Raw genomic sequence first — 144,179 nt, forward strand, 5'->3', positions numbered from 1 at the left:
TTATATATATCGCAGGATCACACTGTGATGTGGACCTGTCAACAGAGCTAGAAAGCGGCTTTCAGTTATGTTTCTTTAGTTTCCTCGCTGTGTTTTGTTTTGGTGTGAGCAAGGTCAAGGGAAATCACAGCTTGATAACCTTTAAAGATTCAGACAACCTGAACTGACAATTTTCATCGTGATCTATTACCCAAAGGTTGAACCACTAAAACTTTCCAGTTGACTGCCTTTCCCACAGATGAATGGTGCACAGGCACAGAGTTGCTGGCCTGTGTAATTTTAGACAGCTCACGCACAAAAGAAAACAAAGGCCAGCCTGATCTATTGTGTGTTCCAACAAATTGCTGTTCACAGGGGACGGGGGAGGAGATATATGCCAAATGTTGCATTATGATCGATGAGAAGAGTCAGTGACACATGGATACATTTGGAAGAGACCCCTACGTATCTGGAGAATTATCCAAGTGCTTTGCATGGATTGCTGCTTTTGTATCTTTTAGCTGGATCCAATTTTGCACAGAAAATGATCATCTACTTAGAAAGAGTTTCAATACAAATGGGGATGTCACTTATGGTTAGTTATGATGTGGATCCCAAAGAAGAGTGAAATGAACCATGAGCACGTTTTCGAAGAGCAATGGTTTACAAAGGATTGGCAGCGCTATTTAATCAGTGGAAGAGATCATGCACACATTTGCAATTTAACAGTGAAGCTTGAAAACCAGTCACTGGCATTTGTGCACTGATAAAATTTGTGTCATTATAAAATACTCACTTAAGATGTAAAGGTTGCCAAATGATGAGCAACAAAGGCTGGCCTGACCAGCCACGCCCACATCTCATAAATGATTTTTATTTTTAAATGCAGCTCTGCAGATGTGGTTTTAGTCCCAAAATGGAGTCTGTCGCTTAGATGCACGCTCCCAATACATTCTGTGCCAGTGCCATTTTGGTAAGGTCTGTAAAGCAGCTGTTACAAGCAGGTGCTGGAAATATGCAGAATATACAGATCAATTAGCATGTTATTTTTTGACTTTGCCACACTTAAACCTACACAGCAGAACGTGTATTCAGCAGTAGGAAGAACACCACCTCTCAACCCCAATCAGTGGTAATTAACATGAGCAACAACCTGTCTCAGGTTAGTTGCTGATTAAGTTTGACTCAAGTTTGTAGAAGTGTCTGGTGGCTTGCAGAGCGATTTAAAGTCAATGAAGTTAAAAGGAACAACATGTGGAGAAAGCCTCAATTTTGACTCCAATTCTTGACTCTTGAGAAGGTTACATTTGAACTGAGGGGAAGGACGGAGGGGTTCTTCAATTCACGGCCGTTATTCATTATGCACTTCCAAGAATTGGATAACATCGAACATTAGTGGGTGGGGTTGGGAGGGTTGGGGGGAGGGGGACTGTATGTGTTAATGGTGACTATGGGTGAGACCTCATATCGTTTTGTTATTTGTTGATGTTAACATGCAGGCAGTTGTTTGGGGGTTGGTGGGAGGATGGGATTGTTGTTGTTGGGGATTGACATTATATTCGTTACTGCTTATTCTTTATTGTTGGTGGGTGCAAAGTTGGGAGAAAATGTGAAAAAGGAGAATAAAAATATTTTTTAAAAAACTTTGACTCCAATCTGGTCAGATCACCTGTTCCCAGCTACCATTCTCTCTGGCCTGCAGCTTGACAGGGAGAATGAAGAGAGGGGTACAGAGGAGGACAAGCCGCTTAAAGAGGGAGGAGGAGGGTAAGAGTTTTAGGAGGCCTTATCCAGCCAGAGTCTTCAGAGAGCAATTCTCTCCCTTCAATGGATTTGCTTTTCCGAGAACACTGCTTTTTCCCTAGGTGTGATATTACAATTATGGACACGTGGGTTTTTAAACACAAAACACTGTTTATTCCATGAACTCAACTTAACATCTTAAATAAACATTGGATCTCTTAACACCCCTTACTTCAAAGATAACTCAGAAAATATTGCAACAGTAAATAACTCCTTAAAATGTTCCTTCAAACTTCTCGATTGACAGTCTCTTTGAACAAAGTCTCTGCACGATCCATCCATTCCTCTACTCCTCGGCATTTCTCTTCAGAATCAGAAAATTTAGTTCAATCTGACCAGAGTCCCTTGCAATTCTCCAATACAGGAGCATTGGTGATCACAGCTTTCAGGCATTCAAATGCCTGTTGAAAGTCCGCTGTCCATTGAAATTTTTTATGTTTCTTTAGCAAGTCCATCAGTGGAGTAATCAAGCCACAAAACTTTTTCACAAAGGCTCGATCAAAGCCATTCATGCTAAGAAATCGCATTGCCTCCCTTCGTCTTGAGGGTATCGGAAACTCTTTAAGGAAAGTGATTCGGGCTTCTCCAAATTCACTTTTGGCTAGTTTCATCACCAAACCAGCCTCCTGAAGTCGATCGAAGAACTCCATACGATGTTTTAAATGTTCGTTCCATGTCTGGAAGTTGGAAATAAAAGCAGATTGTCCCACTTTCGCCATGCAATCCTTCAATGGTGGGATAGGATAAGAGACCATTCTTGTAACTGCATTCACCTTTCGATAGTCCACACACAACCATTGGGTACCGTCTGGTTTAGGTACCATCACTATATGTGATCTCCATTGGCTGCAACCCACTTCAATTATGCCATTTTTAAGCATACTCTCAATCTCTCTGCTAAACTGTGCCAATTTTAACGGATTAAGTCGATATGGATGTTGTTTGATAGGGACAGCATTTCCCACATCTACATCATGTATAGCCATTTGAGTATTTCCCAATTTATCTCTACAAACTTGCCCATGTGATATCAATAACTCTTTCAAGTCAGTTTGTTTTCCCTCTGGAAGCTAACTTAACAATTCATCCCAATTTTTAAGAACATCCTCATTTTCCAATTTAATTTGAGGTATGTCAAATTCACAGTCATCTGGATTTGGTTCGTCACTTTGAGTTAGAATCATTAAAACCTCCTTTTTCTCTCCTTCCCTTTCAAAGTGCCTTTTAAGCATATTCACATGACACACTTGGTGAGTCTTCCTTCTATCTGGTATTTTTAGCACATAATTCATCTCACTTAATTTCCTTTCAATCTGATACGGTCCACAAAACCTAGCTTTTAAAGGCTCTCCTACCACTAGTAACAACACTAAAACTTCATCCCCACTGGCAAAACTACAAACTTTGAATTTCTTGTCCGCTACCCGTTTCATCACATTTTGTGCAACTTTCAAATGTTGTCTAGCCAATTCACCTGCTCTATTTAATCGTTCCCTAAAATTTGACACGTAAAGCAATACTGTAATTTCCGATTTCTCACCCACCAATTTTTCCTTAAAAAATTTAAGTGGTCCTCTTCCCTCATGGCCAAAAATTAGTTCAAAAGGACTAAACTTGGTAGACTCATTAGGTGCATCCCTAATTGCAAACAATACGAATGGGATTCCTTTATCCCAATCCTCTGGATAATCTTGACAATACGCCCTCAACATTGTCTTTAATGTCTGATGTCACCTTTCTAACGCTCCCTGCGATTCTGGATGGTACGCAGTTGATTTAAATTGTTTTATTCCTAAGCTAGCCATAACTTCTTTTTCGGCGGGAGAACAGCTGGTGATTCAATTTCAGCGGGGGCAGTGCGGAAGTGATTGCTGGGAGGTAAGTCTGTCCTTTAAAAACACTTCTCTTTGCAGGGGCAGGCCAGTCGATTTCGGCGGGAGAACAGCTGGTGATTCAATTTCAGCGGGGGCAGTGCGGAAGTGATTGCTGGGAGGTAAGTCTGTCCTTTAAAAACACTTGTCTTTGCAGGGGCAGGCCAGTCGATTTCGGCGGGAGAACAGCTGGTGATTCAATTTCAGCGGGGGCAGTGCGGAAGTGATTGCTGGGAGGTAAGTCTGTCCTTTAAAAACACTTGTCTTTGCAGGGGCAGGCCAGTCGATTTCGGCGGGAGAACAGCTGGTGATTCAATTTCAGCGGGGGCAGTGCGGAAGTGATTGCTGGGAGGTAAGTCTGTCCTTTAAAAACACTTGTCTTTGCAGGGGCAGGCCAGTCGATTTCGGCGGGAGAACAGCTGGTGATTCAATTTCAGCGGGGGCAGTGCGGAAGTGATTGCTGGGAGGTAAGTCTGTCCTTTAAAAACACTTACCTGGTCCCGTTTTCGGTCCCTCTTTTCTGTTTTTTAAAAAAATATTTTATATTTTAGTATTTAAGGCGGGAACAGAAAGTTCGACCCGCGGACATCTGGGAAGACCCTCACCAATAAATTCTGGTGGAGAGGAAACCCGAGACACTACACGTGTAGTGTCTCCCACCCGCCCTCCTCCTCTAACCTAATAATAAAACCCACTGGTGTGAGGTAAGTACCATATTTTATTATTAACACTAAGAAGGTAAGTAAGTGATTTTTACTCATTTTTACTTTTGTACCTTTTTCAAATTGTGTGTGTGTCGGGGGGAAACTGAAGTGACATCACAGAAAAGCTGTGGCCTGAGTGCCTGGTTGGGATTCTACACTAAATTAAAAAAAATTGAGCATTGGTAACTAATTAAACATAATTACTGAATTATAATTTAGAGGGACATCTAAGCCAGAGATCGGAGAGTACTATATTTAGCTTCCGCATTTCTATTAGAAATCTAGTGCTAGGAAACAAATAGTTAACAGTAACTTTGAAATTAAAAAAAAAAAATATTCAAAAAAAAAATAAAAATTTAAATTTAAATTTTAATTTTAATTAATTGACGCAATGTCAGTTAGAGGGGTGCTGTGCTCTGACTGTGAGATGTGGCAGGTCCAGGAGGCTTCCAGCGTCCCGGATGGCTTCATCTGCAGAAAGTGCACCCAACTGGAGCTCCTCACAGACCGCATGGTTCGGTTGGAGCAGCAATTGGATGCACTTAGGAGCATGCAGGTGGCGGAAAGCGTCATAGATCGCAGTTATGTAAATGTGGTCACACCCAAGGTGCAGGCAGAGAAATGGGTGACCACCAGAAAGGGCAGGCAGTCAGTGCAGGAATCCCCTGTGGTTGTCCCCCTCTCAAACAGATATACCCCTTTGGATACTGTCGGGGGGGGATAGCCTATCAGGGGAAAACAGCAGCAACCAGAGCAGTGGCACCACGGCTGGCTCTGATGTTCAGAAGGGAGGGTCAAAGCGCAGAAGAGTAATAGTAATAGGGGACTCTATAGTCAGGGGCACAGATAGGCGCTTCTGTGGACGTGAAAGAGACTCCAGGATGGTATGTTGTCTCCCTGGTGCCAGGGTCCAGGATGTCTCCGAACGGGTAGAGGGCATCCTGAAGGGGGAGGGCAAACAGGCAGAGGTCGTTGTACATATTGGTACTAACGACATAGGCAGGAAGGGGCATGAGGTCCTGCAGCAGGAGTTCAGGGAGCTAGGCAGAAAGTTAAAAGACAGGACCTCGAGGGTTGTAATCTCGGGATTACTCCCTGTGCCACGTGCCAGTGAGACTAGAAATAGGAAGATAGAGCAGCTAAACACGTGGCTAAACAGCTGGTGTAGGAGGGAGGGTTTCCATTATCTGGACCACTGGGAGCTCTTCCGGGGCAGGTGTGACCTGTATAAGAAGGACGGGTTGCATCTAAACCGGAGAGGCATAAATATCCTGGCCGCGAGGTTTGCTAGTGTCACACGGGAGGGTTTAAACTAGTATGGCAGGGGGGTGGGCACGGGAGCAATAGGTCAGAAGGTGAGAGCATTGAGGGAGAACTAGGGAATAGGGACAGTGTGGCTCTGAGGCAGAGCAGACAGGGAGAAGTTGCTGAACACAGCGGGTCTGGTGGCCTGAAGTGCATATGTTTTAATGCAAGAAGTATTATGGGTAAGGCAGATGAACTTAGAGCTTGGATTAGTACTTGGAACTATGATGTTGTTGCCATTACAGAGACCTGGTTGAGGGAAGGGCAGGATTGGCAGCTAAACGTTCCAGGATTTAGATGTTTCAGGCGGGATAGAGGGGTAGGTAAAAGGGGTGGCGGAGTTGCGCTACTGGTTAGGGACGATATCACAGCTGTACTACGGGAGGACACCTCAGAGGGCAGTGAGGCTATATGGGTAGAGATCAGGAATAAGAAGGGTGCAGTGACAATGTTGGGGGTTTACTAAAGGCCTCCCAACAGCCAGCGGGAGATAGAGGAGCAGATAGGTAGACAGATTTTGGAAAAGAGTAAAAACAACAGGGTTGTGGTGATGGGAGACTTCAACTTCCCCAATATTGACTGGGACTCACTTAGTGCCAGGGGCTTAGACGAGGCGGAGTTTGTAAGGAGCATCCAGGAGGGCTTCTTAAAACAATATGTAGACAGTCCAACTAGGGAAGGGGCGGTACTGGACCGGTATTGGGGAATGAGCCCGGCCAGGTGGGAGATGTTTCAGTAGGGGAGCATTTCGGTAACAGTGACCACAATTCAGTAAGTTTTAAAGTACTGGTGGACAAGGATAAGAATGGTCCTAGGATGAATGTGCTAAATTGGGGGAAGGCTAATTATAACAATATTAGGCGGGAACTGAAGAACATAGATTGGGGGCGGATGTTTGAGGGCAAATCAACATCTGACATGTGGGAGGCTTTCAAGTGGCAGTTGAAAGGAATTCAGGACCGGCATGTTCCTGTGAGGAAGAAGGATAAATACGGCAATTTTCGGGAACCATGGATGACGAGAGATATTGTAGGCCTCGTCAAAAAGAAAAAGGAGGCATTTGTCAGGGCTAAAAGGCTGGGAACAGACGAAGCCTGCGTAGAATATAAGGAAAGTAGGAAGGAACTTAAGCAAGGAGTCAGGAGGGCTAGAAGGGGTCACGAAAAGTCATTGGCAAATAGGGTTAAGGAAAATCCCAAGGGTGTGTAGATAGCCTGGGTCACATTGAGATCCAAAAAGACGAGGTGTTGGGTGTCTTAAAAAATATTAAGGTAGGTAAGTCCCCAGGGCCTGATGGAATCTACCCCAGAATACTGAAGGAGGCTGGAGAGGAAATTGCTGAGGCCTTGACAGAAATCTTTGGATCCTCGCTGTCTTCAGGGGATGTCCCGGTGGACTGGAGAATAGCCAATGTTGTTCCTCTGTTTAAGAAGGGTAGCAAGGATAATCCCGGGAACTACAGGCCGGTGAGCCTTACTTCAGTGGTAGGGAAACTACTGGGGAGAATTCTTCGAGACAGGATCTACTCCCATTTGGAAGCAAATGGACGTATTAGTGAGAGGCAGCACGGTTTTGTGAAGGGGAGGTTGTGTCTCACTAACTTGATAGAGTTTTTCGAGGAGGTCACTAAGATGATTGATGCAGGTAGGGCAGTGGATGTTGTCTATATGGACTTCAGTAAGGCCTTTGACATGGTCCCTCATGGTAGACTAGTACAAAAGGTGAAGTCACACGGGATCAGGGGTGAGCTGGCAAGGTGGATACAGAACTGGCTAGGCCATAGAAGGCAGAGAGTAGCAATGGAAGGATGCTTTTCTCATTGGAGGGCTGTGACCAGTGGTGTTCCACAGGGATCAGTGCTGGGACCTTTGCTCTTTGTAGTATAGATAAATGATTTGGAGGAAAATGTAACTGGTCTGATTAGTAAGTTTGCAGACGACACAAAGGTTGGTGGAATTGCGGATAGCGATGAGGACTGTCGGAGGATACAGCAGGATTTAGATTGTTTGGAGACTTGGGCAGAGAGATGGCAGATGGAGTTTAATCTGGACAAATGTGAGGTAATGCATTTTGGAAGGTCTAATGCAGGCAGGGAATATACAGTGAATGGGAGAACCCTCAAGAGTATTGAAAGTCAAAGAGATCTAGGAGTACAGGTCCACAGGTCATTGAAAGGGGCAACACAGGTGGAGAAGGTAGTCAAGAAGGCATACGGCATGCTTGCCTTCATTGGCCGGGGCATTGAGTATAAGAATTGGCAAGTCATGTTGCAGCTGTATAGAACCTTAGTTAGGCCACACTTGGAGTATAGTGTTCAATTCTTTTCGCCACACTACCAGAAGGATGTGGAGGCTTTAGAGAGGGTGCAGAAGAGATTTACCAGAATGTTGCCTGGTATGGAGGGCATTAGCTATGAGGAGCGGTTGAATAAACCCGGTTTGTTCTCACTGGAACGAAGGAGGTTGAGGGGAGACCTGATAGAGGTATACAAAATTATGAGGGGCATAGACAGAGTGGATAGTCAGAGGCTTTTCCCCAGGGTAGAGGGGTCAATTACTAGGGGTCATAGGTTTGAACTGAGAGGGGCAAGGTTTAGAGTAGATGTACGAGACAAGTTTTCTACGGAGAGGGTAGTGGGTGCCTGGAACTCGTGACCGGAGGAGGTGGTGGAAGCAGGGACGATAGTGACATTTAAGGGGCATCTTGACAAATACATGAATAGGATGGGAATAGAGGGATACGGACCCAGGAAGTGTAGAAGATTGTAGTTTAGTGGGGCAGCATAGTCGGCATGGGCTTGGAGGGCCGAAGGGCCTGTTCCTGTGCTGTACATTTCTTTGTTCTTTGTTGTTCTTTGTTCTTTGAACAATTCGTTCCTTGATCCGAATGAATTTCTGTGGGTAGTCCATATCTCGTAAAGAATTTAAGTAACTCCTCCACAATCCTTTTAGCTGTAATATTACGTACTGGAATGGCCTCTGGAAACCTAGTAGACACATCCATTACAGTCAAAAGATATTGATTCCCACTTTTTGTTTTAGGAAGCGGTCCGACACAATCGATTAGGACCCTTGAAAAAGGTTCGTCAAATGCTGGAATGGGTATTAAGGGCACTGGTTTTATCACTGCTTGAGGTTTCCCGATCACTTGACATGTGTGACATGATTGACAAAATTTAACTACATCTTTATGTAGTCCAGGCCAATAAAAATGTTTCTGGATTTTAGCTTGAGTTTTCCTTATTCCCAAATGACCTCCCACTGGTACCTCATGTGCAACTCGCAATACCTCCTTTCTCTACCCTACCGGCAATACTACTTGATGAACTTCTGCCCACTTTTCATCCGCCTGCATATTGTTGCTCTTTTTAACCTTAGTCTATTTGCTCTGATTACGTCACCTTTGCTCATGAGTCGCCAGGTATCTTTATGACACCGCCACGTGGTTCAAGTTCAGGTTATGATTAATAATACAGCACACCACTTAGTAAGGATTAAAACAACGGTCATTTATTATATACAACAAGCGATATTAATACCCTAATACTACTTTCTATATAATAAACCTATCACTACTGGCCAAGACTTATCTTAGGAAGAGCCCACCAGGTCAGGGAAACGAATGGCTTGTCCAATCAGATCTGGCCCGCGGGATTCAATAGGCTGCTACAGGTCGGTGGCTAGGTGTCTCTACCGGATAGCGATCGCTGGATTCAAACTTACTGTTGTCGGTTGCTGTTCTTGTGAAGGTCTCGAGCAGGCGAAGAGGAGAGAGAGAGAGATCTGAACTTGGACCCTCACTTTTATTGGGCCAGGGGCTTCCCGCCTCCCGAGGCGGCCCTTGACCCTGAGTCCCAAGTGATTGGATCTGTCCCCAATCTCTGGGGTCGATGTGTCCAATGTTGAGGTGATTCCTCGATCGGGGGGTGGTCACTCACCTGTCTTTGTTTCGGCCACTGCAGGCGCCGACAGGTCTGGCCCGGTATTCAATTGCTAATATGTTGCAATTGTTCCCGGGGATATCCAATTTAACTGTGGATGTCTGAATAGATGGGCTGCAAACAGTCCTGAATGCAACTGCAAATACCTGGGTTGATGGGCTGTTGATAGACCTTAGTATCGATCTGGGCTAACTTCCCAAAGCCGAACATGCAATACTGTCTGCAGCTGCCTGCTTGTGTCTTCTTAGCTGCTTTTCCCAGCAGTCTTTCGGGTTAGCCATTTTAAACTGGGTTTTGGCCAGATTAATTGGAACCAGCCATTTTACGTGGCTACATACCCGCCTTGCGATCCTAACGCGAAGCGTGAAGGATCACATAAATTTTGTCCTCTTCGTTCCCTGACCGGGGGGGGGGGGGGGGGACCTCCTATATGGCCACTACTCTGACCCTAGCTATGCACAAAAATTTACCTAAACAATTCTTGAGGGCGCTATGTCAGGCAGGGGCATGTATCTATAAAAAAATAAACTGGGAACCTCTAATTTTACCTGAACAATTTTTCAAGCATTATACAATCTTATCTCTCTAAACATACAATAACAATCACAACATTTAATATATTCTTTCCTGGCTTGGCAGTCAAGCTCAGGATCATACATTTCCATACATTTTCTTTTTATTTACAGGAAAAGCCGCCAGTGCATGTTTTACTATTCATATGTCGCGGGGGTCTGGGGTCTGGTCATAGCCGAATATCGGGGATCGGATCCGATAGACCGGGGTTCGAGCGCGGTACGCTCTCCTTTTCCACTTGCGGAGGCGCATGGTCTGTACTGCACAACTGAGTGTAGCCAATGCCAACAGTGCCTCAATGATGTTTGATAGGGAGTACCAAGTTATGAACTTGGCACACCAGGATAATGCAGCGTGGTTGGTGACTGGACCCTCGGTATTACTGGGCCATGAAGTGTTAACAGTAAAGGGGTTTGGAGTGATGGGGTCCGCGTTCCCGCGCAACCAAAAGTTCATCAAAAGAGTGTTGAGCACGATGAAAGGAGTCCTCATGGCTGTCTTCTTTCCTTCCTTTTCCTGTGTTCGCTGGTTTTCTCCGGACTTGGAGCTTCTGGAGTTTTGTAAGACAAGCGTAGTGTGTGTAACTAATTCGGTTTAATATCTGGTGTGTTAGTGTGTCTGTCCTTCTTGGGGCCAATAAAACCCTTATAATTGGTCACAGTATGTGACTCTCCCCCCATTTTTTTTTTCAAAACAAATGTTTGGACACGGCACACTTCCCAATGGTGGACCAGTGCTAGGTTTATCATCCAAATGTTCCATGATGTAAATAGCATGTGGCAGCAACCCAAAGGTTGCCTAAATAAAATAAAACTGCTTTTGAAAGAAAAGGTCGAATGAGGTGCATGTGGGCCGCGACGGGTAAGACTTGGGTGGAGTCCCCAGGTAGGATGGCTACCAATACCGTATCTTCCCTACCCGAGCGCTTTTGACCAACGGGGGGGGTCCCCAGGCAGGGCGGGTCTCACGCCGTTTCTCCACTGCCTGAGCGACCAAAGAACGGACAAAAATGTAGTCATCATGGTGGGGTTACTGTTCTGATTCTACCATCAAATCAGAAGAGTAGCTACGATCGGGCGTCTGGTCTGGTGACCACGTATCAGCTGAAAAGCTAGTTCCTCTGAATGGGCGTCTGGTCTCGGTGGGCCTCTGAGGCAAGTCCTCAGAGGTTTCGGCAGAATGGGCATGTGGCCGCGGTGGGTGTCAGTGGGAAAAGTTAAAAAGTTCAGGTGAATGGGTGTGAGGCGGTGAGAAAATTCTCCTGTAGGACGAACAACATTTAACAACCAGACAGACAACATAAAACATTCTGCAGGTTCCATCAGGAAGGACAACACTTTTCACCAAGTGTCTCCTTTAAATCATCAGATGGACACCTCAGTTCTCGGTCGCTATGGGCTCTGCCTTTTTCTTATTGAGAGTGCCTGTCGGTTGGGCACTCTGTGGTTTTTTAGGGCCATTGCATTCTCTAGCAAAATGTCCCAATTGTCCGCAATTGTAGCACTCTTGCGGTTTGGCTGGGGGGCTGCTCTTTCCCTCGTTTACCCAGGCGGGGTTGTGGAGAGTGGTTCTTACTGCCTGCACGTCTGCGGCGGCTTGGTTTTCCTCGGGGGTTCTAGTTGCTGATTTACTGTGAGCCGCTTGTTCCCAAACGCGGGACAATCTCTTGACCACCCACTTCTCATTATGAGCCTCCTCCGAGGGGTCATAATTGCTACAGGCATTCTGTCCTGCTTCCGTGGCATGGATAAGGGTGCGGGTCCACTTGGCCATATTGTCTGGGGACAAATGGGCACGATCTACGTTGCCGAAAACGGCTTCAAAATGAATCCACAAGCGTCCTGCGAACGCTGTGGGGTATTCAGACTTTTTCTGTCTGCATTTATTCAGACCGTCTACGGGGTCGCCCCGGTTGTACCCGATCTCATCCAGGATGGCAGCCTGCATTTCTGCAAGGGTGCCTCCTCCTACATTCTGTGGGTCGGGAAGGGCTGCTGCGACCGATGGGTCTAAGCTGAGGACCATGAGCTTTACCTGCTCTTTCTCATCCAGGCCGTACATGGTCGCCTGGTGTTTGACGGTGGCAAAGAAATGGTGTGGGTCTGAAGCGGGGAAGAACGGTGTGATTTTGGCACATGCGTCCCGTAATTGGGTCACTGTGAGGGGGGTGGAATATAAGACTTCCGCCTCATCTGCTGTGGCGGTGCGGTGGGTGGTTACAGGGTTCATGGGAGCCTGTATTATCTGTTGTGTGGGGGTTGGGGGTGCTTTCCTCCTTTGGGGTTTTCCCTGCGCACATGCTCCCTGAACATATCTCTGCGCTGTCCCTTGCAATTCTTCCCAATCAGGGCCGTCTTCCTGGTCTAAACTTTCCCCAAAGGTTTCTTGAAATCCCTTTTGGACAGAAAGCCGTGCTTTCAAGTCTGCAATCTGCTTTCGGCACTTTGCATGGTCCAAAGTACTCTGCCTTTGTTCCGTGGTTGTGGCGTGGAGCGCTCTCAAGGCTGCCTTGAGATCACTGCGTTGTTTCTGGAGCGTCTCTCTAACTGGTTTTCTGTTTCTTCTGCAGGTCCTGATAAGCCTTTTCATATTGTGACTGGAAACTACTCAAGTGTGCCAGGCAAGATTGGTGACCCCGTTTGGTGTCAGCCACCTCTTCGTCTTTTGCTGCTAATTTCCCTTTTAACTCCAGGTTCTCTTTCTCAATTTCGCATACATCGATTTTACTCGATGTATGCCTTCTATTTCCTTGCAGAGCATCCTGACGACCTTCTCTGTGCCTCGCAATTGTGCCAGACAGGACACAATTGCCATCGGCTTGCGCGCTTTTGCTAAACTCTTTTTGTGGATCCCACTCAGGTTCTCCCACCAAGTATGCCCTATACTTCCAGGACTTGAGTCGTCGTTACTGCAGAAATCCTTCCACATGGGCCATCCTTTGCCCTGCAGAATTTTGCGGATTTCCACTTCCCAAACGGGACACTGTCCTGCTCATACGCTGCTGACTGGTGCGACAGCAAAATCTTCGGGGTTCATGAGGCGCTGCATCGCTTGCATTGCCTGCATGGCTCTCTCTTATCTGCTCGTTACGTTCGAATTTGGAACAGGGGGCTAAGGTGGTGTGGTAGATGCGGGTACGGCTTGCACTAATTTCCAAAATACCAACTGCCGATAGTTTTGACGCAACAAAAAATCTATCAGTTTTGCCTTATAACCCTGTTAGTTACGCATGCATACACACACTTCCGAATTGTGAATTATTAACCAGAACCGCTTGAACACTTGTGGGTTTTTTTTTGTTGTGTTTCCGATTGGATTCTATTTCAAATGTTGGGGTTCTCCCGGAGTGGTTTTCCACTTCTAAGTCGGGTCCCATCAGGATGTCGCCAATTATGTTGCTCTTTTTAACCTTAGTCTATTTGCTCTGATTACGTCACCTTTGCTCATGAGTCGCCAGGTATCTTTATGATACCGCCACGTGGTTCAAGTTCAGGTTATGATTAATAATACAGCACACCGCTTAGTAAGGATTAAAACAACGGTCATTTATTATATACAACAAGCAATATTAATGCCCTAATACTACTTTCTATATAATAAACCTATCACTACTGGCCAATACTTAACTAAGGAAGAGCCCACCAGGTCAGGGAAACGAATGGCTTGTCCAATCAGATCTGGCCCGCGGGGTTCAAAAGGCTGCTACAGGTCGGTGGCTAGGTGTCTCTACCGGATAGCGATCGCTGGATTCAAACTTACTGTTGCCGGTTGCTGTTCTTGCGAAGGTCTCGAGCAGGCGAAGAGGAGAGAGAGAGAGATCTGAACTTGGACCCTCACTTTTATAGGGCCTGGGGCTTCCCGCCTCCCGGGGCAGCCCTTGACCCTGAGTCCCAAGTGATTGGATCTGTCCCCAATCTCTGGGGTCGATGTGTCCAATGGTGAGGCGATTCCTCGATCGGGGGGTGGTTGCTCACCTGTCTTTGTTTCGGCTACTGTAGGCGCCGACAGGTCTGGCCCGGTATTCAATTGCTAATATGTTGCAATTGTTCCCGGGGATAGCCGATTTAACTGTGGATGTCTGAATAGATGGGCTGCAAACAATCCTGAATGCAACTGCAAATACCTGGGTTGATGGGCTGTTGATAGCCCTGAGTATCGATCTGGGCTAACTTCCCAGAGCCGAATATGCAATACTGTCTGCAGCTGCCTGCTTGTGTCTTCTTTGCTGCTTTTCCCAGCAGTCTTTCAGGTTAGCCATTTTACGTGGCTACAATATGTACAGGTCTCCATTTTCTCATCAAGACATCATTTTTACGGTAATAACACTCTGGTATACTCTCAGATTCCTCTTCCGTATATGCTTTCTGATATATCCATTTTATTTCTACATCTTTCTGTTGTAACTCCGCCAATTTTCCTGAACTAAAAATATCCGCCTCATCCTCCACCTGTTCTTGTTCTTTTTCAACCATCTGATCAAAAATTGTTTCTGATAATTGCATTTCAACTTCACCTTCACTCTTTGATTTCTCCTCTTGTCTTAACTTGTGACTTCGCAACCTTGTTACTACACAATCCGGAGAACTCCCAGGATATTCATCCTTCAACACTTCAGTTGACTGATTTTCCACTGGCTTATCAACCACAGTAGGCATCACTCCCACCTGCGATCCAGCTACATCATTACCCAAGATAAACTGTATTCCTGGACAAGATAGTTTATCTATTACTCCTACTGCCACTTCACCACTCTTCACTGGACTTTCCAACCTTACCTTATATAATGGAATGCTACTCCTCTCACCCTGAATTCCACATATCACCACCTTTTCTGGCAACATCCTTCCCAAATTACATAATTCCTCAAGAATGACTCGCCCCTGTATCTCTTAAAATTGTGACTTCTTTACCTGCTCCTCCTGATACACATGAGTAAACTTTACCCACACAAGTAAATTCTTTAAAGACATCTGGCACCTCCTTTGCTTCCCTTGGGCCTTCCTTTACCATTCTAACAAACCCCACTGTCTCATCCTGTTTTACCACATCAGCCTTCCCAGTGCTTTTCTTCAACCACCAACACTGTGATTTTACATGGCCTAGTTTGTTACAGTGAAAACATCTGAAACTTTTCATTTCTTTTCCACCCTCCTGGATTTCTTTTTTAATCTGAGGTACACTCTCTTTATCGTCTCCCATCAGATCACCTTTGCCTTTACCACTTGAGTATTTCTCATGTCCCTAGTTTCTATCCCTCACCGGCTGAAACTGATGTCAGAAACCAATCTTTGATTTATGAACTAATTCATAATCATCTGCCATTTCCGCTGCTAATCTTGCAGTTTTAACCCTCTGTTCTTCCACATGAGTTCTCACTACATCAGGAATTGAATTTTTAAACTCCTCCAAAAGTATAAGTTCTCCGAGAGCTTCATATGTTTGGTCTATTTTCAAAGCCCTTATCCACCTATCAAAATTACTGTTTGAGCCTTTCAAACTCCATGTATGTTTGACCAAATTCTTTACTTAAATTTCTTTGTCTGTAAGCTTCAGGCACTAGCTCATATGCACTTAAGATGGATTTCTTCACCTCCTCATACGTTCCAGATACCTCCTCCGGTAGTGATGCAAACACTTCACTAGCTCTACCTACCAGCTTTGTTTGAATCAGTAACACCCACATGTCCTGTGGCCATTTCATTTGTTTAGCTACCTTCGCAAATGAAATGAAAGAGGCTTCCACTTCCTTCTCGTCAAACCTTGGCAATGCTTGGACATATTTAAATAGATTCCTACCAAGCTTTCGACTACGACGCTCTTTCTCACTATCCTCATCACTATCATCCAACTGTAGGTTTCCCTTTACGTCTGCCAATTTTAACTGATTTTCATGTTTCATGGCCATTTTCTGAAGTTCAAACTCCCTCTCTTTATCTTTTTCCCTGATCTGTATCTCCCTTTCTCTTTCTTTTTGTTCTGCTAGGGCTATTCTTTCTTTTCTCCTTTCTTCTCTCTCCTTTTCCTTTTCCTCTCTCTCTCTTTCTCTTTCTTTTTTCCTCTCTCTCTCTTTCTCTTTCTTTTTCCTCTCTTTCACTCTCGTATGCCAGCCGCTTTAAGTCTTTCTCATGTTCCAATTGTTTAATTTGCAACTGAAATTTTGCCATTTCCAATGAGTCAAACTCTTTCTCAGACAACTTTCTCAGACAGCTTGACCACCGCCATAATTACGTCAACTTTTCGCATTTTGTCAGGTAATGTTAACTGCAATGTTCTTGCCAAATCTAACAGTCTGCTTTTCGTTCCTGTCCGTAAGGTACACGTGTAACATTCTCCACCCCCAGAAACCTCTGAGCCTCTGAACGAGCCATTATTCATAACACTCTCCCCACTTAAACTAAAATACCACACCGGAAAAGCAACAATCCTTCACTGTCTTTAAGTTCACAAAAGCCAATCCAATAGATAGACTTTTATCCCGGACGAGCCCCCAATTGTTATGGGTGAGGCGTTTTCAGAACCCCAAAACATATCATGGGGTTCAACCAACCTCTCCCTTTAATGGATTTGTTGCTTTTCCGAGCACGCGGCTTTTTCCCTAGGTGTGGGATTACAATTATGGACACGTGGGGTTTTAAACACAAAACACTGTTTATTCCATGAACTCAACTTAACATCTTAAATGAACATTGGATCTCTTAACACCCCTTACTTCAAAGATAACTCAGAAAATATTGCAACAGTAAATAACTCCTTAAAATGTTCCTTCAAATTTCCAAGAGACGTAACATCTTTAAACAGAATCACATCAGGTTAAAGGCTTCACTATTATCAGGTTAGTTGCTGATTAAGTTTGACTCAAGTTTGTAGAAGTGTCTGGTGGTTTGCAGAGCGATTTAAAGTCAATGAAGTTAAAAGGAACAACATGTGGAGAAAGCCTCAATTTTGACTCCAATTCCTGACTCTTGAGAAGGTTATGTTTGAACTGAGGGGAAGGATGGAGGGGTTCTACTGTTCATGGGCGTTATTCATTATGCACTTCCAAGAGAACATTAGTGGGTGGGGTTGGGAGGGTTAGTGGGAGGGGGACTGTATGTGTTAATAAGAACATAATAACATAAGAACTGGGAGCAGGAGTAGGCCATCTGGCCCCTCGAGCCTGATCCACCATTCAATGAGATCATGGCTGATCTTTTGTGGACTCAGCTCCACTTTCCGGCCCGAACACCATAACCCTTAATCCCTTTATTCTTCAAAAAACTATCTACCTTTATCTAAAATAAATGGTGACTATGTGTGAGACCTGATTCCGTTTTGTTATTTGTTGATGTTAACATGCTGGCAGTTGTTTGGGGGTTGGTGGGAGGATGGGATTGTTGTTGTTGATATGGGGGATTGACATTATATTCGTTACTGCTTATTGTTTATTGTTGGCAGGTGCAAAGTTGGGAGAAAATGTGAAAAAGGAGGAGAATAAAAATATATTTTTTTTAATTTTGACTCCAATCTGGTCAGATCACCTGTTCCCAGCTACCATTCTCTCTGGCCTGCAGCTTGACAGGGAGAATGAAGAGAGGGAATACAGAGGAGGGCAAGCCACTTAAAGAGGGAGGAGGAGGGTAAGAGTTTTAGGAGGCCTTATCCAGCCAGGGTTTTCAGGGAGCAATTCTCTCCTCTCAATATCAGTGACTAACAATGCAGGCAACATTTCCATTTCACTCAGGGGGTGGCCTCAGAAAACTGCTACCTCCTATATTTAAATAGTTTAACTTAGAACCATTTGGGAAACAGAGAAGAAAAGCTGGAACATTGGGATTTCTTTGCATGAGGAGTGGAGAGATGAAAAACGGAAGCAATTACAATGTGCTATGGGCGTGGCCTTTCAGAACCCCAAAATGTATCATGGAGTTCAACCAACCTCTCCCTTTATGGATTTGTTGCTTTTCTGAGAACACGGCTTTTCCCCTAGGTGTGGAATTACAATTATGGACACGTGGGTTTTTAAACACAAACACTGTTTATTCCATGAACTCAACTTAACATCTTAAATAAACATTGGATCTCTTAACACCCCTTACTTCAAAGATAACTCAGAAAATATTGCAACAGTAAATAACTCCTTCAAATGTTCCTTCAAACTTCAAAGAGACTTAATACCTTTTAACAGTATCACATCAGGTTAAAGGATATATATATTTTCTGTAGAATGGCAGAGATATATTAGCTTGGTTGACTTCGGTTCCAGCAAAACAGCCAGGCACTTTTAAACTGCTCTCAGCAAAACCAGCCAGGCACTTTTCAAAACTGAAACTAAAAACCTGCAAAATGGCTGACCTGAGCTGAGCTCCACCCACTCTATGACATCACTGTTTTCTTAAAGGTACATTGCTTAAACATCCAGTTCTTAAAGGCACTCTCGCATGACAAATGCAAAACGTTTACAGAGGTAGTTCCCATTGTGAGTGTGGACTTGGAATTTATTGTGGAAAAGATAACCCTGAAATGTGACAAAACTGCGATAAGACATATGTGTGGAAGCAAGACTAAGCAATATATTTTATTAAAATAGAACTTTTCTGGTAAGGGTATCATGCCGCATAATACACTTGTTCACAGTTCCATGGCATACAGGGAGACAAATAAAAGTCTCCAGGTGACATGGGATAAGGGTTGGGTTAGCCAAAACGTTTACTTAGGTGGTCTCCGTTAACAATCCTGACATAAGATGAAAACTGTTGGAATGGCTGTGTGATGGAAAAGCATCGTATCAGGAAGTAAGATTCTACAGGGGCCGGGATTCTCCGAGCCTCCGCGCTGAAATTGCGCTCGGTGTGGGGGCGGAGAATGGGGCACCGGACCCGATTGCGCGATTCTCCAGATACCACCAATAGTACGTGAGCAGCCGACGTGGCGCTGGTCAGGGGCCATTGAAAGAGGCCCCCCGCGGCGATCCTCCGCCGGCAACTGGCAGAGTTCCGCCGGCATTGTTCACTCATGGTTCCACCTGGCGGGCACTTGGAGTGGTGGCTGCGGATACAGTCCGCAGCCGCCTGGTGTGGGGACGGTCAGGCTCATGATCGGGGGCCACCGATCGGCGAGCGCGCGCAACCTGTGGGGGGGGGGGGCCATATTGTTGGGGCCGGCCCGCTGTGTGGGTCCGCCTTGTTGAGCGGACCCGCAGCCGGAAGTGCAGGGCCCCGTATCGGCAGCCGGAGCTGTGTGGAGTACTCCGGGGCCCTGCAAGCCCCCTTCAAAACGGAGAAAGTCCAGAGTGATTCGCACCCGTTTTCTTATGGGGGTTGGGGCATAGCCCCATTAAGAGAGAATTCCACCCTTGTACATATAGATGGATATTATTTATGTTTATTAAGCTATAGATTGCAGGGAGATGGTAGTGTAGTGGTATTGTCACTGGACCTAGTAAATCAGAGACCAAGAGTAATGCTCTAGGGAATCCAGGTTCAAATCCCGCCACTGTAAGTGGTGAAATTTGAATTCAATAAAAATCTGGAATTAAAAGTCTAATGATGACCATGAAACCATTGTAGGTTATCGTAAAAATCCATCGGGTTCTCTAATTTCCTTTAGGGAAGGAAATCTACCACCCTTACATGGTCTGGGCTACATGTGACTCCAGACCACAGTATTGTCGTTGACCCTTAACTGCCCCCTCAAGGGCAATTAGGGTTGGGCAATAAAGGCTGGCACAGCCTGCGATGCCCATGTCCCATGGGCGAAAAAAAATTAAACCTTCCAAGTGTGCGCAATAGAGCCAAGAAGGTGACTAAAGGAATTTGATATTTGTATAACACTTTTAGTGCAGCAAAATATCCCAGCATGCTTCACAGGAGCATTAACAAGCATAATTTGACACCCAGCCACAGAAAGCAATAGGAGAAGTAATCTTAGTCAAAAGAGATGGGTTTCAGGAATGTCTTAAAGAGAGAGTTAGTGAGACAGAGGCCTAGATTCCAGACTTTTGCTCCCAGGTGGGATGCGCAGACACCTTTAAAAATGGTCGCCGGCAGTTGGGGCTTTCATTTCATAGGGGTGAGGTGGAATGGAAGTCAGGCCCAACACCCTCAGAATGAGTGTGGAGGCTGCCAGGTGTGGAGGCTGCCAGTTCAATGACTCACGGGGCATGAGAGAATTTTGCCCTCATAGTTTGGCCCTAATTGCTCTGAGAAGACAGTGATTGAGCTGTTAGTTGAACTGTTATTGTCTTTGTGTTACTATGACAGACCTGATGGAAGAGGCTTTCAATAAATTAACCCACTGCAGTCACAATGTGCTGTTGGTGGAAGGAGTGGATTGTGTGTACAGTGGAAGGTATACTATCAAGCACAGTCCCGAATGGTATTAATGTGAGATCCGAGTCAGTTGTCCCTTCTGAACTTGTGCTTGGTGATAACCTTTTATTAGATAACAGATTAAAATATAATTTTTAAATCATTTTAGTTTGCGACTGTTTGATTACCTAAAATTTAAACAATTTTCCTTGTGAGAGCCATTTCTTTCCCGACTCTGCATTTTTAGCAGGTTGATGGAAAGGCATGGTAAGTGCAGGTGAGTGTCTCTAACCTAACTGGAACGATGGTGGCTTGCTCAGTTGTATTGCTGATCGATGAGACATTGCATCGTTCACGAACAGCCATTAGTTTTGAATCAATGTTTACCCTGCAGAGCCTGGTGATAGTTTAGCCAGGTAACCACATGGCCAACATACGCCACATTTGCATGCGTGACTAAATCATTAGTGTTGTTTAGCAAACTGAGAGGGGGACATCACTGTGACAGCACAGAAGGGGCTTGGAGGGTGTGGTGTTGGGTGCTCTGATGTACAGATGAGCCAACACGGTTGTATTTGTTACAACGCTGTTTTATTCTAACATGCTATTTACAGTTCTGTCTTGATACTCTGCACGTGGTGACTCCCTGAGTGTGTTGTTAATCAGGTCCTGTCCTTATCCTGGTCTCTAGATGGACTGGCCACCAGGTGTCGTGTTTCTTCTCTTATACTGTCTCTGTCCTTGTCTGTGATTGGCTGTCGTGTTGTGTGTGCTGATTTATCTGTTGGTCTGTCTATCATGATGTGTGTGTTTGAATATCATGACAGAGGGAAAAGAAACAAGACTGCTTCTGAGCTGACTGCTTTTCAATTCTTCAGACAATGAAGGAGCAGGACGCTGTCCTGAAGGCATGAAATCTTGCACCTGCTGAGCCAGTGATTGAATCGTGGTTATATTTCAGAAGTTTTAATTTAAACTGCACATGATGTCTGTTACTCAGACTTTTCACTTTCTCAGTCTGAGGGTGAAGACAGGAAAGAGAATAAAGAAAAGGCATGAAGAACAAATGCCTTTGCAGTTGTATTTTTGATTATTTCAATTATTGGTGTGTAATACGCCTGGGCAAAATATATGCATTCTTCAATCAATACACTATTGAACTCGGTTTGCTGATTTCTTCATAGAACGTACTACTTCACAGCTTTGTTATGATTATTTTGTTGCCTGTTAGAATGCAATGGATACCTGGAGATGGAGCTCTTCGAATATTAAGGCCTGAACTTTCATAACAGCAGAGAGCCTTCCCGTCATTGCAAAGATGAAGGAAGAGGCCGAAATTTGGAAGTCCTGCCCCGAACACAGCACCTTTCATTTTTGTTGAGGTTGGGAATGTGTCTGGGTTGGGACTTGCGCATATGCATTTCGTGGTGTCAGCTGGCCATACAAAAGAGCAGCTGCCTTCAGTCATGTCTGATTTTCATCAGTATGAAAAATGGTGAGCTGGATCCTCTGTTTTGGGAGACTATGGGGCTGGATTCTCCGAGTTTGAGACCAAGTGTCGACGCCGGTGTGGGAACAGTGGTGTTTTACAACAGAAAAAACGGCGCAACAGCTGCACCGATTCAGCAACTCTAAATGGGCTGGTACCATCGCCACGTGGAATACAATCAATTCCATGCAGCTGCCTTGGCCACTTCCATTACCTTCCTTGATCCACCAAGACAAATTTCTCCTCATACTGTAACCCCGAACTTGCACTTTTCTTGACTTTCTCTCCCATCTCCACTCATGCCTCCTACAAGCTCACCTTGTCTATAAGTCTCAACTCCTGCTCCTGGGACTTTACTTCCACCTATCCACTGATCACCCAATATTACTTCCTGACTTATTCCCTAACTCACATCAGTCCCATTCACCCAACATCCCTGTGCTTACTGACCTACAAGGGTGCCTGGTCATACTGCACCCGAATTTTTAAATTCTCATTTTTGTTTTCAAATCATTTCATGGCCTCACTCCACACTTTATTCCTTCCTAGAATCTTCCGAGATTTCTGCATTCTTCCAATTCACATCTTGCCCATTCATGATTTTAATTATTCCATTATCGGTGATCATTCCTTCAAACTGTCCAGGCCCTAAGCCCAGGGATTCCCTCCTTGGACCTCTCCAAATCTCTACTTCTCTCTCTCGTTCTTTAAGGTGCTTCTCAAAGCTCACGAGCGGGATTCTCCGTCCCGCCAGCCCCGTTTTCTGGTCCAGTTCACCCCCGCTGGCAGTGGGATTCTCTGATCCCGCAGCTGGCCAATGGGCTTTCCCATTGTGGCCATCCCACACCGTCAGGAAACCCACGGGCCTGGGTCCGCTGCCGGCGAAGCAGAGAATCTCGCTGACGGAGAATCCCGCAGCACATCTTTGACAATCATTTTGTCAGCAGTCCCAACATAGTGTGGCATTGAGTGAGTGTTTAATTTGTTTGATAACGCTTCTGTGAAGTGTTTTGTGGTGTTCTTTGAGCCCCTTGCATCTCCCAGCTTTTAGCTGCTCCATTATTGGCAGTTCATGCCTTCAGCTGCCTGGACCCTACACTTTGAAAATTCAACCATAAACATTTCTACCTCCCTACTTCTCTTTCCTCCAACATTCTTCAGAACCTCCCTCTTAACTGTTCTAATAGCTCGTTATGTGGTTCAGCATCAAATCTTGTGTTATAGAGCTCCTGTGAAGCACATTTTAATACGTTAATGGTGCTCTATAAATGTAAGTTGTTCTCAGCAAGGACAATTTCAGAATTATTTTACTCTCTTGTCTGATAATGAGTTCAAATGTGTCTGAATTATAGAGTTAACATTCGATAACATGGTCTTGTTTGGACCTACAAAACCTTCCATTTTGTGATATGCAGCCTTTCTCTAAAGGAGCAATTAGTTCTACGTATATGCATAAATGTAACCCATTCTTTTAGCGAAAACAGTAATATTAAATAATTGTGCACTTCATCAATGCTGCCTGTAGCAAATAATGGGAAAACAATTACCATAACCTTTTTTCTTTAAAAAATGAGCAACCAGTTTGAAAGCCAAAATGGGACACAACTTAAATGGTAAGGTGAGGTAAATATTGATTCAACTGGCTGACATAGGAGTCACTTGATTTCCTACAAGGACATGTAACAGACTGGTTGATTCTTATGCTGTCACTGAAAAGAGACAGTGACAATGAAGTTCATTGAGGTATTTATCTTCATTGTTACAGGGAACGCTTAGCTTACCTGCGATAAACCTTCTCAATCCATCTGCAATTCTGCACATCAATCTTTAATTCCTTGTTTACCCTGAAGTTTTATCTGTCAAACAGCTAGAAAGGTAAACAGCGACTACTAAATTCAGAGCATAACTTTGCTTTTTCTTTCGCAGACCATCACTGACAAGGCCTTTGATCTATTTTCCTGCATTTCCAGCTGCCCCTTTGATGGTCAATTTTCAGAGAGTTTGGCTGAGAGATCCTGGCCTGTGTCTCTGGCCATGTTCCCTCCTCAGACTCTTTTGCACAGGGGCAAGGCAGTGTGCTTGCCTAAACATAAACAGAAGATGCTGGAAATACTCTGCACATCAGGCAGCATCTATGCACAGAGGGCAGAGGGTTCAGTTTGATAACATTTCACAAGTCAACTCAGTTTCTCTCCTCCCAGAAGCTGCCCAACCTCCTGAGCATTTCCAGCATTTTCTGTTTTCATTTCAGGTTTCCCGTATCCGGAGTATTCTTTTTGCATGTTTGCTTGTGAGCCATTTAAGCTCTCATTCTATCTGGGTAAGTCTGAATATCATTCAAAATTATATCAGAAAAGAGAAATGAACATTGACATAAAATATAACAAGTTCAACCCGCAGACAATTTGATGGTTAAAGCTGTCAAATGTGAAATCTCTACAACATAATTTGGAGCAGGTGAAGATAGCTGTCGTCAGTCTTGCAGAGTAAGTTCGATGGAAGAATATCGATAAAAAGAGATACTGAGTCATGATTTACACTGACTGACTCCTGATAAATTGTGTCCATAAAACACTAGGCTATAGCAGTAATACATTGCTCTCCAGTTACTTCTTACCTGTTATCTCTTTTGTGGATTTCTGCTTCTCAAGGTGAGGAATGACATTGCTGTGAAATAGAAATTATTTCCTATTGTTCATCCAGTGACAGGAACAAGGGTTCCTGGGTTGATTTTTTGAGAGGTTAAACATAACCTTCCCTTGGTGTGCTTTCACAGTATGGCCATATCCTAACTTCATAAGAAGACAAATTACAGGATCATGGAGTACAATCTTACTTCCTTCTCTTATTGTATATTTTGCGTTATGCCATTGATAGCCACCTGGCTGTGGACGGATAAGCACTGGCAGGTGAATGGATTGGGGCTAAAGTCAGTATAGTTCGGAGTCGGAAAAAAAAAAGGAGAAAAAAATCCCATCTTCACATTGAGGATACCCTCAATTGTTTTATGTGGCATTATCACCATGCTAAATCGGGCAGATTTCGAACAGATTTACCAACTCAAAACTGGGCATCCATGAGGCACATTGGGCCATAAGGAGCAATAATTGTATACAATAATTATCTGTAATCTGATGACCCGGCATATTCACTCTCCTATTACCAGGACACTGGGGGATCAACCCTGGTTCAATGAAAAGCACAGGAGGGCATGCCAGGATCATACCTAGAATGAGGTGTCAACCTGGTGAAGCTATAACACAGGTCTACTTGCATTCAAGACAGTGAAAGCAAGTGATAGACAGATCTTTTTTTTAAAACAAATTTCCAATTAAGGGGCAATTTGGTGTGGACAATCCACCTACCCTGCACATCTTTGGGTTGTGGGGATGAGGCCCACGCAGACACAGAGGGAATGTGCAAACTTCACACGGACAGTGACCTGGGAGGATCGAAACCGGGTCCTTGGCGCGGTGAGGCAGTGCTAGCCACTGCACCACCATGCCACCCCAGTGATAGACAGAACTAAACAATCCCACAGCCAAAGGAGCAGATCTAAGCTCCACAATATCATCACATCTGATTGTGAATGAAGGTAGACAGTTAACCAACTAACTGGAGGAGGAGCCTCCATAAATATCCCCATCTTCAATGATCAGCGAGCCCGGCAAAAGGCAACAATCTTCAAACAGAGTGCTGAGTGGATGATTCATCTCGGCCTCCTGCTGAGGTCCCCAACATCACAGAAGACAGACTTCAGTCAATTCGATTCCTTCCATGCGATATCAACAAACGGCTGAAGGTGCTAAATATTGCAAAGGCGATGGCCCCTGACAATATTCTGGCAATAGTACTGAAGTGCTCCAGTGCTATCTGCATCCTTAGCGAAGCACTTCCAGAATAGCTATAACACTGTCATCTACCCGGTAATGTGGAAAATTGCCCAGGTATGTCTTGTCCACAAAAGGCAGGATAAATCCAACCCAACCAATTACCACCCTATCTACTCACAATATCACTAAAGTGATGGAAGGTGTTGTCAACAGTGGCATTTTATTGCCACTTACTCAACATTAAACTGCTCACGAATGCTTAGGTTCCACCAGTGCCACTCAGCTCCTGACCTCATTACAGCCTTGGTCCAACCATGGACAAAAGAGCTGAACTCAAGATGGGAGGTGAGTGTAACTGCCTTTGACATCAAAGCAGCATTTGACTGACTGTGGCATCAAGGAGCCCGAGCAAAACTGGAGTCAATTGGGAATCGGGGGAAAATCTCTGCTGGATGGAGTCATAGCTATCACAAATGAAGATAATTGTGATTGGAAATCAATCATCTCAGTCCCAGGACATCACTGCAGGAGTTCCTCATAGTGGTAGTATCCTAGGCCCAACCATCCTCAGCTGCTTCATAAATTATTTTCCATCGATCATAAGGTCAGAAGTGTGCATGTTTAATGTTGATTGTATCAATGTTCAGCATCATTTACAACTCCTCAGATGCTGAAGCGATCCATTTCCACTAGCTGCACATCCTGGACAACATTAAGGCTTGGGCTAATAAGTGGCATTTAGCATTCATACCACACAGGTGCCAGGCAATGACCATCTCCAATAAGAGAGAATGCAACCATTTCCTATTGACATTCAATGGCATTACCATCACTGAATCACCCACCATCAACATCCTGGCATTTGCCAGAAACCAAACTGGACTAGCCATATAAATATGGCTGAAACAGTAGGTCAAAGGCTGGAAATTCTGCACAGAGTAACTCACCTCCTGTCTCTGCAAAGCGTGTGCACAATCTACAAGGCATAAGTCAGTAGTCTGATGGAATACTGTCCACTTGCCTGGATAAGTGCAGCTCCAACACTCAAGATGTAGGACACCATCCAGCTTGCTTGATTGGCAGCCCATCCACCACCTCAAACATTTATTCCTTCCAGCACCATCTGGTTGCAGCAGTGTGTGCCACCTACAAAATGCACCACAGTAACTCACCCCCCTCAACTGAACTTTCCAAATCTATGACCTCTGCCATCTAGAAGGTCAGGGGCAGTAGGTACAAGTTCCCTCCAAACCACTCCCCATCCTGACTTGGAATTACATTGTTAATCCTTTGCTGTGGCTGGTTCAAAATCCTGGCTCAAAATCCTCGGTCAAAACCCTTCCTAACATCACTGTTGGTGTTCCTACAACACATGAATTGCAGCAGTTCAAGAATGCAACTCACCACCACCTTCAAGAACAATTAGGGATGGACACTAAATCTTTTCTATCCAGCAATGACCAAATCCAACGAATTAAAAAAAACTGGGAGATTTTGTTATGGGGGGGGGGGGGGGGGGACTAAAACATGGGGGCACAGACTCAGTATTAGGGCTGAGGTGAGGAGAAATTCCTTTAGTCAAAGGGTTGTGAATCTTTGGAATTCTCAGAGGATTTGGATGCTCCATCGTTGAATACATTTAAGGCTGGGATAGACAGAGTTTTGGTCTCTCATGGAATTACGGGATATGGAGAGCGGCTGGGAAAATGGAATTGAAGCCCAAGATCAGACATGATCTTATTCAATGGAAGAGCAGGATCAACAGACCAAATGGTTAATCCTCCTCCTATTTCCTGCGTCCTTGTATATCACAAGGAACACACAGCACAGGAACAGGTCATTCAGGCCAATTGACCATTCAATGCCTTGTGGCCATTCAAATCGATCATTGCTGACCTGTACCTCAACTCTATTTAACCATTGTTGCTCCATATCCTTTGATTCCCTCACAAAGTCAATCCCAGCCTTGAAAATTTTAATTCACCAGTATTTCGGGGGAGGGAGTATTCAGATTTTCACGACCTTTTTGTATGGACCAGCCCTTCCCGATTGCAATCGTAAATGGTCTGGTCTAATTGTAAGATTATGGTCTCATTCTACATTGTCCCAAAAGCATTCAGTTCTGTTCACAGATCCTCGGATATTGAAGCAGCCAATGCCAGTGTGCAGCAGAATCTGGCTAACTTCAAATCCTGGGCTTATGATTATCTTTACCGTGTGGAGTAATCACCAAGCCAGGCAACAGTTGTGACTAAATGGAGCTCTCTGAGCCCTCCGCTGAATTCTGTCAGAGGGAGGTCTTCAATTATGTGGGTCATTGATTGGGGGGCAACACAGCTGTAGTCCTGGTTCCGTGCAAGGCCCCACTTGTGCCGATTTGCTGTACAAAGACCCTGGCTAGTGTGTAAATGGTTGAGGAGTGCCCAATGTTGGTGTGGCAGGGTGAAGCTGGGTGGGCAGACTGTGGGATTTGTGATGAGGGAGTGGTTTTCAAATAGTGTTTATTGGTTCCATTGCTGCTGCCACAGAGCCTCTGCTGTTATTCCTTGTCACGGAGGTCTGAGCCATACAGGCTGGCATGGTGAGCAGCAGATGGAGGTGAGAAGCAGATGGATTGGTCCTTGTGTAGCGGCAGGCTTGGGTTGGTGTAAACCTTCTCCAGGAGCTTTCTTGTTGCAAACTTCCTCTTTATGTGAGGGGCCGGGATGTTGCTCAGGACTGGGAGCCAGGGGAATTGAGTTGATTGGAGAATACCCGAGATGATACGCATTGTTCTGCTGAGCTGGGGATTTACAAGACTGGTGTGGGATGTGTTGTACCACACTGGTGCATGGTACTCTGCAATCGAGTAGACAATGGCAAGAGCTGAGTTCCTTAAGGTTTCAGCATCAGCATCCCATGAAGAACTGGCAAGTTTACTGAGGAGGTAATTTCACATTTTTATCTTTGCTGCTGTCTTTCTCAGATGCTTTTTGTACGTCAGTATTGGTCAAGGGTAACACACACATACATGGGACGTTGTTCCCGATTCAGGCTCTTGCCATTCAAGGAGGTGTAGAGTTCCCTCTTGGTGTTGGCATTGTGGAGGTGGCATAAACTTGAGACTATTTTGTTGTTGTTGGCTGAAGTAGTTGGCCAGCTTTGCAACATCTTTGTTTCGTGTTGCCTCTAGTTTAGAAAATGTCCGAAGCTGAGAGGTACAGAAGCTATCATCAACATCGAATGAACTTCCAAGACAGGCTAGAGGCAGATTGTTGATCTCGAGATTGAAAATGGTTAGGCCTGCAGCAGATCCCTGGGGAAGCCTTTTGGACTATTTCCTCCAGGTGTTTGTTTCATCACCCATGTGCACTGTAGCCCGATAGGTATTCGTAAAGACACCAGCAAAGTGAAGGCACCAGCAAAGCCTATTGGTTAAAAAGGCTAACTCTGTATCAGCATAAGCAACATCATCAGCAGGGGTCAGCAATGGAGAACAGGATGGGCAGCCAGGGAGTGAGCACAGGAGCTGATTGGACAATGGTAGTTGCTCTGTCTTGGACAGACAGTGATTAAACACAGACCCCCTTTCTGTCGTGCTCCTGAGAAGGAATATGACCCCCGAGAAAGTCACGACTCTTTGAACATTCATGATTAGTGTTGTCCCGTGAGTATGTGACTAGAAGTATGAGCGAGATCTGTATAAAAGGAGGCACAAAGATACTCTGAAATGATAACCTGCAGGAATAATCATCGTAAGAAGCCATGCCCTGGGTCTAGAACCCAGTGAGGACATTGGGATCTACCAAGAGGGAGTCTGATCACCTAGCCTCTTAATGGGTGGTATTTAGGTCCAAGCTGTGAGTATTGATACCTTTGTAGAACAGTGTTTTGATACTGTATGCAACAGAGCTTTTGATATTTTGTGTAATTAAGTTTTGATACACTATATGATATAAATTCTCTTGTAGTAGAAATAAGCATTGGGATTTTTATGTTGTGTTTAATAAAGAGATTTTGATTCAAAGTTAAAGATGTGTGGTAAAGTGGCCAACAGCCTGAATTTTAGGCCTGATACAGAATTGGACACTGTAAATTACAACATTTTAATTTTAAATTAAACGACAGTCAGAACCACAGACAGGCCTGATGGGAATTCGAGTAGCCAAGTTCAAACACACTAGACAGAGACAGACAGCCAGGGCAAGTTGGGATCTGCCCTGTAAACAAGGCATTGAACAAAGAAAGAATAAAGAAAAGTACGGCACAGGAACAGGCCATTCGGCCCTCCACGCCTGCGCCGACCATGCTGCCCGTCTAAACTAAAATCTTCTACACTTCCGGGGTCCGTATCCCTCTATTCCCACCCTATTCATGTATTTGTCAAGACACCCCTTAAACGTCACTATCGTCCCTGCTCCCACCATCTCCTCCGGCAGAGAGTTCCAGGCACCAACTACCCTCTGTGTAAAAAACTTGCCTCGTACACCTCCTCTAAACCTTTCCCCTCGCACCTTAAACCTATGCCCCCTAGTAATTGACCCCTCTACCCTGGGAAAAGGTCTCTGACTATCCACCCTGTCTATGCCCCTCACAAATTTGTAGACCTCTATCAGGTTGCTCCTCAACCTCCGTCGTTCCAGTGAGAACAAACCGAGTTTATTCAACCGCTCCTCATAGCTAATGCCCTCCATACCAGGCAACATTCTGGTAAATCTCTTCTGCACCCTCTCTAAAGCCTCCACATCCTTCTGGTAGTGTGGCGACCAAAATTGAACACTATACTCCAAGTGTGGCCAAACTAAGGTTCTATACAGTTGCAACATGACTTGCCAATTTTTATACTCAATGCCCCGGCCAATGAAGGCAAGCATGCCGTATGCCTTCTTGACTACCTTCTCCACCTGTGTTGCCCCTTTCAGTGACCTGTACACCTAGATCTCTCTGACTGTCAATACGCTTGAGGGTTCTACCATTCACTGTATATTCTCTACCTGTATTAGACCTTCCAAAATGCATTACTTCACATTTGTCCGGATTAAACCCCATCTGCCATCTCTTCGCCCAAGTTTCCAAACAACCTAAATCCTGCTGTATCCTCTGACAGTCCTGATCGCTATCCGCAATTCCACCAACCTTTGTGTCGTCTGCAAACTTACTAATCAGACCAGTTACATTTTCCTCCAAATCATTTATATACACTACGAACAGCAAAGGTCCCAGCACTGATCCCTGCGGAACATCAATAGTCACAACCCTCCAATCAGAGAAGCAACCTTCCATTGCTACTCTCTGCTATCTATGACCTAGCCAGTTCTGTATCCACCTTGCCAGCTCACCTCTGATCCCATGTGACTTCACCTTTTGTACCAGTCTGCCATGAGGGACCTTGTCAAAGGCCTTACTGAAGTTCAGATAGACAACATCCACTGCCCTACCTGCATCAATCATTTTTGTGACCTCCTCAAAAACCTTTATTAAGTTAGTGAGGCACGATTACCCCTTCACAAAACTGTGCTGCCTCTCACTAATACATCCATTTGCTTACAAATGGGAGTAGATCCTGTCACGAAGAATTCTCTCCAGTAATTTCCCTACCACTGACGTAAGGCTACCGGTCTGTAGTTCGCTGGATTATCCTTGCTACCTTTCTTAAACAGAGGAACAACATTGGCTATTCTCCAGTCCTCCGGGACATCACCTGAAGACAGTGTGGATCCAAACATTTCCATCAAGGCCTCTGCAATTTCCTCTCTTGCCTCCTTCAGTATTCTGGGGTAGACCCCATCAGGCCCTGGGGACTTATCTACCTTAATATTTTTCAAGACGCCCTACACTTTGTCTTTTTGGGTCTCAATGTGACCCAGAAGATAATCTGTCCCATTCAAATGGATCGACTGTTGTGGATTGCCCGGATGGCACCTAGATTTTCCACCACAACTATATATAGGATAAGGTAACACGCAGACAATGCACCTGAAGATGGACCCCTGGGGGTGGGTTTCTAGTATCGTGCAGATTTGCAATCGGCAACTCCATTGGGTGTTGTGACCCCACCCTGAGACCTCATTGGCGGAGAGCCAGAGAAGCTTCTGGTAGGGCACAAAGAAGGGTATGTGACCATCCAGAGACCCTCCCCAGTGAAGACTCAACACTGGGAATGGAGAAGATTCCACAGTGGACAAAAACACAGAAGGAAGCAGTGTGCGAGACTCACCTTTGCAGATGAAGGCCCTTAGATGACTGAGACTCAAGAGGATTGGACCCGCAGCTCAATCCAGTTCATCAGCAGAGGGAGTATTAAAGAATATTAAGGCATACTATAGTCGGAGTAAATTTAAGGATAACTGTTTTATTGTGTTTGAAAATAAACTTGTATTGATTTGTTAACTTGTGCTTGTCCTTTGTTCACCTCTCAAATGAGGGCACCTGGGTAAAACATTTGAATAATAAACCGATCGAACAATTATGTAAACAACTGTGCCTACCAGTCGACTGGAGCAAGGGTCCCAGTGAACATTTGTCCCAGTTTCGACACCACAAACCAGTTTGCATCCGTTTAACATTCGCTATCATGGCTGCAAAGTATAGGATTTATTAACTGCACCGCAATGACTTGCCGAGCTTAGCTGGACTGCACTTCTTCTATAGTTAAGTACACGAGCAGCAATGTCACGAGAACATCATTACCTTCCGTTCATGCACCATTCTGACATGGACATCTATCACCGTTCTTTCATTATGGCTTTCATTGCCTGGAATCTGTTGTCTGCTGTCTAACACTGTCAGGATGTATCATTACCACAAGGTTGTAGCAGCCCAAAGAGAAGACCCAGCACCACCTTCTCTGGGTAATTCGGGATGGACAGGAAGTGCTGATTTGCCAGCAATGTCTATATTCCAGGGGCAATTAATAACAAATCAAGTCCAACAGTACTCTGACTATCCAGTTTCATAATCAAATACATTGATCATTAACTTCCCAAATATTCACTTAGTGCAAGGGGCTTGGACGGGGCAGAGTTTGTAAGGAGCATCCAGGAGGGCTTCTTAAAACAATATGTAGATAGTCCAACTAGGGAAGGGGCTATACTGGACCTGTATTGGAGAATGAGCCCGGCCATGTGGTAGAAGTTTCAGTCGGGGAGCATTTTGGGAACAGTGACCACAATTAAGTAAGTTTTAAAGTGCTGGTGGACAAGGATAAGAGTGGTCCTAGGGTGAATGTGCTAAATTGGGGGAAGGCTAATTGTAACAATATTAGGCAGGAACTGAAGAACCTAGATTGGAGGTGGATGTTTGAGGGTAAATCAACATCTGACATGTGGGAGGCTTTCAAATGTCAGTTGAAAGGAATTCAGGACCGGCATGTTCCTGTGCGGAAGAAGGAAAAATATGGCAAATTTCGGGAACTTTGGATAACGAGAGATATTGTAGGCCTCATCAAATAGAAAAAGGAGGCATTTGTCAGGATTAGAAGGCTGGGAACAGACGAAGCCTGTGTGGAATATATGGAATGTAGGAAGGAACTTAAGCAAGGAGTCAGGAGAGCTAAAAGGGGTCACGAATAGTCATTGGCAAATAGGGTTAAGGAAAATCCCAAGGCTTTTTACACGTACATAAAAAGCAAGAGGGTAGCCAGGGAAAGGGTGGGCCCACTGAAGGACAGGCGAGGGAATTTATGTGTGGAGCCAGTGGAAATGGGCGAGATACTAAATGAATACTTTGATCAGCAAAGAGAAGGAATTGGTGGATGTTGAGTCTGGAGAAGGATGTGTAGATAGCCTGGGTCACATTCAGATCCAAAAAGACGAGGTGTTGGGCGTCTTCAAAAATGTTAAGGTAGATAAGTCCCCAGGGCCTGATGGGATATACCCCAGAATACTGAAGGAGGATAGAGAGGAAATTGCTGAGGCCTTGACAGAAATCTTTGGATCCTCACTGTCTTCAGGTGATGTCCCGGAGGACTGGAGAATAGCCAATGGTGTTCCTTTGTTTAAGAAGGGTAGCAAGGATAATCCAGGGAACTACAGGCTGGTGAGCCTTACTTCAGTGGTAGGGAAATTACTGAAGAGAATTCTTCAAAACAGGATCTACTCCCATTTGGAAGCAAATGGATGTATTAGCGAGAGGCAGGATGGTTTTGTGAAAAAGAGGTCATGTCTCCCTAACTTGATAGAGTTTTTCGAGGAGGTCACAAAAGTGATTGATGCAGGTAGGGCAGTGGATGTTGTCTATATGGACTTCAGTAAGGCCTTTGACAAGGTCCCTCATGGCAGACTGGTACAAAAGGTGAAGTCACACGGGATCAGGGGTGAGCTGGCAAGATGGATACAGAACTGGCTAGGTCATAGAAGACAGAGAGTAGCAATGGAAGGGTGCTTTTCTGATTGGAGGGCTGTGACTAGTGGTTTTCTGCAGGGATCAGTGCAGGGACCTTTGTTGTTCGTAGTGTATATAAATGATTTGGAGGAAAATGTAACTGGTCTGATTAGTAAGATTGCAGACGACACAAAGGTTGGTGGATTTGCGGATAGCGATCAGGACTGTCAGAGGATACAGCAGGATTTAGATCGTTTGGAGACTTGGGCGGAGAGATGGCAGATGGAGTTTAATCCGGACAAATGTGAGGTCACGCATTTTGGAAGGTCTAATGCAGGTGGGGAATATACAGTGAATGGTTGAACCCTCAAGAGTATTGACAGTCAGAGAGATCTAGGTGTACAGGTCCACAGGTCACTGAAAGGGGCAATGCACGTAGAGAAGGTAGTCAAGAAGGCATATGGCATGCTTGCCTTCATTGGCCGGGGCATTGAGTATAAAATTTGGCAAGTCATGTTGCAGCTGTATAGAAACTTAGTTTGGCCACACTTGGAGTATAGTGTTCAATTTTGGTTGCCACACTACCAGATGTGGAGGCTTGAGAGAGTGTGCAGAAGAGATTTACCAGGATGTTGCCTGGTATGGAGGTCATTAGCTATGAAGAGAGGTTGAATAAACTCGGTTTGTTCTCACTGGAACGACGGAGGTTGAGGGGAGACCTGATAGAGGTCTACAAAATTATGAGGGGTATAGACAGAGTTGATAGTCAGAGACTTTTTCCCAGGGTAGAGGGGTCAATTACTAAGGCCATAGGTTTAAGGTGCGAGGGGCAAGGTTTAGAGGAGATGTATGAGGCAGGTTTTTTACACAGAGGGTAGTGGGTGCTTGGAACTCTTTGCCAGAGCAGGTGGTGGGAGCACGGACGATAGTATCATTTAAGCTGCATCTTGTCAAATCCATGAATAGGATGGGAATAGAGGGATATGGACCCCAGAAGTACAGAAGATTTTAGTTTGGATGGGCAGCATGGTCGGCACAGGCTTGGAGGGTCGAAAGGCCTGTTCCTGTGCTGTACTTTTCTTTGTGCTTTTATTATTTGTTGCCCATCCCTGATTGCTCTTGAGAATCTGGTGGTGAGCTGCCTTCTTGAACCGCTGCAGTCCATGTGGTGTAGGTACACCCACTGTGCTAATAGGGAGAGAATTCCAGGATTTTGACCCAGCGACAGTGAAGGAACGGCAACATATTTCCAAGACAGGATGGTGAGTGACTAATAGAGAGTTTCTCCCATGATGCCCATTGACTCCAGTTTTATTGCTAATAACAATAATAATAATTGTTTATTGTCACAAGTAGGCTTCAATGAAGTTACTATGGAAAGTCCCTTGTCGGCAATGTTGACTTTATGGAAAGTCACATTCCGGCACCTGTTTGGGGAGGCCGGTACGGGAATTGAACTCGTGCTGCTGGCCTTGTTCTGCATTATAAGCCAGCTGTTCAGCCCACTGTGCTAAACCAGCCACTGGGGTCTGAAGTGAATGGCAAAGTGGAGTCTGAAGGGTTCAAAGAAAGTCATTGTTTTCAGCATAACAGCAGTATTTACACAGGACCCAGTTACACACCTCAGGGTCCTCACTCCTTTCTGTCAGCTGCTATAGAAGCTGACCTAATATATTAGTGCTGGTTAACTCACAGCCCAATCAACACTAGGGAACTATCATCCTCAGCTGGATGAGTCCCATGCAGGCTCACTGACACCATACTCGATAAATGCTTTCTTGATGTGGAATATATTTCAGTTTATTAACAGTTACTTTGTATAAAAAGACAAAGTACAAAACAACAACATCAAACAGTAAACAGGCAATACTCAGTGAAGTCACCAGCATTTCACCTTTACAAGGAGACAGATCAAACCGGGTCCATGAACAGTCGTCATAGATCAAAGGACATGAATCCATAAGGAAACGGCAGCGTGCTATACACACAGGCACTGATACACTAAAAACCGTTGGTGGCACGGTAGCACAGTGGTTAACACTGTTGTTTCAGAGCTCCAGGGTCCCAGAGTCGATTCCTGGCTTGGGTCGCTTGGTTTTGTGCGAATTCTGCACGTTTTCCCCGTATCTGTGTGGGGTCCCTCCCACAGTCCAAAGATGGATTGGCCATGCTAAATTGTCCTTAGTGTCCAAAAAGGTGAGGTGGGGTTACGGGGATAAGGTGGAGGTGTGGGCTTAAGTGAGGTGCTCTTTCCAAACGCTGGTGCAGACTCGATGGGCCGAATGGCTTCTTTCCGAATTGTAAATTATATATATGATTCTCTGCGAAAGTATTTGAGCCAATGGAAAACCACAACATTGTAGTTACATGAGGAAGATGAGTACATAGTAAACAAATACATAGAAAACAGGACACTCGCACTCAGTAGGATGTTGTTCCTCACACTAGCCATGCCCTCGCACTCGGTATGATGTTAACCCTCGCACTGGGGATGCCCTCGCACTCGGCAGAGTGTTGTTCCACACACTCGGGATGTCCTCGCACTCGGCATGCCCTCGCACTCGGTATGATGTTATCCGAACACTCGGGATGCCCTCGCACTCGGTATGATGTTATCCCTCGCACTCGGTATGATGTTATTCCTCGCACTCGGGATGCTCTCGCACTCGGGATGCACTCGCTCTCGGGACGCCCTCGCACTCGGTATGATGTTACCCCTCGCACTCGGGATGCCCTCGCACTCGGTATGATGTTATCCCTCGCACTCGGGATGCCCCCGCACTCGGGATGCCCTCGCACTCGGTATGATGTTATCCCTCGCTCTCGGGACGCCCTCGCACTAGGTATGATGTTATCCCTCGCACTCGGGATGCCCTCGCACTCGGGATGCCCTCGCACTCGGTATGATGTTATCCCTCGCACTCGGGATGCCCACGCACTCGGTATAATGTTATCCCTCGCACTCGGGATGCCCTCGCACTCGGTATGATATTATCCAAGCACTCGGGATGCCCTCGCACTCGGGATGCCCTCGCACTCGGTATGATATTATTCAAGCACTTGGGATGCCCTCGCACTCGGGATGCCCTCGCACTCGGTATGATGTTATTCCTCGCACTCGGTATGAAGTTATCCCTCACACTCGGGATGCCCTCGCGCTCAGTATGATGTTATCCCTCGCACTCGGGATGCTCTTGCACTCGGTATGATGTTATTCCTCGCACTCGGTATGATGTTATTCCTCGCACTCGGTATGATGTTATCCCTCACATTCGGGATGCCCTCGCGCTCGGTATGATGTTATCCCTCGCACTAGGTATGATGTTATCCCTCACATTCGGGATGCCCTCGCGCTCGGTATGATGTTATCCCTCGCACTCGGGATGCTCTCGCACTCGGGATGCCCTCGCACTCGGTATGATGTTATCCCTCGCACTCGGGATGCCCTCCCACTCGGGATGCCCTTGCACTCGGCCGGATGTTATTCCTCGCACTCGGGATGCCCTCGCACTCGGGATGCCCTCGCACTCAGGTTACCTTCGCACTCGGTATGATGTTATCCCTCGCATTCGGGATGCCCTCGCGCTCGGTATGATGTTATCCCTCGCACTCGGGATGCTCTCGCACTCGGGATGCCCTCGCACTCGGTATGATGTTATCCCTCGCATTCGGGATGCCCTCGCACTCGGGATGCCCTTGCACTCGGCCGGATATTATTCCTCGCACTCGGGATGCCCTCGCGCTCGGTATGATGTTATCCCTCGCACTCGGGATGCTCTCGCACTTGGGATGCCCTCGCACTCAGGTTACCTTCGCACTCGGTATGATGTTATCCCTTGCACTCGATATGCCCTCACACTCGGTATGATGTTATTCCTCGCACTCGGGACGCCCTCGCACTCTGGATGCACTCGCACTCGGCCGGATGTTATTCCTCGCACTCGGGATGCCCTCACACTCGGTTTGCCCTCGCACCCAGGATGCCCTCGCACTCGACAGAGTGTTGTTCCTCATACTCGGTTTAACCTCGCACTCGGTTTGCCCTCGCACTCGGGATGCCCTCGCACTCGGCAGGGTGTTGTTCCTCACACTCCGGATGTCCTCGCACTCGGCAGGATGTTGTTTCTCACACTCGATTTCCCCTCGCACTCGGGATGCCCTCACACTCGGTATGATGTCATCCCTTGCACTTGGGATGCCCTCGCACTTGGCAGAGTGTTATTCCTCACACTCGGTTTGCCCTCGCACTCGGCAGAGTGTTGTTCCTCACACTCGGTTTACCCTCGCACTAGGGATGCCCTCACACCTGGCAGTGTGTTGTTCCTCACACTCGGGATGCCCTCGCACTCGGCAGTGTGTTGTTCCTCACACTCGCGATGCCTTCGCACACGGCAGAGTGTTGTTCCTCACACTCGGGTTACCCTCGCACTAGGGATGCCCTCACACTCGGCAGAGTGTTGTTCCTCGCACACGGCAGAGTGTTGTTCCTCACACTCGGGTTACCCTCGCACTAGGGATGCCCTCACACTCGGCAGAGTGTTGTTCCTCGCACTCGGGATGCCCTGACACTCGGCAGAGTGTTGTTCCTCGCACTCGGGATGCCCTCGCACTCAGGATGCCCTCGCACTCGGCAGAGTGTTGTTCCTCACACTCGGTTTGCCCTCGCACTCGGTATGATGTTATTCCCAGCACTCGGGATGCCTTTGCACCCGGGATGCCCTTGCACTCGGAAGAGTATTGTTCTTCACACTCGGTTAGCCCTTGACTCGGTATGATGTTATCCACCGCACTCAGCACGTCCGCACACTCGGCCGGTTGTTCCTCGCACTCGGCAGGTTGTTCCTCGCACTCGGCAGAGTGTTGTTCCTCACACTCGGGATGTCCTCGCACTCGGTATAATGTTGTTCCTCGCACTCGGGATGCCCTCGCACTCGGTATAATGTTATTCCTCGCACTCGGGATGCCCTCGCTCTCGGGATGCCCTCGCTCTCGGTATGATGTTATCCCTCGCACTCGGTATGATGTTATCCCTCGCACTCGGTATGATGTTATCCCTCGTACTCGGTATGCTGTTATCCCTCGCACTCGGTATGATGTTATCCCTCGCATTCGGTATGCCCTCGCACTCGGTATGATGTTATCCCTCGTACTCGGTATGATGTTATTCCTCGCACTCGGTATGATGTTATCCCTCACACTCGGGATGCCCTCGCGCTCAGTATGATGTTATCCCTCGCACTCGGGATGCTCTTGCACTCGGTATGATGTTATTCCTCGCACTCGGTATGATGTTATTCCTCGCACTCGGTATGATGTTATCCCTCACATTCGGGATGCCCTCGCGCTCGGTATGATGTTATCCCTCGCACTAGGTATGATGTTATCCCTCACATTCGGGATGCCCTCGCGCTCGGTATGATGTTATCCCTCGCACTCGGGATGCTCTCGCACTCGGGATGCCCTCGCACTCGGTATGATGTTATCCCTCGCACTCGGGATGCCCTCCCACTCGGGATGCCCTTGCACTCGGCCGGATGTTATTCCTCGCACTCGGGATGCCCTCGCACTCGGGATGCCCTCGCACTCAGGTTACCTTCGCACTCGGTATGATGTTATCCCTCGCATTCGGGATGCCCTCGCGCTCGGTATGATGTTATCCCTCGCACTCGGGATGCTCTCGCACTCGGGATGCCCTCGCACTCGGTATGATGTTATCCCTCGCATTCGGGATGCCCTCGCACTCGGGATGCCCTTGCACTCGGCCGGATATTATTCCTCGCACTCGGGATGCCCTCGCGCTCGGTATGATGTTATCCCTCGCACTCGGGATGCTCTCGCACTTGGGATGCCCTCGCACTCAGGTTACCTTCGCACTCGGTATGATGTTATCCCTTGCACTCGATATGCCCTCACACTCGGTATGATGTTATTCCTCGCACTCGGGACGCCCTCGCACTCTGGATGCACTCGCACTCGGCCGGATGTTATTCCTCGCACTCGGGATGCCCTCACACTCGGTTTGCCCTCGCACCCAGGATGCCCTCGCACTCGACAGAGTGTTGTTCCTCATACTCGGTTTAACCTCGCACTCGGTTTGCCCTCGCACTCGGGATGCCCTCGCACTCGGCAGGGTGTTGTTCCTCACACTCAGTTTGCCCTCGCACTCGGTTTGCCCTCGCACTCGGCAGAGTATTGTTCCTCACACTCCGGATGTCCTCGCACTCGGCAGGATGTTGTTTCTCACACTCGATTTCCCCTCGCACTCGGGATGCCCTCACACTCGGTATGATGTTATCCCTTGCACTTGGGATGCCCTCGCACTTGGCAGAGTGTTATTCCTCACACTCGGTTTGCCCTCGCACTCGGCAGAGTGTTGTTCCTCACACTCGGTTTACCCTCGCACTAGGGATGCCCTCACACCTGGCAGTGTGTTGTTCCTCACACTCGGGATGCCCTCGCACTCGGCAGTGTGTTGTTCCTCACACTCGCGATGCCTTCGCACACGGCAGAGTGTTGTTCCTCACACTCGGGTTACCCTCGCACTAGGGATGCCCTCACACTCGGCAGAGTGTTGTTCCTCGCACTCGGGATGCCCTGACACTCGGCAGAGTGTTGTTCCTCGCACTCGGGATGCCCTCGCACTCAGGATGCCCTCGCACTCGGCAGAGTGTTGTTCCTCACACTCGGTTTGCCCTCGCACTCGGTATGATGTTATTCCCAGCACTCGGGATGCCTTTGCACCCGGGATGCCCTTGCACTCGGAAGAGTATTGTTCTTCACACTCGGTTAGCCCTTGACTCGGTATGATGTTATCCACCGCACTCAGCACGTCCGCACACTCGGCCGGTTGTTCCTCGCACTCGGCAGGTTGTTCCTCGCACTCGGCAGAGTGTTGTTCCTCACACTCGGGATGTCCTCGCACTCGGTATAATGTTGTTCCTCGCACTCGGGATGCCCTCGCACTCGGTAAAATGTTATTCCTCGCACTCGGGATGCCCTCGCTCTTGGGATGCCCTCGCTCTCGGTATGATGTTATCCCTCGCACTCGGTATGATGTTATCCCTCGCACTCGGTATGATGTTATCCCTCGTACTCGGTATGCTGTTATCCCTCGCACTCGGTATGATGTTATCCCTCGCATTCGGTATGCCCTCGCACTCGGTATGATGTTATCCCTCGTACTCGGTATGATGTTATTCCTCGCACTCGGTATGATGTTATCCCTCACACTCGGGATGCCCTCGCGCTCAGTATGATGTTATCCCTCGCACTCGGGATGCTCTTGCACTCGGTATGATGTTATTCCTCGCACTCGGTATGATGTTATCCCTCACATTCGGGATGCCCTCGCGCTCGGTATGATGTTATCCCTCGCACTAGGTATGATGTTATCCCTCACATTCGGGATGCCCTCGCGCTCGGTATGATGTTATCCCTCGCACTCGGGATGCTCTCGCACTCGGGATGCCCTCGCACTCGGTATGATGTTATCCCTCGCACTCGGGATGCCCTCCCACTCGGGATGCCCTTGCACTCGGCCGGATGTTATTCCTCGCACTCGGGATGCCCTCGCACTCGGGATGCCCTCGCACTCAGGTTACCTTCGCACTCGGTATGATGTTATCCCTCGCATTCGGGATGCCCTCGCGCTCGGTATGATGTTATCCCTCGCACTCGGGATGCTCTCGCACTCGGGATGCCCTCGCACTCGGTATGATGTTATCCCTCGCATTCGGGATGCCCTCGCACTCGGGATGCCCTTGCACTCGGCCGGATATTATTCCTCGCACTCGGGATGCCCTCGCGCTCGGTATGATGTTATCCCTCGCACTCGGGATGCTCTCGCACTTGGGATGCCCTCGCACTCAGGTTACCTTCGCACTCGGTATGATGTTATCCCTTGCACTCGATATGCCCTCACACTCGGTATGATGTTATTCCTCGCACTCGGGACGCCCTCGCACTCTGGATGCACTCGCACTCGGCCGGATGTTATTCCTCGCACTCGGGATGCCCTCACACTCGGTTTGCCCTCGCACCCAGGATGCCCTCGCACTCGACAGAGTGTTGTTCCTCATACTCGGTTTAACCTCGCACTCGGTTTGCCCTCGCACTCGGTTTGCCCTCGCACTCGGCAGAGTATTGTTCCTCACACTCCGGATGTCCTCGCACTCGGCAGGATGTTGTTTCTCACACTCGATTTCCCCTCGCACTCGGGATGCCCTCACACTCGGTATGATGTCATCCCTTGCACTTGGGATGCCCTCGCACTTGGCAGAGTGTTATTCCTCACACTCGGTTTGCCCTCGCACTCGGCAGAGTGTTGTTCCTCACACTCGGTTTACCCTCGCACTAGGGATGCCCTCACACCTGGCAGTGTGTTGTTCCTCACACTCGGGATGCCCTCGCACTCGGCAGTGTGTTGTTCCTCACACTCGCGATGCCTTCGCACACGGCAGAGTGTTGTTCCTCACACTCGGGTTACCCTCGCACTAGGGATGCTCTCGCACTCGGGATGCCCTCGCACTCGGTATGATGTTATCCCTCGCATTCGGGATGCCCTCGCACTCGGGATGCCCTTGCACTCGGCCGGATATTATTCCTCGCACTCGGGATGCCCTCGCGCTCGGTATGATGTTATCCCTCGCACTCGGGATGCTCTCGTACTTGGGATGCCCTCGCACTCAGGTTACCTTCGCACTCGGTATGATGTTATCCCTTGCACTCGATATGCCCTCACACTCGGTATGATGTTATTCCTCGCACTCGGGACGCCCTCGCACTCTGGATGCACTCGCACTCGGCCGGATGTTATTCCTCGCACTCGGGATGCCCTCACACTCGGTTTGCCCTCGCACCCAGGATGCCCTCGCACTCGACAGAGTGTTGTTCCTCATACTCGGTTTAACCTCGCACTCGGTTTGCCCCCGCACTCGGGATGCCCTCGCACTCGGCAGGGTGTTGTTCCTCACACTCAGTTTGCCCTCGCACTCGGTTTGCCCTCGCACTCGGCAGAGTATTGTTCCTCACACTCCGGATGTCCTCGCACTCGGCAGGATGTTGTTTCTCACACTCGATTTCCCCTCGCACTCGGTATGCCCTCACACTCGGTATGATGTTATCCCTTGCACTTGGGATGCCCTCGCACTTGGCAGAGTGTTATTCCTCACACTCGGTTTGCCCTCGCACTCGGCAGAGTGTTGTTCCTCACACTCGGTTTACCCTCGCACTAGGGATGCCCTCACACCTGGCAGTGTGTTGTTCCTCACACTCGGGATGCCCTCGCACTCGGCAGTGTGTTGTTCCTCACACTCGCGATGCCTTCGCACACGGCAGAGTGTTGTTCCTCACACTCGGGTTACCCTCGCACTAGGGATGCCCTCACACTCGGCAGAGTGTTGTTCCTCGCACACGGCAGAGTGTTGTTCCTCACACTCGGGTTACCCTCGCACTAGGGATGCCCTCACACTCGGCAGAGTGTTGTTCCTCGCACTCGGGATGCCCTGACACTCGGCAGAGTGTTGTTCCTCGCACTCGGGATGCCCTCGCACTCAGGATGCCCTCGCACTCGGCAGAGTGTTGTTCCTCACACTCGGTTTGCCCTCGCACTCGGTATGATGTTATTCCCAGCACTCGGGATGCCTTTGCACCCGGGATGCCCTTGCACTCGGAAGAGTATTGTTCTTCACACTCGGTTAGCCCTTGACTCGGTATGATGTTATCCACCGCACTCAGCACGTCCGCACACTCGGCCGGTTGTTCCTCGCACTCGGCAGGTTGTTCCTCGCACTCGGCAGAGTGTTGTTCCTCACACTCGGGATGTCCTCGCACTCGGTATAATGTTGTTCCTCGCACTCGGGATGCCCTCGCACTCGGTATAATGTTATTCCTCGCACTCGGGATGCCATCGCTCTCGGGATGCCCTCGCTCTCGGTATGATGTTATCCCTCGCACTCGGTATGATGTTATCCCTCGCACTCGGTATGATGTTATCCCTCGTACTCGGTATGCTGTTATCCCTCGCACTCGGTATGATGTTATCCCTCGCATTCGGTATGCCCTCGCACTCGGTATGATGTTATCCCTCGTACTCGGTATGATGTTATCCCTCGTACTCGGTATGATGTTATCCCTCGCATTCGGTATGCCCTCGCACTCGGTACGATGTTATCCCTCATACTCGGAATGATGTTATCCCTCACACTTGGTATGCCCTCGTACTCGGTATGATGTTATCCCTCGTACTCGGTATGATGTTATCCCTCGCATTCGGTATGCCCTCGCACTCGGTATGATGTTATCCCTCGCACTCGGTATGATGTTATCCCTCGTACTCAGTATGATGTTATCCCTCGCACTCGGTATGATGTTATCCCTCGCATTCGGTATGCCCTCGCACTCGGTATGATGTTATCCCTCGTACTCGGTATGATGTTATCCCTCGTACTCAGTATGATGTTATCCCTCGCATTCGGGATGCCCTCGCACTCGGTACGATGTTATCCCTCGTACTCGGTATGATGTTATCCCTCACACTTGGTATGCCCTCGCACTTGGTATGATGTTATCCCTCGCACTCGGTATGATGTTATCCCTCATACTCGGGATGCCCTCGCACTCGGTATGATGTTATCCCTCACACTTGGTATGCCCTCGCACTTGGTATGATGTTATCCCTCGCACTCGGTATGATGTTATCCCTCGTACTCGGGATGCCCTCGCACTCGGTATGATGTTATCCCTCGCACTCGGGATGATGTTATCCCTCGCACTCGGGATGCCCTCGCACTCGGTATGATGTTATCCCTCGCACTCGGGATGCCCTCGCACTCGGGATGCTCTTGCACTCGGTATGATGTTCTCCCTCGCACTTGGTATGCCTTCGCACTCGGTATGATGTTATTCCTCGCACTCGGGATGCTCTCGCACTCGGGATGCCCTCGCACTCGGGATGATGTTGTTCCTCACACTCGGGATGCCCTCGCACCCGGCAGAGTGTTGTTCCTCACACTCGGGATGCCCTCGCTCTCGGCATGCCCTCGCACTCGGTATGATGTTATCCCTCGCACCCGGTATGATATTATCCCTCGTACTCGGAATGCTCTCGCACTCGGGATGCCCTCGCTCTCGGGATGCCCTCGCACTCGGTATGATGTTATCCCTCGTACTCGGGATCCTCTCGCACTCGGTCTGATGTTATCCCTCGTACTCGGTATGATGTTATCCCTCACACTTGGTATGCCCTCGCACTTGGTATGATGTTATCCCTCGCACTCGGTATGATGTTATCCCTTGTACTCGGGATGACCTCGCACTCGGTATGATGTTATCCCTCGCACTCGGTATGATGTTATCCCTCGCACTCGGGATCCTCTCGCACTCTGTCTGATGTTATCCCTCGTACTCGGTATGATGTTATCCCTCGTACTCGGTATGATGTTATCCCTCACATTCGGGCTGCCCTCGCACTCGGTATGATGTTATTCCTCACACGCGGTATGATGTTATTCCTCGCACTCGTTATGACGTTATCCCTCACATTCGGGATGCCCTCACGCTCGGTATGATGTTATCCCTCGCACTCGGTATGATGTTATCCCTCACATTCGTGATGCCCTCGCGCTCGGTATGATGTTATTCCTCGCACTCGTTATGATGTTATCCCTCACATTCGGGATGCCCTCGCGCTCGGTATGATGTTATCCCTCGCACTCGGGATGTCCTCGCACTCGGCAGAGTGTTGTTCCTCACACTCGGGATGCCCTCTCACTCGGCAGAGTGTAGTTACTCACACTCGGTTTTCACTCGCACTCGGGATGCCCTCGCACACGGCAGAGTGTTGTTCCTCACACTCGGGATGCCTTCGCACTCGGCAGAGTGTTGTTCCTCACACTCGGTTTACCCTCGCTCTAGGGATGCCCTCACACTCGACAGAGTGTTGTTCCTCGCACTCGGGATTCCCTCGCACTCAGGATGCCCTCCCACTCGGCAGAGTGTTGTTCCTCACACTCGGTTTGCCGTCGCACTCGGGATGATGTTGTTCCTCACACTCGCTATGATGTTTTTCCCAGCACTCGGGATGCCTTTGCTCCCGGGATGCCCTTGCACTCGGAAGAGTACTGTTCTTCACACTCGGTTAGCCCTTGACTCGGTATGATGTTATCCACCGCACTCAGCATGTCCGCACACTCGGCCGGTTGTTCCTCGCACTCGGCAGGTTGTTCCTCGCACTCGGCAGAGTGTTGTTCCTCACACTCGGGATGTCCTCGCACTCGGTATAATGTTGTTCCTCGCACTCGGTATAATGTTATTCCTCGCACTCGGGATGCCCTCGCTCTCGGGGTGCCCTCGCTCTCGGTATGATGTTATCCCTCGCACTCGGTATGATGTTATCCCTCGCACTCGGTATGATGTTATCCCTCACACTCGGTATGATGTTATCCCTCACACTCGGGATGCCCTCGCGCTCGGTATGATGTTATCCCTCGTACTCGGGATGCCCTCGCTCTCGGTATGATGTTATCCCTCGCACTCGGTATGATGTTATCCCTCGCACTCGGGATGATGTTATCCCTCGCACTCGGTATGACGTTATCCCTCGTACTCGGTATGATGTTATCCCTCGCACTCGGTATGATGTTATCCCTCGCACTCGGTATGATGTTATCCCTTGCACTCGGGATGCCTTCGCACTCGGGATGCCCTCGCACTCGGGATGCTCTTGCACTCGGTATGATGTTATCCCTCGCACTCGGGATGCCCTCGCACTCGGGATGCCCTCGCACTCGGGAGAGTGTTGTTCCTCACACTCGGTTTGCCCTCGCACTCGGGATGATGTTGTTCCTCACACTCGCTGTGATGTTTTTCCCAGCACTCGGGATGCCTTTGCTCCCGGGATGCCCTTGCACTCGGAAGAGTATTGTTCTTCACACTCGGTTAGCCCTTGACTCGGTATGATGTTATCCACCGCACTCAGCATGTCCGCACACTCGGCCGGTTGTTCCTCGCACTCGGCCGGTTGTTCCTCGCACTCGGCAGAGTGTTGTTCCTCACACTCGGGATGTCCTCGCACTCGGCAGAGTGTTGTTCCTCACACTCGGGATGTCCTCGCACTCGGTATAATGTTGTTCCTCGCACTCGGGATGCCCTCGCTCTCGGCATGCCCTCGCACTCGGTATGATGTTATCCCTCGCACTCGGTATGGTGTTATCCCTCGCACTCGGTATGATGTTATCCCTCGTACCCGGAATGCTCTCGCACTCGGGATGCCCTCGCACTCGGTATGGTGTTATCCCTCGCACTCGGAGTGCTCTCGCACTCGGGAAGCCCTCGCTCTCGGGATGCCCTCGCACTCGGTATGATGTTATCCCTCGTACTCGGTATGATGTTATCACTCACATTCGGGATGCCCTCGCGCTCGGTATGATGTTATCCCTCGCACTCGGTATGCCCTCGCACTCGGTATGATGTTATTCCTCGCGCTCGGTATGATGTTATCCCTCGTACTCGGAATGCTCTCGCACTCGGGATGCCCTCGCACTCGGTATGGTGTTATCCCTCGCACTCGGAGTGCTCTCGCACTCGGGAAGCCCTCGCTCTCGGGATGCCCTCGCACTCGGTATGATGTTATCCCTCGTACACGGAATGATGTTATCCCTCACACTCGGTATGATGTTATCCCTCGTACTCGATATGATGTTATCCCTCGTACTCGGTATGATGTTATCCCTCACATTCGGGTTGCCCTCGCGCTCGGTATGATGTTATCCCTCGCACTCGGGATGCCCTCGCACTCGGTATGATGTTATTCCTCGCACTCGTTATGATGTTATCCCTCGTACTCGGTATGATGTTATCCCTCACATTCGGGTTGCCCTCGCGCTCGGTATGATGTTATTCCTCACACTCGGTATGCCCTCGCACTCGGTATGATGTTATCCCTCGCACTCGGTATGATGTTGTTCCTCGCACTCGGGATGCCCTCGCTCTCGGTATAATATTATTCCTCGCACTCGGGATACCCTCGCGCTCGGGATGCCCTCGCACTCAGTATGATGTTATCCCTCGCACTCGGTATGCCCTCGCACTCGGTATGATGTTATTCCTCGCGCTCGGTATGATGTTATCCCTCGCACTCGGGATGCTCTTGCACTCAGTATGATGTTATCCCTCACACTCGGGATGCCCTCGCGCTCGGTATGATGTTATCCCTCGCACTCGGGATGCCCTCGCGCTCGGTATGATGTTATCCCTCGCACTCGGGATGCTCTCGCACTCAGGATGCCCTTGCACTCGGGATACCCTCGCACTCGGTATGATGTTATTCCTCACACTCGGGAGGCCCTCGCACTCGGGATGCCCTCGCACTCGGCCGGATGTTATTCCTCGCACCCAGGATGCCCTCGCACTTGGTTTTCCCTCGCACTCAGGATTCCCTCGCACTCGACAGAGTGTTGTTCCTCACACTCATTTTAACCTCGCACTCGGTTTGCCCTCGCACTCGGGATGCCCTCGCAGTCGGCAGAGTGTTGTTCCTCACACTCGGTTTGCCCTCGCACTCGGTTTGCCCTCGCACTCGGCAGAGTGTTGTTCCTCACACTCCGGATGTCCACGCACTCGGCAGGATGTTGTTTATCACACTCGATTTTCCCTCGCACTCGGGATGCCCTCGTACTCGACAGAGTGTTGTTCCTCACACTCGGTTTACCCTCACACTCAGGATGCCCTCACACCTGGCAGTGTGTTGTTCCTCACACTCGGGATGCCCTCGTACTCGACAGAGTGTTCTTCCTCACACTCGGTTTGCCCTCACACTCAGGATGCCCTCACACTCGGCAGAGTGTTGTTCCTCACACTCGGGATGCCCTCACACTCGGCAGAGTGTTGGTCCTCACACTCGGTTTACCCTCGCACCAGGGATGCCCTCACACTCGGCAGAGTGTTGTTCCTCACACTCGGGATGCCCTCGCACTTGGCAGAGTGTTGGTCCTCACACTCGGTTTACCCTCGCACTAGGGATGCCCTCACACTCGGCAGAGTGTTGTTCCTCACACTCGGGATGCCCTCGCACTCGGCAGAGTGTTGTTCCTCACACTCGGTTTACCCTCGCACTAGGGATGCCCTCACACTCGGCAGAGTGTTGTTCCTCACACTCGGCTTACCCACGCTCTAGGGATGCCCTCACACTCGGCAGAGTGTTGTTCCTCACACTCAGGATGCCCTCGCACTCGGCAGAGTGTTGTTCCTCACACTCGGTTGGCCCTCGCACTCGGTAGGATGTTGTTCCTCCCACTCGCTATGATGTTATTCCCAGCACTCGGGATGCCTTTGCACCCGGGATGCCCTTGCACTCGGAAGAGTATTGTTCTTCACACTCGGTTAGCCCTTGACTCGGTATGATGTTATCCACCGCACTCAGCATGTCCGCACACTCGGCCGGTTGTTCCTCGCACTCGGCATGTTGTTCCTCGCACTCGGCAGAGTGTTGTTCCTCACACTCGGGATGTCCTCGCACTCGGCAGAGTGTTGTTCCTCACACTCGGGATGTCCTCGCACTCGGTATAATGTTGTTCCTCGCACTCGGGATGTCCTCGCACTCGGCAGAGTGTTGTTCCTCACACTCGGGATGCCCTCGCACTCGGTATGCCCTCGCACTCGGTATGATGTTATCCCTCGCACTCGGGATGCCCTTGCACTCGGTATGATGTTACCCCTCACACTCGGGATGTCCTCGCACTCGGTATAATGTTGTTCCTCGCACTCGGGATGCCCTCGCACTCGGTATGATGTTGTTCCTCACACTCGGGATGTCCTCGCACTCGGTATAATGTTGTTCCTCGCACTCGGGATGCCCTCGCACTCGGTATAATGTTATTCCTCGCACTCGGGATGCCCTCGCACTCAGGATGCCCTCGCACTCGGCAGAGTGATGTTCCTCACACTCGGGATGTCCTCGCACTCGGTATACTGTTGTTCCTCGCACTCGGGATGCCCTCGCACTCGGCAGAGTGTTGTTCCTCACACTCGGGATGTCCTCGCACTCGGTATAATGTTCTTCCTCGCACTCGGGATGGCCTCGCACTCGGTATAATGTTATTCCTCGCACTCGGGATGCCCTCGCACTCGGGATGCCCTCGCACTCGGCAGAGTGATGTTCCTCACACTCGGATTGCCCTCGCACTCGGTATGATGTTATCCAAGCACTCGGGATGCCCTCGCACTCAGTATGATGTTATCCAAGCACTCGGAATGCCCTCACACTCGGGATGCCCACGCACTCGGGATGCCCTCGCACTCGGCAGAGTGTTGTTCCTCGCACTCGGGATGTCCTCGTACTCGGTATGATGTTTGTCCTCGCACTCGGGATGCCCTCGCGCTCGGTATGATGTTATTCCTCGCACTCGGGATGCCCTCGCACTCGGGATGATGTTATCCAAGCACTCGGGATGCCCTCGCTCTCGGGGTGCCCTCGCTCTCGGTATGATGTTATCCCTCGCACTCGGGATGATGTTATCCCTCGCACTCGGTATGACGTTATCCCTCGTACTCGGTATGATGTTATCCCTCGCACTCGGTATGATGTTATCCCTTGCACTCGGGATGCCTTCGCACTCGGGATGCCCTCGCACTCGGGATGCTCTTGCACTCGGTATGATGTTATCCCTCGCACTCGGGATGCCCTCGCACTCGGGATGCCCTCGCACTCGGGAGAGTGTTGTTCCTCACACTCGGTTTGCCCTCGCACTCGGGATGATGTTGTTCCTCACACTCGCTGTGATGTTTTTCCCAGCACTCGGGATGCCTTTGCTCCCGGGATGCCCTTGCACTCGGAAGAGTATTGTTCTTCACACTCGGTTAGCCCTTGACTCGGTATGATGTTATCCACGCACTCAGCATGTCCGCACACTCGGCCGGTTGTTCCTCGCACTCGGCAGGTTGTTCCTCGCACTCGGCAGAGTGTTGTTCCTCACACTCGGGATGTCCTCGCACTCGGCAGAGTGTTGTTCCTCACACTCGGGATGTCCTCGCACTCGGTATAATGTTGTTCCTCGCACTCGGGATGCCCTCGCTCTCGGCATGCCCTCGCACTCGGTATGATGTTATCCCTCGCACTCGGTATGGTGTTATCCCTCGCACTCGGTATGATGTTATCCCTCGTACCCGGAATGCTCTCGCACTCGGGATGCCCTCGCACTCGGTATGGTGTTATCCCTCGCACTCGGAGTGCTCTCGCACTCGGGATGCCCTCGCACTCGGGAGAGTGTTGTTCCTCACACTCGGTTTGCCCTCGCACTCGGGATGATGTTGTTCCTCACACTCGCTGTGATGTTTTTCCCAGCACTCGGGATGCCTTTGCTCCCGGGATGCCCTTGCACTCGGAAGAGTATTGTTCTTCACACTCGGTTAGCCCTTGACTCGGTATGATGTTATCCACCGCACTCAGCATGTCCGCACACTCGGCCGGTTGTTCCTCGCACTCGGCAGGTTGTTCCTCGCACTCGGCAGAGTGTTGTTCCTCACACTCGGGATGTCCTCGCACTCGGCAGAGTGTTGTTCCTCACACTCGGGATGTCCTCGCACTCGGTATAATGTTGTTCCTCGCACTCGGGATGCCCTCGCTCTCGGCATGCCCTCGCACTCGGTATGATGTTATCCCTCGCACTCGGTATGGTGTTATCCCTCGCACTCGGTATGATGTTATCCCTCGTACCCGGAATGCTCTCGCACTCGGGATGCCCTCGCACTCGGTATGGTGTTATCCCTCGCACTCGGAGTGCTCTCGCACTCGGGAAGCCCTCGCTCTCGGGATGCCCTCGCACTCGGTATGATGTTATCCCTCGTACTCGGTATGATGTTATCACTCACATTCGGGATGCCCTCGCGCTCGGTATGATGTTATCCCTCGCACTCGGTATGCCCTCGCACTCGGTATGATGTTATTCCTCGCGCTCGGTATGATGTTATCCCTCGTACTCGGAATGCTCTCGCACTCGGGATGCCCTCGCACTCGGTATGGTGTTATCCCTCGCACTCGGAGTGCTCTCGCACTCGGGAAGCCCTCGCTCTCGGGATGCCCTCGCACTCGGTATGATGTTATCCCTCGTACACGGAATGATGTTATCCCTCACACTCGGTATGATGTTATCCCTCGTACTCGATATGATGTTATCCCTCGTACTCGGTATGATGTTATCCCTCACATTCGGGTTGCCCTCGCGCTCGGTATGATGTTATCCCTCGCACTCGGGATGCCCTCGCACTCGGTATGATGTTATTCCTCGCACTCGTTATGATGTTATCCCTCGTACTCGGTATGATGTTATCCCTCACATTCGGGTTGCCCTCGCGCTCGGTATGATGTTATTCCTCACACTCGGTATGCCCTCGCACTCGGTATGATGTTATCCCTCGCACTCGGTATGATGTTGTTCCTCGCACTCGGGATGCCCTCGCTCTCGGTATAATATTATTCCTCGCACTCGGGATACCCTCGCGCTCGGGATGCCCTCGCACTCAGTATGATGTTATCCCTCGCACTCGGTATGCCCTCGCACTCGGTATGATGTTATTCCTCGCGCTCGGTATGATGTTATCCCTCGCACTCGGGATGCTCTTGCACTCAGTATGATGTTATCCCTCACACTCGGGATGCCCTCGCGCTCGGTATGATGTTATCCCTCGCACTCGGGATGCCCTCGCGCTCGGTATGATGTTATCCCTCGCACTCGGGATGCTCTCGCACTCAGGATGCCCTTGCACTCGGGATACCCTCGCACTCGGTATGATGTTATTCCTCACACTCGGGAGGCCCTCGCACTCGGGATGCCCTCGCACTCGGCCGGATGTTATTCCTCGCACCCAGGATGCCCTCGCACTTGGTTTTCCCTCGCACTCAGGATTCCCTCGCACTCGACAGAGTGTTGTTCCTCACACTCATTTTAACCTCGCACTCGGTTTGCCCTCGCACTCGGGATGCCCTCGCAGTCGGCAGAGTGTTGTTCCTCACACTCGGTTTGCCCTCGCACTCGGTTTGCCCTCGCACTCGGCAGAGTGTTGTTCCTCACACTCCGGATGTCCACGCACTCGGCAGGATGTTGTTTATCACACTCGATTTTCCCTCGCACTCGGGATGCCCTCGTACTCGACAGAGTGTTGTTCCTCACACTCGGTTTACCCTCACACTCAGGATGCCCTCACACCTGGCAGTGTGTTGTTCCTCACACTCGGGATGCCCTCGTACTCGACAGAGTGTTCTTCCTCACACTCGGTTTGCCCTCACACTCAGGATGCCCTCACACTCGGCAGAGTGTTGTTCCTCACACTCGGGATGCCCTCACACTCGGCAGAGTGTTGGTCCTCACACTCGGTTTACCCTCGCACCAGGGATGCCCTCACACTCGGCAGAGTGTTGTTCCTCACACTCGGGATGCCCTCGCACTTGGCAGAGTGTTGGTCCTCACACTCGGTTTACCCTCGCACTAGGGATGCCCTCACACTCGGCAGAGTGTTGTTCCTCACACTCGGGATGCCCTCGCACTCGGCAGAGTGTTGTTCCTCACACTCGGTTTACCCTCGCACTAGGGATGCCCTCACACTCGGCAGAGTGTTGTTCCTCACACTCGGCTTACCCACGCTCTAGGGATGCCCTCACACTCGGCAGAGTGTTGTTCCTCACACTCAGGATGCCCTCGCACTCGGCAGAGTGTTGTTCCTCACACTCGGTTGGCCCTCGCACTCGGTAGGATGTTGTTCCTCCCACTCGCTATGATGTTATTCCCAGCACTCGGGATGCCTTTGCACCCGGGATGCCCTTGCACTCGGAAGAGTATTGTTCTTCACACTCGGTTAGCCCTTGACTCGGTATGATGTTATCCACCGCACTCAGCATGTCCGCACACTCGGCCGGTTGTTCCTCGCACTCGGCATGTTGTTCCTCGCACTCGGCAGAGTGTTGTTCCTCACACTCGGGATGTCCTCGCACTCGGCAGAGTGTTGTTCCTCACACTCGGGATGTCCTCGCACTCGGTATAATGTTGTTCCTCGCACTCGGGATGTCCTCGCACTCGGCAGAGTGTTGTTCCTCACACTCGGGATGCCCTCGCACTCGGTATGCCCTCGCACTCGGTATGATGTTATCCCTCACACTCGGGATGCCCTTGCACTCGGTATGATGTTACCCCTCACACTCGGGATGTCCTCGCACTCGGTATAATGTTGTTCCTCGCACTCGGGATGCCCTCGCACTCGGTATGATGTTGTTCCTCACACTCGGGATGTCCTCGCACTCGGTATAATGTTGTTCCTCGCACTCGGGATGCCCTCGCACTCGGTATAATGTTATTCCTCGCACTCGGGATGCCCTCGCACTCGGGATGCCCTCGCACTCGGCAGAGTGATGTTCCTCACACTCGGGATGTCCTCGCACTCGGTATACTGTTGTTCCTCGCACTCGGGATGCCCTCGCACTCGGCAGAGTGTTGTTCCTCACACTCGGGATGTCCTCGCACTCGGTATAATGTTCTTCCTCGCACTCGGGATGGCCTCGCACTCGGTATAATGTTATTCCTCGCACTCGGGATGCCCTCGCACTCGGGATGCCCTCGCACTCGGCAGAGTGATGTTCCTCACACTCGGATTGCCCTCGCACTCGGTATGATGTTATCCAAGCACTCGGGATGCCCTCGCACTCAGTATGATGTTATCCAAGCACTCGGAATGCCCTCACACTCGGGATGCCCACGCACTCGGGATGCCCTCGCACTCGGCAGAGTGTTGTTCCTCGCACTCGGGATGTCCTCGTACTCGGTATGATGTTTGTCCTCGCACTCGGGATGCCCTCGCGCTCGGTATGATGTTATTCCTCGCACTCGGGATGCCCTCGCACTCGGGATGATGTTATCCAAGCACTCGGGATGCTCTCGCACTCGGGATGCCCTCGCACTCGGTATGATGTTATCCAAGCACTCGGGATGCCCTCACACTCGGCAGAGTGTTGTTCCTCGCACTCGGGATGCCCTCGCACTCAGGATGCCCTCACACTCGGCAGAGTGTTGTTCCTCGCACTCGGGATGCCCTCGCGCTCGTTATGATGTTATTTCTCGCACTCGGGATGCCCTCACACTCGGTATGATGTTATCCAAGCACTCGGGATGCACTCGCACTCGGGATGTCCTCGCACTCGGTATAATGTTGTTCCTCGCACTCGGGGTGCCCTCGCACTCGGTATAATGTTATTCCTCGCACTCGGGATGCCCTCGCACTCGGGATGCCCTCGCACTCGGCAGAGTGTTGTTCCTCGCACTCGGGATTTCCTCGCACTCGGTATGATGTTGTTCCTCGCACTCGGGATGCCCTCGCACTCGGCAGAGTGTTGTTCCTCGCACTCGGGATGTCCTCACACTCGGTATGATGTTATCCCTCGCACTCGGGATGCTCTCGCACTCGGTATGATGTTATCCCTCGTACTCGGTATGATGTTATCCCTCATACTCGGTATGATGTTATCCCTCACATTCGGGATGCCCTCGCGCTCGGTATGATGTTATCCCTCGCACTCGGGATGCCCTCGCACTCGGTATGATGTTATTCCTCGCACTCGGTATGATGTTATCTCTCACATTCTGGATGCCCTCGTGCTCGGTATGATGTTATCCCTCGCACTCGGTATGATGTTATCCCTCACACTCGGGATGCCCTCGCGCTCGGTATGATGTTATCCCTCGCACTCGGTATGCCCTCGCACTCGGTATGATGTTATTCCTCGCGCGCTGTATGATGTTATCCCTCGTACTCGGAATGCTCTCGCACTCGGTATGATGTTATCCCTCACACTCGGGATGCCCTCGCACTCGGTATGATGTTATTCCTCGCACTCGGTATGATGTTATCCCTCACATTCTGGATGCCCTCGCGCTCGGTATGATGTTATCCCTCGCACTCGGTATGATGTTATCCCTCACACTCGGGATGCCCTCGCGCTCGGTATGATGTTATCCCTCGCACTCGGTATGCCCTCGCACTCGGTATGATGTTATTCCTCGCGCGCTGTATGATGTTATCCCTCGTACTCGGAATGCTCTCGCACTCGGTATGATGTTATCCCTCACACTCGGGATGCCCTCGCACTCGGTATGATGTTATTCCTCGCGCTCGGTATGATGTTATCCCTCGCACTCGGTATGATGTTATCCCTCACACTCGGGATGCCCTCGCGCTCGGTATGATGTTATCCCTCGCACTCGGTATGCCCTCGCACTCGGTATGATGTTATTCCTCGCGCTCTGTATGATATTATCCCTCGCACCCGGGATGCTCTTGCACTCGGTATGATGTTATCCCTCACACTCGGGATGCCCTCGCGCTCGGTATGATGTTATCCCTCGCACTCGGTATGCCCTCGCACTCGGTATGATGTTATCCCTCGCACTCGGTATGCCCTCGCACTCGGTATGAAGTTATTCCTCGCACTCGGTATGATGTTATCCCTCGCACTCGGGATGCCCTCGCACTCGGTATGATGTTATCCCTCACACTCGGGATGCCCTCGCGCTCGGTATGATGTTATCCCTCGCACTCGGGATACCCTCGCACTCGGTATGATGTTATTCCTCACACTCGGGAGGCCCTCACACTCGAGATGCCCTCGCACTCGGCCGGATGTTATTCCTCGCACTCGGGATGCTCTCGCACTCGGTTTGCCCTCGCACCCAGGATACCCTCGCACTTGGTTTTCCCTCGCACTCAGGATTCCCTCGCACTCGACAGAGTGTTGTTCCTCACACTCATTTTAACCTCGCACTCGGTTTGCCCTCGCACTCGGGATGCCCTCGCACTCGGCAGAGTGTTGTTCCTCACACTCGGTTTGCCCTCGCACTCGGTTTGCCCTCGCACTCGGCAGAGTGTTGCTCCTCACATTCCGGATGTCCACGCACTCGGCAGGATGTTGTTTCTCACACTCGGTTTCCCCTCGCACTCGGGATGCCATCGCACTCGGGATGCCCTCGTACACGGCAGAGTGTTGTTCCTCACACTCGGTTTATTCTCGCACTAGAGATGCCCTCACACTCGGCAGAGTGTTGTTCCTCGCACTCGGGATGCCCTCGCACTCAGGATGCCCTCACACTCGGCAGAGTGTTGTTCCTCGCACTCGGGATGCCCTCGCACTCAGGATGCCCTCGCACTCGGCAGAGTGTTGTTCCTCACACTCGGTTTGCCCTCGCACTCGGTATGATGTTATTCCCAGCACTCAGGATGCCTTTGCACCCGGGATGCCCTTGCACTCGGAAGAGTATTGTTCTTCACACTCGGTTAGCCCTTGACTCGGTATGATGTTATCCACCGCACTCAGCATGTCCGCACACTCGGCCGGTTGTTCCTCGCACTCGGCATGTTGTTCCTCGCACTCGGCAGAGTGTTGTTCCTCACACTCGGGATGTCCTCGCACTCGGTATAATGTTGTTACTCGCACTCATGATGCCCTCGCACTCGGTATAATGTTATTCCTCGCACTCGGGATGCCCTCGCACTCGGGATGCCCTCGCACTCGGCAGAGTGTTGTTCCTCGCACTCGGGATGTCCTCGCACTCGGTATGATGTTGTTCCTCGCACTCGGGATGCCCTCGCACTCGGTATGATGTTATCCAAGCACTCGGGATGCCCTCACACTCGGGATGCCCTCACACTCGGGATGCCCTCGCACTCGGTATGATGTTATCCAAGCACTCGGTATGATGTTATCCAAGCACTTGGGATGCCCTCGCACTCGGGATGCCCTCGCGCTCGGTATGATGTTATCCCTCGCACTCGTGATGCCCTCGCACTCGGTATGATGTTATCCCTCACACTCGTGATGCCCTCGCGCTCGGTATGATGTAATCCCTCGCACTCGGTATGCCCTCGCACTCGGTATGAAGTTATTCCTCGCGCTCGGTATGATGTTATCCCTCGCACTCGGGATGCTCTTGCACTCGGTATGATGTTATCCCTCACACTCGGGATGCCCTCGCGCTCGGTATGATGTTATCCCTCGCACTCGGGATGCTCTCGCACTCGGGATGCCCTCGCACTCGGGATACCCTCGCATTCGGTATGATGTTATCCCTCACACTCGGGATGCCCTCGCACTCGGTTTGCCCTCGCACTCAGGATGCCCTCGCACTCGGCCGGATGTTATTCCTCACACTCGGGATGCCCTCGCACTCGGTTTGCCCTCGCACTCAGGATGCCCTCGCACTCGGGATGCCCTCGCACTCGGCCGGATGTTACTCCTCACACTCGGGATGCCCTCGCACTCGGTTTGCCCTCGCACTCAGGATGCCCTCGCACTCGACAGAGTGTTGTTCCTCACACTCGGTTTAACCTCGCACTCGGGTTGCCCTCGCACTCGGAATGCCCTCGCACTCGGTTTGCCCTCGTACTCGACAGAGTGTTCTTCCTCACACTCGGTTTGCCCTCACACTCAGGATGCCCTCACACTCGGCAGAGTGTTGTTCCTCACACTCGGGATGCCTTCGCACTCGGCAGAGTGTTGTTCCTCACACTCGGTTTACCCTCGCACTAGGGATGCCCTCACACTCGGCAGAGTGTTGTTCCTCACACTCGGTTTACCCTCGCACTAGGGATGCCCTCACAGTCGACAGAGTGTTGTTCCTCACACTCGGTTTACCCTCGCTCTAGGGATGCCCTCACAGTCGGCAGAGTGTTGTTCCTCACACTCAGGATGCCCTCGCACTCGGCAGAGTGTTGTTTCTCACACTCGGTTTGCCCTCGCACTCGGGATGATGTTGTTCCTCACACTCGCTATGATGTTATTCCCAGCACTCGAGATGCCTTTGCCCCCGGGATGCCCTCACACTCGGCAGAGTGTTGTTCCTCACACTCGGGATGCCTTCGCACTCGGCAGAGTGTTGTTCCTCACACTCGGTTTACCCTCGCACTAGGGATGCCCTCACAGTCGGCAGAGTGTTGTTCCTCACACTCAGGATGCCCTCGCACTCGGCAGAGTGTTGTTCCTCACACTCGGTTGGCCCTCGCACTCGGTAGGATGTTGTTCCTCCCACTCGCTATGATGTTATTCCCAGCACTCGGGATGCCTTTGCACCCGGGATGCCCTTGCACTCGGAAGAGTATTGTTCTTCACACTCGGTTAGCCCTTGACTCGGTATGATGTTATCCACCGCACTCAGCATGTCCGCACACTCGGCCGGTTGTTCCTCGCACTCGGCATGTTGTTCCTCGCACTCGGCAGAGTGTTGTTCCTCACACTCGGGATGTCCTCGCACTCGGCAGAGTGTTGTTCCTCACACTCGGGATGTCCTCGCACTCGGTATAATGTTGTTCCTCGCACTCGGGATGTCCTCGCACTCGGCAGAGTGTTGTTCCTCACACTCGGGATGCCCTCGCACTCGGTATGCCCTCGCACTCGGTATGATGTTATCCCTCACACTCGGGATGCCCTTGCACTCGGTATGATGTTACCCCTCACACTCGGGATGTCCTCGCACTCGGTATAATGTTGTTCCTCGCACTCGGGATGCCCTCGCACTCGGTATGATGTTGTTCCTCACACTCGGGATGTCCTCGCACTCGGTATAATGTTGTTCCTCGCACTCGGGATGCCCTCGCACTCGGTATAATGTTATTCCTCGCACTCGGGATGCCCTCGCACTCGGGATGCCCTCGCACTCGGCAGAGTGATGTTCCTCACACTCGGGATGTCCTCGCACTCGGTATACTGTTGTTCCTCGCACTCGGGATGCCCTCGCACTCGGCAGAGTGTTGTTCCTCACACTCGGGATGTCCTCGCACTCGGTATAATGTTCTTCCTCGCACTCGGGATGGCCTCGCACTCGGTATAATGTTATTCCTCGCACTCGGGATGCCCTCGCACTCGGGATGCCCTCGCACTCGGCAGAGTGATGTTCCTCACACTCGGATTGCCCTCGCACTCGGTATGATGTTATCCAAGCACTCGGGATGCCCTCGCACTCAGTATGATGTTATCCAAGCACTCGGAATGCCCTCACACTCGGGATGCCCACGCACTCGGGATGCCCTCGCACTCGGCAGAGTGTTGTTCCTCGCACTCGGGATGTCCTCGTACTCGGTATGATGTTTGTCCTCGCACTCGGGATGCCCTCGCGCTCGGTATGATGTTATTCCTCGCACTCGGGATGCCCTCGCACTCGGGATGATGTTATCCAAGCACTCGGGATGCTCTCGCACTCGGGATGCCCTCGCACTCGGTATGATGTTATCCAAGCACTCGGGATGCCCTCACACTCGGCAGAGTGTTGTTCCTCGCACTCGGGATGCCCTCGCACTCAGGATGCCCTCACACTCGGCAGAGTGTTGTTCCTCGCACTCGGGATGCCCTCGCGCTCGTTATGATGTTATTTCTCGCACTCGGGATGCCCTCACACTCGGTATGATGTTATCCAAGCACTCGGGATGCACTCGCACTCGGGATGTCCTCGCACTCGGTATAATGTTGTTCCTCGCACTCGGGGTGCCCTCGCACTCGGTATAATGTTATTCCTCGCACTCGGGATGCCCTCGCACTCGGGATGCCCTCGCACTCGGCAGAGTGTTGTTCCTCGCACTCGGGATTTCCTCGCACTCGGTATGATGTTGTTCCTCGCACTCGGGATGCCCTCGCACTCGGCAGAGTGTTGTTCCTCGCACTCGGGATGTCCTCACACTCGGTATGATGTTATCCCTCGCACTCGGGATGCTCTCGCACTCGGTATGATGTTATCCCTCGTACTCGGTATGATGTTATCCCTCATACTCGGTATGATGTTATCCCTCACATTCGGGATGCCCTCGCGCTCGGTATGATGTTATCCCTCGCACTCGGGATGCCCTCGCACTCGGTATGATGTTATTCCTCGCACTCGGTATGATGTTATCTCTCACATTCTGGATGCCCTCGTGCTCGGTATGATGTTATCCCTCGCACTCGGTATGATGTTATCCCTCACACTCGGGATGCCCTCGCGCTCGGTATGATGTTATCCCTCGCACTCGGTATGCCCTCGCACTCGGTATGATGTTATTCCTCGCGCGCTGTATGATGTTATCCCTCGTACTCGGAATGCTCTCGCACTCGGTATGATGTTATCCCTCACACTCGGGATGCCCTCGCACTCGGTATGATGTTATTCCTCGCACTCGGTATGATGTTATCCCTCACATTCTGGATGCCCTCGCGCTCGGTATGATGTTATCCCTCGCACTCGGTATGATGTTATCCCTCACACTCGGGATGCCCTCGCGCTCGGTATGATGTTATCCCTCGCACTCGGTATGCCCTCGCACTCGGTATGATGTTATTCCTCGCGCGCTGTATGATGTTATCCCTCGTACTCGGAATGCTCTCGCACTCGGTATGATGTTATCCCTCACACTCGGGATGCCCTCGCACTCGGTATGATGTTATTCCTCGCGCTCGGTATGATGTTATCCCTCGCACTCGGTATGATGTTATCCCTCACACTCGGGATGCCCTCGCGCTCGGTATGATGTTATCCCTCGCACTCGGTATGCCCTCGCACTCGGTATGATGTTATTCCTCGCGCTCTGTATGATATTATCCCTCGCACCCGGGATGCTCTTGCACTCGGTATGATGTTATCCCTCACACTCGGGATGCCCTCGCGCTCGGTATGATGTTATCCCTCGCACTCGGTATGCCCTCGCACTCGGTATGATGTTATCCCTCGCACTCGGTATGCCCTCGCACTCGGTATGAAGTTATTCCTCGCACTCGGTATGATGTTATCCCTCGCACTCGGGATGCCCTCGCACTCGGTATGATGTTATCCCTCACACTCGGGATGCCCTCGCGCTCGGTATGATGTTATCCCTCGCACTCGGGATACCCTCGCACTCGGTATGATGTTATTCCTCACACTCGGGAGGCCCTCACACTCGAGATGCCCTCGCACTCGGCCGGATGTTATTCCTCGCACTCGGGATGCTCTCGCACTCGGTTTGCCCTCGCACCCAGGATACCCTCGCACTTGGTTTTCCCTCGCACTCAGGATTCCCTCGCACTCGACAGAGTGTTGTTCCTCACACTCATTTTAACCTCGCACTCGGTTTGCCCTCGCACTCGGGATGCCCTCGCACTCGGCAGAGTGTTGTTCCTCACACTCGGTTTGCCCTCGCACTCGGTTTGCCCTCGCACTCGGCAGAGTGTTGCTCCTCACATTCCGGATGTCCACGCACTCGGCAGGATGTTGTTTCTCACACTCGGTTTCCCCTCGCACTCGGGATGCCATCGCACTCGGGATGCCCTCGTACACGGCAGAGTGTTGTTCCTCACACTCGGTTTATTCTCGCACTAGAGATGCCCTCACACTCGGCAGAGTGTTGTTCCTCGCACTCGGGATGCCCTCGCACTCAGGATGCCCTCACACTCGGCAGAGTGTTGTTCCTCGCACTCGGGATGCCCTCGCACTCAGGATGCCCTCGCACTCGGCAGAGTGTTGTTCCTCACACTCGGTTTGCCCTCGCACTCGGTATGATGTTATTCCCAGCACTCAGGATGCCTTTGCACCCGGGATGCCCTTGCACTCGGAAGAGTATTGTTCTTCACACTCGGTTAGCCCTTGACTCGGTATGATGTTATCCACCGCACTCAGCATGTCCGCACACTCGGCCGGTTGTTCCTCGCACTCGGCATGTTGTTCCTCGCACTCGGCAGAGTGTTGTTCCTCACACTCGGGATGTCCTCGCACTCGGTATAATGTTGTTACTCGCACTCATGATGCCCTCGCACTCGGTATAATGTTATTCCTCGCACTCGGGATGCCCTCGCACTCGGGATGCCCTCGCACTCGGCAGAGTGTTGTTCCTCGCACTCGGGATGTCCTCGCACTCGGTATGATGTTGTTCCTCGCACTCGGGATGCCCTCGCACTCGGTATGATGTTATCCAAGCACTCGGGATGCCCTCACACTCGGGATGCCCTCACACTCGGGATGCCCTCGCACTCGGTATGATGTTATCCAAGCACTCGGTATGATGTTATCCAAGCACTTGGGATGCCCTCGCACTCGGGATGCCCTCGCGCTCGGTATGATGTTATCCCTCGCACTCGTGATGCCCTCGCACTCGGTATGATGTTATCCCTCACACTCGTGATGCCCTCGCGCTCGGTATGATGTAATCCCTCGCACTCGGTATGCCCTCGCACTCGGTATGAAGTTATTCCTCGCGCTCGGTATGATGTTATCCCTCGCACTCGGGATGCTCTTGCACTCGGTATGATGTTATCCCTCACACTCGGGATGCCCTCGCGCTCGGTATGATGTTATCCCTCGCACTCGGGATGCTCTCGCACTCGGGATGCCCTCGCACTCGGGATACCCTCGCATTCGGTATGATGTTATCCCTCACACTCGGGATGCCCTCGCACTCGGTTTGCCCTCGCACTCAGGATGCCCTCGCACTCGGCCGGATGTTATTCCTCACACTCGGGATGCCCTCGCACTCGGTTTGCCCTCGCACTCAGGATGCCCTCGCACTCGGGATGCCCTCGCACTCGGCCGGATGTTACTCCTCACACTCGGGATGCCCTCGCACTCGGTTTGCCCTCGCACTCAGGATGCCCTCGCACTCGACAGAGTGTTGTTCCTCACACTCGGTTTAACCTCGCACTCGGGTTGCCCTCGCACTCGGAATGCCCTCGCACTCGGTTTGCCCTCGTACTCGACAGAGTGTTCTTCCTCACACTCGGTTTGCCCTCACACTCAGGATGCCCTCACACTCGGCAGAGTGTTGTTCCTCACACTCGGGATGCCTTCGCACTCGGCAGAGTGTTGTTCCTCACACTCGGTTTACCCTCGCACTAGGGATGCCCTCACACTCGGCAGAGTGTTGTTCCTCACACTCGGTTTACCCTCGCACTAGGGATGCCCTCACAGTCGACAGAGTGTTGTTCCTCACACTCGGTTTACCCTCGCTCTAGGGATGCCCTCACAGTCGGCAGAGTGTTGTTCCTCACACTCAGGATGCCCTCGCACTCGGCAGAGTGTTGTTTCTCACACTCGGTTTGCCCTCGCACTCGGGATGATGTTGTTCCTCACACTCGCTATGATGTTATTCCCAGCACTCGAGATGCCTTTGCCCCCGGGATGCCCTCACACTCGGCAGAGTGTTGTTCCTCACACTCGGGATGCCTTCGCACTCGGCAGAGTGTTGTTCCTCACACTCGGTTTACCCTCGCACTAGGGATGCCCTCACACTCGGCAGAGTGTTGTTCCTCACACTCGGTTTACCCTCGCACTAGGGATGCCCTCACAGTCGGCAGAGTGTTGTTCCTCACACTCAGGATGCCCTCGCACTTGGCAGAGTGTTGTTCCTCGCACTCGGGATTCCCTCGCACTCAGGATGCCCTCCCACTCGGCAGAGTGTTGTTCCTCACACTCGGTTTGCCCTCGCACTCGGGATGATGTTGTTCCTCACACTCGCTATGATGTTATTCCCAGCACTCGAGATGCCTTTGCACCAGGGATGCCCTTGCACTCGGAAGAGTATTGTTCTTCACACTCGGTTAGCCCTTGACTCGGTATGATGTTATCCACCGCACTCAGCATGTCCGCACACTCGGCCGGTTGTTCCTCGCACTCGGCCGGTTGTTCCTCGCACTCGGCAGAGTGTTATTCCTCACACTCGGTTTGCCCTCGCACTCGCTGTGATGTTATTCCCAGCACTCGAGATGCCTTTGCCCCCGGGATGCCCTTGCACTCGGAAGAGTATTGTTCTTCACACTCGGTTAGCCCTTGACTCGGTATGATGTTATCCACCGCACTCAGCATGTCCGCACACTCGGCCGGTTGTTCCTCGCACTCGGCCGGTTGTTCCTCGCACTCGGCAGAATGTTGTTCCTCACACTCGGGATGTCCTCGCACTCGGTATAATGTTGTTCCTCGCACTCGGGATGCCCTCACACTCGGTATAATGTTATCCCTCGCACTCGGTATGCCCTCGCACTCGGTATAATGTTATCCCTCGCACTCGGGATGCCCTCGCACTCGGTATGAAGTTATTCCTCGCACTCGGTATGATGTTATCCCTCGCACTCGGGATGCCCTTGCACTCGGTATGATGTTATCCCTCACACTCGGGATGCCCTCGCGCTCGGTATGATGTTATCCCTCGCACTCGGGATGCTCTCGCACTCGGGATGCCCTCGCACTCGCGATACCCTCGCACTCGGTATGATGTTATCCCTCGCACTCGCTATGCCCTCGCACTCGGTATGAAGTTATTCCTCGCACTCGGTATGATGTTATCCCTCGCACTCGGGATGCCCTTGCACTCGGTATGATGTTATTCCTCACACTCGGGAGGCCCTCACACTCGGGATGCCCTCGCACTCGGCCAGATGTTATTCCTCGCACTCGGAATGCTCTCGCACTCGGTTTGCCCTCGCACCCAGGATGCCCTCGCACTTGGTTTTCCCTCGCACTCAGGATTCCCTCGCACTCGGCAGAGTGTTGTTCCTCACACTCATTTTAACCTCGCACTCGGTTTGCCCTCGCACTCGGGATGCCCTCGCACTCGGCAGAGTGTTGTTCCTCACACTTGGTTTGCCCTCGCCCTCGGGATGCCCTCGCACTCGGCAGAGTGTTGTTCCTCACACTCGGTTTGCCCTCGCACTCGGTTTGCCCTCGCACTCGGCAGAGTGTTGTTCCTCACATTCCGGATGTCCACGCACTCGGCAGGATGTTGTTTCTCACACTCGATTTCCCCTCGCACTCGGGATGCCCTCGCACTCGGGATGCCCTCGTACACGGCAGAGTGTTGTTCCTCACACTCGGTTTATTCTCGCACTAGAGATGCCCTCACACTCGGCAGAGTGTTGTTCCTCGCACTCGGGATGCCCTCGCACTCAGGATGTCCTCGCACTCGGCAGAGTGTTGTTCCTCACACTCGGTTTGCCCTCGCACTCGGTATGATGTTATTCCCAGCACTCGGGATGCCTTTGCACCCGGGATGCCCTTGCACTCGGAAGAGTATTGTTCTTCACACTCGGTTAGCCCTTGACTCGGTATGATGTTATCCACCGCACTCAGCATGTCCGCACACTCGGCCGGTTGTTCCTCGCACTCGGCAGAGTGTTGTTCCTCACACTCGGGATGTCCTCGCACTCGGTATAATGTTATTCCTCGCACTCGGGATGCCCTCGCACTCGGGATGCCCTCGCTCTCGGGATGCCCTCGCACTCGGCAGAGTGTTGTTCCTCGCACTCGGGATGTCCTCGCACTCGGTATGATGTTGTTCCTCGCACTCGGGATGTCCTCGCACTCGGTATGATGTTATCCAAGCACTCGGGATGCCCTCACACTCGGGATGCCCTCGCACACGTGATGCTCTCGCACTCGGTATGATGTTATCCAAGCACTCGGGACGCCCTCACACTCGGGATGCCCTCGCACTCGTGATGCTCTCGCACTCGGCATGATGTTATCCAAGCACTCGGGATGCCCTCGCACTCGGTATGATGTTATCCAAGCACTCGGGATGCCCTCGCGCTCGGTATGATGTTATCCCTCGCACTCGGGATACCCTCGCACTCGGTATGATGTTATTCCTCACACTCGGGAGGCCCTCACACTCGAGATGCCCTCGCACTCGGCCGGATGTTATTCCTCGCACTCGGGATGCTCTCGCACTCGGTTTGCCCTCGCACCCAGGATACCCTCGCACTTGGTTTTCCCTCGCACTCAGGATTCCCTCGCACTCGATAGAGTGTTGTTCCTCACACTCATTTTAACCTCGCACTCGGTTTGCCCTCGCACTCGGGATGCCCTCGCACTCGGCAGAGTGTTGTTCCTCACACTCGGTTTGCCCTCGCACTCGGTTTGCCCTCGCACTCGGCAGAGTGTTGCTCCTCACATTCCGGATGTCCACGCACTCGGCAGGATGTTGTTTCTCACACTCGGTTTCCCCTCGCACTCGGGATGCCATCGCACTCGGGATGCCCTCGTACACGGCAGAGTGTTGTTCCTCACACTCGGTTTATTCTCGCACTAGAGATGCCCTCACACTCGGCAGAGTGTTGTTCCTCGCACTCGGGATGCCCTCGCACTCAGGATGCCCTCACACTCGGCAGAGTGTTGTTCCTCGCACTCGGGATGCCCTCGCACTCAGGATGCCCTCGCACTCGGCAGAGTGTTGTTCCTCACACTCGGTTTGCCCTCGCACTCGGTATGATGTTATTCCCAGCACTCAGGATGCCTTTGCACCCGGGATGCCCTTGCACTCGGAAGAGTATTGTTCTTCACACTCGGTTAGCCCTTGACTCGGTATGATGTTATCCACCGCACTCAGCATGTCCGCACACTCGGCCGGTTGTTCCTCGCACTCGGCATGTTGTTCCTCGCACTCGGCAGAGTGTTGTTCCTCACACTCGGGATGTCCTCGCACTCGGTATAATGTTGTTACTCGCACTCATGATGCCCTCGCACTCGGTATAATGTTATTCCTCGCACTCGGGATGCCCTCGCACTCGGGATGCCCTCGCACTCGGCAGAGTGTTGTTCCTCGCACTCGGGATGTCCTCGCACTCGGTATGATGTTGTTCCTCGCACTCGGGATGCCCTCGCACTCGGTATGATGTTATCCAAGCACTCGGGATGCCCTCACACTCGGGATGCCCTCACACTCGGGATGCCCTCGCACTCGGTATGATGTTATCCAAGCACTCGGTATGATGTTATCCAAGCACTTGGGATGCCCTCGCACTCGGGATGCCCTCGCGCTCGGTATGATGTTATCCCTCGCACTCGTGATGCCCTCGCACTCGGTATGATGTTATCCCTCACACTCGTGATGCCCTCGCGCTCGGTATGATGTAATCCCTCGCACTCGGTATGCCCTCGCACTCGGTATGAAGTTATTCCTCGCGCTCGGTATGATGTTATCCCTCGCACTCGGGATGCTCTTGCACTCGGTATGATGTTATCCCTCACACTCGGGATGCCCTCGCGCTCGGTATGATGTTATCCCTCGCACTCGGGATGCTCTCGCACTCGGGATGCCCTCGCACTCGGGATACCCTCGCATTCGGTATGATGTTATCCCTCACACTCGGGATGCCCTCGCACTCGGTTTGCCCTCGCACTCAGGATGCCCTCGCACTCGGCCGGATGTTATTCCTCACACTCGGGATGCCCTCGCACTCGGTTTGCCCTCGCACTCAGGATGCCCTCGCACTCGGGATGCCCTCGCACTCGGCCGGATGTTACTCCTCACACTCGGGATGCCCTCGCACTCGGTTTGCCCTCGCACTCAGGATGCCCTCGCACTCGACAGAGTGTTGTTCCTCACACTCGGTTTAACCTCGCACTCGGGTTGCCCTCGCACTCGGAATGCCCTCGCACTCGGTTTGCCCTCGTACTCGACAGAGTGTTCTTCCTCACACTCGGTTTGCCCTCACACTCAGGATGCCCTCACACTCGGCAGAGTGTTGTTCCTCACACTCGGGATGCCTTCGCACTCGGCAGAGTGTTGTTCCTCACACTCGGTTTACCCTCGCACTAGGGATGCCCTCACACTCGGCAGAGTGTTGTTCCTCACACTCGGTTTACCCTCGCACTAGGGATGCCCTCACAGTCGACAGAGTGTTGTTCCTCACACTCGGTTTACCCTCGCTCTAGGGATGCCCTCACAGTCGGCAGAGTGTTGTTCCTCACACTCAGGATGCCCTCGCACTCGGCAGAGTGTTGTTTCTCACACTCGGTTTGCCCTCGCACTCGGGATGATGTTGTTCCTCACACTCGCTATGATGTTATTCCCAGCACTCGAGATGCCTTTGCCCCCGGGATGCCCTCACACTCGGCAGAGTGTTGTTCCTCACACTCGGGATGCCTTCGCACTCGGCAGAGTGTTGTTCCTCACACTCGGTTTACCCTCGCACTAGGGATGCCCTCACACTCGGCAGAGTGTTGTTCCTCACACTCGGTTTACCCTCGCACTAGGGATGCCCTCACAGTCGGCAGAGTGTTGTTCCTCACACTCAGGATGCCCTCGCACTTGGCAGAGTGTTGTTCCTCGCACTCGGGATTCCCTCGCACTCAGGATGCCCTCCCACTCGGCAGAGTGTTGTTCCTCACACTCGGTTTGCCCTCGCACTCGGGATGATGTTGTTCCTCACACTCGCTATGATGTTATTCCCAGCACTCGAGATGCCTTTGCACCAGGGATGCCCTTGCACTCGGAAGAGTATTGTTCTTCACACTCGGTTAGCCCTTGACTCGGTATGATGTTATCCACCGCACTCAGCATGTCCGCACACTCGGCCGGTTGTTCCTCGCACTCGGCCGGTTGTTCCTCGCACTCGGCAGAGTGTTATTCCTCACACTCGGTTTGCCCTCGCACTCGCTGTGATGTTATTCCCAGCACTCGAGATGCCTTTGCCCCCGGGATGCCCTTGCACTCGGAAGAGTATTGTTCTTCACACTCGGTTAGCCCTTGACTCGGTATGATGTTATCCACCGCACTCAGCATGTCCGCACACTCGGCCGGTTGTTCCTCGCACTCGGCCGGTTGTTCCTCGCACTCGGCAGAATGTTGTTCCTCACACTCGGGATGTCCTCGCACTCGGTATAATGTTGTTCCTCGCACTCGGGATGCCCTCACACTCGGTATAATGTTATCCCTCGCACTCGGTATGCCCTCGCACTCGGTATAATGTTATCCCTCGCACTCGGGATGCCCTCGCACTCGGTATGAAGTTATTCCTCGCACTCGGTATGATGTTATCCCTCGCACTCGGGATGCCCTTGCACTCGGTATGATGTTATCCCTCACACTCGGGATGCCCTCGCGCTCGGTATGATGTTATCCCTCGCACTCGGGATGCTCTCGCACTCGGGATGCCCTCGCACTCGCGATACCCTCGCACTCGGTATGATGTTATCCCTCGCACTCGCTATGCCCTCGCACTCGGTATGAAGTTATTCCTCGCACTCGGTATGATGTTATCCCTCGCACTCGGGATGCCCTTGCACTCGGTATGATGTTATTCCTCACACTCGGGAGGCCCTCACACTCGGGATGCCCTCGCACTCGGCCAGATGTTATTCCTCGCACTCGGAATGCTCTCGCACTCGGTTTGCCCTCGCACCCAGGATGCCCTCGCACTTGGTTTTCCCTCGCACTCAGGATTCCCTCGCACTCGGCAGAGTGTTGTTCCTCACACTCATTTTAACCTCGCACTCGGTTTGCCCTCGCACTCGGGATGCCCTCGCACTCGGCAGAGTGTTGTTCCTCACACTTGGTTTGCCCTCGCCCTCGGGATGCCCTCGCACTCGGCAGAGTGTTGTTCCTCACACTCGGTTTGCCCTCGCACTCGGTTTGCCCTCGCACTCGGCAGAGTGTTGTTCCTCACATTCCGGATGTCCACGCACTCGGCAGGATGTTGTTTCTCACACTCGATTTCCCCTCGCACTCGGGATGCCCTCGCACTCGGGATGCCCTCGTACACGGCAGAGTGTTGTTCCTCACACTCGGTTTATTCTCGCACTAGAGATGCCCTCACACTCGGCAGAGTGTTGTTCCTCGCACTCGGGATGCCCTCGCACTCAGGATGTCCTCGCACTCGGCAGAGTGTTGTTCCTCACACTCGGTTTGCCCTCGCACTCGGTATGATGTTATTCCCAGCACTCGGGATGCCTTTGCACCCGGGATGCCCTTGCACTCGGAAGAGTATTGTTCTTCACACTCGGTTAGCCCTTGACTCGGTATGATGTTATCCACCGCACTCAGCATGTCCGCACACTCGGCCGGTTGTTCCTCGCACTCGGCAGAGTGTTGTTCCTCACACTCGGGATGTCCTCGCACTCGGTATAATGTTATTCCTCGCACTCGGGATGCCCTCGCACTCGGGATGCCCTCGCTCTCGGGATGCCCTCGCACTCGGCAGAGTGTTGTTCCTCGCACTCGGGATGTCCTCGCACTCGGTATGATGTTGTTCCTCGCACTCGGGATGTCCTCGCACTCGGTATGATGTTATCCAAGCACTCGGGATGCCCTCACACTCGGGATGCCCTCGCACACGTGATGCTCTCGCACTCGGTATGATGTTATCCAAGCACTCGGGACGCCCTCACACTCGGGATGCCCTCGCACTCGTGATGCTCTCGCACTCGGTATGATGTTATCCAAGCACTCGGGATGCCCTCGCACTCGGTATGATGTTATCCAAGCACTCGGGATGCCCTCGCGCTCGGTATGATGTTATCCCTCGCACTCGGGATACCCTCGCACTCGGTATGATGTTATTCCTCACACTCGGGAGGCCCTCACACTCGAGATGCCCTCGCACTCGGCCGGATGTTATTCCTCGCACTCGGGATGCTCTCGCACTCGGTTTGCCCTCGCACCCAGGATACCCTCGCACTTGGTTTTCCCTCGCACTCAGGATTCCCTCGCACTCGACAGAGTGTTGTTCCTCACACTCATTTTAACCTCGCACTCGGTTTGCCCTCGCACTCGGGATGCCCTCGCACTCGGCAGAGTGTTGTTCCTCACACTCGGTTTGCCCTCGCACTCGGTTTGCCCTCGCACTCGGCAGAGTGTTGCTCCTCACATTCCGGATGTCCACGCACTCGGCAGGATGTTGTTTCTCACACTCGGTTTCCCCTCGCACTCGGGATGCCATCGCACTCGGGATGCCCTCGTACACGGCAGAGTGTTGTTCCTCACACTCGGTTTATTCTCGCACTAGAGATGCCCTCACACTCGGCAGAGTGTTGTTCCTCGCACTCGGGATGCCCTCGCACTCAGGATGCCCTCACACTTGGCAGAGTGTTGTTCCTCGCACTCGGGATGCCCTCGCACTCAGGATGCCCTCGCACTCGGCAGAGTGTTGTTCCTCACACTCGGTTTGCCCTCGCACTCGGTATGATGTTATTCCCAGCACTCAGGATGCCTTTGCACCCGGGATGCCCTTGCACTCGGAAGAGTATTGTTCTTCACACTCGGTTAGCCCTTGACTCGGTATGATGTTATCCACCGCACTCAGCATGTCCGCACACTCGGCCGGTTGTTCCTCGCACTCGGCATGTTGTTCCTCGCACTCGGCAGAGTGTTGTTCCTCACACTCGGGATGTCCTCGCACTCGGTATAATGTTGTTACTCGCACTCATGATGCCCTCGCACTCGGTATAATGTTATTCCTCGCACTCGGGATGCCCTCGCACTCGGGATGCCCTCGCACTCGGCAGAGTGTTGTTCCTCGCACTCGGGATGTCCTCGCACTCGGTATGATGTTGTTCCTCGCACTCGGGATGCCCTCGCACTCGGTATGATGTTATCCAAGCACTCGGGATGCCCTCACACTCGGGATGCCCTCACACTCGGGATGCCCTCGCACTCGGTATGATGTTATCCAAGCACTCGGTATGATGTTATCCAAGCACTTGGGATGCCCTCGCACTCGGGATGCCCTCGCGCTCGGTATGATGTTATCCCTCGCACTCGTGATGCCCTCGCACTCGGTATGATGTTATCCCTCACACTCGTGATGCCCTCGCGCTCGGTATGATGTAATCCCTCGCACTCGGTATGCCCTCGCACTCGGTATGAAGTTATTCCTCGCGCTCGGTATGATGTTATCCCTCGCACTCGGGATGCTCTTGCACTCGGTATGATGTTATCCCTCACACTCGGGATGCCCTCGCGCTCGGTATGATGTTATCCCTCGCACTCGGGATGCTCTCGCACTCGGGATGCCCTCGCACTCGGGATACCCTCGCATTCGGTATGATGTTATCCCTCACACTCGGGATGCCCTCGCACTCGGTTTGCCCTCGCACTCAGGATGCCCTCGCACTCGGCCGGATGTTATTCCTCACACTCGGGATGCCCTCGCACTCGGTTTGCCCTCGCACTCAGGATGCCCTCGCACTCGGGATGCCCTCGCACTCGGCCGGATGTTACTCCTCACACTCGGGATGCCCTCGCACTCGGTTTGCCCTCGCACTCAGGATGCCCTCGCACTCGACAGAGTGTTGTTCCTCACACTCGGTTTAACCTCGCACTCGGGTTGCCCTCGCACTCGGAATGCCCTCGCACTCGGTTTGCCCTCGTACTCGACAGAGTGTTCTTCCTCACACTCGGTTTGCCCTCACACTCAGGATGCCCTCACACTCGGCAGAGTGTTGTTCCTCACACTCGGGATGCCTTCGCACTCGGCAGAGTGTTGTTCCTCACACTCGGTTTACCCTCGCACTAGGGATGCCCTCACACTCGGCAGAGTGTTGTTCCTCACACTCGGTTTACCCTCGCACTAGGGATGCCCTCACAGTCGACAGAGTGTTGTTCCTCACACTCGGTTTACCCTCGCTCTAGGGATGCCCTCACAGTCGGCAGAGTGTTGTTCCTCACACTCAGGATGCCCTCGCACTCGGCAGAGTGTTGTTTCTCACACTCGGTTTGCCCTCGCACTCGGGATGATGTTGTTCCTCACACTCGCTATGATGTTATTCCCAGCACTCGAGATGCCTTTGCCCCCGGGATGCCCTCACACTCGGCAGAGTGTTGTTCCTCACACTCGGGATGCCTTCGCACTCGGCAGAGTGTTGTTCCTCACACTCGGTTTACCCTCGCACTAGGGATGCCCTCACACTCGGCAGAGTGTTGTTCCTCACACTCGGTTTACCCTCGCACTAGGGATGCCCTCACAGTCGGCAGAGTGTTGTTCCTCACACTCAGGATGCCCTCGCACTTGGCAGAGTGTTGTTCCTCGCACTCGGGATTCCCTCGCACTCAGGATGCCCTCCCACTCGGCAGAGTGTTGTTCCTCACACTCGGTTTGCCCTCGCACTCGGGATGATGTTGTTCCTCACACTCGCTATGATGTTATTCCCAGCACTCGAGATGCCTTTGCACCAGGGATGCCCTTGCACTCGGAAGAGTATTGTTCTTCACACTCGGTTAGCCCTTGACTCGGTATGATGTTATCCACCGCACTCAGCATGTCCGCACACTCGGCCGGTTGTTCCTCGCACTCGGCCGGTTGTTCCTCGCACTCGGCAGAGTGTTATTCCTCACACTCGGTTTGCCCTCGCACTCGCTGTGATGTTATTCCCAGCACTCGAGATGCCTTTGCCCCCGGGATGCCCTTGCACTCGGAAGAGTATTGTTCTTCACACTCGGTTAGCCCTTGACTCGGTATGATGTTATCCACCGCACTCAGCATGTCCGCACACTCGGCCGGTTGTTCCTCGCACTCGGCCGGTTGTTCCTCGCACTCGGCAGAATGTTGTTCCTCACACTCGGGATGTCCTCGCACTCGGTATAATGTTGTTCCTCGCACTCGGGATGCCCTCACACTCGGTATAATGTTATCCCTCGCACTCGGTATGCCCTCGCACTCGGTATAATGTTATCCCTCGCACTCGGGATGCCCTCGCACTCGGTATGAAGTTATTCCTCGCACTCGGTATGATGTTATCCCTCGCACTCGGGATGCCCTTGCACTCGGTATGATGTTATCCCTCACACTCGGGATGCCCTCGCGCTCGGTATGATGTTATCCCTCGCACTCGGGATGCTCTCGCACTCGGGATGCCCTCGCACTCGCGATACCCTCGCACTCGGTATGATGTTATCCCTCGCACTCGCTATGCCCTCGCACTCGGTATGAAGTTATTCCTCGCACTCGGTATGATGTTATCCCTCGCACTCGGGATGCCCTTGCACTCGGTATGATGTTATTCCTCACACTCGGGAGGCCCTCACACTCGGGATGCCCTCGCACTCGGCCAGATGTTATTCCTCGCACTCGGAATGCTCTCGCACTCGGTTTGCCCTCGCACCCAGGATGCCCTCGCACTTGGTTTTCCCTCGCACTCAGGATTCCCTCGCACTCGGCAGAGTGTTGTTCCTCACACTCATTTTAACCTCGCACTCGGTTTGCCCTCGCACTCGGGATGCCCTCGCACTCGGCAGAGTGTTGTTCCTCACACTTGGTTTGCCCTCGCCCTCGGGATGCCCTCGCACTCGGCAGAGTGTTGTTCCTCACACTCGGTTTGCCCTCGCACTCGGTTTGCCCTCGCACTCGGCAGAGTGTTGTTCCTCACATTCCGGATGTCCACGCACTCGGCAGGATGTTGTTTCTCACACTCGATTTCCCCTCGCACTCGGGATGCCCTCGCACTCGGGATGCCCTCGTACACGGCAGAGTGTTGTTCCTCACACTCGGTTTATTCTCGCACTAGAGATGCCCTCACACTCGGCAGAGTGTTGTTCCTCGCACTCGGGATGCCCTCGCACTCAGGATGTCCTCGCACTCGGCAGAGTGTTGTTCCTCACACTCGGTTTGCCCTCGCACTCGGTATGATGTTATTCCCAGCACTCGGGATGCCTTTGCACCCGGGATGCCCTTGCACTCGGAAGAGTATTGTTCTTCACACTCGGTTAGCCCTTGACTCGGTATGATGTTATCCACCGCACTCAGCATGTCCGCACACTCGGCCGGTTGTTCCTCGCACTCGGCAGAGTGTTGTTCCTCACACTCGGGATGTCCTCGCACTCGGTATAATGTTATTCCTCGCACTCGGGATGCCCTCGCACTCGGGATGCCCTCGCTCTCGGGATGCCCTCGCACTCGGCAGAGTGTTGTTCCTCGCACTCGGGATGTCCTCGCACTCGGTATGATGTTGTTCCTCGCACTCGGGATGTCCTCGCACTCGGTATGATGTTATCCAAGCACTCGGGATGCCCTCACACTCGGGATGCCCTCGCACACGTGATGCTCTCGCACTCGGTATGATGTTATCCAAGCACTCGGGACGCCCTCACACTCGGGATGCCCTCGCACTCGTGATGCTCTCGCACTCGGTATGATGTTATCCAAGCACTCGGGATGCCCTCGCACTCGGTATGATGTTATCCAAGCACTCGGGATACTCTCGCACTCGGGATGCCCTCGCACCCGGTATGATGTTACCCAAGCACTTGGGATGCCCTCGCACTCGGGATGCCCTCGCACTCGGTATGATGTTATCCCTCGCACTCGTGATGCCCTCGCACTCGGTATGATGTTATCCCTCGCACTCGGTATGCCCTCGCACTCGGTATGAAGTTATTCCTCGCGCTCGGTATGATGTTATCCCTCGCACTCGGGATGCTCTTGCACTCGGTATGATGTTATCCCTCACACTCGGGATGCCCTCGCGCTCGGGATGCCCTCGCACTCGGGATACCCTCGCATTCGGTATGATGTTATTCCTCACACTCGGGATGCCCTCGCACTCGGGATGCCCTCGCACTCGGCCGGATGTTATTCCTCGCACTCGGGATGCTCTCGCACTCGGTTTGCCCTCGCACTCAGGATGCCCTCGCACTCGACAGAGTGTTGTTCCTCACACTCGGTTTAACCTCGCACTCGGGTTGCCCTCGCACTCGGAATGCCCTCGCACTCGGGATGCCATCACACCCGGCAGTCCGTTGTTCCTCACACTCGGTTTGCCCTCACACTCGGGATGCCCTCGCACTCGGTTTGCCCTCGCACTCAGGATGCCCTCGCACTCGACAGAGTGTTGTTCCTCACACTCGGTTTAACCTCGCACTCGGGTTGCCCTCGCACTCGGAATGCCCTCGCACTCGGGATGCCATCACACCCGGCAGTGCGTTGTTCCTCACACTCGGTTTGCCCTCACACTCAGGATGCCCTCGCACTCGGTTTGCCCTCGTACTCGACAGAGTGTTCTTCCTCACACTCGGTTTGCCCTCACACTCAGGATGCCCTCACACTCGGCAGAGTGTTGTTCCTCACACTCGGGATGCCTTCGCACTCGGCAGAGTGTTGTTCCTCACACTCGGTTTACCCTCACACTCGGTTTGCCCTCGCACTCGGGATGATGTTGTTCCTCACACTCGCTATGATGTTATTCCCAGCACTCGAGATGCCTTTGCTCCCGGGATGCCCTTGCACTCGGAAGAGTATTGTTCCTCACACTCGGTTAGCCCTTGACTCGGTATGATGTTATCCACCGCACTCAGCATGTCCGCACACTCGGCCGGTTGTTCCTCGCACTCGGCAGAGTGTTGTTCCTCACACTCAGGATGTCCTCGCACTCGGTATAATGTTGTTCCTCGCACTCGGGATGCCCTCGCACTCGGTATAATGTTATTCCTCGCACTCGGGATGCCCTCGCACTCGGGATGCCCTCGCACTCGGTATAATGTTATTCCTCGCACTCGGGATGCCCTCGCTCTCGGGATGCCCTCGCACTCGGCAGAGTGTTGTTCCTCGCACTCGGGATGTCCTCGCACTCGGTATGATGTTGTTCCTCGCACTCGGGATGCCCTCACGCTCGGTATGATGTTATTCCTCGCACTCGGGATGCCCTCGCACTCGGTATGATCTTATCCAAGCACTCGGGATGCCCTCGCACTCGGGATGCCCTCGCACTCGGGATGTCCTCGCACTCGGTATAATGTTGTTCCTCGCACTCGGGATGCCCTCGCATTCGGGATGCCCTCGCACTCGGCAGAGTGTTGTTCCTCGCACTCGGGATGTCCTCGCACTCGGTATGATGTTGTTCCTCGCACTCGGGATGCCCTCGCACTCGGGATGCCCTCGCACTCGGCAGAGGGTTGTTCCTCGCACTCGGGATGTCCTCGCACTCGGTATGATGTTGTTCCTCGCACTCGGGATGCCCTTGCCCTCGGTATGATGTTATTCCTCGCACTCGGGATGCCCTCACGCTCGGTATGATGTTATTCCTCGCACTCGGGATGCCCTCGCACTCGGTATGATCTTATCCAAGCACTCGGGATGCCCTCGCACTCGGGATGCCCTCACGCTCGGTATGATGTTATTCCTCGCACTCGGGATGCCCTCGCGCTCGGTATGATCTTATCCAAGCACTCGGGATGCCCTCACACTCGGGATGCCCTCGCACTCGGTATGATGTTATCCAAGCACTCGGGATGCCCTCGCACTCGGGATGTCCTCGCACTCGGTATGATGTTGTTCCTCGCACTCGGGACGCCCTCGCACTCGGTATAATGTTATTCCTCGCACTCGGGATGCCCTCGCACTCGGCAGAGTGTTGTTCCTCGCACTCGGGATGTCCTCGCACTCGGTATGATGTTATTCCTCGCGCTCGGGATGCCCTCGCACTCGATATGATGTTATCCAAGCACTCGGGATGCCCTCACACTCGGGATGCCCTCACACTCGGGATGCCCACGCACTCGGGATGCCCTCGCACTCGGGATGCCCTCGCACTCGGTATGATGTTATCCCTCGCACTCGTGATGCTCTCGCACTCGGTATGATGTTATCCAAGCACTCGGGATGCCCTCGCACTCGGTATGATGTTATCCAAGCACTCGGGATGCTCTCGCACTCGGTATGATGTTATCCCTCGCACTCGTGATGCTCTCGCACTCGGTATGATGTTATCCAAGCACTCGGGATGCCCTCGCACTCGGTATGATGTTATCCCTCGCACTCGGGATGCCCTCGCACTCGGGATGCCCTCGCACTCGGTATGATGTTATCCAAGCACTCGGGATGCCCTCACACTCGGGATGCCCTCGCACACGTGATGCTCTCGCACTCGGTATGATGTTATCCAAGCACTCGGGACGCCCTCACACTCGGGATGCCCTCGCACTCGTGATGCTCTCGCACTCGGTATGATGTTATCCAAGCACTCGGGATGCCCTCGCACTCGGTATGATGTTATCCAAGCACTCGGGATACTCTCGCACTCGGGATGCCCTCGCACCCGGTATGATGTTACCCAAGCACTTGGGATGCCCTCGCACTCGGGATGCCCTCGCACTCGGTATGATGTTATCCCTCGCACTCGTGATGCCCTCGCACTCGGTATGATGTTATCCCTCGCACTCGGTATGCCCTCGCACTCGGTATGAAGTTATTCCTCGCGCTCGGTATGATGTTATCCCTCGCACTCGGGATGCTCTTGCACTCGGTATGATGTTATCCCTCACACTCGGGATGCCCTCGCGCTCGGGATGCCCTCGCACTCGGGATACCCTCGCATTCGGTATGATGTTATTCCTCACACTCGGGATGCCCTCGCACTCGGGATGCCCTCGCACTCGGCCGGATGTTATTCCTCACACTCGGGATGCTCTCGCACTCGGTTTGCCCTCGCACTCAGGATGCCCTCGCACTCGACAGAGTGTTGTTCCTCACACTCGGTTTAACCTCGCACTCGGGTTGCCCTCGCACTCGGAATGCCCTCGCACTCGGGATGCCATCACACCCGGCAGTCCGTTGTTCCTCACACTCGGTTTGCCCTCACACTCGGGATGCCCTCGCACTCGGTTTGCCCTCGCACTCAGGATGCCCTCGCACTCGACAGAGTGTTGTTCCTCACACTCGGTTTAACCTCGCACTCGGGTTGCCCTCGCACTCGGAATGCCCTCGCACTCGGGATGCCATCACACCCGGCAGTGCGTTGTTCCTCACACTCGGTTTGCCCTCACACTCAGGATGCCCTCGCACTCGGTTTGCCCTCGTACTCGACAGAGTGTTCTTCCTCACACTCGGTTTGCCCTCACACTCAGGATGCCCTCACACTCGGCAGAGTGTTGTTCCTCACACTCGGGATGCCTTCGCACTCGGCAGAGTGTTGTTCCTCACACTCGGTTTACCCTCGCACTAGGGATGCCCTCACAGTCGGCAGAGTGTTGTTCCTCACACTCAGGATGCCCTCGCACTCGGCAGAGTGTTGTTCCTCACACTCGGTTTGCCCTCGCACTCGGGATGATGTTGTTCCTCACACTCGCTATGATGTTATTCCCAGCACTCGAGATGCCTTTGCTCCCGGGATGCCCTTGCACTCGGAAGAGTATTGTTCCTCACACTCGGTTAGCCCTTGACTCGGTATGATGTTATCCACCGCACTCAGCATGTCCGCACACTCGGCCGGTTGTTCCTCGCACTCGGCAGAGTGTTGTTCCTCACACTCAGGATGTCCTCGCACTCGGTATAATGTTGTTCCTCGCACTCGGGATGCCCTCGCACTCGGTATAATGTTATTCCTCGCACTCGGGATGCCCTCGCACTCGGGATGCCCTCGCACTCGGTATAATGTTATTCCTCGCACTCGGGATGCCCTCGCTCTCGGGATGCCCTCGCACTCGGCAGAGTGTTGTTCCTCGCACTCGGGATGTCCTCGCACTCGGTATGATGTTGTTCCTCGCACTCGGGATGCCCTCACGCTCGGTATGATGTTATTCCTCGCACTCGGGATGCCCTCGCACTCGGTATGATCTTATCCAAGCACTCGGGATGCCCTCGCACTCGGGATGCCCTCGCACTCGGGATGTCCTCGCACTCGGTATAATGTTGTTCCTCGCACTCGGGATGCCCTCGCATTCGGGATGCCCTCGCACTCGGCAGAGTGTTGTTCCTCGCACTCGGGATGTCCTCGCACTCGGTATGATGTTGTTCCTCGCACTCGGGATGCCCTCGCACTCGGGATGCCCTCGCACTCGGCAGAGGGTTGTTCCTCGCACTCGGGATGTCCTCGCACTCGGTATGATGTTGTTCCTCGCACTCGGGATGCCCTTGCCCTCGGTATGATGTTATTCCTCGCACTCGGGATGCCCTCACGCTCGGTATGATGTTATTCCTCGCACTCGGGATGCCCTCGCACTCGGTATGATCTTATCCAAGCACTCGGGATGCCCTCGCACTCGGGATGCCCTCACGCTCGGTATGATGTTATTCCTCGCACTCGGGATGCCCTCGCGCTCGGTATGATCTTATCCAAGCACTCGGGATGCCCTCACACTCGGGATGCCCTCGCACTCGGTATGATGTTATCCAAGCACTCGGGATGCCCTCGCACTCGGGATGTCCTCGCACTCGGTATGATGTTGTTCCTCGCACTCGGGACGCCCTCGCACTCGGTATAATGTTATTCCTCGCACTCGGGATGCCCTCGCACTCGGCAGAGTGTTGTTCCTCGCACTCGGGATGTCCTCGCACTCGGTATGATGTTATTCCTCGCGCTCGGGATGCCCTCGCACTCGATATGATGTTATCCAAGCACTCGGGATGCCCTCACACTCGGGATGCCCTCACACTCGGGATGCCCACGCACTCGGGATGCCCTCGCACTCGGGATGCCCTCGCACTCGGTATGATGTTATCCCTCGCACTCGTGATGCTCTCGCACTCGGTATGATGTTATCCAAGCACTCGGGATGCCCTCGCACTCGGTATGATGTTATCCAAGCACTCGGGATGCTCTCGCACTCGGTATGATGTTATCCCTCGCACTCGTGATGCTCTCGCACTCGGTATGATGTTATCCAAGCACTCGGGATGCCCTCGCACTCGGTATGATGTTATCCCTCGCACTCGGGATGCCCTCGCACTCGGGATGCCCTCGCACTCGGTATGATGTTATCCCTCGCACTCGTGATGCTCTCGCACTCGGTATGATGTTATCCAAGCACTCGGGATGCCCTCGCACTCGGTATGATGTTATCCAAGCACTCGGGATGCCCTCGCACTCGGTATGATGTTATCCAAGCACTCGGGATGCCCTCGCACTCGGTATGATGTTATCCAAGCACTCGGGATGCCCTCGCACTCGGTATGATGTTATCCAAGCACTCGGGATGCCCTCGCGCTCGGTATGATGTTATCCCTCGCACTCGGGATGCTCTCGCACTTGGGATGCCCTCGCACTCGGTATGATGTTATCCCTCGCACTCGGGATGCCCTCGCACTCGGTATGATGTCAACCAAGCACTCGGGATGCCCTCGCACTCGGTATGATGTTATCCAAGCACTTGGGATGCCCTCGCACTCGGTATGATGTTATCCCTCGCACTCGGGATGCTCTCGCACTCGGGATGCCCTCGCACTCGGTATGATGTTATTCCAAGCGCTCGGGATGCCCTCGCACCCAGGATGCCCTAGCACTCGGCAGAGTATTGTTCTTCACACTCGGTTAGCCCTTGACTCGGTATGATGTTATCCACCGCACTCAGCATGTCCTCGCACTCGGCCGTTTGTTCCTCGCACTCGGCAGGTTGGTCCTCGCACTCAGTACGATGTTATTCCTAGTACTTGGGGTGCCCTCGCACTAGGGACGCCCTCGACATGATGTTAAAACAGTCCCTTGTACTCAGTGTTCCCTCACACTCGGACCCCATACAACTACCAAACATAGGATACAATCAAATAATAATATAAAACAGCAGCAGAAATTCACACAGGGAGGCATGGTGGCACAATGGTTAGCACTGCTGACTCATGGCGCCGCCCGCCCGGGTCTGTGTGGAGTTTCATTGTGTCTGCATGAGTCCCACCCCCACAATCCCAACGATGTGCAGGGTAGCTTGATTGGCCATGCTGAATTGCCCTTAATTGGAAAAAAAAAGAATTGGGTTCTCTAAATTTATAAAGAAAAAATAAATTCGGGTGACTCCCAAACCGGAATCAGCACCTAGTCACAAACACAGAAGGTCACCAGTCGATCACGAAGCACCCTGATGCCGGACTGCATAATCAAATCAGGCCGCCGCCCCTTCTGCAGTACCCGCATCTGGTCTTCCGACACATTCCAACGAAGATATTAATAAGCCGCAAGAGCAGACCCTCTTCCATCTTCAGCCCAGAAGTAGGCGAGCCAAATTCTTCCCCTTGCCTCCCTCCAGGTCAAAAGAGGCAAATAGGCAGCTGAAAGCAGAAACACAGCCTCAGACATTGCAGTAACAGCCAGGCCTTCCTGCTCTTTCTTCCCCTCTGGCAACTTCCAGTAGCAGAATCTTAAAACAGGAACAGCCAGATGCCACAGTAACTCAAAGCATAGCAGAGGAGTGAGAAAGCACTTCCTCCCCTTCTACAGACTGGTAGTAGGCTTGTTCACATCTTTCCTTTGCCTCATTCCGGCTTCAGAAAAGGCAGCAGCAAACAAACACTCGGGGCGGGATTCTCTGTCCCACTGCACCCGTATTCTGGTGATGCATGCCCCCGCCGCCAGCGGGATTCTCCTTCCCGGGTCGCCTGAAAATGGGGCTTCCCATTGTGGGTACCCCCACGCCGTCAGCAAGTCCGTGGGCATGAGTGCGCTGCCGGCGAAGCGAAGGATCCTGCTGACGGAGAATCCAGCCCTAGATTTTCAAGCAGATTTGCAGCCAAAACAGCAAGAGCACAGAGCACACACAACCTGCATCCATCTGGCGCTCTTGAGGAATGTGAGCTCCCCCGAGAAGGGGGCATGGGATCTTTAACAATGTTCACTTAAGGCACAGATTAGAGAAGACCCAGTAGTAATTGTAAAATAAAGTTAGTTTTTGTTTTCAACCAACTCGGTGTGGGCTCTTGTATCTCCCTTACAAAACCGACAGTGAGGATAAAAACTGGATAGCTATCAACACTGCTGAGCCACCTCCCCATCTCTATCGGATACAGGTTGGACATTTCCTTCTTTTCAGATGTTTGGACGGGTTTGATGTGAGACTGGAAGACTGGAATCTGTACGCTCAATGGATGCGTTACATTTTCCAAGCCAACAATATGACCGCCAGGGCATCTTGCTAGTTGCCTGTGGCACGGATATGTTCGGAGTGATACCGAGCGTTACATACCCAGCGGCCCCAGACGCTAAAACCTTTGATGAACTTTAGGCATTAATGGGCAGCACTTTAACCCAACCTCGTTTGTTAACGGTACCAATTTAATAATACTGATAGGACCACAGGTGAGTCGGTCACTGAGATTTTGTCGAGATATCAAATAATTAGAGAATTTTGTGAATTTGGCTCCGCCTTGTCTGAAATTCTATTTGACGGCCTGGTTTGCGGTTTTAACAATGCGGCCTCTCAGAAGAAACTGCTAGCTGAGTTCCCTACTGCTTCCCTAACTTTGCCACACGCCATCCAAATTACGCTGTCCCAGGTAAGTGCAGAGCGAGGGGCGCAGATATACAGGGCATGGAGGTGAACGTCCGAGAGCGCGCCCTCTCTCGTTCAGGGACCCTTCCTGAACCGCCACCTTGCCCTGGACCGAACGTTGTAAAGGCCCAATCTGCTGGCCGAAGGAAGAGCCTTCCCGATAGGCGACCTCCCCGCAGTCTGTAGACAGGGAGCCAGGTCAATGTGGGGCTTGTGGTCGGCGTTCTGGGTGTGAGTGCAGGCCGCGTGTGAACCAGGCATCCAGACGCATTGATAGAGGTCTCACCAGCACAGGGTCTATACTTTCCATCTAGATGAGCCAGATAAGGAGGACCACTGCACGCAGTTACATTGTATAGAAGCTCCCCACCCCCACCCCTCCGCCGTCCTCCCGAGTGGTCCCCATTAACGTTACAGTGTGGGTGAATGGGCACCCACTCGATATAGAGTTGGACACTGGCACAGCCGTCTCTGTGGTCAGTCAGTGCATTTTTGACCACATTAAGTTGGGAATTCAGACCCTGGATTTGACGGACACCCAGGCCAGGTTGGCCACCTATACAAGCGAACCGATGGATATCACAGGTACTCCTCTGACCACGGTGGTTTATGGGTGCCAACTGGTGCACGTCCCGCTCATCATGGTAAAGGACCATGGGCCCAGCCAGTTGGGCCGTGACTGGTTGTGCCACTTGAAACTGCAATGACATTGCATCCTCCAAATGAGTTCCAGTGTTTTGGGCAAGGTGCTAAGAAAATACCTCTACGTGTTCCAACACGGATTGGGGAACATTAAAAGGGGCCGTGACACGTGGAAGCCCATCATGATATTTTCAAGCCTGTCCAGTATGCTATGCATTGCAGTTAAAGGTGGAGACTAAGCTCGGCTGTTTGGAGTTGGAGAATCATAGAATTTACAGTGCAGAAGGAGGCCATTCAACCCATTGAGTCTGCACCGGCCTTGGAAAGAGAACCCTACCTAAGCCCACACCTCCACCCTAACCCTACACCTCCACCCTATCCCCGTAACCCCACCTCACCTTTTTTGGACACTAAAGGGCAATTTAGCATAGCCAATCCACCTAACCAGCACATCTTTGGACTGTGGGAGGAAACCGAAGCACCCGGAGGACCTCATGCAGACACGGAGAGAACGTGCAGACTCCACACAGACAGTGACCCAAGCCGGGAATCAAACCTGGGACCCTGGAGCTGTGAAGCAACGATGTTAACCACTGTGCTACCATGCTGGCCGAGGGATCATCAGGCCCATCCGGTTCGCTGATTGGGCAGCACCAGTGGTACCAGATTATGAAGCTAGACAAAACAGTTTGTTTATGCAGCGACTATAAATTGATGCCAGACAATGGTTTCACAGTTCCACCACTACCCCATGCTCTGCATAGAGGATTTCTATACAAAGCTTGCAGGTGGGCATTAATTTACAAAGCTCGATATGAGCCACACCTATTTGCAGCTCAAGTTGGATCCTGCCTTTCACAAATATGTCACCATCAATATGAATAGGGGCCGGTACGAGTATGCGCAGCTACCTTTCGGAGTTTCCTCCACCTGTGCTATATTCCAGTGAGTAATGGAGAACATTCTGTGAGGGCTATCAGGTGTGGCGGTTTATTTCAATGATGTTCTGGTACGGGGGCCTCTGAGCAAGAGCATTTGAATAACCTGGAGGCTGTATTAAAGTGGTTCTCTAAGTGGTGCCCGCCTGCGGTGAGCGAAGTGTCATGTGAGGGAGTAAGTCTACCTCGGCTATCGGGTGGACCGTGAAGGTTTGCAGCTCGGCACGGAGAAGGTGAACACTATTCAGCAGGCCCCCGCCCTTACGTATGCCTCAGACCTACTTGCTCTTTCTTTGATCTTGTTAACTATCACGGGAAGTTTCTCTTGAATCTTGGGACCACGTAGGCTCCCTTACACCTTCTTCTAAAAAATGATCGCGAATAGGCCTGGGCCAGCCGCAGGAAACAGCTTTTCGGTGGGTGAGGAAGCAGTTGTCATCTTCCAGGTTACTGACCCATTACAATCCCGCCAAGCCCTTGCTCACCACATGCGATGCCTCCCCCTATGGTATCAGGGACGTCTTGTCCAACCAGATGGAAAATGGAAGGGGACGGCCGAGCGCCTTCGCCTCCTGTACGTTTGGGCTGAAGCGGAAAGGAAAGCTCGAGAAGGAAGGTCTGCTAATGGTGTTTGCTGTGAAAGATTTTACATATGGTAGCCAGGCCTCGACATGGATGTTGAGAAGATGGTCCAACAATGCTCTGTTTGCAAGAGCATCAGAAACTCCCGCCGGCCACACTCGTGCATCATTGGAATGGCCAGGCCGACCGTGGCCACAGTTGCACACCAACTTTGCCGGTCCGATTCAGGGGTCCATATTATTCTTATTGATTGATGCCCATTCGAAATGCACAAGATGGAGGGAACCACATCCCAGGCAATCAGCAAGAAGTTACGTTTATTGTTTTGCACGCAGGGCCTCCCTGAAGTACTTGTCAGTGATAACGGTGCTCCTTTCACGAGTGAGGAGTTCTCCTGGTTTCTGAAGGAAAATGAGGCGTGGCCCATTCGTACCACCTCATACAACTCAGCTTCTACTGGTTTAGCAAAGCGAGCGGTACAAACATTTAAACGGGGCCTCAAGAAACAGTCGGGCTCGTTTCATGTTTTGCTGCAGGACCATTCTGCATGCAGTGACTGGGGTAGCCCCCGCAGAGCTACTGAGTGAAGACTTCATACCAGCCTTATCATGATTTTTCCGGACATATGTATGAACGTGCGTCGCAACCAGGAGCAGCAAGGGCGTTGCCCCACTCGAAGTCAACCTACCAGGCACTTTGTAGCCCATGGATTTTATTTTAGTTTATTGACAGCTCCTTTGTACAAAAAACCCCAAAGCAATTACAAAACGATTGCATAAAACAATATACAGGCAACAATACAATGAGGTTATCAAAATTCCACCTTTACAAAGGAGACTAACCAAAACACAAAACAATGACTTGACCAGAAAACAGGCTTCAGTACAATGGAGGTACCAGCATCCAAATCAGAGAGTGAGAGAGGATCAACCCTTTTGATATGAGATCATTATAACTGCCAGAGTGAAGCTTCCCTCTCTGCTAGTCTGGTTTGTAAGGGGCATGAAGAGTCCACACCGAGTTGGTCAAAACTAAAAACTTGGTGCGGCATGTTGCGCAGTGGTTAGCACTGGGACTGCGGCGCTGAGGACCCGGGTTCGAATCACGCCCCTGGGTCACTGTCAGTGTGGAGTTTCATGTTCTCCCCGTGTCTGCGTGGGTTTCACCCCCACAACCCAAAGATGTGCAGGGTAGGTGGATTGGCCACACTAAATTGCCCCTTACTTGGAAACAAATAATTGGGTACTCTAAATTTATAAAAAATAAGAAAAAAACGTACTTTATTTTACAATCGATTGTGATTCCAATCTTGCTCCAATGTGCCCCAATTTCTGGATTTAAGAAAGGCTCATTTGGCAGCCCCTGAGATATCGTCCCACCAAATGTGTGGCTTTGATTGCTGCAGGTGGTGGGTATTTATCACAGAAATTAACATACTTATGAGACATTAATTAAGGCTTTTTAAATTTAATTTCACTGACTGTTAAATTTTACTTCCCCAGCACGGGTTTCGCAACGCTTGCGAATCTCATTACAGAAATGGAGGTGCGGATCATGTGGGTATTTCAAGCATTGCTTTCCCCCTCTGAATAAAAGCTCAGTCATTGCAGCTGGTGTCTCGTTTCCCTCTGGTAAATGTTCTTGCAGAGAGTTATTGTGGTGAGACAGCTTTTCAAAACTTTGGTGCCTCCGAACCTGACAAGATCACTATGGGAGCTGTGTTTGACAGAACGTCAGAAGAGGAAAATCATATGTATTCATAGGAACGATGACATGCTGTGGTGGAATCAACATGGAGCCAGGGAGGAGGTGGACAGTTCTCCCAGTGAGCCAGAGAAGACACAGCCAGAATGAGACACAGTTAAGAGTGAGTTTGGGAATTTGAAGCTCAGGGGGAATTCGAAGCTGGGTTGGGAGGAGGTGCTTTTTATCCTTGGTAAGTGGTTTTTCTTGTTTCTTTTTCTTTTCATTGGTATATTTATTTATTTTTTCTTCGTTTTGTTTTTTGGAATTGTCGTTGTATAAGTTAACCGAAGGTTTACGACATGGCAGGAGATCCCAGACCCGTGCCATGCTCCTCGTGTGTGATGTGAGAGCTCAGGCACACGTCCACTGTCCCTGGCTCCTACAAGTGCAAGAAGTGTGTCCTGTTGCAGCTCCTGTTAGACTGCTTGATGGCTCTGGAGCTGCAGATGGACTCACTTTGGAGCATCCGCGATGCTGAGGACGTCATGGATAGCACGTTTAGTGAGTTGGTCACACCGCAGGTGAAAGTTACTGAGGGAGATAGAAAATGGGTGACCAAAAGACAGAGCAAGAGTAGGAAGGCAGTGCAGGTGTCCCCTGCGGTCATCTCCCTGCAAAACAGATATACCACTTTGGATACTGTTGAGGGAGATGGCTCACCAGGGGAAGGCAGCAGCAGCCAGGTTCATGGCAACATGGCTGGCTCTGCTGCGCAGCAGCGCAGGAAGAAGAATGGCAGAGCTATAGTGATAGGGGACTCAATCGTAAGGGGAATAGACAGGCGGTTCTGTGGACGCAATCGAGACTCCAGGATGGTATGTTGCCTCCCTGGTGCAAGGGTCTCGGAGCGGCTGCAGGACATTCTGGGGGGAGGGTGAACAGCCAGCTGTCGTGGTGCACATAGGCAACAACGATATGGGTAGAAAACGGGACACGGGGCTGTTTCGCACAGGGCTAAATCGCTGACTTTGAAAGCAGACCAAAGGCAGGCCAGCAGCACGGTTCGATTCCCGTAACAGCCTCCCCAAACAGGCGCCGATATGTGGCGACTGGGGCTTTTCACAGTAACTTCATTTGAAGCCAACTTGTGACAATATGCGATTTTCATTTTCACAAGCTGAACTCAGGGAGTTAGGAGTTAAACTAAAAAGTAGGCTCTCAAAGGTAGTAATCTCAGGATTGCTACCTGTGCCATGAGCTAGTCAGAGTAGGAATGTCAGGATAGATAGGATGAATGCGTGGTTCGCGAGATGGTACAAGAGGGAGGGATTCAAATTCCTAAGGCATTAGAACCGGTTCTGGGGGAGGTAGGACCAGTACAAACCGGACGGTCTGCACCTGGGTAGGACTGGAACCAATGTCCTAGGGGGGGTGTTTGCTAGAGCTGTTGGGGAGGGTTTAAAATAATGTGGCAGGGGGCTGGGAACCAATGCAGGAAGTCGGAAGGTAGTAAAACAGGGACAGAAACAAAATGCAGTAAGGGGGAAAGTGTAAGGCAGAGAAACCATAGTCAAAAATCAAAAAGGGTGACAGTACAAGGTACAGTGACTGAGGGGAGCTCTGTGAATAGGACCAGGAATACGAAAAGGAATAAAACGGGAAGTAAAAACATAAATGGTAAGCGACGCGGCAGGTTGTTACATGAAGATATGAGTTCAACGACAAGGAAAATTAGGAGGAATGTTAAGAGGAAATATAACTTAGGAGAGGTTACTGATCGAGATGTTAAGATTAAAAACCGAGGTACAAAAGCCAACATAAGTGTACTTTACCTGAATGCTCGTAGTATTCGGAATAAGGTAAATGAGTTGATGGCGCAAATCATCGTGAATGACTGATTTAGTGGCCATTACTGAAACATGGTTAAAGGATGGTCACGACTGGGAGTTACATTTCCAAGGGTATCAAACTATTCGGAAGGACAGAGTGGATGGTAAGGGAGGTGGTGTAGCTCTGTTATTTAAGGTTGACATCCGGGCATTAGTAAGGGATGACATTGGTGCTATGGAGGATAAGGTTGAATCCATTTGGGTGGAAATCAGGAATAGTAAGGCGAAAAAGTCACTGACAGGAGTAGTCTGTAGGCCACCAAATAGTAACATTATGGTGGGGCAGGCAATAAACAAATGAATAACTGATGCATGTAGAAATAGTACAGCAGTTATCATGGGGGATTTTAATCTTTATGTCGATTGGTTTAACCAGGTCGGTCAAGGCAGCCTTGAGGAGGAGTTTATAGAATATATCCGCGATAGTTTCCTAGACAGTATGAAATGGAGCCTACGAGGGAACAAGCGGTCCTACATCTGGTACTGTGTAATGAGACAGGATTGATTAATGATCTCATAGTTAGGGATCCTCTCGGAAGGAGCGACCACAATATGGTAGAATTTAAAACACAGATGGAGAGTGAGAAGGTAAAATGAAACACTAGTGTTTTGTGCTGAAACAAAGGAGATTACAATGGGATGAGAGAAGAGCTAGCTAAGGTAGACTGGGAGCAAAGACTTTATGGTGAAACAATTAAGGAACAGTAGAGAACCTTCCAAGCGATTTTTCACAGTGGTCAGCAAAGGTTTATACCAACAAAAATGAAGGACGGTAGAAAGAGGGAAAATCAACAGTGGATATCTAAGGAAATAAGGGAGAGTATCAAATTGAAGGAAAAAGCACACAAAGTGGCGAAGATTAGTGGGAGACTAGAGGACTGGGAAATCTTTAGGGGGCAACAGAAAGCTACTAAAAAAGCTATAAAGAAGAGTAAAATAGATTATGAGAGGAAACTTGCCCAGAATATAAAAATAGATAGTAAACGTTTCTACAAATATATAAAAGAAAAAAGAGATTCTAAGGTAAATATTGGTCCTTTAGAGGATGAGAAGGAGCATTTAATAATGGGCGATGAGGAAATGGCTGAGGAACTGAACAGGTTTTTTGGGTCGGTCTTCACAGTGGAAGACACAAATAACATGCCAGTGACTGATAGAAATGAGGCTGTGACAGGTGAAGACCTTGAAATGATTGTTATCACTGAGGAGGTAGTGATGGGCAAGCTAATGGGGCTAAAGGTAGACAAGTCTCCTGGCCCTGATGGGATGCATCCCAGAGTGCTAAAAGAGATGGCGACGGAAATTGCAAATGCACTAGTGATAATTTTCCAAAATTCACTAGACTCTGGGGTGGTCCCGGCGGATTGGAAATTAGCAAACGTGACACCACAGTTTAAAAAAGGAGGTCGGCAGAAAGCGGGTAATTATAGGCCAGTGAGCTTAACTTTGGTAGTAGGGAAGATGCTGGAATCTATCATCAAGGAAGAAATAGCGAGGCATCTGGATAGAAATTGTCCCATTGGGCAGACGCAGCATGGGTTCATAAAGGGCAGGTCATGCCTAACTAATTCAGTGGAATGTTTTGAGGGCATTACCAGAGCGGTAGATAACGAGGAGCCAATGGATGTGGTCTATCTGGATTTCCAGAAAGCCTTTGACAAAGTGCCACACAAAAGGTTGCTGCATAAGATAAAGATACATGGCATTAAGGGGAAAGTAGTAGCATGGATAGAGGATTGGTTAATTAATAGAAAGCAAAGAGTGGGGATTAATGGGTGTTTCTCTGGTTGGCAATCAGTAGCTAATGGTGTCCCTCAGGGATCAGTGTTGGGCCCTCAATTGTTCACAATTTACATAGATGATTTGGAGTTGGGGACCAAGGGCAATGTGTCCAAGTTTGCAGATGACACTAAGATAAGTGGTAAAGCAAAAAGTGCAGAGGATACTGGAAGTCTGCAGAGGGATTTGGATAGGTTAAATGAATGGGCTAGGGTCTGGCAGATGGAATACAATGTTGACAAATGTAAGGTTATCCATTTTGGTAGGAATAACAGCAAAAGGGATTATTATTTAAATGATAAAATATTAAAACATGCTGCTGTGCAGAGAGACCTGGATGTGCTAGTGCATGAGTCGCAAAAAGTTGGTTTACATGTGCAACAGGTGATTAAGAAGGCAAATAGAATTTTGTCCTTCATTGCTAGAGGGATGGAGTTTAAGACTAGGGAGGTTATGCTTGTATAAGGTGTTATTGAAGCCACACCTGGAGTATTGTGTTCAGTTTTGGTCTCCTTACCTGAGAAAGGATGTACTGGCGCTGGAGGGTGTGCAGAGGAGATTCACTAGGTTAATCCCAGAGCTGAAGGGGTTGGATTACGAGGAGAGGTTGAGTAGACTGGGACTGTATCGTTGGAATTTAGAAGGATGAGGGGGGATCTTATAGAAACATATAAAATTATTATGGGAATAGATAGGATAGGTGCGGGCAGGTTGTTTCCACTGGTGGGTGAAAGCAGAACTAGGGGGCATGGCCTCAAAATAAGGGGAAGTAGATTTAGGAATGAGTTTAGGAGGAACTTCTTCACCCAAAGGGTTGTGAATCTATGGAATTCCTTGCCCAGTGAAGCAGTTGAGGCTCCTTCATTCTATCTTTTTAAGATAAAGATAGATAGTTTTTTGAAGAATAAAGGGATTAAGGGTTATGGTGTTCAGGCCGGAAGTGGAGCTGAGTCCACAAAAGATCAGCCATTATCTCATTGAATGGCGGAGCAGGCTCGAGGGGCCAGGTGGCCTACTCCTGCTCCTAGTTCTTATGTTCTTATGACAGGAGGGGGGCTGAGGTCACAGGAGACACTACCTATTGTAGCCATCTGGGATGGCCACTTACAACCAGGAACAGAGAAGATCGTAAAGCACAGCGGGAAAAATGGACAATACGAGATTCAGGCAGGCCAGAGCCTGAATGTATATTTGCCAGTGAGGAATCCAGACGGTATCGAAACCCCCAACCGATTAGCATTTGATGGCCCATCTCCGCCAGACAAAGGACTGATACTTGAGCGACCGATGCAGTCCCAGACATTTCGGCGCCACTCCCTGTACTCGGGAAGCGTAAACAACAGGGTCAATGACCGCTTAGGATACACCCCAGCCATCGAGGCACCTGCTCCATTATTGGCTTGAATCGAACGCAATGATCGGGAATCACTCAATTAGTGGGGTCCAAACTGAAGGAACGCCCAAAAGAGTGCAAAAACCCCCAGGAATAAAAAGAGAGACCACCATTTGTTCGGCCTCTCTTGGACCTGGCACTCCGGCAACGTCTACTTCCAATTGCAGCACCACCAGAAGCAAGTTCAAGTTCAACGCCCGCTACCAGACGGATGAGCCAAACTGAGCAGCAGTTACTTCTCCAGACCCGATAGATCCAGATCTGAACAAAGGCCACTGTTCCTCTGACCTAAGCCGGGTGCCTGAAGTTAAGTACAGGTTGTCATAGTTGATAGGTGTAGTTAACTCGTAGTGTTTATGTTGCATGATTAATTGTGTGTAAATAAAGTACCCTTGACCTTGAACTAACTAACTGGTGTTTGGCTCTTTGATCGATAGCCGGTTGAACCTTGTGGTGGTATCATTTGATACCTGGCGACTCTGAGCAATCCAGTATAGATATCTAAAGAAAGGAGGGCAACCTCACAGACTGCCATATTTACAGTCGGTAAAAAAAAGGCAACACTATGTATTACGGTACAGAGGCTCAGCTTCCTTGACCTCTCAGAAGAGTGGTGCATCTGCAAGCTCGGATTGACACATCAGCTTGTGGCAGATATCTGCATCAAGGCCCCCCCACCCACCCCGGCCCCCCGCCCGTGGCGTGCACGGCGTCGGTGGAGTTGGCCCGTCATTTGCCGACAGTGGGAACTTCTGGTCCTGTCGCTATCCAAGGGGGTTTCCTGTTGTTTGCATCCTCTGCTGCCGGAGAACCCAGCGAGACCGGGGTGGAGCTGTCAGCAGGACTGAAAGATCCCACTAGTGGAAACACGTGGAAAATCCCACCGTACAAGTTGCTGTGAAAGTCACCGCACCACCGCCCCCCCCTGCCCCCCCTCCCCCACCCCCCCCCCCCCCCCCCCCCCCCAACCATGTTGCCTCTAGTTCCTTTCAGAGGTGTCACTGGAGACACGCAACACACAGAGTGTCTCACAGTCCATTGCACATAAATCCACGAGGCAAGAGGCGGATGGATTGTTGGCAAGAACTCGCAGTTATAAAAAGTTGCTTTCATAGAATCATAGAATTCACAGTGCAGAAGGAGGCCATTCGGCCCATCGAGTCTACACCAGGCCTTGGAAAGGGCACACAACCTCAGCCCACGCCCTATCCCCATAACCCAGCAACCCCACCTAACCTTTTTGGACACTAAGGACAGTTTAGCGTGGCCAATCCAACTAACCTGCACATCATTCGACTGCGGGAGGAAACCAGAGAACTCGGAAGAAACCTACGAAGACACGCGGAGAACTTGCAGACTCTGCACAGGCAGTGACCCAAGCCGGGAATCAAACCTGGGATTCTGTGAAGCACTACCGTGCTGCCCTTATTTTTTTTTCTGTCTACCCCAGACTTTTTCTTTTGTAAATTTAGAATTCCCATTTCATTTTTTTCCCAATTAAGGGCAATTTAGTGTGGCCAATCCACCTATCTGCACAACTTTGGGTTGTGGGGGCGAAATCCACGCAAACACGGGGAGAATGTGCAAACTCCACACGGACAGTGACCCAGAGCTGGGATCGAACCTGGGACCTCGGTGCCATGAGGCAGCAGTGCTAACCACTGCGCCACCGTGCTGCCCGTGCTGTGATGATACTCTCCAGGATGAAGATGCCAAATAGATTCACCTCTCCATCTAGACTCCTAACTTGCAATCCAAGCACCACCACAGCAGCCAGGAGATTTTATAAACTGCAAGTGATTTTCTTCCATCAATGGCGTGCTACCACAAAAAGAGATTTATGCAGCTGAGTACCAGGTTCCTGGAAGCTGTCAACATGGAAAGGATGTTTCCCCTTGTGGGTGTGTCCAGAACCAAGGGCACTGTTTTAAAATTAGGGGTCACCCTTGTAGGACAGAGGCAAGGATAATTTTGTTCTCTCAGGGATGTGCAACTTTGGAACTCTCTTCCTCAGAAAGCGATGGAAGCAGGGTCACTGAATATTCTTAAAGCAAAGGTAAACAAATTCTTGTTAGATAGGGAACAAAATGTTATCGGGAATGATTGTATTGAATGGAGAAGCAGGCATTTTATTGAATGCTTCTGCTCCTATTTACTAACTGGAGTCTGGAATAGTAATCCAGAGGCCCATGTCAATGCTCTGGAGATAGGGTTCAAATTCCACCATGGCAGCAGACCAAATTTAAATGAGTTAATAAATCTGTAATATAAAGCTAGTCACAAAAGCCACCAATTGTTGTAAAAACCTATTTGGTTCATTAATGTCCTTTAGAGAAGGAAATCTGCCATCTATACCTGGCCTGGCCTACATGTGACTCAGACGCACAGCAAAGTGGCTGACTCTTAACTCCCCTCTGAAATAGCCGAGCTATCAAGGGCAATTAGGGATGGGTAATAAATGTTGGCCTTGCCAGCGATGCTAACATCCTATGAAAGCATAAAGGGAAAAAAAATTGTAAGTCATGATGCCTTTATTATGCATTAGACCCAAGTTCCTGGTCTGGATTCCATAGAAATGGGGCTATGTTCCTCACGCCAGCGTAAACCCGCTGGTGTTTCACTCTGGACTTCCCTTAAGAAAGTCCAGAATGATTTTCTAACCTGCAGGGTGTTTGCAGGGCGCCGGAGTGCTTCTCACAGCTTTGGCTGCAGATACGGGGCCCCGCACTTCCGGTCGGGAGGCCCTGGGGCGGCCATGCCGTGCGGCATGGCGGGCTTACCTTCATCAAAAATATAGGCCCCCCCTCCCGCAAGGCCGCAAGTGCCCACAGGCCCATGCCACCCGATTGCTCACCTGGCCGTCCATGAGGCCCCCCCCCGCCCATTCCCCCCCGGTGTTCGATCTACCCCCACCCCCACCAGGGCGGCCGCAGACTGAGTCCGCAGCCGCCACCCGAGGTTCCTGACAGCCGATATGTGGTTAGAACCATGCCGTTGGGAACTCAGCCAGTTTTGCGCAGAGAATCGCGGTGGGGGCCTCTGTAAATGGCCCCCTACCCGCGCTGTGTAGATCGCGTGCGAGCGACTCCCGAGCGATTCTCCGGGGACCGGTACCGATTTCCGGGTAAACGACCATTCTCTGCCCCCGTGCCGAATGCGATTTCGACGCAGTGGCTCGGACAATCCAGCCCCTGGATCTTTTCACTTCAGGAAGCAGAATTAAGGGCTGGCTTAGGTGACAGCGAATGCCCAGTTTAAATGTGGTTCATGAACCCTATGAAGAACCCCATGACAGCCAGGAAAACTACACCGAGAGTTGCGTAACCACCAAGGCTGTCATAGATTGTTGACAATTTTGTCTAGATGGGTCTGAAGACTTCCTTCACTACTCACGATGTGGAGATGCTGGCGTTGGACTGGGGTGAGCACAGTAAGAAGTCTCCTCGGAAGGAGCAGTGCTCCGAAAGCTGGTGATTCGAAACAAACCTGTTGGACTTTAACCTGGTGTTGTCAGACTTCTTATTGTGTTCACTACTCACCACCACTCATCAGAATGCGAGTCTGTGCGCTATTCCCTGGACAAAATTGTGCAACAGAGCAGGTTACAGCTAAAGAAGGATGAAGGAGCTCATCACCCACCTTTGGAAAAGGGGAATATTGAAGAAGAAGACGAGGAAGAAAGGTTGAGGAATATGAAGATTAGGTACCCATTGCCATACCAATCACACACATCGCTGCCAGGAATGCACTAATGGATTAAACCTTCAGCTAGCAGTGGTTCAGCCAGCAGTGGTTCAGCCAGCAGTGGTTCACACAGGAAGACATCACAAATTAAAAGCTCCGGTCCATCTGTGATGAATGTAGAAATTGTTTTATATTATATTTTATATTCTGTTGCAGTAATATTATTAAAACCTTGTTTTGAAATGCATACAGGCAATGTGTCTACTAAAGATGTAATTAACAAGTCATAAAAGGTAAGGTAATAATTTGTTTCAAGCACTGACACGGTTACAAATACAGGACTAAAGGAACTGTGTTTTGCAGAATGATTCCCGCTCTTTCCACTGCTCAGTTGACTGCAATAGGTGTTTCTTTTAAATAATCTGTGTTTAACTGTTTAAGTGCTGTGACTAAAAAAGACACACACAGACCGGTTTTCTTATATATTTTAAAAGAAAATGAAATGGGATTTATTCTACTTAACACCAGCGCTATACAATAAAAGGTTCCAACTCATCCTCACTCAGACATGCACTCAAAGCTCATATACAGACACAAAGGTATGTTACAAAGTGGAAGGGTAGGTGAAATTGTTTAAGAGTCGAAAATAATTCTAATGTTTCTAGATCCTGTAGGTTAATAACTTGGATGGTTTTAGGCTGTGTTTAATGGTCTGTACAGATTGTGCATCGAGATGATTTCAAGATGTTGATGGATGATTTCATCTTTTCTTCTGGAGTCATAAGCTGCCGATTAATTTTTTTAATACACTGTCCATGGCATGTGATGGTCAAGCAACAGGAGGGCAGAAGCTTTCAGAAGGCTGGAGAGAGAGCGAGAGACAGTGGACGCGATTCTCCGCAAAGATTTCCAAGAGTGGTAGCGATCGGTAACTGCAGCGAGCTTCCAGGCGCGCGGCCCAGCGAGGCCGGCAATGCTATTCAACATTAATTGGTCTAATTAACGAGGCCCACGAGCGTCTCGCCACAAATAAAGGCTCGCTAGCCGATTCATCGGCCCTGCGCTCGCCAGCCCTCGCTAACAAGGTCGAGCAGCACTTAAATGGCACTTGTACAGCCAACCCCAGTCAGCTCGCAACAATGGCGCTGAGGAAACCGGCTCCAAGATTCAGGGAAGCAGACCTGGACATAGGTATAGTGGAGGCCAGGAGAGATGTCTTGTTCCCCGAGGGTCCTGGAGAGTCAGCCATAGGGCAGTCAGTGTTGCCTGGGACGGGGTGGCGGTGGCTGTTAACTCCGGGAGTGTGACCAGGCGGACTAGCCTCCAGTGCTGAAAAAAGGTCAACAACCTTCACCGGGCAGCACAAATGAGTAGACACCAAAGCTGCCCCTCACCCCCACCGTGAGACCTTTCCTCCCCCACTTAAGCATCCACCCCCCAACTCTGCATGCAACCCGCTAACCTCCCTTCACTCTCCTTCTCCCTTCAATTTCCCCCCCACCACTGTGAACCACATGTGTGACTAAAGAAGCTCTCTCTGTGCCTCCTCAGAAAAAGTTCTCCCACAATCGCCAGAAGAGGAGGGGTGCCAGACTTAAGAATCCTCACCTCCCTTAAGGAGTGGACCCTGGAGGTGACTGTGATGGCTGAGGACAGGACAGCCACCTACACGGAGGTTAGCGGACGACGCAGAGGTGAGGAACCAACAGCTCAGCCGGAGGACCTGTCAAACATGAGTTGTTATTGCCTTACTGACTGACCCATCCCTCCCACTGACCACATATCTATCCTCCCGCAGGTCTTCCAACCGACGGTGCCGGCCCATCCTGGGTGGCACACTCTCCAGCCTCCCATGAGACCAACTCGGAGGGGAGCTGCGACGAAGGCACGATCGAGGTGTCACAGCTGTCACGTCCACCCTCCACACAACTGCTGATGTGCATCTGGTGGAGGCAGGAAATCCCAGGAGAAACAGCAGTTGGAGGGTTGCTGGATCCCAGGATACAGCTGGGTCCCAGCCTGATGCTGAGCCAATGGAAGTGGGTTACCCGGAGCTGATTGAGGCATTAGGGTGCATCCGGGACATTCAGAGGGAAATATCAGCAACACTCCAGCAGCTCCATAGCCGATTGGAGGAATCCCAGAGGCTATGGGAGCAGGAGATATCGTCGGCAATGTGTGGCACTGAGGCCAACACTGCTAGGGTGTTAACCGCAGTGGAAAGCCTGGTGCATGACGTTGGCACCATTTGTGACGGTGTCCAAGGCATTGTACAATCAGTGACAGCCATGGCTGAGGGGCTCGACAGAATGTCCGACTCACTTGGGGATGTGACACAGTACCAGGCTGATCTTGATGAGGTGCTGCGGGATATGTCCCGCTCTGAGATGGGAATGGCCGAGGGGCTACGGAACTTGTCCCAGTTGCAGGTGGGCATGGCTGAGGCACAGCAGAGCATGGCCCAGTCACTGAGGAGCATCGCTGAGGGCGGAGACACCATGGTGCAGACATCTGGGAGCCGCCAGGGCTGGTGGAGCCAGATGATACAGGGGCAGCCGGGGCTCAAACCAGCTGCCCCTCTGTCCAAAGGTGAACCCCAGGGCCCCATGGGCATCAACCTGCAGGAGGGGGTGCTGGATGGCAACCAAGACCAGTTCCATCTAGTGGCGACAGTGGCCACCAGCACCCCAGAGTTCTACTCCTCTGATGAGGCCGCATCTCACAGTCAGCACTTGGTACAGGGTGGCATGGCTGTGCATGTGCACCGGGGACCTCCGGCCCCAGAGCCCCCAGAGAACACCCGCTAGAGGCATTGAAGGCCACGGGACGAGGTAAGCAGCTGGCTGCCACCACCTCTGATATGCATCCTGCGGACACAACTAGATGCAGCGGGTTGGCATGCTGATGCCACACGCGGTTGCCTCCCCCATCGCCTCCCCTCCCCCCTTCCTATGGTGGCCTACCCCTGGGAAGGTGACCCCCCCCCCCCCACCCAGGTGAGCGTCCCCCATACCCGCCGAGCACTGGGGTGGCACGCCCAGTGCCCCGGGCCTCTTTGCCTGTGAGCAAAGATGTCTACTCATCTCCTCCGCTCCCCACAGGAGCCCTTCCACCAGATTCACGTTTTTGAAAAGGAGTACTAATTGGCGCTAGCGTGACAACCTGTTGGGGAGGCCAGTGAATGATGGGATGCCATTGGATATGGGGTCGTCCCGTTAACCGTATGGTAATAGGGCTTAAGTGGTGATAATTGGTTTCTCACCATGTTATGGCGAGATCCCGATTTTACCTACGGAAGCCGGTAGGTTGCATCGTAAACTATTTGGCCCCTGGTGCGGTTCTCACTTCCGGCCTCTCCTGCTATTCACCGGCCTTGTTTTGCTCGAGCAAAAGTGCAACAAGGCTTAAGAATCATGCCTAGTGTCCACTCAGGGACTTTTTGATCTCACAATCAGACTATCTCTGCTGTTCATCTGACTGGCCTGGAATAAACCAGTTTCTTAAAACACAAAGAGGGTGAATTTGCACTAACTTCGACTGGACAACTATACTGCATTGGGAACTATCTGATAAAGTGATTTCAATCATGAACTTTGGATGGTCCGGCCAGTGATACGCTCATAGTTACACTGAAAGAATTAAAAGAAATAAAAGCACTTCTAACTTCAGCACAACTATTTTAAACATTCAGACCGAGCCCCACACAGGACAACCCTCACATTCCTGGGATCCCCACGGGATCCCCCACATCCCCTCTCCCTACTACACACGCCATGGTATGCCCCAAACCTACACAGGATTCCCCAACCCCTGACCCAATTCCCCAGCCTATCCATACCCAACCTGTCTGTCTTCCACCCTCCCTGAATCTTCCCATCCAACACCCCCTGACCAGTCCCCTCTCCCACTGCCCCCACCACCATGAAACCTCGCCCCGACCTGATCCACCTGACCCCCACCTCGTCGAGCCATTCGGCCTGTCGCTCCCAACACAACCTGTCCCCCACACCTCAACCTGACCTGACCCCGCCCCAACCCCTGATCTGAACTGACCACCAGACCCGCCTGACCCCTAACATTTCCCCGATCCCTCCCACGACCTGACCTGACCTGACCCACACACCCCCACTGACCTGAATCACCCCCAATCCAACTGACCCCCACCCTCGATCTCTGACAGGCACACCCCAATGTTCATCCACCGAACCCCTCGATATCCGAATCCCCTACTCACTGATGTCCGACACCCGTCTGATGTTCAATCCCCTTGATGTCCAATTCCCTCCCTGGATGTTTGATACCCCCGATGTCTGATTCCACTCCCCACCGAGATCCAAATCCCCTGATAACAGATTGCTTCCTGATGTCCGAAACCCCAGTAATGTCCCAACCCCTGATGCCCAACCTCCCCAGTCTGTGATCCTCCCTCGATATCCAATCACCCCCTCTATGCCCAGATACCCACTGATGTCCAAACCCCCCCCCCCGATGTCCAAAGCCCACCCAATGTCTAAACCCATCCGTCACCAATGACTGAACCTCCGACCATATCCCAACCCCCACTCCTCACATCCCATTCACTTACCTTAGACATGTTCCTTCTCCCTGGGTTGTTATTTCTAATGGAACATTTAAACTCACCTGCTTTATGGCAGCAAGTGCCATAAAAAGGGTGTGTGTCCTCCTTCAGTTTGTTTCTTTTGTACTTTGAGGAAGCAAAGGCCCATTATCTCCATAAAAAATTTCCATTGCATTTTCACTGCCCTATATTTCAACCTAATTTCCCTTTAATCAGCTTTGCCTTCATACGCTTCCAATTAACATTACTTACATTTAGTTTTAGAACACTTCTCACCTTCAAACTGAACTTAAATTTCCATCATGTTATGATCACTCTTACCTAAAGGTATCTTCACTGTGAGGTTATTGATGAATCCTATCTCATTGCACATTACCAGTTCTAAAATAGACTGAATTTGCTTTATGTTAGAATAGCCTGTTCCCTTGTTAGTAGAAGAATATACTTCTCTAAGAAATTGTCCTGAATAAATTCTATGAACTAATTTTCCTGCCTACCTTTGCCAATCTGATTCTCCAAATCTATATGAAGATTGAAGTCACCCGTGATTATTATACAGATTTCTTACATGTTCCACTTATTTATTCCTCTACACTCTGTCCTGCAGGCTAATTCTGTTTGGAGGCCTTTAAACTATTCCTGGAAGTGACCGCAACCATTTCTATTTCTTATCACTGTCCAAACTGATTCTACACCAGCGTCTTTGAGCTAAGGTAATCTATTCCTGCGGGACTAATGACATCCTGAATTAACAGAGCTACACCACCACTTTCCCCTAGCTTCCTGTCTTTTCAGAATGTCAAGTAACCTCCAATATTCAGGTCCCAACCTTAGTCACCTTATAGCCACCTCTCTCTGTAATGGCTATTAGGTCATACATATTTTTTTCTCTATGTGCTAACAATTTATCCATTATGTCACAAATGTGCTCATTCAAATATACCACTTTTAATTCTGTTTTTTTCACAATTTTTACAATTTATGGCCTTATCTTCTGGTTCACTCTTGAATTTGTATGCTCTGTCTCTTTCTGCCACATCAAACAAAGGAGATTGTCATCGACTTCAGGAAGCGTAGTGGAGAACATGCCCCTGTCTACATCAATGGGAACGAAGTAGAAAGGGTCGAGAGCTTCAGGCTTTTAGGTGTCCAGATCACCAACAACCTGTCCTGGTCCCCCCATGCCGACACTATAGGGGCAGCACAGTGGGTAGCACTGTTGCTTCACAGCTCCAGGGTCCCAGGTTCGATTCTCAGCTTTGGTCACTGTCTGTGCGGAGTCTGCACATTCTCCCTGTGTCTGCGTGGGTTTCCTCTGGGTGCTCCGGTTTCCTCCCACAAGCCCCGAAAGGTGTGCTGTCAGTTGAATTGGATATTCTGAATTCTCCCTCTGGGTACCAGAACTGGCACTGGAATGTGGCGACTAGGGGCTTTTCACAGTAACTTCATTGCAGTGCTGATGCAAGCCTACTTGTGACAATAAAGATTATTAGTATAGTTAAGAAAGCCCACCAACGACTCTACTTTCTCAAAAGGCTAAGGAAATTTGGCATGTCAGCTACGACTCTCACCAACTTTTACAGATGCACCATAGAAAGCATTCTTTCTGGTTGTATCACAGCTTGGTATGGAGCCTGCTCTGCCCAAAACCGCAGGAAACTACAAAAGGTTGTGAATGTAGCCCAATCCATCATTCAAACAAGCCTCCCACCCATTGTCTCTATCTACAATTCCCGCTGCCTCGGAAAGGCAGCCAGCATAATTAAGATGTGGAGATGCCGGCGTTGGACTGGGGTGAGCACAGTACTAAGTCTTACAACACCAGGTTAAAGTCCAACAGGTTTGTTTCGATGTCACTAGCTTTCGAGGCGCTGCTCCTCCCTCAGGTGAATCCTGAATAATTAAGGACCCACACACTCCGGACATACTCTCTTCCACCTTCTTCCGTCAGGAAAAAGATACAAAAGTCTGAGGTCACGTACCAACTGACTCAAGAACGGCTTCTTCCCTGCTGCCATCAGACTTTTGAATGGACCTAGCTCGTATTGAGTTGATCTTTTCCCTACACCCTAGATATGATTGTAACATTACATTCTGTAGTCTCTCCTTCCTTCCCTATGTACGGTATGCATTGTTTGTACAGCATGCAAGAAACAATACTTTTCACTGTATACTAATACATGTGACAATAATAAACCAAATAAATCAAATCAAATCAAATTCTGGTTGTCAGTACTTAAATTGCTAATTTACTCTATTACTGTAATTTCACTTTAATTTACCACATTTCCTCTCACATTATATCTTCCCCCACTCTTTAGTTTAAAATTCTTTCTGACGCCCTTGTTATGTGACTCACCAGAACACTGGTCCCAGCATGATTCAGGTGAAGATTGCCCTACAGTACAGCTCCCACTTTCCCCAGCCCTGGTGCGAGTGTCCAAAACCACAACTGATTAATTTGTAATTGTTGTAAGTTATGACCCAGATAAATCAACCCTAAATTAGCAATTAGAGAAATTTGCAATTATGCCTTTTTATAATGTGGAATGCACTGCCTGAGATAGAGATGGAAGTGGATTCAATAGAAATTTTCAACAGTAAATTTGATTATGTACTTAAATAGGAAGGTTTTGCAGGCCGATGGGGAAAGAGCTGAAAAATGGGACTAATCGGAGAGCTCTTTCAAAGCCCATACAGGCAGGATGGCTTCCCATTGTGCTGTCTGATTCTCCGAAGTAGCTCATCTTCCAAATTTAACACATTGGTGGGAGGAAACATACTGTTCCAACACTGAGTTCTTACACATTGGGGTTAGATATTGGGAGAAACTCATTGGTAAGCTGATGGCATTATCTGTACAGCTAGTTATACATAATATTGCCAAGGTGGGTTAACAGTGTGTGTTTGTTTGTGTGCACAGCCGGTGTTACTTTCGCTGTGGATAAATTCTCTCTTTTCTAAGGAAAGGATATGACTCAATATTTTGCATGAGCAACCCCACAAAAATAATAAAAAGCAGGATAATATTTAAGCAAGCCTAAAAATAAAATATGTCAGTAAAAATGAACAAAAGTGCTGTTAATAGCCTGACTGTTACCTACTCCAAAACGCAGTGACTCTCAACCAGGGACCTCTTTAGTCAAAGTGAAACTATCCTGTCACATGACCGGGACTGGAGCTGTCTGAATTTTGGCAATTGATAAGCTGCTGGATCCTATCCTTAGTCACTATTGGAACTCCGAAGAGAAACAGGACTCCAGGCAGCAGTCTGTCTCCATCTACCATTTCCCATCTTCCAGGTAGCAGCAGAAAGTGCTCTGTCCAGTTAAATTGTCTGGCTTTCATCTACACCTTGAACTACTGGAACATTGGAACTTCTGTATTTGTGCCTTCAGAACTATTTCGAATCTACCTTCCTTCTGCCATCATGATGTCCTCATTTCTGGAAAGACAGATAACCCTGCAACAGTCAATCACCCCGTGAAGAATACGCCATTGAACTTTTCATTCTGGACTCACGTAAAACCATAACACGTATTTACTGTGGTCTTGCCTTGAACCCCTTTTTTCCCCTTATTCCTCTTCTATTGTTTGAGTGCAAAACGGGTGGAAATTGTAAAACCTCATACCTGCATTTTGTGTGGGTGTGAAACAAACCTTTTTATTTTATCTTACTGTGCAATCTTTCAGAGGATTGGAACATAGAACATACAGTGCAGAAGGAGGACATTCAGCCCATCGAGTCTGCACCGACCCACTTAAGCCCTCACTTCCACCCTACGCCTGTAACCCAATAACCCCTCCTAACCTTTTTGGTCACTAAGGGCAATTTAGCATGGCCAATCCAACGAACCTGCACGTCTTTGGACTGTGAGAGGAAAAACGGAGCACCCGGAGGAAACCCACACAGACACGGGGAGAACGTGCAGACTCTGCACAGACAGTGGCCCAGCGGGGAATCGAACCTTGGACCCTGGCGCTGTGAAGCCACAGTGCTATCCACTTGTGCTACCATGCTGCCCGAAAACTCCAACTTTAAGTGTTGGGGAAAATATGCCACCACTTATAAAGGAGAATATCAAAAATCAAAACAGCGTTCTGTTTATGGACGGTGGTGTGATTTCACATCAGGGCTGTTCAAATTAATTTCCCTCCTGTCTGTAACAACTGCTTATGGGACAAGTCAAATATGTACTGGAGACTCATGTTTTTACAAAAACAATGGATCAAGAGTTTCTTTAGCTCGGTACTGCTTTCAGTATTTTATTGACTTTCCACATTTTTCCATCCTCTTTGATTTCTAAGAGATTTTCAAAATCATTCATTGAAAGTCTTGAGATAAAATACAAGCTGATTTTGAGCCAATTCTGGGCACAGAGCCAGCATTTATTGGCAGGCTCGAGCGTGCTTAGGATACGCACGCTGATCTAACTAATACAAGTACTGCAATGATCCACTTCATGTTGGCAGATGCTTATTGAGCAGCACTTAAGATGATGATTAAAAATTTAAACATTAACTCAACACAGAACTGGCAGTTTCCAAGTTTCCCAGAGAGGTGCACTGGCTGGTCCCTTAGCCCTTTTTAACACCTTCAGCAGCCAATTGCATGGACTCTGCTTTAAGACTGTTCAACTAACCAAAGCAATTATCCTACACCCAGCACCTGGCAATTTAAATATGAACAAAGGAAATGGTGGTGGCAAAATGGTGATATACAAAATTAAAAAACTGTTTGCTGATGAGCTACTTATGCACACACTGAGTGCTTTGCAGGACAGTAGCACTACACCAGCAGATCTTGTACTGCAGTGCTGAGTGAGAGAGGCTGGTTTCCTAAATTGACGCCATATCAACTTTTCAAATGAAGTTGGTTTGGGGATAATGGTTAATCAGAACATTTGGAAAACTTACCTGCTCTCATTGGACTAGTGCTGTCGGATCAGATCTTTTTTATTTGTTGCAAAGTATACTTTATTCATAAAACATCTGAAAGAATATTACAAAACATTTCAAAATGGCCGTCACAGAAAGTGTAATGATATTCAGGTTTTCTACAATGATCATGTTGCACTCTGAGACTTCAGTACAATCAAAGGAACATTTGGGCAGCACAGTAGCATAGTGGTTAGCACAGATTCTTCACAGCTCCAAGGTCCCAGGTTCGATTCCTGGCTGGGTCACTGTCTGTACGGAGTCTGCGCGTTCTCCCCGTGTCTGCATGGGTTTCCCCCGGGTGCTCTGGTTTCCTCCCACAGTCCAAAGATGTGTGGGTTAGGTGGATTGGCCATGCTAAATTGCCCTTAGTGTCCAAAAAATGTTAAGTGGGGGTTACTGGGTTACAGGGATAGGGTAGATATGTGGGCTTCAGTAGGGTGCTCTTTGTAAGGGCCGGTGCAGACTCGATGGGCCGAATGGCCTCCTTCTGCACTGTAAATTCTATGATTCTATGATTAGAGACATTTCAAAATGGTTATTATAAATGGCACAATGTCATTTAAGTTGCCTACATTGATGAAGTTAAACTCTGAGCTGCTTCCATACAATTGTGATACATGTAATATGCACCGTATACATTCAATGTGGATCCTACAGCCCACGGAGGTTTCATACAATTCCCCTCCCATCCGTGCACCATTGCTGGACGGTATGGACAGCGACCTTCCCCCATTATGCTTCTACGGTGGTTGCCCCAAGCTTTATCGCGTCCCTCAGCACGTAGTCCTGATGTTTGTCCCAGTGTGCGTTCCTGAGAACAGCCTGCAGGGCACAGAGTCCTGTGTCATGGAGCATCCCGGGATTAACTTTAGCAAAAGACGCCGGAGTGTGGTGACTAGGGTCTTTTCACAGTAACTTCATGGCACACTGGGACAAACATCAGCTGCAGCTGGAGGATCATCAACTTGGTGAAAGACACTCTTTGGCCCGCCTGAAACTTGTTCATCTTCCAGTGAAAAAATTTGTCCCCGAGTGTTGCAGACCAGTACATTCCAAAGCCTAGGACAGTCACCTAGAAGACAACGCGCAGATGGGTGTCGTGGAAAGGGGAAAGCTTTTCTCATCCTCAGCCAAGATTGGTCTCAGTGTTTGTTTGAAAGTTCTGATGATGAGGCATTTTGCCAAATCACCTTTACAGTCTGTCCAGGGAACCATTTGACAGGATCCAGCATCTCATTTTTCCACAGAGCCTCTACGATGGCACGTGCAGACCACTTCCTGATGGACTTTCGGCACAGGCTTGGAGGGCTGAAGGGCCTGTTCCTGTGCTGTACTTTTTTTTTGTTCTTTGGTGACAAGTGGTCAAAGGTATCTCTCTGCATAAATGTTTCCATGAGGGGCAGGCGGTATGGTATAGCCCAACTGCTTGGAGCATTCCACAACAGTTAGGCCAGACTCATACTTCGCAACACCGGGGACAAGACGAACCTCAGCACTTGGTGTTTACATGCCGAGGATCTACGCACAGCTTGGTGCAACCACACACAAATGTAGGCATTAGGATTAGGATGATGTTGGGTAGGTTTTTAACCCTTTTATTTAGAGGTTTCTACATCACGTCCCTGAGAACCTGGCCCATTTTCGACCAATCATTTCAAATAGTCAAATCTTGGACAATTGAGAAGCTACCTTTGGAATCATTTCCCATGCATTATTGCACACTAGCTCTCTGTATAATTGAAGTTTGCCATATATTATAGCTGGGGCACCAGCTGGCGATGGGATTCACGGGTCCCCCCAACAGCACACCCCCTGCTCGTGGGTTTCCCGGCAGTGTGGCGTGGCTTCAATGGGAATTCCCACTGGCAATCAGTGGGTGTAAAGAATCCCGCCACCAGCGAACGGCGCGGCAGATCGTCCAACCTCTCTAGTAGCAGTAGTGGGGAGGAGTCGCAATTGAGATCCTGGTCTTTATCAGATCGAAATAGGACACTGATTACAGCTGGTAAAAAGAAAACAATTAATGCTAAAGAGGAAACTTTCAGGGAACAGATCCAGGCCTAGATGGAAATCTCATCCACAATGAAAAAGTGAAATATTGCGGATGCTGGAAATCTGAAATAAGAACAGAAAATATTTGAGATGCTCAACAGATCGGACAGCTTCTATGGAGAGTGAAACAGAGTCAATCGACACAATTTGAAATGCTGAAAGGGGGCAGGTTTGGGTATGGGTGGGGAACTAAGCTGCCATAATTGGCATCAGGTTGGGACCTCAACTTCCAACTTCCAGTGCACTTCTTGTCTGCTGCACATACCCAGTCCCACCTCCCTCCATCCCCTCAGCTAATACCCTTTTTCCCTGACAGTGTCAGTGTTGGTGGTGGAAGCATAGAATCATGGAATTTACAGTGCAGAAGAAGGGCATTCGGCTCATCAAGCTTACACCAGCCCTTGGAGAGAACAACCTACTTAAGCTTACAATCCCCCCTATCCCCATAACCCAACAACCCCACCTAACCTTTGGACACCAAGAGGCAATTTAGCACGGCCAATCCACCTAACCTACACATCTTTGGACTGTGGGAAGAAACCAGAGCACCCGGAGGAAACTCATGCAGACACGGGGAGAGTGGGAAGAAACCAGAGCACCTGGAGGAAACCCACACAGACACGGGGAGAAAGCGTAAACTCCACACAGACAATCACCCGAGGCCAGAATTGAAACCTGGAGCCTGGAACTGTGAGACAGCAGTGCTAACCATTGTGCCACCATGCCACCAGGTTAGAAGATTTCTTTTGTGGTGCTTTCCTGTATGAGTCACCTTTAGCTGAGCAATTCTAATGACTTTCTCTATGATAAGCTTTGCAATCTTGTGTCTCTCATTAGCGTGCTCCTGTGCCTCATTGGTATGGTTCCTCATTGTGTCATGAACCTCTTGTGCATTGATGGAAGAATATCCCTTGAGGTTTATAAATACTTCTTGTTGCGGTAAAAACAATCAGGCTGTAATAACCACACGAGATGTACGGGGTTGGGGCAATCAGTCTCCCCATGAGTCTTGCCTGTTATGAGCTCCCCCACTAATTGGGTGGGGAGCCCTGGATCATTCATGGTTAAGGTCTGTATAAAGTCAGCCTGGTATGAAGCCAACAAGACAGACCCGGCTGGGATCTGATGTTTATTGTAAATACTAGTGCATCGTAATAAACCAAGTTTCCGTTTTACTAACGCGGTTCGGTCTCATTTGTGGCCTACAAAACTAGCGATAAGGGTACAACTGAATTACTGTTGTCGCTGCCGTACCATCAGGTGAACCACCTCCTTTACTCTGCTGGACCAAGGTTGTAAATATTCTTTTGAATATGCCTCTGTTTGGAAGATTAGATGTGCTCAATGCTAGCTTAGAGGATTGGACACAGTACGCAGAACGCATTTCCGGGTGAACAATATCATCACAGAGAATGAGTGACAGTCAGTAATACTGCTGGAGTGATTAAGAGCCGCACATATCTTGCAGCTCCGGACACTAAAACCTTTGAACAACTGGTAACCCGAGTGGCGCAATATTTCGACCCTAGACCATCTGTAATAGTGCAGAGATACCATTTAAATATGGCAGAAAGGACCTCTGAAGAGTCCGTCACCGGTTTTTGACAAGGGTACGTAAAATAGCCGACTTTTGTGAATATGGAACTTCCCTCTCCGAAATGTTGCGTGACCGTTTGGTCTGCGGCATAAATAACATGGAAGTTGCTGTACCGTCCTCGATCTGAAAAAGGGCTTGCAAATTTCAATTTCTCACAAAAGCATTGAGCAAAGAGTGCAGGAGATCTAGGGGATGGAGGTAAACAACCTAGGACGTGTCCCCACATGGCGAGCGGCACTCCCAGGACCGAGCACCATAGGGGCCAGCTTCGTTGGTCAAAGGCCGAGTCATCCTGATGGAATGGTGATCTTTGTGAGGTTGACTTCAGGGTGGAAAGCGTAATGTTCACAAAGACACTTGAAACTCTTTTCATTTTATTTTATTTTATTTACACTACTTGATTTAGAGTTCAACACTTAAACTACACTCACTAAAGCTATCTCTATATTCTAACTAAAGCTATATTCTATTTTTTCTAGCTCTACAATTCATTTTACTCCAGTCTTCTCTACCTCTACTCCACTCTCTCCTAAAAGCCTGAGTCAGTGCCTTTTATAGTACTGTCCCTTAGCTCCATCTAGTGGCTAGTTATAACGTAACATTAACTCTTCACATGCTGTACATGTGTATAATGTCACAGATACCTCCCCAGTTGGGGCAGCACGGTAGCATTGTGGATAGCACACTTGCTTCACAGCTCCAGGGTCCCAGGTTCGATTCCAGCTTGGGTCACTGTCTGTGCGGAGTCTGCACATCCTCCCCGTGTGTGCGTGGGTTTCCTCCGGGTGCTCCGGTTTCCTCCCACAGTCCAAAGATGTGCAGGTTAGGTGGATTGGCCATGATAAATTGCCCTTAGTGTCCAAAATTGCCCTTAGTGTTGGGTGGGGTTACTGGGTTATGGGGATAGGGTGGAGGTGTTGACCTTGGGCAGGGTGCTCTTTCCAAGAGCCGGTGCAGACTCGATGGGCCGAATGGCCTCCTTCTGCACTGTAAATTCTATGATAAAAGAACCTATTGAGGGAAGGCAAGGACGTTGTGAGACATGTGGACATAAGGCTCGAAGGGAGTGCAAGTCACAAGTCAGCCAGAGATCCAGGTGCCTGGTCGAGACAGGTGATCGCAATTTCCACCTGGACGAATCAGGGGAGGAGGAGGAGTGTATGCAGCTGAATTGTTGCGGCACCCAAACTGGCCCCCATTAAGATAACTATGATGTGGAGATGCCGGCGTTGGACTGGGGTGAGCACCGTAAGAAGTCTTACAACACCAGGTTAAAGTCCAACAGGTTTGTTTCGATGTCACTAGCTTTCGGAGCGCTGCTCCTTCCTCAGGTGAATGAAGAGGTATGTTCCAGAAACATATATATAGACAGATTCAAAGATGCCAGACAATGCTTGGAATACGAGCATTAGCAGGTGATTAAATCTTAACAGATCCAGAGATGGGGTAACCCCAGGTTAAAGAGGTGTGAATTGTGTCAAGCCAGGACAGTTGGTAGGATTTCGCAGGCCAGATGGTGGGGGGTGAATGTAATGCGACATGAATCCCAGGTCCCGGTTGAGGCCGCACTCATGTGTGCGGAACTTGGCTATAAGTTTCTGCTCGGCGATTCTGCGTTGTCGCACGTCCTGAAGGCCGCCTTGGAGAATGCTTACCCGGAGATCAGAGGCTATATATATGTTTCTGGAACATACCTCTTCATTCACCTGAGGAAGGAGCAGCTCTCCGAAAGCTAGTGACATCGAAACAAGCCTGTTGGACTTTAACCTGGTGTTGTAAGACTTCTTACTATTAAGATAACTGTGCAGGTTAATATGCATCTATTTGATTTGGAGATAGACACATGAGCTGCGGTTTCCGTCGTGGGAACGCAAACATTCGATAGGATAAAGTTGGGGTGCAACATTGGATTTGAGGGACACTGAAGCTAGATCAGCAACTTACTGGCCATTGCAGGCACCACTGGCCTTTGTAGGAACCACGATGACGTTGGTAATTTACGGACAACTATCGGTGCACCTCCCATTAATCGTAGTCAAGGTTCATGGCCCCAGTCTGCTAGGCAGTGAATCTGGACTGGCAGCAAATTTTCCAAATGCGATCCGGGGGGCCTGTATGAAGTATTAGGAAAATACCCTGAAGTTTTCTAATCCAGATTGAGGAAAATAAAAGGGGCCATGGCGAAAATTTATGTCGACGTACACGCACAATCAAGATTTTTCAGAGCTCGCTGGTCACTTATTCGTAAAAGTGGAGGCTGAACATAGCCAGCTCGAAGGCCTTGGGATCATCAGGCTGATGCGTTTTGCCGAGTGGGTGATGCCAGTGGTTCCAGTGCTGAAATCAGTTAAGACAGTCAGATTGTGTGGAGACTATAAGTTAGCAGTTAACTGGGCCTCCCGTTTGGGTCATTACCTGATGCCAAGCATAGAAGACTTGTACGCAAAGTTGGCCAGTATCACTCATTTACGAAGCTCAATATGAGCCATGCGTACTTACAGTTAGAATTGGATCCGGCCTCCCGAAAATACGTCACTATAAACACCCATAGAGGGTTGTACGAATACACCTTTGGAATGTTGCCGGCCTGTGCCATATTCTAGAGGGTGATGGGAACATACAAGGGTTGCTGCAAGTGGCTGTATATATGGATGGCATGTGGTCACAGGGGCGACTGACTAGGAGCATTTACGTAACTTGGATGAGGTGATCAATCGTTTTTCACAGGAAGGTGTTTGCCTGTGGAGAGAAAAATGTGTTTTCCATACGAGGGAACGGGTGAGCCTGGGCTATTTAGTGGACTGTGAAGAGTTATACCCAGTCGCAGAGAAGGTACGAACTATTCAGCAGAATCCTACCCCTTCAAACACAACGGAACTGCGGTCCATTTTTCGGTTGGTGAACTATTATGGGCAAGTTCATCCCGGTCTCGTGACAATGTTAGCCACCCTAAAAAGAACAGGAATGAGCGTGGAGAAACCAACAGAAAGAAGCTCTCCAATAAGTAAAGAAACATTGACATCCTCAGGCTTGTTAACATATTCTGATCCCTCCAAACCACATCATTTTATCGCATTGCGTGGAAGATGGCAGAGAGAGAGAGTGATCGCTTTCATCTCCCGGACACTGGTCTTGGCAGAGCGCAATTGCACGCAAAATGAGAAAGAAGATTTGGCAGTTATCTTTGCCCTTAAGAAATTCCATCAAGGTGTGTACGGTCGACGATTCATTATCATCATGGACCACTAGCCACGGCTCGGTCTTTTTAAAGAAGACAAAACAATACCGTCGTCACTCTGCAAGGATCCAGCAGGACTTAGTGTTATGTGATGAGCCAGACTTGATTAAAGATCTGAAAGTAAGGGAACACTTCGGAGGCAGTGATCATAATATGGTAGAATTCAATCTGCAATTTGAAAGAAAGAAGGTAGAATCAGATGTAAAGGTGTTACAGTTAAATAAAGGTAACTACAGGGGCATGAGGGAGGAACTGATGAAAATCGATTGGGAGCAGAGCCTAGTCGGAAAGACAGTAGAACAGCAATGGCAGGAGTTTCTGGGAGTAATTGAGGACACAGTACAGAGGTTCATCCCAAAGAAAAGAAAGGTTATCAGAGGGGGGATTAGGCAGCCATGGCTGACAAAGGAAGTGAGGGAATGCACCAAAGCAAAAGAGAAAGCCTATAATGTGGCAAAGAGTAGTGGGAAGTCAGAAGATTGGGAAGGCTGCAAAAACAAACAGAGGATAACAAAAAGAGAAATAAGGAAAGAGAGGATCAAATATGAAGGTAGGCTAGCCAGTAACATTAGGAATGATAGTAAAAGTTTCTTTAAATACATTAAAAACAAACGGGAGGCAAAAGTAGACATTGGGCCGCTCCAAAATGACGCTGGTAATCTAGTGATGGGAGACAAGGAAATAGCTGAGGAACTAAATAAGTACTTTGCGTCAGTCTTCACAGTAGAAGACATGAGTAATATCCCAACAATTCAGGAGAGTCAAGGGGCAGTGTTTAATATGGTAGCCATCACAAAGGAGAAAGTGCTGGAGAAACTAAGAGGTCTAAAAATTGATAAATCTCCGGGCCCAGATGGGCTACATCCTAGAGTTCTAAAGGAGATAGCTGAAGAAATAGTGGAGGCGTTAGTTATGATCTTTCAAAAGTCACTGGAGTCAGGGAATGTCCCAGAGGATTGGAAAATCGCTGTTGTAACCCCCTGTTCAAGAAGCGAACAAGGAAAAAGATGGAAAATTATAGGCCAATTAGCCTAACCTCGGTTGTTGGCAAGATTCTAGAATCCATCGTTAAGGATGAGATTTCTAAATTCTTGGAAGTGCAGGGTCGGATTAGGACAAGTCAGCATGGATTTAGTAAGGGGAGGTTCTGCCTGACAAACCTGTTAGAGTTCTTTGAAGAGATAACAAATAGGTTAGACCAAGGAGAGCCAATGGATATTATTTTTTTGACTTCCAAAAGGCCTTTGATAAGGTGCCTCACGGGAGACTGCTGAGTAAAATAAGGGCCCATGGTATTCGAGGCAAGGTACTAACATGGATTGACGATTGTCTGTCAGGCAGAAGGCAGAGAGTTGGGATAAAAGGTTCTTTTTCGGAATGGCAACCGGTGACGAGTGGTGTCCCGCAGGGTTCAATGTTGGGGCCACAGCTGTTCTCTTTATATATTAACGATCTAGATGACGGGACTGGGGGCATTCTGGCTAAGTTTGCTGATGATACAAAGATAGGTGGAGGGGCAGGTAGTATTGAGGAGGTGGGGAGGCTGCAGAAAGATTTAGACAGTTTAGGAGAGTGGTCCAAGAAATGGCTGATGAAATTCAACGTGGGCAAGTGCAAGGTCTTGCACTTTGGAAAAAAGAATAGAGGCATGGACTATTTTCTAAACGGTGACAAAATTCATAATGCTGAAGTGCAAAGGGACTTGGGAGTCCTAGTCCAGGATTCTCTAAAGGTAAACTTGCAGGTTGAGTCCGTAATTAAGAAAGCAAATGCAATGTTGTCATTCATCTCAAGAGGCTTGGAATATAAAAGCAGGGATGTACTTCTGAAGCTTTATAAAGCATTAGTTAGGCCCCATTTAGAATACTGTGAGCAATTTTGGGCCCCGCACCTCAGGAAGGACATACTGGCACTGGAGCGGGTCCAGCGGAGATTCACACGGATGATCCCAGGAATGGTAGGCCTAACATACGATGAACGTCTGAGGATCCTGGGATTATATTCATTGGAGTTTAGGAGGTTGAGGGGAGATCTAATAGAAACTTACAAGATAATGAATGGCTTAGATAGGGTGGACGTAGGGAAGTTGTTTCCATTAGCAGGGGAGACTAGGACCCGGGGGCACAGCCTTAGAATAAAAGGGAGTCACTTTAGAACAGAGATGAGGAGACATTTCTTCAGCCAGACAGTGGTGGGTCTGTGGAATTCATTGCCAGAGAGGGCGGTGTGATTGAATGGTGGAGTGGACTCAATGGGCCGAATGGCCTTACTTCTGCTCCTATGTCTTATGGTCTTATGGTCTTATTGGGCCCTCCTGCTGGCCACCTATGAGTACTTATTTGAGCATCTTCTTGGCACCCAGATCACTAACGTGGAAGCATTGAGCCAACAGCCTTTGCCGATGAGCCCTCCTTCTCCTCCCAGGACAGATGTGGTCGTGGCCACGCTTAACTTTATGGATTCATTGCCTGTCACAGCATCCCAAATCCATGAGTGGAATCAGACCGACCCAGTTCTTTCGAACGTTCAGCACATGGCCTCATATGGGGGTCAGCATAGATGTTGACCAGGCGAATTGCAGTCATTCATGATGAAAATGTCTGAGTTTAGCGTGGAGGATGACAAACTGTTGTGGGTACATGTCCACTTTGCCAGCTTTTTTCAAGGCTCCTTATTCTTACTCCTGATAGATGCCACTCTAAGTGGTTGGAATGCCATAGGATGTTGTTCACCTCTAGGGCAGCCATCAAGAAGTTGCTTTTGTCCTTCAGAACACATGGCAACCCAGAGATGCTGGTTGCTGATAATGGAATAACAGGGGATTCCTGAAGACTAGCAGGGTACAGCACATCCATTTGGCCCCTTACACCAAGTCTCAAATGGGCTGGCGGAAAGGGTGGGGCAAACATTCAAACATGGATTGAAGAATCAGGCTTCTGGGTTGATGTACAGAAGACTGGCAAGGTTCGTAGGATCACCCCACATGCCGCGACCAGAGTGGCACTGGCTGAATTGCTAATGTGCTTTGAACCATCATAGCTTGGTCTTCCCTGATATAGGCGGGAAAGTGCGCCGCAACAAGGAGCTGCAAGGGCCTGCCCGGTTCAATGGAAACCACCCAGACTACTCGTACCAGGTGACACAGTCTATGTTAGAAACTTTGCAGACAGCGCCCAGTGGATCTCCGGGACGACTGTCCGCGAGGCAGGGTTGGCATTATATCAGGTACAAGCATCATAGAATCATATCATAGAATTTACAGTGCAGAAGGAGGCCATTCAGCCCATCAAGTCTGCACCGGCCCTTGGAAATAGCATTCCACTTAAGCCCACACCCGTAACCCAGTAACCCCATCTACCTGAGGGTAATTTAGCATGGCCAATGCACCTAACCTGCACATCTTTGGACTGTGGGAGGAAACCGGAGCAGCCAGAGGAAACCCACGCAGATACGGGGAGAACATGCAGACTCCGCACAGACAGTGGCCCAAGCCGGGAATCAAACCCGGGATGCTGGAGCTGTGAAGCAACTGTGCTAACCACTGTGCTACCGTGCACATGCGGAAGCACCTTGATCACATTCGGTCCAGGCGGCCAGCTCCTCAGGAGAGGAAAGTCAAAATCACTCCAATGTCCAAAGAGGCCAGATCATTACCCCAAGGGGATCAAGATGCCAAAATGATCGTAGATACAGATTCAGACATGGAAACCCAGGCGCCGGAGATCTCTGACGGGGAGAAACCAGTGCAGCAGCCTCAGACAATGAATCCACCATGATGCTCCAGTCAGAAGCGGCATTCGCTGTCCAGATATTCGCCAGCAGATCCAACACTGTGAGTGCAAGAAGTACAGCCAAATGTGAAGAGAATCCAATGCCACCCACACCCACCTCATTCACCATCCCATGTGCACCTCTCACCATGCATTTCTCTATTGTGTAACTCCCTTGTGTAATTCCTTCCTGCATATATGATGATCCCACAACAGCACATCCTCACAGCTTTAAATACGCAGATGAATTTTGGCTTAATTTCACCTCCATTTCTCTCAAATAACTCACAAGCCACAGAATCCCACTCTCGAGATGTTAAATTTAAAACTCACCAAAGTTAAATTTTAAAAGATCTCATTAACGTCTCAGAGGGATGTTAATTTCTGTGAAAATTAGCAACCACCTACACTAATTAAGGTTCCAGCTACGATAAGCATTTTATTTGCAAGCATCCAAATGTATTCCTGCTAAACCTTAGATCTAGGTGCATTGGAGGCAGATTGCAGTGACCGTTGAAAAAAACTATAATTTTAACTATCTACCCATCCCTATCCCATTCATTCATGGTGGTTAAAATTTGCCCCACAGTATCTACAAGAAAATATATATATATATATCATCATAAAACAAACAAAAGGTTAGTTTACAAAGCAAACTTTTTAATATCATTCCAACCTTTGTGACACCAGCGCTGGGCAAGATCCAGATAATGGCTTATTTCAATATATCTACGTCGTATTTTCTTGGGGCCCAGGAACTAACAACCACACCTGGGCGACCTCGCCAGGACTCCGTTTATTACTGGCCTACATTTTGTGGACCAGCCGTACTGGCATCTTGGGGCTCTCCCAAGCCATTGGTGCCCCTGGCTGGTTGGTTCCTGGGCAGGGTGATACCCTGGCACCCCTGCTGGCACCTGGATCGCTTGGCACTGCCAGTCCACCAGTGTGGCACTGCCACCCGGGCACCCTGGCAATGCCACCATCATAGTTCCAGGGTGGCACTGCCAGGCTGGTAGGGACACTGACAGGCTGGCAGTGCCAAGGTGTGCAGGTTGTCCATGCCAGGGGTCCAGAGGTGGGACGAGCAGAGGACTTGAGAATTCTGGAAGACATAAGTTGGGTACAGTGGGGAGTCCAGAGGCCACATTCAGAATGGCTGATGAGGGGGGCCAAAAGATCAGGGCAGCATTTAAAAATGGCGCCCTGATCCATGACTTGTCTTCCTACACTGGCCAAGGCCAAAAGAAATGGCAAACTGCCATTAAATAGTGGTGTCTTTCTCGGCGCTGCAAGCTAAATGCGCCAGGAGCGGGTCTCTGTTTTTGTCTTGTTAAATTGTGCCATTGTTATGAAAGATTTGAAATCCAGAAGATGATGCCCCAGACATTTTGTGATGCCTTTAAATCAAATAAATGTTTATTAAGTTATACAAAAGCAAAAAAGAAAATAAGCTTGAAGTACTCTTAACTAAGAGAATGGCTATACACTATCATGAATTTTATCCAGTTTTAAACAACCTTAACTTCAGAACCTTCAAAGTTAATCCTCCTTGAAAGTTCCACAACATTTTATAAATTATAAATGCTATAAAAATAATACAGTAAGGGTAGCACACCAGGCAGTTATATCTCTTTGGAATTTGCTTCTCAGGTAGGCTTATTTATCAATAGAGGTTTTCTTCACAGACATTACCTTATGGGAGTTAACAACTATTCCTGCTGTGGCTGAGTGCCTTGGCACTTCTCAAACAGTTACCTACAAAGGTTTAATCATCTCTTTGTGTACATTGTTTCTCCTTTGATCTCTCGATCGAAACTGACCTCTTCAAATATCAAGCCATCAATTCGCGAGTCTGACTTTCACAGCGCAGATGCAAAGTTCACACCTTGCCTTCTCTTTTGAATCACTAAAACCTTATTCAGGAACCTTTCATGTCCTGTTGCCTGTTGTTACCACCTTGCCTTAGTTTGACATCTGCTTGCAGTGTTTCACATCAAAAACACTCGAACCATTAGCATAACCAAACTGTTTGCATTATGCAGTGCACATTTTCCCATAGTGTTTAAAATCCATTTGTTTTAAAATTTAGAGTACTCAATTCATTTTTTCCAATTAAGGGGCAATTTAGCGTGGCCAATCCACCTAGCCTGCACATCTGTGGGGCGAAAACCATGCAAACACGGGGATAATGTGCAAACTCCACACGGACAGTGACCCAGGTCCGGATCAAACCTGGGACCTCGGCGCCATGAGGTAGCAGTTTTAACCACTGCGCCACCGTGCTGCCATGTTTAAAATACATATCCAGTTGAAAATTTTCCAATTTATTGGATATCCCTGATATTTTTATGCCATCACTCTTTTCCCCAACACATAAATCATGTTGTGTTTTAATTTCCTGGAAAATTGGGCTCTAATATAATGATTTAGATGGTGCAAGTATTCATGGAATTTCAGGGCACCATTTGTATTTCATGGGGGATGATTACTAATCCAAATCAGTCAGACATTCCTCATGTCTTTCTGTGCATGTTGAGCCAGTTGATGAATTGGAAAATTACTCAAAATTTTGACAGGAGAAGAGGAGTCCACTACCTACAAAACACAAGGACGCTCATCAGTGTCATGCAAGAGTGCCTTTAAGAAATGGATGTGTAAGCAATGTACCTTTAAAAAAACAGTGATGTCAGAGAATGGGTGGGGCTGAACTCAGGTCAGCCATTTTGCAGGTTTTTCGTTTCAGTTTAAAAACAGCTTGTGTGTGTGTGTGCGTGTCTGTGTTTTGCAGTGAGCTGGATCTCTCCCATGAAAGACTATCTCAGGATCATTTGGGTGATTTAAACTTATAATAGTGAAGCCTTTAACCTGATGTGATTCTGTTTAAAGGTGTTAAGTCTCTTGGAAGTTTGAAGGAACATTTTAAGGAATTATTTACTGTTGCAATATTTTCTGAGTTATCTTTGAAGTAAGGGGTGTTAAGAGGTCCAATGTTTATTTAAGATGTTAAGATGAGTTCATGGAATAAACAGTGTTTTGTGTTTAAAAACCCACGTGTCCATAATTGTAATCCCACACCTAGGGAAAAAGCCGTGTGCTCGGAAAAGCAACAAATCCATTAAAGGGAGAGGTTGGTTGAACTCCATGATACATTTTGGGGTTCTGAAAATGCCTCGCCCATAACAATTGGGGGCTCGTCCGGGATAAAAGTCTATCTATTGGATTGGTTTTTGTGAACTTAAAGACAGTGAAGGATTGTTGCTTTTCCGGTGTGGTATTTTAGTTTAAGTGGGGAGAGTGTTGTGAACAATGGCTCTTTCAGAGGTTCAGAGGTTTTTGGGGGTGGAGAATGTCACACGTAGAACTTTATGGACAGAAACGAAAAGCAGACTGTTAGATTTGGCAAGAACATTGCAATTAACATTACCTGACAAAATGAGAAAAGATGAGGTAATTATGGCGGTATTTAAGCATTTAAAGTTGCCTGAGATAGAGTTTGACTCACTGGAAATGGCAAAAATTCAGTTGCAAATTAAACAAATGGAACATGAAAAGAACTAAAGCGGCTGGCATACGAGAGTGAGAGAGAGGAAAAAGAAAGAGAAAGAGAGAGAGAGGAAAAAGAAAGAGAGAGAGAGAGAGAGGAAAAAGAAAGAGAAAGAGAGAGAGAGAAAAAAGAAAGAGAAAGAGAGAGAGAGGAAAAAGAAAGAGAAATAGAGAGAAAGGAAAAGAAAGAGAAAGAGAGAGAGAGGAAAAGAAAAGGAGAGAGAAGAAAGGAGAAAAGAAAGAATAGCACCAGCAGAACAAAAAGAAAAAAAAGGGAGATACAGATCAGGGGAAAAGATAAAGAGAGGGAGTTTGAACTTCAGAAAATGGCCATGAAACATGACAATCAGTTAAAATTGGCAGACGTAAAGGGAAACGTACAGTTGGATGATAATGATGAGGATAATGAGAAAGAACATCATAGTCAAATGCTTGGTGGGAATCTATTTAAATATGTCCATGCACCGCCAAGGTTTGACGAGAAGGAAGTGGAAGCCTTTTTCATTTCATTTGAAAAGGTAGCTAAACAAATGAAATGGCCACAGGACTTGTGGGTGTTACTGATTCAAACAAAGCAGGTAGGTAGAGCTAGTGAAGTGTTTGCATCACTACCGGAGGAGGTGTCTGGAACGTATGAGGAGGTGAAGAAATCCATTTTAAGTGCATATGAGCTAGTGCCTGAAGCTTACAGGCAAAGGTTTCGAAATTTAAGGAAAGAATTAGGTCAAACATACATGGAGTTTGAAAGGCTCAAACAGAGTAATTTTGATAGGTGGAGAAGGGCTTTGAAAATAGACCAAACGTATGAAGCTCTCAGAGAAATTATACTTTTGGAGGAGTGTAAAAATTCAATTCCTGATGTAGTGAGAACTCATGTGGAAGAACAGAGGGTTAAAACTGCGAGATTAGCAGCGGAAATGGCAGATGATTATGAATTAGTTCATAAATCAAAGATTGGTTTCTGATATCAGTTTCAGCCGGTGAAGGATAGAAACTGGGGACATGAGAAATACTCAAGTGGTAAAGGTAAAGGTGATCTGATGGGAGATAATAAGGAGAGTGTACCTCAGATTTAAAAAGAAATCCAGGAGGGTGGAAGAGAAATGAAAAGTTTCAGATGTTTTCACTGAAATAAACTAGGCCATGTGAAGTCACAGTGTTGGTGGTTGAAGAAAAGCCCTGGGAAGGCTGATGTGGTAAAACAGGATAAGACAGTGGGCTTTGTTAGAGTGGTAAAGGAAAGCCGAAGGGAAGCGAACGAGGTGCAAACGATTGTGCAGCCTGTTCAAGAAGTAATTGTCAAGAAGTTGTCAGATGTCTTTAAAGAATTTACTTGTGCGGGTAATGTTTACTCATGTGTATCAGGAGGAGCAGGTAAAGAAGGCACAATTTTAAGAGATACAGGGGCTAGTCAATCTCTAATGGTAAGAGATGAGGAATTATGTAGTTTGGGAAGAATGTTGCCAGAAAAGGTGGTGATATGTGGAATTCAGGGTGAGAGGAGTAGCGTTCCATTATATAAGGTAATGTTGGAATGTCCAGTGAAGTGTGGTGAAGTGGTAGTAGGAGTAATAGATAAACTATCTTGTCCAGGAATACAGTTTATCTTGGGTAATGATATAGCTGGATCGCAGGTGGGAGTGATGCCTACTCTGGTTGATAAGCCAGTGGAAAATCAGTCAACTGAAGTGTTGAAGGACGAATATCCTGGGATTTTTCCGGATTGTGTAGTAACAAGGTTGCAAAGTCACAGGTTAAGACAAGAGGAGAAATCAAAGAGTGAAAATGAAGTTGAAGTGCAATTATCAGAAACGATTTTTGATCAGATGGTTGAAAAAGAACAAGAACAGGTGGAGAATGAGGCGGATATTTTTAGCTCAGGAAAATTGGAGGAGTTACAACAGAAAGATGGGGAAATAAAACGGATATATCAGAAAGCATATACGGAAGACGAATCTAAGAGTATAACAGAGTGTTATTACCGTAAAAATTATGTCTTGATAAGAAAATGGAGACCTGTACATATGCAGGGGGATGAAAAGTGGGCAGAAGTTCATCAAATAGTATTGCCAGTAGGGTATAGAAAGGAGGTGTTGCGAGTTGCACATGAGGTACCCGTGGGAGGTCATTTGGGAATAAGGAAAACTCAAGCTAAAATCCAGAAACATTTTTATTGGCCTGGACTACATAAAGATGTAGTTAAATTTTGTCAATCATGTCACACATGTCAAGTGATAGGGAAATCTCAAGCAGTGATAAAACCAGTGCCCTTAATACCCATTCCAACATTTGAGGAACCTTTACAAGGGTCCTAATCTATTGTGGAGGACCGCTTCCTAAAACAAAAAGTGGGAATCAATATCTTTTGACTGTAATGGATGTGTCTACTAGGTTTCCAGAGGCCATTCCAATATGTAATATTACAGCTAAAAGGATTGTGGAGGAGTTACTTGAATTCTTTACTGGATAAGGACTACCCACAGAAATTCAATCGGATCAAGGACCAAATTTTACTTCAAAGTTATTCAAAGAAGTTATGGATAGCTTAGGAATAAAACAATTTAAATCAACTGCGTACCATCCAGAATCGCAGGGAGCGTTAGAAAGGTGGCATCAGACATTAAAGACAATGTTGAGGGCGTATTGTCAAGATTATCCAGAGGATTGGGATAAAGGAATCCCATTCGTATTGTTTGCAATTAGGTATGCACCAAATGAGTCTACCAAATTTAGTCCTTTTGAACTAATTTTTGGCCATGAGGTAAGAGGACCACTTAAATTGATTAAGGAAAAATTGGTGGGTGAGAAATCGTAAATTACATTATTGGGTTATGTGTCAAATTTTAGGGAACGATTAAATAGAGCAGGTGAATTGGCGAGACAACATTTGAAAGTTGCACAAAATGTGATGAAACGGGTAGCGGACAAGAAGTCCAAAGTTCGTAGTTTTGCCAGTGGGGATAAAGTTTCAGTGTTGTTACCAGTCATAGGGGAGCCTTTAAAAACTAGGTTTTGTGGACCGTATCAGATTGAAAAGAAATTAAGTGAGGTGAATTATGTGGAAAAATCACCAGATAGAAGGAAGACTCACCGAGTGTGTCATGTGAATATGCTTAAAAAGTACTTTGAAAGGGAAGGAGAGGAAAAGGAGTTGTTAATGATTCTAACTCAAAGTGACAAACCAAATCCTGTGAATTTGACAGGCCTCAAATTAAATTGGAAAATAAGGATGTTCTTAAAAATTGGGATGAATTGTTAAGTTACCTTCCAGAGGAAAAACAAACTGACCTGAAAGAGTTATTGATATCACATGGGCAAGTTTGTAGAGATAAATTGGGAAGTACTAAAATGGCTATGCATGATGTAGATGTGGGAAATGCTGTTCCTATCAAACAACATCCATATAGATGTAATCCTTTAAAATTGGCATAGGTTAACAGAGAGATTGAGAGTATGCTGAAGAATGGCATAATTGAAGTGGGTTGCAGCCAATGGAGCTCACCTATAGTGATGGTACCTAGACCAGATGGTACCCAATGGTTGTGTGTCTATAGAAAGGTGAATGCAGTTACAAGAACGGACTCTTATCCTGTCCCACCATTGAAGGATTGCATTGAGAAAGTGGGACAATCTGCTTTTATTTCCAACTTCCAGTCATGAAAAAACATTTAAACCATCGTATGGAGTTCTTCGATCGACTTCAGGTGGCGGGTTTGGTGAAGAACCTAGCCGAAAATGAATTAGGAGATGCCTGAATCACTTTCCTTGAGGAATTTCTGATACCCTCAAGTCGAAGGGAGGCAATGCGATCTCCTAACATGAATGAATTTGATCGAACAGGTGTGCAAAAGTTTTGTAGCGTGATTACTCCACTGATGGAATTGCTGAAGAAACGTAAAAAAATTCAATGGACAGCGGACTTTCAACAACCATTTGACTGCGTGAAAGCTGTGATCACCGATGTTCCTGTATTGGAGAATTGCAAGGGACTCTGTGGTTAGATTGAATTAAAGTATCTGATTCTAAAGAGAAATGACGAGGAGTAGAGGAATGGATGGATCGTGCAGAGACTTTGTTCAAAGAGACTGTCAATCGAGAAGGATTTCGGTTGGAGGAAGAAGAGCAAAGAAAAATGGACTATATTATTATACCTGTTTGCATGTGTTGTTTTTTTTTTTTTAAATGTAAAGGTATATTTATTGTGTACATTTCTTAGTGGAGGTGCAAAAATGAAACCATCTTGAAGTTGATGGTTTATTTTTTTTCTTGGGGGGAGGTGTCATGCAAGAGTGCCTTTAAGAAATGGATGTGTAAGTAATGTACCTTTAAGAAAACAGTGATGTCAGAGATTGGGTGGGGCTGAGCTCAGGTCAGCCATTTTGCAGGTTTTTAGTTTCAGTTTAAAAACAGCTTGTGTGTGTGTGTCTGTGTTTTGCAGTGAGCTGGATTTGCTGTGATCTCGCCCATGAAAGACTATCTCTGGATCATTTGGGTGATTTGAACTTATAGTAGTGAAGCCTTTAACCTGATGTGATTCTGTTAAAAGGTGTTAAGTCTCTTGGAAGTTTGAAGGAATGATTTACTGTTGCAATATTTTCTGAGTTATCTTTGAAGTAAGGGGTGTTAATAGCCAATGTTTATTTCAGATGTTAAGTTGAGTTCATGGAATAAACATTGTTTTGTGTTTAAAAACCCACATGTCCATAATTGTAATCCCACACCCAGGGAAAAAGCCGTGTGCTAGGAAAAAACAAATCCATTAAAGGGAGAGGTTGGTTGAACTCCATGATACATTTTGGGGTTCTGAAAATGCCTTGCCCATAACATCAGACAAATGCTGAAAAGGCAATAGGAGTAGAAAACCACCATTGTCAAGACCAATGATGTAGTGCAGTGCTGAAAGAAGTTCAATGAACTCACAAGAGTGGTCAAGGTAAATAAAAATATCTTCAGATGCCATAGTCTCAAATTCCTCAATATACCACATCCCATCGCTTCCCTATCAACAATATCAATCATGACTTGCACCTCACATTTATAGCTTCATCTTATCCTCACATACTTAGTACTACTACAAAGGTAGATGCTGAGAGATTGTTTTCTATTGTGGGAGAGTCGAGGACCAGAGGGCTTAATCTCAGAGTAAGGAGTCGCTCATTTAAGACAGAGATGAAGAGGAATTTCTTCTCTCAGAGGGTAGTGAGTCGATGGAATTCTTAACCGCAAAGGGCTATAGATATTGGCTTGTCAAGTATTTCCAAGGCTGAGACAGACAGATTTTTATTCAGAAAGGGATTCAAGGGTTATGGAAATAAGGTGGGAAAGTAGAGTTGAGTCCTCTTCTTCTTCTTGTTCATTTGTCAGATTACTGCCATCCGATGTCCCAATGATCTGCCATTCCATCAACATATTGGATTCATCTACCTTTGGTAGAGTGGTATTTAGATTTTCAATAGTGTTACTGAAGGAATATCAGCTAAACCGAATATTTCTGCCATATTTGCGTCATACTCTTCAATGTATGAGTTATCTTCTGTATTCCTATATTGGTTGAAGTAATCTGCTTCTTCCACGCTGTAAACTGCTAGTTTACTGGTGCTGCAAAAGTTTTTTTCAACTGTTGGTTGAAATTCACTCAGTGTTCTGCCTTGCGAGGCAAAATGCTTCTGCTTGTTGCGTTTTAAACTTGTTTATCCGATCACCAGACATTTTTTCTTTAAATGGGTGTGGCCACAACATCTGCACATCATCATGTCAGTGACATCATGCGCAAACATCCATTACGCATGTGCAAATCGATCGTCGTTCGGCGAGTGCTCTTGTGCACATGCACAGAATGGACTTCTTCCGAATCATGGGCAAAATTCTCCGACCCCCCCGCCGGGTCGGAGAATCGGCGGGGGCTGGAGTGAATCCCGCCCGCGCCGGTTGCCAAAGTCTCCGGCACCGAAGATTCGGTGGGGGCGGGAATCGCGCCTCGCCGGTTGGCGGGCCCCCCGCTCGATTCTCCAGCCTGGATGGGCCGAAGTCCCACCGCTAAAATGCCTGTCCCGCCGGCGTAAATTAAATCACCTACCTTACCGGCGGGACAAGGTGGCGCGGGCGGGCTCCCGGGTCCTGGGGGGGGCGCGGGGCGGTCTGGCCCTGGGGGGTGCCACCACGGTGGCCTGGCCCGCGATCGGGGCCCACCGATCCGCAGGCGGGCCTGTGCCGTGGGGGCACTCTTTCCCTTCCGCCTCCGCCACGGTCTCCACCATGGCGGAGGCGGAAGAGACTCCCTCCACTGCGCATGCGCGGGAAACTGTCAGCAGCTGCTGATGCTCCCGCGCATGCGCCGCCCGGAGATGTCATTTCCGCGCCAGCTGGCGGGGCACCAAAGGCCTTTTCCGCCAGCTGGCGGGGCGGAAATTCGTCCGGTGCCGGCCTAGCCCCTCAATGTTGGGGCTTGGCCCCCAAAGATGTGGAGACCTCCGCACCTTTGGGGCGGCGCGATGCCCGTCTGATTTGCGCCGTTTTGGGCGCCAGTCGGCGGACATCGCGCCGTTTCCGGAGAATTTCGCCCCATGTCTTTTCTTCCACTGCGCATGTGCGAACGGTCTGTCTTCCCATGCGCGCTTTTTCGTCGAGTGCGCTTGAGTGAACCGGCCATCATTTTAAGCGCACTGAATTTCTAGCTGCACCACCACTTCAACGAAGTTGAGAATTTTCGAGCCACTTTCCTATTCAACCTTTTGGAACATCTAATTTTAGTTGTTTTACTTGAAAGGGACATTTTTCGAGAATCTTCCAGCATTTCATTTTTTTGCTTTTGCAGTCGTTTACTCAGCTTTTAATTTCTTTTAAGGTCACAACAGCTATCAAATTTTTTAATGACTACTTCAAACTTATTTCTTTCAACTTCATTCTCAAAGTGGAATGAATTATACACTTCTATAGCCTGCAGTCCAGCCAAAATGAGTAACAGTGCAATATTTCGCTTCTCACTGGACAGCTAAGGCTGAGAGGTATTGTTCAAACTCATGTTTGAAAATTTTCCAGTTCACATTTACATTACCCAATGTCCTGAATGCCTTTTGAGTCTGCAGACCTTCCATGAAGCTTCGGCTGGGCATTTCTCTTTGTGATGCGTCTGATCGTTACTCTCGGAGTCTGATTATTGCTACTGAAGTCTGGTTGAGATTTTCTTTTCACATTTTTTTCTTTCTTTGAACAGAGATTCTTTATTTCTCCCCAAACCTTACTAATCTACTCTAGGTCCAGACCTGGTACCATGTTGTTTTTTCTATTTTGCTTTACCTGGATGGCTTGGATGCGTATTGTTGAAGAAAGAGCACAAATCTTTATCAATGAACCGAACTATAAATTTAATTACACTACTAGCTAAGATTTGTTCACATTCCTAAAGTAGAAGGTTTCGACATTATAATAATCTTTATCGTCACAAGTTGGCTTACATTTACACTGCAATGAAGTGACTGTGAAAATCCCCTAGTCGCCAAATTCCGGCACCTGTTCGGGTACACGGATGGCGAATTCAGAATGTCCTAATTATCTAACAGCACGTCTTTCGGGACTTGTGGGAGGAAACCAGAGCACCCGGAGAAAACCCACACAGACATGGAGAACGTGCCGACACCACACAGACAGTGACCCAAGCCAGGAATCAAACCTGGGACCCTGGAGCTGTAAACCAACAGTGCTTCATTAAACAATGCGATCTCTTCTCAACAGACTTCTCAAGTACAACTGCTCCTATGCCTGGCACTCTTCCAGCTGCCTTCTATCTCCAAACTCAGAATCCCTGAAGTCACATGATATTTATATGACTGTTCTGCGGTTCCCTCTAGTGGTAAAAAGCATTTTTGTTAACTTGTTAACTCTTTACAGCCCAGTCAATATACATATCATTACAAGTCCCGCCTTTGTTACTGAGCAGGATCAAAAGTAACAAGTATTGTAATATCCTGAATAGTATAATTCCCACAGTTTTTGACTCAGAGAGCACATAGAGGCAAATAGTGGATTTCATGACACCTCCATATTGCATTTCTCGGTGACTATCTTATATTGATGGCTTCCAGTATGCTTTACTCCACAAGAGAAAATATTCTCTCTGTATCCACTCTAATAAAACCTTCGAACTTTTAAGGACCTCAATGAGGTCACTTGTCTCAGCTTTCTTTGTTCAAGAGAAAAGAGATAAACCTTGTCCTGATATGTATGCCCACATATTTCCGATATCATCCTTGCGTATCTCCTTTGCAATCTCTATGGTGTCTCTATATCCTTTCTGTAATATGGTGACGAGAACTGCACATAGTTTGATGTTTGATGTATTTGTACTTTGGGTTCGCTTTGTTCATTCACCCCACTTCGATTTGCACCTTCCAAGTAATAAGTCGCCTCACTATTCTTCCAACCAAAATGTATTACCTCACATTTATCTGTGTTGAAATTTGCCAATTATTTGCCATTCTGCAAGTTTATTTCATGTCAATCTGCAATTTGTGCAGTCCTCATCAACTATTTCTCCATCCCTCATCCAGTAAATAACAGCAAATCCTATTGTCCATAAAATTTTGCACAAAAGCACCATTTCTTTCTGGCTAATCTATTACATAGAACCATTGAACCATAGAAATGATACAGCACAGAAAAGCCATTTGGGCCATCTTGTCCATGCCGACCCAAAAACATCCAGGTGCCCTTTCTAATTCCATCTTCCTGCACACGGCCCATAGCCTTGCAGCTTACTGCACTTAAGGTGGAGGTCCAGGTATATTCTAAAAGAGTTTAGGATCTTTGCCTCCACAATAAACGCAGGCAGCGAATTCGCGACTCCAGTACCCTCTGCGTAAAAAACTTTTCTTAATGTCCCCTCTAATCCTTCTGCCACATGGTTTGAATCTATGACCCCTTGATTTTGAACCATCTCCCAATGGAAACAGGTTCCTTCTGCCTACCCCTCACAATTCTTTATACCTTAATCATGTCATCCTTCAGTCTTCTCTGTTCCAATCTTTCCTCACAGCTACAATTCTCCAACACTGGCAACATTCTAGTAAATCTTCTCTGCACTCTCTCTCTCTCTCTCAAGAGCAATTATACCCGCCCTTAGGGGCTGGTTTAGCACAGAGCTAAATCGCTGGCTTTGAAAGCAGACCAAGGCAGGCCAGCAGCACGGTTCAATTCCCGTACCAGCCTCCCCGAACAGGTGCCGGAATGTGGCGACTAGGAGCTTTTCACAGTAACTTCATTTGAAGCCTACTTGTGCCAATAAGCGATTTTCATTTCATGTAGTGACAGAATTTCACACAATGCTCCAGTTGTGGTCTCACCATCATTGTATCCCTACTTTTGTATTCTATATCTCTGCCAATGAAGGAGAGCATTCCATATGCTTTCTTTACAACCTTATCTACCTGTACTGTTACATTTAGGGACCTGTGCACTGCACACCAAGATCTCTCACTTCATCTACCTCTTTCACTATATTTCTGTTTATTGTGTATTCCCTTTTACTGTTTTCTCCCTATAAATATATTGCCTCACACTCAGCAGAGTTGAACTCAATCTGCTACTTTCCTGCCCATTCCATCAACATATGTATATCATTTTGCAGGTTGCAGCTATCCTCCTCACGATCCACGACACGGATAATTTGTGTGTCGCCTGCAAATTTCCCAATTGTGTCCCCCATGTTCAAGTCCAAATCATTAATTTATAAAACAAACAACATGGGTCCCAACACCATGCCCTGCATGAAAAGCACTTTAAAAAAACTTTTCAGTCGTCGGGGCAGCTATTGACCCTTTGTGTCCTGTTACAAAGCCAACTTTGGATACAATTCGCCACATTACCCTGTATCCTATGAGCTTTTACTTTTTTGACCATGCTGCCATGTGGAACCTTGTGAATTGCCATACTAAAATCCATGAAGGCAACGTCCACTACACTACCCTCATCGCTCCTCCTTGTCACTCCCCAAAGAATTCAATCACATTTTTAACAAAGCAATGCTGCCCATCTCTGCCTTTCGAAGTGACCATTTATCCAATCTCTCATGATTGATTCTAACAATTTTCCCACCACTGAAGCAAGAGTAACTGGCCGATAATCATACCCCTCTCAAACAACAGAACTACATTTGCATTTCTCCAGTCCTCCGGCACCTCCCCTGTGTCTCATGAAGATTGGAAAATAATTCTCACGCATCTGCTATTTCCTCCCTGATCTCCTTCAACATCCTAGGAAACAATCCATCCAGCCCTGGCGACTTATCCACTTTCAAGGATTCCAACACCTCCAATACTTCCCTTCTCATTATGGTTATTTTATCCAATATTTCACATTGCTTCTCTTGGATTATTGTATCTGCATCATACTTTTCCTCTGTGAAAAGGAGGAAAAAAATTATTAAATGAAAAAAATCATTTAAAACTCCTCCTATATCCTCTTCATCTTCATACAAGTTCCCTTCTTCTCACTTTTTTGTTCATGCCCTCTCTTTGATTTTCTTATTTGTTTTTTACTTGATCCTTGTACTTTCTATACTACTCTCGGTCATCTGAGTTTTTTGTGACTATCATAAACTTTCTTGTCTTTTATTTTACCCTGTATTATTCTGGACAACCGGGGGCGGGGGGGGGGGGGTGTATAGATTTGGCAGGGAGTTTCTTTGGAGGGGGCATGCCTGTATTTTACCCTAAGGATTTTACTTATTATGCTTCCCACTGGGCTACCACTGAGTTATCCTTTCAGTCTTGTCCAGTAAACCTCAACCAAATCAATTCTCAGTTTTGTAAAATTTGCCTTCCCACAGTTAAAAATGTTTACTCCTGATTTCTCTCTGTCCTTTTCCATAATAATACTAAATCTAACTGAATCGTGCTCACTAATGTGGTGTATTTGGATTTTCTGAAGGTTTTTGACAAAGTCCCCCATGAAAGATTAGCGTGTAAAATTAAAGCACATGGTATTGGGGTAGTGGATTGAGATGGATAGAAAATTGGTTGACAGACAGGAAACAAAGAGTAAGAATTAATGGCTCTTTTTGAAATTGGCAGGCGGTGACTAGTGGGATACTGCAGGGTTGGTGCTAGGACCCCAGCTATTCACAATATATATCAATGATTTAGATGAGGGGACAAAATGCCATGCCTCCAAATTTACAGATGACACCAAGTTGAGTAGGAGGGTGAGCTATGAGGAGGATGCAGAGGTCCTTCGGTGTGATTTGGACAAGTTGGGTGAGTGGGAAAATGAATGGCAGATGCAGTGTAATTTTGATAAATGCGAGGTTATCCACTTTGGTAGCAAAAACAAGAAGGCAGACTATTATCTGAATGGCCACAAATTAGGAGAGAGGAATGTGCAACGAGACCTGGGTGTCCTCATTCACCAGTCACCGAAGGTAAGCATGCAGGTGTAACAGGCGTTAAAGAAGGCAAATGGTATGCTAGCATTCATTGCAAGAGGATTCGTGTACACGAGCAGGAATGTCTTGCTGCAATTATACAGGGCCCTGGTGAGGCTACGCCTGGATTATTGTGTGACGTTTTGGTCTCCTTATCTGAGGAAGGATGTTCTGGCTGTAGAGTGAGTGCAGCAAAGGGTTACCAGGCTGATTCCTGGGATGGCGGGATTGACGTACGAGGAGAGATTGAATTGGTTAGGTTTGTATGCGCTGGAGTTTAGAAGAATGAGGGTGTAATCTGATAGAAACCTATAGGTTTCCAACAGGACTAGACAGGGTAGATGCAGTACGGATGTTCCCAATGGTAGGTGTGTCCAGAACCACAGTTCACAGTCAGCGTACAGGGTAGACCATTTAGGATAGAGATGAAGAGAAATTTCTTCACCCAGCGAGAGGTGTGCATGTGGAATTCGTTACCATAGGAAATAGTTGAGTCCAAATTATTGTGCGGTTTCAAGAAGCAGTTAGATATAGCACTAAGGGTGAAGGGGATCAAAGGATATGGGAGAAAGTGGGATTAGGCTATTGAGTTAGACATTCAGCCATGATCAGAATGAATGGCGGAGCGGGCTTGAAGGACCAAATGGCCTCTTCCTGCTCCTTTTTTTCCTGTGTTTCTCGTCCTGATATCGTCGTTCACTGTCAGTTCACTCACTTGCCCATCTTCAAATCCCAAGACTAACTCCAGAATTGTGTCTCCTCTTGTTGGGCTTTTCCTGGATACAGTACATGAATTTTCCACTGGCTATGCCCCTTATATTGTTTGAAACCAAGTTGATACTGATTAAGGTCTCCTAGTACTATTGTCCTTTTATTCCCACAGGCAGAAATCTGTCTACATATATCTTCTTCTATCTCCCTCTCACTATTTGGGGATCTGTAGTATACTCCTAGTAGTGCGACTGCCTCTTATTTATTCACAAACTCAACACATAAAGCCTCATTTGTTAACACTTTCAGTACATCGTCCCTTTTCACAACTATAATTGTTTATTTAACCAACAATGCAACCCCCCCTCCTTTTTTGTCAACCACATCCTGCCTGAAAACCCTATATCCAGTGATATTGAGCTGCAAATTTATTTTTATAATAATCTTTATTGTCACAAGTAGGCTTACATTAACACTGCAATGAAGTTACTGTGAAACGTCCCTAGTCATCGCATTCCGGTGCCTGTTCGGGTAGACAGAGGGTGGACAGATTGTCCAAATTATCTAACAGCGCATCATTAAGGACCTGTGGGAGGAAACCGGAGCGCCCAGATGAAACCTACGCAGACACGGGGAGAATGTGCTACCATCCGCCCAGTGCCCCTTCTTTAGCCAGGTTCCCATTATAGCAACGGCATCCTTCTGCCATCTGTCTATCTGTGCCCTTCGTTCAACCACCTTGTTTATAATACTCATTGCATTGAAGCATAAACAGTTCAACCCCATCAATTTGCTTTGCTGGATGCCTTTTAACCCTTGTTTCTTTTGTCTTTCCAAGTCACTGACTACATCACTAACTAATATTCTACCTCCTGTTTCCTGATCTGAATATGACCCATCTAAGCCTACCCTTGGGTTCCCATCCCCCTGCCATATTAGTTTAAAACCTCCCTAACAGCACTGGTAAATGTTGCCCTGAGGATATTGGTCCCAGCTCTGCCTGGGTGCCACCCATCCAGAGTTACAGGTCCCACGTTCCCCAGGACTGGTCGCAGTGCCTCAAGAATCTAAATCCCTCCCTGGTGCTCCATTTCTCCAGCCATGCTGTAAGGGCCTTTCCAGTTGATTCCCTTATTTCCTTTTCTTTTACATTGTCATTACCATTTTTGATCCATGGATAACTAATGGTCATTCATCTACCTTTGAGTTGAGCAGAGGGAGTGAGGAACTCAAAAGTTGCAAAATAGTACACTGTGCTATGAAGATTTAAATTTTGAACAGGAGAACTCAGAATTTCTGGAACCTGAGAGATTGGAGGGGTTCGGTTTGATTGTTTGGCTGGTGATCAAAGAATGTATTTTACCCAGCATCAGACAGTGATTGGGTCCAGCCAGGTAGGGTGCTTTCAGAGAATGCAGATGGAGAAGAAAGGTCCTGGACACTGAGAGAAGAAGACGTGAGTTGCTTTCTCTCTCTCTCCCTCTTTTTCTCAAAAAAAAGGTTTCCTGTCTGCTGTTTCTGAGACTGCAGAGACATTTGGAGATGCTGATGACTCTATAGTGAAAACTGTAACAGACCGAAAGCAAGACCATCCAACTGAAAGCCTTGACTAAAAGACTCTAACTGGAAGGTGTCCATCTGAAACAGAGAATTTTATCCTTTTACTTTTTGTATTATTCTTTTTTACACCCCTCTTTCCTCTCTGTGTCTGTCTGTCTTGTGTGTGTGTAGAGGGTGGGATGAGTTAAAGAAAGGGGGTTAGGAATTAGATAATAGTTAACCAATTGTATCTGTTGCCTATTTAATTATAGTTATTGTCATTGATAAATATTAATTGTGTTAATTTACAAACCTGGGGCGTCATTCTCCGACCCCCCGCCGGGTCGGAGAATGGCCGTTGGCCGCCGTGAATCCCGCCCCCGCCCCCGCCGAAGTCTCCGAAGGGAGAAAAGTCGGCGGGGCGCTAATGGCGCCGCTGCCGCGGAGAATGTCACGGGTCTGCGCAAGGCAGCCGATTTTCGGCCTGCCGATATTCTCCCTTCCGGATGGGCCGAAGTCCCGTCGACGTGATGACCGTTCACGTAGACGTGAATCAAACCTCCTTTTCATCGGCGTGACCCGGTGCTCCAGGATCACGCCGACCAGCGAGGAGGTGAGTGACGGCCTGGGGGGTTGGCTCTGGGCAGGAAATGGCGTGGCCGCAGACTGATTGCGTGAGGAGAGGTGTGTCTCGCCTTGTGTGTGTGTGTGTGCGGCCGGGGGGAGGGGGGAGGGGGGGTGGTTAGAGTAGGTTGGGCTCCGGGGGAGTGCCGGGAGGGGGTCCGTGCCGGGGTGGAGGTTGGGGGGGGGTCCGTGCCGGGGTGGAGGTTGGGGGTTGGGGAGGGGGTCCGTGCCGGGGTGGAGGTTGGGGAGGGGGTCCGTGCCGCGGTGGAGGTTGGGGGTTGGGGGGGGGTCCGTGCTGGGGTGGAGGTTGGGGAGGAGGTCCGTGCCGGGGTGGAAGTTGGGGGTTGGGGGGGGGTCCGTGCTGGGGTGGAGGTTGGGGAGGGGGTCCGTGCCGGGGTGGAGGTTGGGGAGGGGGTCCGTGCCGGGATGGAGGTTGGGGGTTGGGTGGGGTCCGTGCTGGGGCGGAGGTTGGGGAGGGGGTCCGTGCTGGGGTGGAGGTTGGGGAGGGGGTCCGTGCCGGGGTGGAGGTTGGGGAGGGGGTCCGTGCCGGGATGGAGGTTGGGGGTTGGGGGGGGGTCCGTGCTGGGGTGGAGGATGGGGAGGGGGTCCGTGCCGGGGTGGAGGTTGGGGAGGGGGTCCGTGCCGGGGTCGAGGTTGGGGAGGGGGTCCGTGCCGGGATGGAGGTTGGGGGTTGGGGGGGGTCCGTGCTGGGGTGGAGGTTGGGGAGGGGGTCCGTGCCGGGGTGGAGGTTGGGGAGGGGGTCCGTGCCGGGGTGGAGGTTGAGGGGAAGGGGTCCGTGCCGGGGTGGAGGTTGGGGATTGGGGGGTCCGTGCTGGGGTGGAGGTTGGGGAGGGGGTCCGTGCCGGGATGGAGGTTGGGGGTTGGGGGGGTGTCCGTGCTGGGGTGGAGGTTGGGGAGGGGGTCCGTGCCGGGGTGGAGGTTGGGGAGGGGGTCCGTGCCGGGATGGAGGTTGGGGGTTGGGGGGGGGGGTCCGTGCTGAGGTGGGTGATGGGAGGGCAAATGAGTTGGTCCACCTGGCCAGGTGCCAGCCTCCAACAGTTGGACCCATGCGGTCCATGCCACCTGGCTGGGGGGAGGAGGGGATATGGGCAATGATGACATGTCGTCGTTCCCCTCCCCCCCACCAGGCCGTCATGTTTTCAGACCATCCAGCGATGTTGGCCGCCGTGGTGGCAGCCGCTCATGTCTATGTTGCCCTGGATGAGGAGGAGGAGGAGGAGGAGGAGGAGGAGCGTGCCAGAGAGGCGGCACAGGCTGCCGCAGAGGGGCAGGCGGCAGCCGCCCAGGCTGGAGGGACACCTGACCGACAGGACGAGGAGGGGGAGGAGGACGTCGCGGCCCCACGGCAACGGAGGCACCCGAGGGCGCCCCGTGTGTACCGGCCCCGGCAGTCATACCAGGACCTCACGGACCGGGAATGCAGGAGGAGACTCCGGATGAGCCGGGAAACCGTGGCACACATCTGCCACCTGCTGGCACACCTGTCACCGCGTGGCACTGGCGGGGGACACCCTCTCCCCGTGTCCGTCAAGGTTACGGTGGCCCTGAACTTTTATGCAACGGGGTCATTCCAGGCACCGAGTGGGGACCTGTCCGGCATATCGCAGACATCGGTGCACCGGTGCATCCGGGCAGTGACAGATGCCCTTTATGCCATGGCGCACCGCTACATCCGCTTCTCCGTGGACCGGGCCAGCCAAGATGCCCGGGCCGTGGGCTTCTCTGCCGTTGCCGGGTTCCCCATGGTCCAGGGCGCGATCGATGGGATGCACGTCGCCGTGCGGCCACCTGCAGAGAACAGGGCCGTGTTCACTAATAGGAAGGGGGCCTATTCAATGAATGTGCAGGTGGTCTGCGACCACCGCATGATGATCCTGCACGTCTGCGCCCGTCACCCAGGCAGTGTACACGACTCATTCGTGTTGTCGCGGTCATCCATCCCCGGCATGTACGAGGGACGCCATCCCCGGCTGAGGGGCTGGTTGCTGGGCGACAGGGGCTACCCATTGCGATCGTGGCTGATGACGCCTATACGGAGGCCACGCAATGAGGCGGAGAACCGCTACAATGATGCCCATGTAGCGACAAGGGGAGTGATCGAGAGGTGCTTTGGCGTGCTGAAGATGCGTTTCAGGTGCCTGGACCTCTCTGGGGGCGCCCTCCAGTATCGGTCAGATAGGGTCGGCCGCATCATTGTGGTGTGCTGCGTCCTGCACAACATAGCCCAGCAGAGGGGCGATGTGCCGCAGGCAGAGGAGGGCGGAGTGGAGGAGCAGCAGGAAGAGGCCCAGTCCTCCCCAGATGAGGGGGATGGGGGCAATGGTCAGGGCAGACGGGGTAGACACAGACGGGTGGCTGTCCACCGTTACCGGCTGGCCCAGCGGGCACGGGACAGACTGATAGACGCCCGCTTCACTGACTAGATGGGCGTGGGAATCGGGTAGTATGGCCACAGACCGCACACCATGACAACAGCCGACCACCCACACCCCCCACCCATCCACCCACCCAGCACCCTCACCCCCCTCCCCAACCCCACACACCCCACCCGCATGCACACCACCCCCCCACCCCCAATTGCCGATCCACCGGCGGCACAACGGGCCGGGCTCACCCAGTTGCGGGTGGACGCGAGTCTATCGCAGGCCATGGAGAATGATGACAACCCGCCCTGCGATGAGCTCCTGGCTCTACATCGTTGGACTATGTCTGACCCATGGCCACAGTACCACCATCCACCCGGACCATCCCTGCATGCGGCTGTGACACTGCAGCGCACGGTCCCGTCCTCTGCCCGGGGGATGTTGATGGCGGCCCAGGGGGAAGGGGGCAGACTCACCTGGGGCTGAGGTAAGACCACCCCTCACACACACACTTGCGCTCAACGTACATGACACCCCCGCACACTTTGGACAGAGCACAAAGGCAGCTTCGGTAGGTGTAACATTGACTTTAATAACCAAAGGAGTTCATGCACGTGCCCTCGCGCCTAAAGCTCATCTGTGCCCTGCACCCGTGCCAACTTACTCAGTGTCTAATTGTTTGGCCTTATGGGCCCTTTGACTACGTCTACGTGGTTCCCCAGACGGTACAGCAGAACTGGAGGTGGACTCCTGTGATTCCTGCCCTCTGACACTGGATCCCTTTGGCGGCCGTTTCCTGGGGCGTCCTGGCCTAGATGGGCCAGGCTGCGGCCCGGGCGACTGGGATGGCGAGTTGCCAGCCTGTCCTGCCCGTTGCCCACCGATGCACCTGGGACGGAAGGGGGGGGAGTCCGAGGTGTCGCGGTGTACCGGGACCTCCCCTACAGAGGGAGCCGGGACGGACCACACCACCTCCTCCTCCCTCGGGGTGCCCGATGGCCCCCAGGCCTCTACATGGGTGGGGGATGCGAACGGACTGGCCATCCGACGCGCCCCCGACATCTGGCGCTGCCAGTCCTGGAGGCCCGTGCTGGTATCGACAGGGGTCTGCAGGTTTGCAGCCATGGAGCCCAGGGGGTTGTCGAACCCTGTCTGCGACAGTGCGACGCCAGCTCGCACATGGCCACTGGCGCCGATGCCCTCAGCGATGGCCTGCTGAGACTGGGCCATGGCCTGCAGAGACTGGGCCATGGCCTGCAGAGACTGGGCTATGGCCTGCTGAGACTGGGCCATGGCCTGCTGAGACTGGGCCATGGCCTGCTGAGACTGGGCTATGGCGTGCTGAGACTGGGCTATGGCGTTGAACGCCTCTGCCATCTGGCGCTGGCACTGGCTCATGGCCTCCTGTGAGAGGGCAGCCATTTCCTGGGCCACAGACGCCGCCTGCACGGAAGGCCCCAGGCCTCGCAAACCGTTCCCCATGTCTGACACCGTCGCACCCATTGCCTCCACCGCGGACGCCACCCGTGCGGTGTCAGCCTGGGTGGCACGCATGACCGGGACCACTCCCAGCTCCTGGACGCGGGTGGACTCCTCCACCTGCGACCGCAGCCGCCGCAAGCCGCCCGTCACCCTATTCGCTCGTCTCCGTGTCAGTGGTTGCATCGGATCTATGTGTGGGTGTGGTAACTGCAGGAACCCGGGATCCATCTGGGCGGCAGATGTTCGCTTGGCCTGGGCTGCCCTCCGACCGCCCGGTCCCTCTGCTGCTCCTACCTCCACCTGCTGTACCGGGAAGGCTGTGTTGTGCGCACCAGTGAGTGTCCCAGACGCCTCATCACTAAAGTGCCCAACCGTGGTGAGTGTTTCTGCGATGGTGGAGGGTGTTGGTGACAGCAGTGGCGTTGTGTCGTGCTCTTCGTCCCACTCTGAGTCCATGGCACTTTGGGGTGGGGGTTCGTCTCCACCCATCCACTCTGAGTCACTGTCCGGTATTTCGTCTTCCCGGGTAGGGGTGTCCTGGGTAGTGCTGTGCCGGGTAGTGCTGTCCCGGGTAGTGCTGTCCCGGGTAGTGGTGTCCCGGGTAGGGGTGTCCTGGGTAGTGGTGTCCCGGGTAGGGGTGTCCTGTGGTGTCCTGGCTCGGATGTGACGGGGGCCTGTGGCTGCCCCCCTCATCGCTGGGTGGTCGCTCCCGCACGTGACGGGGGTGTCGTCTCCCGTGGTGTGCGAGGGGCATCCTGCGGGCGTCGCATGCTGGAGGGTCCGGGTCTCTCCGTCTCCCGTGGTCTCCGAGGGGCATCCTGCGGGCGTCGCATGCTGGAGGGTTCGGGTCTCTCCGTCTCCTGTGGTCTCCGAGGGGCATCCTGCGGGCGTCGCATGCTGGAGGGTGCGGGTCTCTCCGTCTCCCGTGGTCTCCGAGGGGCATCCTGCGGGCGTCGCATGCTGAAGGGTGCGGGTCTCTCCGTCTCCCGTGGTCTCCAAGGGGCATCCTGCGGGCGTCGCATGCTGGAGGGTTCGGGTCTCTCCGTCTCCTGTGGTCTCCGAGGGGCATCCTGCGGGCGGTCTGCATCAGCGGGGATGGGTGCCTGGACGTTTGGTCCTGCGATACACAATGAAGCATGCATGGTTAGTCATCAGGCAGTGATCAGGTGATACGGGGGAGGGGGATATAGGGGAGGGGGGATATGGGGACGGGCTGTTGGTGGCTCACTTGCTCGTGGGGCCCCGACCTCTGCATCAGCAACCTCCCGGTCGTCAGGTCCGCCAGCCAGTTCCAGGGCCCTTTCCTCGTGTACGGTCAATGGCCTCTCATCAGCGGGCCCTCCTCCAGTCCTCACATGCTCCCTATTGTTGTGTGCGCGCTTCTCCTGGGGGGGGGGCGGGTGGTGGCAGGGGTAAAAGGCAACAGTGTTAGGCAGGTATATGAATGCACGCCATCGGTTGCGCGTGCATTGCAGAGGTTAAGGTTAGGGCTGGATTCACTTGGGGATATGGGGGATATGGGGGAGGGGGGGATATGGGGGAGGGGGGGATATGGGGGAGGGGGGAATATGGGGGATATGGGGGAGGGGGGATATGGGGGAGGGGGGGATATGGGGGAGGGGGGAATATGGGGGATATGGGGGAGGGGGGGATATGGGGGATATGGGGGATGGGGATATGGGGGATATGGGGGAGGGGGGGATATGGGGGATATGGGGGAGGGGGGATATGGGGGATATGGGGGAGGGTGGAATATGGGGGATATGGGGGAGGGGGGATATGGGGGATATGGGGGAGGGGGGATATGGGGAGGGGGGAATATGGGGGATATGGGGGAGGGGGGGATATGGGGGATATGGGGGAGGGGGGGATATGCGGGATATGGGGGAGGGGCGGATATGGGGGAGGGGGGATATGGGGGAGGGGGGAATATGGGGGATATGGGGAGGGGGGGATATGGGGGATATGGGGGAGGGGGGATATGGGGAGGGGGGATATGGGGGATATGGGGGAGGGGGGAATATGGGGATATTGGGGAGGGGGGATATGGGGGATATGGGGGAGGGGGGATATGGGGGAGGGAGGAATATGGGGGATATGGGGGAGGGGGGGATATGGGGGAGGGGGGATTTGGGGGAGGGGGGATATGGGGGGCTCACCCTGCCTGATCTGACGAGGTCGTTCACCTTTTTGTGGCACTGGGTGCCTGTCCGTGGTGTTAGGGCCACAGCGGTGACGGCCTCTGCCACCTCCCTCCACAGACGCCGGCTGTGGCGTGGGGCAACTCTGCGGCCGTGCCCTGGATACAGGGCATCCCTCCTCTGCTCCACCGCATCCAGGAGCGCCTCCACATCGCGTGACTCGAACCTCGGGGCTGAGCGACGGCCAGCCATCAAGTCGGGTGTTGCAGTCGGCTGTTCCGGTCGGGTGGGGGGGAGCTGCGCCGCCTTATGAGCCGTCACGCCGTGCAGCGCGTATGACGCTGCACGGCGTGAACCACTGCGCAAGCGCGGATCCCGTTACGTCGCTGCTAGCCCATTTCGGGCCGCAGAATATCGGCCCATTTTTATGACGTGACGCAAGTGGGATTTGCCCCGTTTTTTGCGCCGATCGGCGGACTTTCCGCCGATAATGGAAAATTTCGCCCCTGGTAGTTATTGGGAAGCCAAAGACTTCAAATATTTTCTAAGAATTAATAATTAATTTCTATTGTGCTGTGACTCCGGGCTGGAATTGACTGCGTACCAGTTCCGGGTGTTGTAGCAATGCATTCATCTGATCTAGCCTCTTATTCTTGCTCTCACTAGCATGTGGCACTGGGTGTAATCCTGAGAATACTACATTTGAGGTCTAGCATTTTAATGTATCTCCGAACATTCCTATATTCAGCTTGCAGATCCTCATCCCTTTGTTTACCTATGTTGTTGGTGCCTATATGTACCAGGGCCACTGACTGTTCACCCTTCATCTATAGAATGCCCTGTAGCCGCTCTGATATCCCTGACCCTGGCACCAGGAAGGCAACATATCATCATGGATTCACGTCTGAAGCCACAGAAGCACCTGTCTGAACCCCCAATTGAATTCCCTATCACTATAACCCTGCCACTTGTTTCCTTCCCATTCTGTGTAGCAGAGCCACCCATGGTACCATGAAGTTGGCTGTTGCTGCTTTCCCCTGAGAGACCATCCCCCGCCCCGACAGTATCCAAAGCGGTATATATGTTTGAGAGCAGGATGACCACAGGGAACTCCTGCACTTCCTTCCTGAGCCTTTTACTTTCTCAGATGGTCACCCATTCCATTTCTGCAACCCTCACCTGCGGTGTGACCACCTCACTGAACATGCTATCTACGACACTCTCAGCATTGCAAGTGCTCCCCAGTGAGGTGCTCCCACAGCTCCAGCTCTAAAATGCAGTTAGCCAGTAGCTACAGCTAGTCAGACTTCCTGCACATGTGGTCATCAGGGACACAGGAAGCCTCCCTTATTTCTCACATTGCGCAAAAGGAGCACACCATGGGTCTGAGGTCTCCTGCCATGACTTCTCTCTAGATGAAGCTAGTTACTCCCTTGAGGAGAATTTAATTAAGCTAGGGACCTTCCTTCATTTCAAAACACTTCTATTATAATTGAAAGTCCCTACCTTTATTTAAGCTAATACATTCTATTTTAAAAATAGTAAGAATATACTCTGCAGGTCTCACTTACCAATCAGCTGTTTCCGTTTGGTCCATGTCACTTTCTCACGCTCTTTTTCAACTCCCAGCTCCTCTTGCACTCTTTATGAACTCCCGGCTCCTCTTCTGCTCTTTTTAAACTCCTGACTCCTCTTCCGCTCTTTTTGAACTCCTGGCTCCTCTCACGGTCCTTCTGAACCCCTGGCTCCTCTCACACTCTTTTTTTAGGATAATCTTTTTAAATTAAAGGACCCAATTCTTTTTTTTTCCATTTACGGGGCAATTTTAGCTTGGCCAATCCACCGATCCTGCACATCTTTGGGTTGTGGGAGTGAGACCCACGCAGACACGTGGAGATTGTACAAACTCCGCATGGATAGTGACCCGGGGCCGGGATCGAATCCGAGTCCTCAGCGCCATAAGGCAGCAGTGCTAACCAGCAGACCTCCGTGCCTCCCATTTTTTATGATCAAATGATCTATGATGACAGAATCATTGGCTTTACTTTAATATTGTCCTTGGAATCGGCTGGCAGGCGAGAGGCTGTAAAATATGGCGGGATGGCACAGGACGACAAGTCTGTTGCCTACGTGCCTCCATCAGTACATTACTAGTGACAAGGTAGGTGTTAGCGATCTGCCTGCCCTTTTGCAATTGAGGCCTTTAAGTACTCTGTGCACTGCCAGTATTTTACGAGTGGTAGGGAATGCCCATGTTACATAGTGAGGCTGCAAGGTATGCCCTGTTTGAGTGGGGTGCCTGCTGCTCAAGGAACAGAGGGCTTGACGGCTTGACAGTTCACTAATGCATTCTCCATGACAAAGCCTCGATCAATCAGATTCTACTTGCCAACCAATCAGCACTGTCTTCCCATACAAAATAAATTGTTGTTCCCTTTACTTTTGGTATTCTTGCAAATTTCATAAAAATCAGAATGGATTTTCATAGAATCCCTACAGTGCTAAAGGAGGCCTTTCGGCCCATCGAGTCTGCACTGGCCCTCCGAAAGAGCACCCTACCTAGGACAAATTTAGCATAGCCAATGCACCTAACATGCACATCTTTGGACTGATTGTCTTGATGACCCCAAGATAAAAGGGTGAGATTCTCTGTCCTGCAGCGCCCATCCGCCTTTCCATTAGCCGTCCAATGGGGTTTCCCATTGTGGGCACACCCACGCCATCGGGAAATACGAGGGCATGAGTGCGCCGCCGGCGAAGCGGAGGATACCGCTGACGGAGAATACAGCCCAAACGTTTTGACAACATGTGCCTTTTTTCTGCAATATCAACTTTGTAACTTTGTTGCTTGCTTTAATATTTGATAATCTGATAGCACATTGCATCCATTAACCATCTAAATATCTCTGTCCTAATGAGTTGAACAAAACGCAATGGCCTTTTTTTGCCGCTCCTGTCTAGGAGAAAGACAGCTGCATCCATTGTAACTGCAAATATTTTAAAGTCCTGTAAAATAAAGACAGACCTTTTTGAATCAAGCCACAAATAAGCTGGAGATCTGCCCGAATAAAAATTACATTTTAATCCATAATATAGTCTGTAGGAAAATATATTTTTCACTATTGTGTTAAGAAAATTCACATTATGTCCCAGCAATGTGCTCACTGATGGATTAGCTAGATGTCAGCCAAAGATCACAGAGGTCACAATATACTGATTAAAATTTATTAAGATCAGGCATCCATCTGTTTTGAAAGGAAGTAATTTTTCCACTGTTGCTTTTTATAATGTTCAGTGACTTGCACCGTTTACACCTGCTCAAAATAGCATCAGCTCTGCTGCATCCGTATTTCAGTTCGCACTTGCTCTCTCAGCTAACTTAATTATATCCCTTAATTCAACCTTAAACTATAGCTTTAAAAGTCAGGAGTATTTGTAGCTGATCACACCCTTGATTGACTCATCTTGGGACAACAATCTTCAAACGTTGATATCTTTACTCAGTATTTTATTATCTGCTGCATTTCATTGCCGATCAGAATTTTCCTGGTTGACGGATTCT

Source organism: Scyliorhinus torazame, chromosome 13 (genome assembly GCF_047496885.1).
Source record: "Scyliorhinus torazame isolate Kashiwa2021f chromosome 13, sScyTor2.1, whole genome shotgun sequence".
Classification (NCBI taxonomy): domain Eukaryota; kingdom Metazoa; phylum Chordata; class Chondrichthyes; order Carcharhiniformes; family Scyliorhinidae; genus Scyliorhinus; species Scyliorhinus torazame.